Source organism: Centruroides vittatus, unplaced genomic scaffold (assembly GCF_030686945.1).
Source record: "Centruroides vittatus isolate TY-2023 unplaced genomic scaffold, ASM3068694v2 contig_356, whole genome shotgun sequence".
NCBI lineage: Eukaryota > Metazoa > Arthropoda > Arachnida > Scorpiones > Buthidae > Centruroides > Centruroides vittatus.
The window spans coordinates 32,617-176,795 of record NW_027122179.1 but is presented as its reverse complement, the minus strand read 5'-3'; the positions used below and the strand labels follow the sequence as shown (position 1 = coordinate 176,795).

The window sequence follows — 144,179 nt, the reverse complement described above, 5'->3', positions numbered from 1 at the left end:
CGGCAGCGTCTCTCTCACTTGTTCTATTTCGATCTCTGTTACTAGAGACTGCAGTCTCACTGCATATGTCTGCACATCCTCTCCCTTCTGCTTCACGCATGCATAAAATTTATTCAATCTGAATTAATACCATTCTGTCATAATTCTTTTACAGTATCGTAATTTTCCACATCTTTTATTCGCCGATCTCTGCAAGTGTCTCCCTAGTAATTCCTGTTACTTTCAATTAGGCCACAGCTAGCATTTGAGCCTTACACCAAACTGCCACCCAGGTAACATCTGCCAGGAAGTCAAAGAAATTACCTATTTATAAATTTTGTGCAGTTATAAATTTAAAAGTTTAGAATTCCGAAATGTATATGGTGGCCTCAGAGTGTGTTAGATATGTTCCCACGTGTGTGCCCACCAGTGGTGAAATGGAGAAATCCAGTAATCGCTGATGGTTGTTCCAGGGTTCGCGCTTCAGCAATGGGTTGAAGTTATACAGTTTTGCTCCTCAAATTTTGACATATGTCAGATTGGAAAGATTTCTTGTGAAAACTTCTGCTGGAGACATCCCCTATTGACAGAGTGCCCAATTATTGGGTTCTCTTATTTTTTCAACCAAAATCACTTTTAAAAATTTACTTTAACTTAATTAACTTTGTAATTAAGTTTTATAGAAATTCAATTTTTCGTTTGCGTGATCTGATTAAAATTAAAATGAAAAATCAAATTACATTGATTATTAAAAAATGAATATAATTAACAATCGTCACGAACATACGTCAGTTCCGCTTAATTTTTCAATATAATTTTATATAAATATTGCGCAGTTTACTGTTGCCAAGTGTTAGGAGTGCCAACAACTAAAGCTTCTATACTAAAATGCATGTATTTGAATTGTTTTTAATATATTCGGGCTTTATTATATTCGATGCAGCAAATGGTAATTAGCAAATTCAATATTCACTTAATGCACATATATTTAAATGAAATTCTTAAAAATATTCATGAATTCGCTTGCACATAAATTAACATAAAAATACGGACGGTTATTTTACTTTATTTTATTTATTTAAAGTTTTTACCGTTTGACATGGCGCAGCTTAGCCTTTATGGCTCTTGTGTCAAACAATCCAAAGCAACCAACCAACCATTTTACTTTAACTTCAATGAGTAGATTATTAAAAATTGGATGACCGTGGCATAATGAATCTTTAAACAATGTACAAATTAATTACACAAATAATTCAATTAGTCGAAAAACGAAATTATAAATAGATTGTCTTTATGATACGAAATAAATTGTTGTCTTTTTGTACATTTATATTTTCTGCATGATTTATCGAAAAGGTTATCAGCAATGTAACACATAAGCGAACTGTCACATAATAGAATTTTGTATCAGAAATTGGACATATGTATATGGAGAAAGGTGAAAAACACCTGAAATACTCCACATAGACAGACCATTAGTGAGGCGCAAATCCCCAACCAACAGTGTTCTGCAGTTTTATTTCTTACAGTTAGTCAGAGGATTTCGTCTTGTTTACCGGTTATTTTCATACAGTTGTTCTGGGTTTTTCGCCACGTGACAAATGAAAATTAGTTTCCCATAGTTTCTTATCCATGGGGAGATGCCCAGTAGACATTTTCTCCATGGAAGATTGCCAATAAGTTGCATTGCCTTATTCAATCGATTCGATCCAATCCGAGTTTATTTTGGAAAAATATCAGAAACAAAATTATTTGCGAATTATAAATTTCATTAATTTTATCTTAAACTTTCGTATATGTATTTTATTATTATTATTTTATTTAGCCGAAAATGAAACAGATAAATTACCCTGGAAAATCGCAGGAATTCAGGTAGTATCTAATTTATAAAATAAAATTTTGTAAATGAAATAAATAATAAAATTTAAATATTATACAGCACGAACAATTTATAAAATTTGATGATAGTCAAGAGCATATCATTTCTGGCCTGCATTTTCAATTGTTCAAAATTTTGCAAGAGAGATTAAAATTCACGTAAGTTCATATTTTAAATTCAATTCATAAAAGAGCAATTATTTATCATATCATCGTGACAATGCCAGGCTGCAATTCTTTGTCATATTTTAAATAATTTTTTTTTAATTTGAAATATATATGCCATTCAAACTAGTAGTGTCTGGCCCTTGTACAGTACAGGATACTTTTCCTGTTAACCGGAAGCATGCCATCATCTATATAACATTTTTCAGGGGAAAATGTTTGAATTGCTATAGTGTATATTCCTATATAGATAATCCTAACCTCCTGACCATGGTATTTTCATATCTTGTCTGTTTTTTATCTGCCTAACTCAATTCTTGGTGTTAAGAAAAGACAAACGGACAAAGAAATGACAGCGAAAATTTAATTTACATGTTTACAATTTTTCAAATTTCAGCCCAATGACTACTTTCAGTGACTTAAATTGTAATATCCTGACTTATTTTCCATTAGTATATGCTTTCTAGGAAAGACTTCGAATTCAGACTTTTATTGTTTTTCATAACATCATTTTCAACCCGTTGTTGTTGACCAAATAAATTGCTTCACATATCTAATACCTGAATAAGGGAAAGTTTTTAATATTCTTTTCTTTAAGATAGCGAAACATCAGTTTATAATTTTGTTTAATATCTTTAAATTTCCATATTTAACAAATACTTTTCAATATTATTTTCAAATAAATATTTGCAACTAACTGTATATAGTAGAAACGTATAATAATAGTTTGAGAATAAAATTTACTCCCACAGTGGCCAAACGGTTCCTTTTCCATACCACTGGTCGTGGGTTCACACCTTGCCAGGATGAGATGGCCACGTGAGGTTTCCGGTTTTCTCCATGACTCTACAGAATACATTTATATACTGGATGAGTGAAAAGTCCTCTTCACCTATCATTCCAAATTTACTGAAAATATATTAATTTTTGTTGGTGTAATTACAAAAGAATGTTTTTCCATTGACATTGAAAATGATTTTCAAGTTATTTTTATGTTTTTCAATTTATCACTACTGATGGCAAACACTTTCAACAAGTATTTAAATGATGTGTTTTTTTCACAGTTGTTTTTACACTGAATTAAATCCTCACACTCTTTTAATTAGTATCATGTAAAATAATATATCTTCAGTACTTTTCAAATGTAAACGGCTCAAGTAATATTTGACTCAGTCTGCAGTTACTTTTTCATTATAAAGAATATTTATAAATGAAATTATTTCTAAATTATTTTTGTTTTATCAGGTATAAAGTCGTAAAACCAATTCCAAAGACTTTCGGCGGAAAAAACAAAAATGGTTCTGCAATTGGAATGTACGGACAACTGATAAATAATGTATGTTGTTTATTAGTTTCCTATCTTTCTTATAATTAAATCTCAAGAATGATCCTTTACTACATGTTAATTAGCTGATAGAATTAAAGTTGTTAATACTGTATTTACTTAGTATACAGGTATCAAAATACATGTAAATAAGAATGCATACAACTTTAAAATCAACAACTCATAAAAATTTTCCAGCTTTTCAGCATAACAATTTATGTCAAATATTAACTTATTTCGATTCATAAAGTATAATTGTTTATTTCAGGATTACGTGTTACTTGAACATTACGAAAATTTCCGCGTTGTGTCAAATAGGTACTGTACAGTACATGCAAAGTTTATAAAGATTTAACGAATTTCTTAAAAATATGATCGTTTGAACATGGGTTATAATAGTAAAAATGCTTTTAAAAAGAATTAGAACTTGGCAGAAATATCGGGTCGATTACAAAAACTAGGTGTTAAGTATTTAATACGGCTTAAACTTCTGTTTTGTTCATAGATAATAGTATAGCTAAAGCGGCTATCGCGTTAATCTACTGATTTCGGAAGAGACCGAAAGAACCCGGGAAGACTTCATGAGCGGTATGTCTCCCATATATCCCTTTTCATTATTTGGCTGTTCACATTCTGGTTCGATCAAATCTTAGCTATCAAACAGCCCCTTTAAGTGCACAAAAAATAAAGAATGCAAAAGTTTTTTCACTATTCAGCAAGCAAATGGTCATTGTTGATTAATAGTGTCCATATCAAAAGTCAGTTTTAGACTATAGTACAAGGTTTAAATGTACATGTTTTTGTAATGAATTCAATATTATTAATCCTTTATTTTTCAGGATGCGGAATTTGCCTACATTCCAAGTATCGTTATTTATGAATTTTTCAGAATTTTGCATTATTCTTCTCATGTTACCTTCAACAATTTCTTGTTTATAGTCAAGACTCCTGCACAAAATCCCAACTGGAAATCCATTATTAATACATTTTCATATGAGGTATGATATTTTTTCTTTATTTATATAACACGAAGTAAAAATTATAGACTGCATTTCTTCAAGTAGATTTGGATAGTATTTATTGCATCCGTAATCGCATTTAGATTGATTTTGCATCAAGTAGTTAACAAAAATTTTTCTGAGAGTCGAGATCATAAAACATGGACGAGGGGAAAAACGTTTTGGTTTTTAATCGGGTCTTCTGCAAATCAAGGTAAAAATATGAAAATAATCACTTAAAATATTGAATATTTAAATATATTTTATATATTGAACTATAACTGAATTATTCTAAATTCTTAAAGAGAAAAAATCTATTTTAGCAGCAATTTATTAATTTTATCAAACGTTTTTACTATCTGTGTAGCCATTGTCACGAATAAACAATTTCAGTAGAATTCTTTAACGTTTAAATATTACGTTCTAAACAAGAATTATTTAAATACTTAAAATTGGTAGCTTTAGAATAGCAGTAAATGTGTACAACATTTCTGAAGGTATACAGAATAAAATAAATAAATAAATAAACTTAAAAACAAATTGTAAAATAGAAGTTGACAATAGTAAACAGAAGTATACTGAATCCGCACACAAAAGAGTAATCAAGATCATCACGACCGAGCTGGTGAACCTGCTCCTACCACTGAAGTGAGTAAAAATGACATCATCGGCTATACCCAGGCTTTCTGATTATGCTAAAATCCACAAAACAGAACACCAGTTACGATCCATAGTAAAGAAATGTGCTTCGCTGACATATATTAGAAAAAACATATAATTTAATAAAGGGCCAACGGTTAAACGCTAAAAGCTGTATTTAACCGTTGGCCCTTGTCCTAGTCTAATTGGCAAAGGAACTACGGCAAATAGTCGTAACAGATGATGAATACATTCTGTGTTATACTATCAGAACCTATACCCTTCAATTAAACTATAACCTTGTCGTGATAGTTTACTTAAGCAATTAAGTAGAAGCATGAAAGGGCAGAGCATCCAGACCATCCATGTCCAAACATTGAAAGAAATAGCACAATTAATATGCTCCACATTTTTCTTTCAATTTGAGTGCTTAGAATACCTGCCAAAAACAAGTGTCCCAATGGGTAGTCTCATGGCAGGATTACGTTGCAAGCTGGTGCTAAGTATGGAGAGTACCCTAATTCCAAAAATCCAAAATAACATTTTACTATATAAACATTAAGTTCATGATATATTAATCATGTTCAACAAAAAAGAAACGTACAGCAGTTTGTCAACACTTTCAACAATAATACATATGTGCTGACAATAACATTAGCCTAATCGAGTAATGTGAGGGCACATTTCCTCGATTAAACATCACCTAGTGAATGGCAAAATCGATACAATTGTTTATCTTAAACCTACCGACCACCCAATATACTACATACCTAGCTGTTTAAATGATCCGCCCAAAAATAAAATGGCAGCATTTAAGACCCTTATCGAAAGAGCATATACCCATATCACAGACAATAAGGGATACCACTAAAGAGTTGAACAGAATCAAAAGCATCGCAGGGTACTACGTTCAGCCGAATCATGGTTCATTATTTAATTATCACATACAGCACACATATCTCGCAAGAAACTCAAACACATTCCGATTGTAATATCGCCTGTTACATAATAATTATATAATAATATATATAATAATAATATATAATAAATTATTAGACAACACATATAGAAATGCCATCAGACCAAGCAGCAGAAGAATCACATATAAGCGCAAAAAAAATCTATTTACAGCTGGTTACGTAATGACAAAGACCCAATATATTCTTGGGTTATACGAGATACCGGTTAATCAAGGTCTGTAAAACAAAAAAGACAAATATATAGGATACACGTGAAACCTGCCAACAATTCTTAAAGAGCATCAGTATGACGTACGTAACCACAACCGCCTTAGCTCCAATGGCCACTGTACCAGACAATACACCAAACATTTACTTCACTTTAGTTACTTTATTTTTTTATTTTATTTTTAAATGTATTTATTTTATTCTGTGTAAATTCGGAAGTGTTGTACACATTTATGCTATTCTCAATTTGTCAATTTTATGTATTTGTGAGTACCGCCGGGGAGATAAGAGGAAGTCGGATCTTCCTTTCCGGTAACAGGTCGGTGACCTACTCACACTGTGTCTAGGATGGCTGTTTTATGTTTTATGACCTCGAGGGGTCGGGACTCTTTTTGTCAGGCGAGTGGAGAGAGGGGGAGAGGCTCGAGGATAAGGTGTGGGCGACAGTCGAGTAAAGACACCATTAAACAACGAAACAAGATTTATTGAAAATAACAAATTAGACAATTACAATTCTAACTCCGATGGATTCCTACATAGCTCTTAAATACCCGTAGGAGGACGAGAGAGAGTTTACAATACTCGATTATCATACCTCTTGGAAGATTTCCGTGGAAGACAGAGCGGAATTATTCTGGTTTGAGGCACTAGGTTACCACAGGTTATACTCGGTATAAAAGTCGCCACTGCGAAAGTTCATATTCCAGAGACTCGGCGATGTGATCGGTAGCCCGGCAGATAACGAGACTTTCCTGATGGGGGAAAGCGTCTTTTATAGGTTTTTGGTGGAAAAATACGTCATGTGATCGATTGTTGTAGGAGGCAAAGGTTTATTAGAACCGGTGTGGAAGTCAAAGGCGTTCCCAGGATCAAAAACAAACTGACGAAATTAAACGTTAACTATAAACTTATCGTGCAAGTTGAGCTGTAGGATGGTTGAGAACAATAGTGTTGACATTTTTTTGAATATGGTTATATAATTTTTCCAGCAGAGTAAAATTTCTCCCTAACTCTTTATGTAACAGAAGGGAAAATAATTAAAAATTTGATTTATAAAAATTTCGGGTTTCACATATTTAAATAATTCTTGTTTTGAACGTAATATTTAACCGTTAAAGAATTATATTCATAGTGTTTGATATTCACAGTGTTCGAATGGCTGCACAGATAGTCGAAAAGTGTTAGATAAAACTAAAAAAAAAATAGTTGCTAAAATACTGGAATAGCTATTTTTCTTTAAGTATGTATGTATGTATGTATGTATGTATGTATATATATATTTTTACAATTTAGGAGGTAATTTAAATAACGTAAAACGACTTGCTGCAAGAATAATGATTGGAATATGGTTGCTTTCTGTTGTGGTCATACTCTCTTGTTATAATAGCAAATTAACATCATTCATGACATCTGCAACTACTGATTTCGTACCTAGAACTGTACAGGAATTAGCTTTAACAGTAAAAAATGGAGAATACTTGTGTGGTGTTTTACCAGGTGGACCGATACAGAAATTCATCATGGTAAAGATTTTTCAATATCTATTAAAATCAAAATTCTACACATATGTTTTTACAAAATGTAGTAATATAAATAAACAAAAAAATATTAAATAGTAAAATTACATATGTATTTTGCTGTCGTTCTTAATTTTATTTGCTTTTATATATTCTAAATATATCTATGTCATGTATTTTCAGACTACAGATGACTTGCAAATTTTCTATGTTAAAAAGAGAATTTGAAATAGGTTATGCGATATGGCAGGTTATGCGCCGGTTTTAAATTGCAATTATATACTGGTGCCTATTTAACATTGGGTGCTCTCATGAAAGCGAAGTGATGATTAAATGAATTAGGCGAGTCGTTTCATCTACATTTTGTGGAAGCATACGCTATCGTAGGTTATAGGCAGAAAAACACTGTATATTTTTTAATAATAGATACTTTATACATTGAAAAATATCTTTTATAATACTGTCTTCATGACCATTCAGAGGTCATGGAGACGATAGTCTGATTCCTAACTCTAGCCGTAACTTTAACTGAATATGAAATATCTGCCTGATTTTCAGTTGATTACTCAACCTTCCCTTTTCGATTTTTTCATTGTGGAGCGCCCTTTGACCTGTTGATAGACTGTGCAACTATCAGATGAATCTTCAGATGGGCAGAGTGCGTAATATCTTGGTCCCCGCCTCTCCACTTCTGGTTTACCCTGACACAATGGATCTTTGAGGCCTTAGTGGTGGGTGACATCACATGAAAATATTAATTGTGAAAGAGTATTGCAGCAATTAATTATATATTTAATTTGATACATATTTGCAGAATAGAATAGCGCATATATTATATATAAGTCTACCATTTTAATTTTTCGTTAACTTATAAGTCACAAATTAACATAATTAAAATGAGATTATTTTAATAAATATTTTTCAGAGCTCACAATTAGATGATGTGAAAGTTCTGGCTAATCACATTAGACAACGAAGTAACTATTTCAAACCGGAAGAAGGATTCCAACGTATTTTAGAAGGTCATTTTGCATTGATTGGTTACGATGACACTTTTAAAATATTAATGAAAAAGCATGGCTCTGATAAATTTCTTTTATCAAAAGATGCCTTTGCAACGTTTACAACAGCATATATATGATCTAAAGAATTTCCATATAATGATGCAGTATCAAAAATGTAAAATAGTTTATATAAATGTAGATATTTACAATATTACGTATTGTGTGATATAATATAAAAAATATTTTCAGAGTTTCGAGATTGTTTGAAGCTGGCATCATCGATTTTCATAGAAAGGAATTGAACGAAATTGCAGAATCCTCCGAAGTGCGTCCTTTGACCTACGAAGATTTTCTTGGTCCAATATTTCTTATTTTATGTGGATATACCTTATCCACACTCTGTTTCATTTTTGAGCTTTTCTCAAGAAATGTTTAATGTGTACTTTTTTCAGAAGCAGTAAATTCTGTATAATAGGTAATTTGAGCTTTTTTGTGGTAATTTCAGCTAGTATTTTGAGCTTTTCTCAAGAAATGTTTAATGTATACTTTCTTGTTGAATTTTTCAATGGTAGTTGTATTATTAGTTAAATAAGTAAATGTCTCTTCAATTAGAAAAAAGAAAAAAGAAATCCTTCCGGTAGACCTGGAAAACCTGAACAGCTGTGAGACAGTCTACCGACAGGATATCTTTTTTCTTTTTTCGGATTGAAGAGACGTTTACTTATTTATACTTCCTTCAGAAGCAGTAAATTCTGCATAATAGGTAATTTGTGTTAAAAAAGAAACTCGTCGGGTAATTTACTTCTTCGTTTACAGAATTAAAGTAAAATATGCAATTAAAATATCTAACTGTTTTTTCTTGTGTAAAAATCACATACTTTTTCAATACTAAACTATCGAAGATTTTTAGCAGATCCAACTAGAATTTAACAACTAACTTAAATCCGTCAAGTTTGATTTAACCTAATATTAATGAAAAAACGTCTCCACAATGAAATTTCTAGTTAAAAATCGGTAGTAGGTTATTTTATGGTAGTCAGCTTTTTGTTTATTGTGTGCAGTGCTACGAATACAATTTCTATAATAATTGCCACAGCGAGTGATTTTTAGAAACGATACTTTGACACTAATTGGTTGAATTGCCCCTGGCTTTGATAAATTTTAATTTAAAACTAATGTTTTTGTCAAAACTGGAGTCAATTTTCGACGCCATTTTATTTTTCTAAATGTATTCTTAAGGAAAAGATATATATCAGATGATTGAATTTTCAGTTCATGTAAAAACAGATAAAATTACATCTTTAAATTGTACAATTTAGTATTTACAATATTCTATCATCAGAAATCTTAAAATGTACAAGAAATACTTCATCTTATAATTATTGATGTATTTAGAAATTTTAGTTTCTGGTCAGTTAAAACTTTATGAAATATCGATTGTAAATGTGATGAACTTTTTACAAAAAAATTAAAAGTTGTAAAATCGTACGAGCTATAATAAAAATTTAAAATTAGTTAAGTATTTGAGAAAACTTTGTTTTATTTTCGTAGAGATTTTATGACTTTTGTTTTACAACTGAAAATTGCATATAGAAAAACTTTATTTTTTATATTTGCAAAATCGTTAATAAGTCCGACCCTACTGAAAATACACACGGCTCTATTCATCTCCCCCTGACCTTTAATCACTAAAATTTAATAGCATCAATCTTAATATACAATCCATTCTGAAAAACGTCAGAAATCTACGGCTCAAAGCACAGGAGTTATTAAGCATCAAAGAAAGTGAACAAAATCTTGCCAAACACACACTAACATCCACAGATACAGAAAACATCTCCGAATTTTTATGCATTTCTTGTCATTTTAATGTGTCTTGAGTTGAAAACTTAAAAATGTTGAGGGTCATTTTTTACCAATTCCCATACTATCCCTCTGTTATATATAACAGCTAGGATAGTAAAAATATAAATATAAAATAAACATTTTACTCCATATTATTACTTCTCATTATTTTTCTATACAGCCAATAATTCTATTCGCTAAACATTCTTGAATTAACTATCTGCCGCAGAACATGGGTGATGAACCGAATTGCATTCTGCATAATGAGTTATTTTAAGAATTTAATTTGTACATATATGTAAATTCGATCTTATATAATATGTTTTTCTTTTATCAAATGATTTAAAAAAATACAATATTAGTTGATTAGAAATTACATATTTATGTTCAAATACTAACAATTCAAAATTATAATTAAGTGTAATATCTGATATAGATTTAACTTTTAACTAATCAATTTTCTGTTTAATACATTCAAAACATGACCCAACTGCTTGAATATGAGCTTCATTCTTTATTTTAAAAAAGTTTCTGTTTCAGACAGGTTTTTTTGTTTTTCATACATTTTATATACGTTTTTATTGCAAGATATATATTTGAAATTGTAAATTTTATTTCTCGAGTCATTCGTTTTTATTTCTCGAGTCATTTGGAAAACTTTTTTCTACAGCAATCAGCTCGTCCAATCATGTTTAGCCATTCAAATTTCAAAATATTTAAATACTATTCCTCTTCGAAAAAGTCTGCAGATGTTCTTTTCTACTCTTTTTCATCGAATTTGTAAGACTTTCTTATTTACTTTCAATTCTATTATTTGCTTTTATTAGGTTATTTTACTTCATTTAAATTAATTTAGATTAAATATATAATTGATCTTTTACTACAATACATCAAAAATATCTATTTATAAATTGTTAGTATTAGGTCTTAACTTATAAAATTTGTTCCCTCTGAAGTAGATACTCGGGTTCATAATTTACAGAAATGAATGTAATTTTATGTAAATTAAGAAATGTAATGTACAATTCTATTAAAAATCGTTACCCTACTAACTAAACAAAAGTATGGTTAACCGATGTGTTAATGATTTATTTTAACTTTTAACTAATTTAACAATTTGCCATAATTTTCTTCTAGTACTGTAGCGTAATTATTTCGAGTTACATTCAAGTATATACATGCGTATATGTGGGCATGTATGTATATTGGTGAATATGTACAGGTGTATATGTGTGTTTTCTAATTCTCTACATATAAATCTTTATTTTCTAGAAAAACAAGAAATTTCTAATATATTGTTTTATTACGTATAACTTGTTGAATGAGCTTTTATTGATATTTGAATGAATTTTTTGACAACTGTATTAAGCATTTCGCTGCTCTCTTCTTTATCTATATCACAGATAAACTATGTAGAACTAAAGCAGTTTAAATACTATGAAATAATATCGTTTAAAACGAAATTCTACGAATACATTAAAGCGGAACCCTTTCGTACGAAAACGGCAATTACTGTAATATTTCGGGCATTCAACAAGAATTTCGAACTGAACCTGCGAGAAGACAATTCAATAACATCTCCAAGCAGCAAAGTTTTCATTGTTGGAAAAGAAATTATCAAATTATATCTGAAGAATGTCGAGGGGTCTACCATTTACGAAGGAACTGTTTCGGGTGCAAAGCAATCTTTCGTAAACGGATATCTGCACGAAAATAAATTTATTGGTAAAATTGAATCAAGTAATGAAATATATTATACAGAAACTGCCTCTACGTATTTAAAGGATGCAATTTATAAAGATAAATTAATCATTTATAAAGAAGTGGACATATTACCTATACAATATAGCTTGAACGGGAGTGCATTCTGTAGTAATCGTCTGTTAAATAATTCAGTATCAACAAACCTATTCAATTATAACAAGATTTGGATGTCAGACATTTTCGAAAAATCTGCAATTAATAAAAAGTAAGTCTCGTTAATATTTTTTGGAATTATTATTAGTCACTATAAAGCTATTTGTAAATTTTTAACTAACAATATTGTTTCAATTTGTATATTTTGCATAATGTCATTCAGGAAAAAATTAATTTGCAATCTGGAAATTATGGCAGATCATACTTTTGTAAATCATTTTAATGGCGATCGGGCAACCATTATTGCCGAAATGTTGTATCACGTGAAAGTGGCAGACAAAATTTTTCGAAAGTTAGATTTGGATAAGACCGAATTATATAAAATAATCGGCTTCAATGTAGAGAAAATCACAGTTATAGAAGATGCGTCTAATCCTTTGTATCTTCTGAATTTCAATGACACTGATAACGAAGAGTTTATGTTATATCTGGGATCAACTGCGAAACAAACTTCGTGTTTGTTTATAAACTATTCTCACAGAGATTTTGGCTTCGTTCTTGGAACTTCGTACATAGGTATGTTTGCTTTCATGTCACTTTTAATAATGTATGACATCTTCGTGTTATTTTTGTCGTGATAATTATAAATCGAACAGAAATATCTTAATGGTATTACCATTAAGATATTTCTGTTATAATCTTATATTAACGGAATAAGCCAACGCGACACATAGGTAATCTGCCAAGCAATGTGCTTCCCGAAGGACATTCAGTTGGAAATCTACTCCTCTATGTATTAGGAATGTTTCACGTTCAGAAAAGTGGTAAAGCTTTATGTAATTAACCCGTTGTTGAGGAACGAACTCGCGAATAACTGCCAGTGTCTATCTATCATTGACCGAGTGGATAAAACCATTGCAAATTGGTAGGCGTTCGTGAGTTCACGCATCTCCAACGGGCTGGCTATGTGGTGTATTAGGGGTTTTCTTCGTGGTAGTAACACCTAAATACGGGCCAGCTTTTCATAAAAGTCCTTCCAGGAGAAAACAATCTTCATACCGGTACATCTAAAATCCAATATAACCTCCTAAGCCTTTTAAGTTTCCGGTCCCCAAGACGAAAATTAACAACCCGTAAATGACAACCCGTATAGGCTAACACTTAAACTGGATCAACTATCGGGCACCGATGTGCACTTTTTAGACGTCGCCATTCAACTCAGGGTAAACAGTATTAAAACGCGGGTGTATTACAAGCCCGACTACCTACCTATGTACATACCCGCTGGGTCTGAGGATCCGTACCCATATAAGATTGCGGCATTTAGGGCGTTAGTTAGGAGGGCGTACACTCATAATTCTAAATGGGAAGACACTGTCACAGAGCTAGGACACATAGAAAACATAACCGCTAGTCATGGATACAAACGTGGCCTTGTCCGTAGATTAGCGCGTAACTTCCGTAATACAAACATAGCTCATCACGCCTCAGTCGCGCGGGATGGGTCCAATTCGGGTCCAAACCAGCGCACTGTAGTCCAGTACAACAGAGGTCTGCATGCCCTGTACAATGGAAATAGCGCGGAAGAAGGGCACCAAGTTGGCGTACTCAAGAACCCAATCGATCTATTCGCTACTCAGGAACGCCAAAGACAGGCCAGATTTTCTAAGAGCGCCAGGAGTATATAGTATCCCGATAAGGGATCACAGGTCCCAAAGGGACCTAATATACATCGAATCTACCAAGAGGTCCGTTGAAAGAAGGATCTCGGAACACAAGTATGACGTTGCCAAAAAGAAGACACACCACCGCCCTGTCGACGTACGCTACGGGCCCTGATGTAAAAGCAGATATTGATAAAGCCAGCCTCATTAAAAGGTCATTCGATACGGACCGCATCAGGAGCTTGGAGACCCTTGAGATTTACAAGGCGTCAAAATCGGGGAAGTTTATTAATTTCAAAGATGGCAACGTTTTATCGTATGCGTGGCGGTATATCTCCGAGGTGCACCCGCAATGGTAGCCGTGTAGTATGCCTGTACGGATAGACAGCGTCATTTTTATGATAGTATCATGTATATTAAATGCATGTTGGATCCTTCTCAATTATTGCACGCGGGAGATTTTCTATCATTTGAATTTCAAAAGCATTCTATTTTCATTGCATTCCATTTACAAAACCGTCAAAAAACCTGACGAAGATCTCGGAAGAGAATCGAAAACGTTAGTTGGTTGTTAATTTTCGTCTTGGGGACCAGAAACTTAAAAGGCTTAGGATATTATAGTGGATCCTTCCAGGAGGCATCAGCTCGGCAGATTACCCACATATTGCGTTGCAGTAACCTAATAAGGCAAACCAAGTTTATCGTCAGTAATATTTCTCACTGTACAGGAATTATCTTAATAATTAATAACTTGTTGCCAGATACAAATTCGACTTATGATCGCTTTAGAAATTCAATTTTTCACACTGTCTTTTTTTAATCTCCTAAAACATTTTAAATAATTTACCTGGAAATTTGCTAGTGTTATGCGTTTCATAACGAACATAAAAGATTCCGCTCAATGCCACAAAAAATAAATAACTAGATTTCAGAATGGTAATATGTGAATTTCATGTATGCTCTACTCGAGTGGGTTATTGAAATTGATATTCTTAATCTTGGTACACATAAGTCAAGTTCAGGATAGAGCACAACTGCGCTTAAGTAATGTACTTGCCGTAAACAGTAGCCTACTTGAATGATGTCAGTGTTGAAGATGGGGGAAAGTAAATTCGTTTTAATGTTAATAAAACGCTTTATACGCAAGATTTATTAATCTTATAATATAGTCGAGGTCGGTTGATAATAATAATAATAATAATAATAATAATAATAACTCTCCATGGTCACCACCTGGTCGTGGTGGGAGAGCCCAGTAATTTTACTGATCCATAGGGCAATGCAGGCTGGAGCACAAGCTCCTGGTAGGGACACCCATGCCAGTAAGGTCTATGGGGAGAAATGAAGCTAAGAGTGACCACACCCACATTCTGTGGTGATATTTATTATGGTAATAACTAGATCAAAGTGTGATACCGGCTCGGACGTCGCCCGGGTTAACAAGGTCCGCGTTCGTGGGTTAGGCAGAGGCTCACGTTCGAAAAATAGGCCACAGTCTCCCTTGGTTACCGGTGGCGAAAGCAGCACCGGCCCAAGCATGGCTACTGCAATGCCCTCAACAGATGTGAGGAACCAACCTAGCCTTGGTGTTTCTGTGGCAATGCATCCACAGACCACAAAGGCTGGAAAACCACGCCAACGGATGAAATGGACAGTAGAAATGAACGAGTTTATCATCCGTACTTACTACACAATCACAAAACTCGAAACAAACATGACAGCATACAGACAACAACTACACCATAGATTCACACAACAGTATCCTCACCTCACTGTCACCGAACAAAGGGTTGTTGATCAAAAAAGAACAATTATACACAACAACCTTATTCCACAAACAACACTTGAACTTATCAAACAACAGGTTGCTGATCAAATACATCAACAGACAGAAACATCTAACATTAATGAAGATCATGTAACCTGTCAGGATAATCCAGCAACAAGCATTGATAATAACACACATACAACAATTACCACTAATGATACTACAGACACTTCCTCATCCATCACTGATAACATAGACATAGATTTAGTTAATACGCTCTCACTTATATTTCAGGAAACACTCACTAAATATACAGGCACAGATCCCACACAACGACCACGAATACCAAAAATCAACACGTCAAAGGAAGTAGGAAAAACACTAAATTATGTAAACACTCACTTAATACCACACTACATTCATTCAATTTCTACACTCGCAGACATTCATACATTAGTTTATGCTGGGGCAGTCACAGTAGTGACACACCATGGACTGAAAGTACAGTCACAGACAAATACACAGAAAACACAATACTATCACAAGCCTGCCTGGCAGAGAAGAATAGAAATACAAATAAATGACATTAGACAGCAATTAGGCAGGCTGACACAATACACTAAAAGCAACATAACACCCAAATTAAGAAAACAGCTCAAAAACATTTTTAAGAAAATAAAAACGCATACAAAACATGAACATCACAACACACACATTACAGAATACATTGATACACTAAAGCAAAAACTTGCTGCCAAAGCACGTAGACTCAAACGATACAAAACATGTACACTACGAAAACAACAAAATAAATTATTTACAAACAATGAAAAACTCTTTTACAGACAAATTAATAACAAAGCAAACACTGATACACAGCACAGTGGCACACCAACAGAAGAAGAACTCACAACATATTGGTCTTCTCTTTGGTCCAGTGCTGTCACGCACAATGCTGAAGCAGGCTGGATCGAGGAGGAGAACAAAAACTTACACAACATACCAACTATGCCCTGTGTTGAAATAAGCATACATGATTTCCAATACACTGTTAACAGAACACACAACTGGAAGACACCTGGTGTAGACAACATTCACAATTTCTGGTACAAAAAGTTTACATCACTGCACCAGGAACTAGCTAAACACCTAACACACATCATCATCAATCCACAAGACATGCCAAATTTTCTTATTCAGGGCATCACCTACATGAAACCTAAAAACAACAATACCACAGACCCCACACAATACAGACCAATTACATGTCTTCCAACACTCTACAAATTATTGACATCCTGTATTGCAAACAAAATATACAAACATGTTGAAGAACACGACATTCTAACGGAACAACAAAAAGGTTGCCGTAGAAATCACAAGGGATGCAAAGAACAGTTACTCATAGATTCAGTCATTCTACGGCAAGCACACAAACAACACAGAAACATACACATGGCATATATAGACTACAGAAAAGCATTCGACAGTGTTCCACACAGTTGGCTGCTACATATTCTACACATGTACAAAATACATCCATCACTCATTACATTCTTCCAAAACACTATGCAGCACTGGAGAACAACACTACATCTCAGGGTTCATAACACTTCCATACAAACAAAACAAATCTTTATTAGGCGAGGAATTTTTCAAGGAGACTCTTTGAGTCCTCTCTGGTTCTGCCTAGCCTTGAATCCATTATCCAACATGTTAAACAACACACAATATGGCTACAATATCAGGCACGAAAAAACAACACAGTATACACTGTCACATCTCATGTACATGGATGACATAAAACTTTATGCATCCACACAAAAACAACTTCATCAACTCCTACAAATCACACATTCATACACCAAGGACATACAAATGGAATTTGGCCTAGATAAATGCAAAACAGTTCACATAGAAAAAGGAATCCTGAAGAAAGAAGATTTTGCACTTGGATATGGAGACATTATTGAATCCATGGAAGAGGGCGAGTTCTACAAGTATTTAGGATTCCAACAGGCCAAACTAACAGAACATGCACAAATAAAGCAAAGATTAATTAAAGAATACCAAAGTAGGTTAAATGCTATTCTCAGAACACAGTTAAATGCAAAACACACAGTTAAAGCAATAAACACATATGTCATCCCAGTACTCACATATTCTTTTGGAGTTATACATTGGACTCACACAGATCTTGAGCAACTCCAAAGGAAAACAAGAACAACACTTACTAAGCATAAACAACATCATCCTAAATCCGCCACAGAAAGATTAACCCTTCCACGTAAAGATGGTGGACGTGGCCTGATTGACATAGTTAACCTTCACTACAAACAAATACAGTCACTGCGAGAGTTTTTCTACAAAAAACAAGAAACATCACAATTACATAAAGCAGTAACTCTAGCAGACTCGAATAACACACCATTAAACTTACACTCACATCATATGGACACAACACAACATATAAAAAGCATAGACACCATTAAGCAATCGTGGGCTCGAAAGGCACTCCATGGCAGGCATCCTTACGATCTGGCCCAGGATTTTGTTGACAAAACTGCGTCAAACAGCTGGTTAGCTCGGGGATGCCTCTTTGGGGAGACGGAAGGATTCATGATTGCCATACAGGATCAGGTCATAAATACTAAAAACTACAGAAAACACATACTCAAAGATGCAACACTCACAAATGACACATGCAGAAAATGTCACATCATGCCAGAAACTATACAACACATCACCTCTGGTTGCAAGCTCTTCGCACAGACAGATTATTTACACAGACATAACCAAGTAGCAAATATAATACACCAAGAGCTTGCAAAGAAACACAAATTAGCAGACATCCACGAACCATACTACAAATACATTCCACAGACAGTATTGGAAAACGACACGCACAAAATGTACTACGACAGAGCCATAATCACAGATAAAACAATTTACCACAACAGACCAGACATCACACTCATTGACAAACACAATAAAATCACATACATTATAGACATATCCATTCCAAACACTCACAATATACAAAACGCATGCACTGAAAAAATTAGCAAGTACACAGAACTCGCCCAGGAAATAAGGCATCTGTGGAGGATGGATAGGGTGCTTATTGTACCTGTAGTTCTCTCCTCTACAGGTGTCATACCACACACACTACACAAAAGCCTGGGCACATTAGAATTGAATAGAAACACATACATCACTCTACAGAAGGCCACTATATTGAATACATGTCATATTGTGAGAAAATTCCTGAATACAGACACACACACTGATACACTTCTTTAATTTCTGTTTTGGTTACTATGCCTTGACTTTGGTCCGGCATAGTACACAGCCACCGGTGTTAACCGAGTATATCTAACTTAACCCAACATAATAATAATAATAATAATAAGCACAGAGCGAAAACGGTTAGGAGTTGAAAGTTGAAATTTGGTACACAGTTAGGATACGTCACGAGAATGTACACAAAAAAACGATTTTTCGAATTTCCCCCCCCCCCGAGGGAGAGAGGGAGAGGATTATGGCTTATACTAAAAAACTCGGCTTCTATTGTACTATTTTGGATGCGGTTTATTGCGTTTTTAAGTGCGTTTTAGTAAGGTTTGCCGTGAAATGCACATTAAGAAGAGATTTTTGAAAATTCAACACACCGAAGGAAAAAGAGGATAAAGTTAATTTTAGTCAGTATAAAGTGTAAATAATAGAGAAGGAAAGTAAATAGTGGGACATATAGTATACGTTTTGGAAATTAATAAATATTTTAATCATTATCTCTTTTCGAATAACCTAATGACAATAAATCCAAAATAACCGAATTCGAACAAATATTTGAATTCGGTCCAAATTCCAAAAATTCGAAATACAATGTTCCAAACAAGTTTTTTTAGAATTTATAAATTAAAATTAATCATTTTATTTAAGTAAGGTTATCAAGTAAGTAAATTCCATTATAATGAGAATTAACTTACATGCTCGAGCAACGCCGGGCTCATCTGCTAGTAAAATTTAATATTGTTTAAAACTTAAAGGTTTTGTTATCCATAGTCTCAAAACTTTTTCCATAAGGTTATAGATTATAGTCTCGCTAATCCGACCATTTCTAGCGTTAGCAGGTCGACAGGTTGACAAGAATGCTGGATTATTGATAGTGTACAGCCCTACAGGCAATGAAACATTTGGAAAACAATACCTAACGGTGACCTGTCATCCTTTAGTATTGTTTTTAGAAGCAGTTGGGAAAATTAGATGGAGAGATAACATGCAATATTGTGCACAGAAGTCGAGCCATGGACGTGTGACCTAACTAATATTTTCTTGGAAGTGATCAGTGTGGAAGGTAGCCGAATAATTAGGAAGCCGGATTAGCGAGTCTTCTGTAATTGCAATTGTCAGTTACTATCGCACTACATTAATGTTTTTTATTCAATGCATATAATAGGAAAAGTTTGTTCTGGAAGCACGGAAGATTTTAGTCTCAACATAATCTCTATAACTAATTTTATGCATAATTATACACTACCAAAAGATGTTGTCGCTACAACATTGGTTCATGAAATAGGCCATTCATTCGGATGTGATCACGATCCACCAAATGACACAGTGTGTACACCCGGCAATTTGAATCATACTATAGGAAATTACATTATGTATAGTTATCTGGAAACGAATGAAATATTGTACAATCACTTGAAGTTCTCACCTTGTAGCGAAAGAAGTATGTACGATAATCTATTTGTAAACAACAAAGGTAATTAATTTTCATTCTTCTATAATTTTATGCATGACAATACTTAATTTAGAGTATCGTTTGATATTTTTACTTCAACATAAAATGCTTTTGAATGTACTGTAAGAAATGCGAGCAAACAGTTGCATAACTTTCCGGGCAAAAATTTTTAAAATTACGCTTGGGGCCATCTGTTATAATATATTATTTTAAAATTTTTTTATCATTAACCTCTTAACAGTGGAACAGTCGGACTCGGCTCTACCAGTTAGTTGTGGAGATAAACCGTGGGAGTTTTTTTAAGAATTTTCCCACGCGTTTTTCTCGTTTCCGTTTAGGAAAAAAAATTTTTAAACAGTTACGTCTTGTAAAGAAAAAATCGTTCTTTATTGTCACATAATTTTTTTATATATGAATTTTTTTCGCGGTAATTTTTTGCTAAAAATTTTTTTTTCAAATTTATATTAAATTCTTTATTGATTTTCCATCCGATACGATTTTTTCAAAACTTTTGAATTTATTTTCAATTTTATATAATTTTTTAAAGTTTTAGGCATTTAAGTAATGACGATTTTTTCCAACCTGCGAATCAAATTCAAGAAAATGTAATTGACAGTTAACGAATTTCATCCACAACAATAGAAGACGTAAAGGTTGTTATGACTACAACTGTCGGCCTTTCCCCCCAGACTGAAATGTGGGTGAAGGTCGTCTCGTGTTCTACTTTCTGTAGAAGTGACGTAATCATTGTAAATAAAAGAAAATTTCAGTATATCGTTTATTTAAAATTTTAAAATTCCTTGTTCAAATTTACGCCGAAATATTAAAGCGAATTAAAATATTAGCATTTTGTGAATAAACTTACTTGACATATAATAAATTTAAATAAATTAATCTTTAAGAAACAACAAAACAATAAAAAAATGTAGAAATATTTTTATATTCATCTTCACATTTATAACATATGTTATCGTCATTGACCGATATTTAATTTTAAAAACAATTTTCATCATTGGAATGCATCAGAAAAAGAAAGCATAACTTCTATAAAACACACTTCATTGAGAAGGTCCGCTTCACTGAAAAAGCCGACAGTTTTATGTTAGAAATCCAACGTGTGACCTACTTTCTCTAACATAGTAAAACAAAGTAAGTTACAGTACAACAATACACATAAACCTAAATAAATTAGTAGCCCAATAATACATACTTTCATGTAAATCCATATGTTATATCCAAAAGTCAGTTTTCCCAAATTGTTGAAAAATAAATTATTTTCAACTTTTCTTTTTGTAAAGTAGCATATTCTGAAAAACAAGTTCTATATTCAGCGTAAAATTTCCACCTTTTATCCGTTAAAAACAACGCAAAATGTACGAATCCACGTAATAAAAAATTATCGCAGTGAACTTCGAAAAAACCAGAAACACAGATACACCAGACTGCACTGTACAAAATTTTCCCACGAACTGATTCATATTTTAATGCACCTGTGAATAATTTCATCACATGACGAAAAGTTTTTGAATAAAAGCTAAAAGTTTTTAAAAATTCTTTCATAAAATCCGATGAATTTAATTAATACACAATAACTAAATCTGTTTAATAAAGATTAATAATTTTCCATTATAATTACGCAAATTAGATATAAAAAAGATCATCGCGCAAATTCTCCCGCGAACCATGGATGACTCTTACGTCATCAGGATTGAAGTTTCCTGCAAAATACTGAAAATTTTTATATAATTATTTTACTAATCCAGTCAAATTTAAATAATATAAAATGTCTAGATCTGTTTAATAAAGATTAGTAATGTACTATCACTAATATGCAAATTAGATATGACAAAGATCAATGTGGAAAAATTCCCGCCAAGATAAAAATAGCTTTCGGTCACGTGATCACCAAGAAATACGCCTTAAATTTAATGTTTGTGTACAAATTAATACATTTTAACTAATGTCATCGTTTAAAATTTAATGTTTCTGTAAAAATTAGTAAATTGTAACAAATTTCATCAAAGACAACAGAATAATTTTCAGCTCATAAAAACTCTACAATAAATGATTATTTCTTCGAAAGACGTCGATATGCACGAATAAATAATAAATATACAATAATGCTTTTATCCATTTTAAGTGGATATTGTAAAAATTAAGCTATTTAATTTGTTTGGCTTTTATAATTTAGTTTCCGAATATTTTACTGTGAAATTCCATTTAGTAAACAGAAACAAAGACAAGCTATTAGTTATAAACAGGACAATAGAATAATTTTTACGTAAATTGAGTGAAAATACAGAAAAAAACGAATTATATCAAAGATGGGGACAAACAAGCTTACATCCCCAGAACAGAGCTTATAATTTGTTGTCAATTTCAGCCTGTTCCTACTTTGACTGTTTTATGTTGGTAAAAACTTATTTTTTTAAAATAAAAGTACTTTGTTGTTAGTAAAGAAAGATAAAAGTATCGAAATATAATATTCAGAATTAAAAATATTGATGTATGTCCATATTAGAAATGTATATTTTTTTCCGATATTAGAAATAATATCACGAGAAAAACATTATATAAATGAAATACGGCCATAAACAATTTCTTTCTGTCAAATAAATTACGGATTAAACAGGCTTATCTAGAAAAATTCAATCGCGAATAACTGACTTTAAATATACAGAGGATACAGTATGCTTGTTATGTGATAGTATCTGCGTTTACAAATTAACAGAATTTTCCTTTTTTTTACACATTATTATGCTATAATCTAGGAAACTATGTTTAATAATAAGACATACTACAGAAAGGGTAAGAAAGGAACGTCAGTCATTGTAACTAATGTATTATTGAAAGTTTCATTCATATAGATAATTAATTTTATCAAGATACATTTCTCCAGAAGAAAATTATCGATATTTCTCGTAAATATAAGTAAATTTTATTATAATTTAGATAAAAACTCATTTTTTCCCCACGCATGGCTTCTTTCCCCTCCCTCTTACTCCTATACTTGGAACATTCCATTTCATAATTTGATGTAATAATAACGTTTAAAATGATTCTAAATAAAATATTGACACTTAAAGTAGGTTAATATAGGCCTATATTGTCACGAGTCTCAGGTGTATTCATAAAAATGTAATAATCTATACAATAATACTTTCTCACATGCTCCATGTGTTAAAGTTTGCAGCTGTAATTGAAGTAATATATAAAGAAACAAAATGTTTATATTATCAATAGTTATAAAAGATATCTTATTTTCACGTAGAAAAACAAAATAAGACAGAAGAAACAGACAATCACACGATATCTCTATCCAGGACATTCTATAATTGATTTCAAATTTCTAATGTCGACATACATGAATATTTTTGTGTGTGTGAATATTATATTTCGATACTTTTATGTTTCTTCACTAAGAACATCTTAAAACATTAACTTTTTACCAACAAAAAACAGTCGAAGTAGAAACAGGCTGAAAATAACAACGAATTATAAGCTCTGTTCTGGGGATGTAAGCTTGTTTCTCCCATCTTTGATATAATTCGATTTTTTTCTGTATTTACACTCAACTTACGTATAAATTATTGTATTGTGCTGTTTATACTTAATAACCTAACTTTGTTTCTGTTTACTAAATTGAATTTCACAGTAAAATACTCGGAAACTCTAAATTATAAAAGCCACACAGATTAAATGGCTTAATTTTTACAATATCAACTTAAAATGGATAAAAGCATTATTAAATAATTATTATTTATTCGTGTATATCGACTTCTTTCGAAGAAATACTCATTTATTGTACGGTTTATGTAAGCTGAAAAATTAAATTTTAAACATATTTCTTGGTGAACACGTGACCGAAAGCTATTTTTATCTTGGCGGGAGATTTCCTAGTGACCTATCTCATATCTAATTTGCATATTTGTAATAATATTTGTGATAATCTTTATTAAACAGATCTAGACATTTTATATTATTTAAATTTGACTGGATTAGTAAAATAATTATATAAAAATTTTCAGTATTTTGCAGGAAACCTCAATCCAGATGACGTAAGAGTCATCCATGGTTCGCGGGAGAATTTGCGCGATGATCTTTTTTATATCTAATTTGCATAATTATAATGGAAAATTATTAATCTTTATTAAACAGATTTAGTTATTGTGTATTAATTAAATTCATCGGTTTTTGTAAAAGAATTCTTTAAAACTTTTAGCGTTTATTTAGAAACTTTTTGTCACCTGATGACATTGGACAAGAGCATTTTCGTTTTGTTTATTGTATACGACAGTTCGCGCCAGATTTCGTAAAGTGCGGTTCGAATAATTCTGTGTTTCTCGTTTATTCGAAGTTCACTGCGATAATTTTTTATTACGTGGATTCATACATTTTGCGTTGATTGCAATGGATATTTTAAGGCATAAAGTTTACTGTGAATTAGTTCTAAATTCAGAAAGAAAAGTTGAAAATAATTTATTTTTCGACAATTTGGGAGAACTGATCTTTGTTTGGATGTAAATGAAGGCATGTAAATTTATTTGTGCATATAATTATCTAGTTCTAATTTCGAAACATTTATGGCATTTAGTGTTTATAAGCATGTTATTTAGACATGTCTACCAATTTATTGCTAAAACGTAGAACTACGTCAAAGAAGAATACAAACTTTAATTAGCAAGTAGTATCTTTATTAGAAAACTTATTTGTTGGTAGATTTTTTTACATTTAAAGTGTAATTACATGAAACTAAATGGATGTGAACATAGAAAGTAGAATATGGCAAGACTAATAGATAAAACTATTATTACATATTACTCGATCAGAAAAATTTATACTTGAAGAATTTTGTTTTGATAATTATTGCCTAGGGTTTATGTCGAAAATATTTTTCAGTTATATTTGTAATTACAGTTAATTCGAATAGTAATGGCGCTTAAATATTTATAGAATTAATTGAAGTTTTCGAATTTTGTTTTGAGGAAACTGAGGAAGGCAAGAGTATCTACAGTTGTATAATGAACTGAATTTAAGTAAATTAGGTGACTTTGTATGTTTCGATGTAGTTTTTTATAATATTACGATATACGAACTTTCGATTTTGTAAATTGTATTATACTAAAAAATAAAGTTTTTCGTTATTCTCCTACTTAATGATGTATTTATAATGTTTCTGAACTAAATAATACTTATTAAATTGAAATCCGAGCATTACAAATTACTATGAATATTAAAGAAGACCGTTTTACTATAAACTACTACGGTATACTACAGCTTACTCCAATGTTGATTCTACGAAAAGTAGGTCAGACAAGGACCGTTAGACTAATGACGTAGGCTGTTTACTTTTTCCGGTTGCATCGGTGCACTCCCGATAGCGTCATTTACAGAAGTCACACCTACTTTTTTCTGATGCGAGCCAATTAGGAATATTAATTTTTTTAACCAATCAGATGACGGCGGGAGATTTAAATTCGATTTATGTCGATAGATGGCCGTCTAAAATTTCATATTTATTTTAATTTTCTCTCTTTTATTGTAATTTCTCGAGAACTAAAGGATATTCCAAAACAAAGTTGGAGAACCCAACTACTCGTGAAAATTCTACGACTTCACGAAATGGTCCAGGTATTTTATAAGAATTTTTTAACGACTATAGTCGTCCTTCACAACTGCCACTCGATCGTCTTGGACGACTATTCTCGTCCTTCACTGTTAAGAGGTTAATTATTGTAAAATCGCAAAACGCTTTATTTTACCGGTAGAGCTAAGTTTTTTTTAATAAAAACATAATGTAAGTGCTAATAACAAATAAAATGTTCATTAAATATGATCCCACTGAAAATATCCTACATGAACCCCTGTATCTCTCCACCTCGATTTTTCACCACTAACATTTAATAGCATTAATGCCCCTAATAAGCAGACCTCCCTGTTAAATTCTAGAAATTTTCGACAAAACTCACAGAAGTTATAAAGTTTCAATGTTGTTGGATAAAGTAATGCAAACAGGAGAAAAATCCACATAATTTTGCATCCTACGACGTTTCCAGATTCGCTGAGTCCAAAATATGTAAAAATCATGGGGAGGTCATTTTGGACCGATCCATACAATTTTTCTCTTATATAGAACAGTCAGAAAAGTAAAAATAACGTTTCTGTTATACGTTTTTCGGTTAATGTTACCTATGGTTCCAAAATAGCGGCTCGTCTCTGATTCCAGCAAATTGAAGAAAGGAAACAGTGGGGCCGCACGTTCTAACCTAACCTAACTTAACCTATTCTAATAAATTACCATAATTATTACCAACAAAATTATTAGAATAGGTTAGGTTAGGTTAGGTTAGAACGTGCGGCCCGCTGTTTCCTTTCTTCTATTTGCTGGAATCAGAGACGAGCCGCCATTTTGGAACCATAAGTAACATTGACCCATTTTTCATATCAAATATTTAACAATAATCTCGATTATTAAAGTTTTATTTATCATTTGTACTAATTTTATTTGTAAAGATGGGATTTACCACCCATGAGAAATTGCTAGGAAGTTGTCCGCGATGATTCAATTCCAGATCTCCCAGAGCAGTAGGATGAAGAAAATAATGTTAATATGAATAGCTTAAAAAATAATAACAACAATAAAACCACTAAAACTGAAAGTGGTATTTATTTTTGCATGCATATTCTATGAGGACTTTCCTTGGAAAGTTATAACAATATACAAAGAAAATTTAGGTAATTTTCTTATTTATTGAATCTTTCACTTCTTACATATATGGTTATTTAATGTCTTACAGTCTTTTATCTTATGAACCTTCTAAATATTTTATGACATAGAATCATAGTATTTTTGTTTAATATTATTTACGCTCGTTTCTAAAATTAAAGCAATACACATAAGTGTGAAATAAAATAAGCAGATATCAAGTGCCACCATTGCATACAATAGCTTGAGTTAGTTCTTAAAATAAATTTCATTAACAATAAAAAATAATTTTATGTCGACAATATATTTTTTTTAATAATGAAATGAATTTCAAATTCTACAATTGTTTTGGAACAAATAAACTGTGATAATGGAAAATTTTATCAAAATGAATTATTTTGTAATTCTGCTAACTATTTTTGTTTCTTTTTCTTCATCGGAATCTTCACTAAATTATCAAAAATTGTATCAGATCGAACATTATGAAATAATAGATTTTAAAACAAATGTCTCCGAAGGTAAAACATTAGAACACACAAGAATAAAGACACCAATCACGGTGAAATTTCGAGCATTTAAGAAGAATTTTAATTTGATACTGCAAGAAGACAACTCAATAATATCTGCAAATGCCAAAGTCTATATAGTTGCAGACGAAATTATCAAATTATATCCGAAAAACATCGAAGGCTCTTCCATATACAAAGGAACCGTTTCCGGAGAGAAACAATCATTTGTAAATGGATACCTACATAGAAATGGATTTATTGGCAAAATCCAGTTCAAATACGAAACTTATTTCATAGAAAACGCATTTGCATATTTAAAAGACGAAACCTTTAAAGATAAATTGATAATTTATAAAGATGTAGACATAAAATTCGTCAGATGCAAAAGCTTCGAACGATATTGGTCCTGTTTCAAGAAGAAAATACATCATTCATTATATACTAATTCGCCTTATTATAAAGAAAACTGGAGGTCTCATTTTGTGCAAAAGTCTACAGTTGATGAACAGTCAGTTTCATTCGTTTTACGTTTCTAAATTAATTATTTGTGGAATCATTTCTAATTTAAACAGTTAAAATTGTAACGAAATTATATTATTCAAACTCATTTCTGTTTTTTAATTGTTTTCGGAAATAGGTTAATGTGCAATATAGAGATAATGGCAGATCACACTTTTGTAGAAAATTTTAATAGGGATCGTGGAACAGTTATCGCCGAAATGTTATATCATGTGAAAGTTGCAGACAGAGTTTTCAGAAATTTAGACTTCAACAAGGAAGGTGCACCTAAAGGAATAAGAATTAACGTGGAGAAAATTACTGTAATAGAAAATCCGTACAATCCCACGTATTACTTAAATGGATACGTTGACAAAGCTACTGCATATTCGAAACTTCTGGCTGAAAACTCAAAACAAGCCCGGTGCATGTTTATAGCCTTCTGTCACAGAGATTTTCACGGAAAAGTTGGTCAGGCTTTTACAAGTAAGACTGAGAATATTGTGGAATATTAGTTTAAATAATACTATAATTGACTAATAGTCTATTTTAAATTATTATTACTGATAACAAAGTTAATAACAGAAGTTTTTTATGAATGTTTTTTAAACATATAAGTGTATTGGCATGCTTCGTAACTACTGTAACGAATCACATCAATAAATAGAAAGTTACATTTAATATATTAATTACTTATTCGTTAGTAATTATAAGTAAAAGTCTTAAGTAATAGAAATAGTTTCGTATTTCTCAATTGATTGAATGTTAAATTAGGAGTTTTCGTAGAAACATTCCACTGCTTTTATATAAATCTCGGAATAACGTTTTGTAGTTTACATTATTGGCGACAATCAATTACCACTCCTCTTACAATGTCTCTGTATTGTGCACGCCTGCTTATTTGACACATAGTCTTATTTACAGCTGATCTTCACATGTTAAGGCTGTTCAATTATCCACAACTTCGAAACGTAGTAAACGTTTAAAAGTCATGGAAAGTTGAACAGCCTTGCCTCCAGCTCGGTGTTCAATGAAAAGTTTATCTGCTTCTCCATTTAAATTGAAATAATAATTTACGTGAAGTTCATCTTTCTGCTCTATTATTATTAAAAATTGTTCCATTTAAAAAGTTTTAATTTTAGCCGAAATAAATAAAAGTTATGTTTTAGTTACGTTCCCATGCTTTTGAAATCTCATAATATAATCGAGAGAAGTTGATAATAATATTAATAAGCGCAAGTCAAAACCTTCAGGATTTAAAAGTTGAAATTGAAGTTAAAGTACGCCATGAGCATGTACAGTACACTAAGAAGAAATTTTTCGGATTTTTTCTTTTTTTTGTTTTTTTTCTTGCGGGCAGAGGAGAAACTTAAGGATTATTCTGACCCCGGATTTTCCTGTACTACTTTAGATGCAGTTCTTTTTCGTTATTGCGGGAAATTTAACATATTTTTAGATATATCTAAACGTTTTCTGGTCTCGTTAGAGGGGTGGCCTAATTCTTGCACACGGTGAAAACGGGGAAGATCAATTATAATCTAATAATCTTATCATTTGCTATCGTTATATTTTGCTCGAGCAATGCCGGGCTTATCTGCTAGTATCTTATGCTTTCACATATTTACTCGAAGATTCTTTTATAATGTTTTATTTCTATCTTCTCTAATTTATTGTGTTCATATTTAACACTTGACTTTTAGTCTTTATATATTTTGCAAATGTGTATGTTTGTAACGTTACTTTTTGTATAAAATCCGAAAATTTTTCTCTAATATCATTGATATATTATAAATATTTACGGTTATCGATCTATGTATTTCTCGATTAAAGACAGTATTTTTATACATTTATGCGAATGAAAACTTACATAAATAATATGACATGTAAACTAAATCATGCTCTTTCTACATATTTCATACGGTATATAATTTTTCAATTAACAATATTCGAATAATATTTTTAAAGAATGCACTTTGGCCAAGCAAAATGCATCACCTCGAAGGAAGATTCCATTGTTTCAATATCTACAGTCCATCATAGTTGCATTTTACTCGGTCGGCAGTGTATTTATGTCATATGCGGTGTTAATAATAATAATCATCATTAAAACATTTAGAATACTTCTGAATGTTTATAATGTTGTTTTAGATGGTGTTTGCCACGGAAACACAAAAGGAAAAAGCATAAACGTGGCATTTGTAACTAGCATTGCAAATGAAAGAAGAGTTCCAAAGATGGAGATTAGTAAAAGTTTGCTTCACGAAATGGGACATTCGTTTGGGAGTACCCACGATCCTCCTAATGATCCAGTGTGTTCACCTGGAGACCGAAGAGATTATTCAGGAAATTATATTATGTACGGTGCTTTGATTGCTAACTATACGGATGGATCGTTGTACAACAACTGGAAGTTTTCTCCTTGCAGCAAAAATGAAATATACGACAATCTTTTCGTGGATAAGGGAGGTGCTTAATTTTCAATTACCATTTAATTTTATCAACACGATAATATTATATTTAAATAAAAATTCTGTGCAATGCATATTCTATATGATTTTTTACTTTCCCAACTGTTATATATAACAGTGGGAAAGTATGGCGATCAGTCGACAAATGACTCCCCAAAATTTTTACATTTTGGATTCAGTAGAGGTTGAAACGTCGAAAAATGCAACAAAAATTCGGGGGTAATCTCTGCATATATAGCTGTTAGTGTATGAATGTGACAAAATTTTATTTATCGTTTCTTGATGCGTAATAACTCCTGTGTTTTCACCCCTTCAAAAATTTTTGAAGTTATGCACGGAAGTTCGTTTATTACGGAGAGTGAGGCTATTAAAATTTGGTAAAAGTCAAGGGGATGAGGAAATATAGATAGTCTCCCTAGAGATGACACTTAATGACGATTTTACTCGTTATCAGCATTTAAAATTTTTGTAAAAATCCTATTTCTACCCTAAAATGAAGCTTTATGCTATTTTGTAATAGTTAAAAATATGAAAGTTTTAAATAAATTATAAATGATGGCGCCACAAATGATGCCAGGAAAGTTAAACAACTTCTCGCTGGATTTTTTACACTTAAATTATTCAATTTTAGAACTTTTTTTTTTCATTTCAAAATTTACTATTTTCAATTCTAAAATCTTTTAAAACATTTTGTAGCCTTTTGCATGACGAAGCCAAAGTCAATATGTGGTAACGGAATAACAGAACCAGGAGAAGAATGCGACTGCGGAAGTACAGAATCCTGTCAAAAACTGGATCCGTGTTGTAATCCTCCAGGATCACGCGCACCGTGTACACTCCTCAAACAATCGCAAAACTTTTGTAGTCCGCGAGAAGGCGATTGCTGCAACGAGAAGTGCGAATTTGTTGCAAAAGAAAAACAACGCCAATGTTTCGTGTACACTCCTTGCAGAGAAAAAATTCTCCACTGCAACGGATTGTCGCCATTCTGCCCGGAGGTGATTTTACCAGATGGAACATCGTGTTCGGGTCCGAATGTCTGTAAATCTGGCAGTTGTCTCGTGGATGTTTGCAAAAATAACGGACTACAATTATGTAAATGTCCAAAAAGCTTAGAATGTCAGATATGCTGTACGGATAAGGAAGGAAACTGCAAATCGACTTCGGAACGAAAGATTTTCCTACCAAATAACACAATATTTGCCGTATTTCCAGGAACGCCTTGTAACGACAATAGTGGAAAGTGCTTAAAGTAACAGAATATTATTTCGTTAATTACTGTAATTACTATTTATGGTAAAATCGAATTCTTACTTTTTCAGAGATGGAACATGCTATTCTGAATATATTCCTGGAAATTGGTGGAATACTTTCTGGCCGTATTTATTACCGGTTCCATTATATTTGACTTTCCATCTATTCATGTTTTTGTATCGATATTCCAAAACGAAATTATTAGATTTGAAATCTGACAAGAAAATTGACAATTAAAAACGTTTATACTTCACATTTTGAAAGCAGTTTTTCATGAAATATTTCCTAATAAGACAGCTTTGCCACACTAAGATGAGTTACGTCACACTCTTACATATTTCTGTTGTTGATGATAATGTTTTATAGTGTTTTACATCAGGTTGACATAGACTGACACAGCTCTCTTCCTACTCAGAAATACCTTTGCTATTTCATTTTTTATTCGATAATGTTTCATAGTGCTTTGTTCTTTTATTGACTGAGTACTGTGAAATAGTCACATTTCTTCACAGTGTCTTTATGTGTTTTTTCTTTTTTGTTAATCTGTATTCAGCCAGAAATGAGACTTTTTTATTACCTATTTTCTTTTTAACAATATGTACTGTATGACAGTCTGTACGATTTCTCTGAAAGCTAAAAATAAAATATTCCATACATACTCAAGGAATTACTGAAAAATAACGTTTAATCTATATCTAATTATTTTTATTTCTAATCGAAAGACGGCGGCATTTTATTTAAAAATTCCAACTTTATTAAAGTACATGTGAAAGCCGCGAATTTATGCATTTGACAGAACTTCCTATTTGTCAAAAATTGTAACAAATCCGACGAAAGAACGCGCAGGGTGAAAAATTAGATCATCATCACCGTTTTGATAAGAATATGACAGGAAAATTGACACGTAAGTGCCAACTCAGCGCTGTTGTGTCAACTTTTGACTGTCATGTGACCCCCTTTTCCACGTTAAGGAGATAAAAAGCGAGAGTCGTCGGAACTCGAGGAGAGCGATTCAACGGGAAGTGATATCGGGACATCGTGCGCATCCCGTCTCCCGGGACCTCCATACGTCGGACTGGACCCAAGAAGAGAAGACACCCGTTGGAAGAAAATCCACGACAATGACCCTTCCATACAACGAAGTTTGTCGAATCGACTCTCCGCTACGCATAAGAGAGGTATTTAGGGGGCTAGAAACTTTTTGGCTCTCCTCCCGATAGGAGTATTTGTACTTGTATTTAATCGCATATTTATCCTGTACATCCTACCTTTAGATTTAGAATAAATGTTAATGTTGTTATTTCTCCTGTCAATCAAAGGACACCTGTTGACTGATTTACGACCTCCCCACTCACGTTTTGCCCTCCTAGCCATCCGAAATGACACCGAAGTCGGGCTTTACCAGTTCGTGCAGATTAAGTGGTCAAGAAGAGATTAACCCCTGACTCCCTGCTTATCACTTATATTCATGACGAATAGTTCGAAAATATTTATATATTAATACAACATACCCAATACTGGCTGTGATTTATAAGCTTTGATACAATTTATAAATCAAAGCATATAAATTTTCATAACCAGTAGCCAGTTTGGACACAATGACTAGATATTTGCTGTAAAAATTCTTCAATTTCATATTATTATTATTTCTGTATGTGCTGATCATGTCTCAATACTTACACATCTCGACAAATATCTTCAATTTATTCACCCAGATTGGAATTAGGTAGTGAAAATTTGAAAATAAGACTAGTCAAGTCCATCTGATAACACGCTTCAGAATAGCAAATAAAATATTTTTAAAAATCTCAACCGTTTTATTCGTAATTTGAATCGCATTGGATTCGATTTGCATGTTCCATTTCACACGTTGGTGTATTTCTTACTACGATAGCCTGAGGAAGACCCAGATTGGGTCGAAAACGTTTGATGATTTATAAACATAGTTAATTGGAGTATTTAAGGTTTTGTTGGACGAATTATATTTTTCAAAATAAATACATTATAATGATGATAATTATTATTATTATAAAATTTAATATAATACATTATACTAATCGGGTAGTTTTTAATATAGCTTACAGTGACCGTAAACGCAAATATTCAGTTTTCTTTTGCGCAAGTTCATGGACATGCGCAGTAAATGGTTTGAATGAAACAACACTTAGGTAACGAAAGTCGAAAGTGAAGTCATTGCACCTGCGCGTGGAAATCTGACAGACAGGCAAAAGTTCTAACATAAGCAGTTCTCCAGTACCGGGAAGCGTGCTAAAAAAACCAAAAATATTTTGTAAAATCCCTTTACCTAGCTGTCATTTTATAGAACCTGTCGAACAGTTCTTCTTGCAAAATATTCTATTTTCATACAGCGGATCAAATTATTAGCTTCTCAACACGTAAAAATAAGTACTTTGCCTCCTCCAACAGAGTACGTCGTCGCCAATCTTGAGCTTGGCTTTAATCACTTTGCAAATTGCTAGTTCTCTACAACAAAAAGTGAAGTTTTTCTACACATTTTTAAAATCCACCAGAAACAAATTTTTAAAATTAAAGAAGATAAGCTGAAACGATGAAAAATGTAAGAGCCTTCTATTTAGAAACTTTAGAAATATTCTAAGTAAATACTGGCTCAAACAAAAATTTCGTGAAAATCCTATGTACTGTAGACCCCCCTATAACACGGTAGATACGTTCCGTGTTATATGAGTTCCGTGTTATACGAGTCACTTAAATACATGAGCAAATCACAACCCGACACTTGTGCAGTTTAGGGGCTACGGCTGTTTGAAAGCTTTTCTTCCATAAAATTAATCGACTCTAGACTAATTTGACTCAACATTTCCAAATCACGTATATAATTGTTTGGGAATAATCCATATAAACTATGCTATAAACAAAAAATTGTAGGATTACTTACCGAGTGTGCACCGTTCGACGACGCCATTGCTTAAGCTTGTGTTCGTCACGGAGCGGCTCATCGAACGGCGGGCGCGTGTTTCCCGATAAGTTATTTTTCTGCGAAAAATTCGCTGAACTTTGAAAACATCATTAACCTACATATATAATCGAGAGGAGTTGATAATAATAATAATAATAATCAGCGCAGAGCCCGAACGGTAAGCGGTTGAAAGTTGAAATTTGGTACACAGTTAGGGTACGTCACGAGAACGCACACTAAGAAGGGATTTTTCGAAATTCTTCTCCACGGGGAGAGGGACAGGATTAAGTCTTAACACTTCCATCAACAATGGAAGTGCTAAGTAACAATGGAAGTGTCAACAATAGAAGTGTTAAGAGAAAGCGACGTGCAAGACGCAGATGCAGTTTTTTTTCGTTTTTGCGGGAAATCGAACATATTTTTAGACCCGTCTAAAAATTCTGTAATTAGTCTGGAAACAGGGGGACCCAATTCTTGCATTCTGTGAAAACGGGTAAGGTTGACTGTAACGTAATAATCTTCATTTAAGCTAAAAACGGTTAAGAGTTGAGAGTTGAAATTCGGTACACAGGGTACCAAATTTAAGTACCAAAGTGTTAAGTAACAATGATAGTGTTAAGTAACAATGGAACTGTCAACAATGGAAGTGTTAAGTGACAATGGAGAACAAGAGAAAACGACGTGCAAGATTTACGGGCCCTGGAAAAAAAGAAAAAAGAAAAAAGTAATACGTTGGAACATATTCGATTTTCAAATCTAAACAGATTAGTTCGGTTTCTCTCGACTTTTCTTCATTAGAACATTCGATGAAAATCGAACAATATAATCAGAACACGTCGTGAAAATCGAACAATATTAGAATATTCGATTTTCAAATTCGACCTTTCTTTAGAAATATCTACTTTGTTGACGAAATTACTCTTTTTCTTCTGTGACTGTAACGTAATAATCTTAATCTTCGCTATCGTTACTTTTGCCCGAGCAACGCCGGGCGTATCTGCTATTATAAATATAATTTTTATGGGCATTAAATAATAAATGGTTTTATAGTAGGTCCTCATTTAAAATGGTTTTATAGTAGGTCCTCATATAGGCTGCTCATTTAAACTCAACGGTTTGTAGAGTACAATATCTGCTATTAGTCCAGATTCGACCAATCCTGTCGCGACACGAGTCGGCGATGACGTTTAACCGTGTTATACGAGTTTCTTTTAGCGTGTTATACGAACACGATCGCAATTTCTTAGCCGTGTTATACGAATACGTGTTATATTAACCCGTGTTATAGGGGGGTTTACTGTACTTACATATAAAGCAACTTAACAGCAATATTATTCTAATTCAAAACTGAAATAAAAAGTTTTTTCCACGAAATCATTCAAGACAATGCTCACAACCCTTGGACCAATTTGCAGTTTCTACCAATATTTTCTAATTAAACTGAAGCTCTTCAATATAACGAAGGCGACGATCGCATTTACATTGTAGACAACGACTTAAAACGCAGTTTAAGCATTTATTTCATATTAATTAATATACTCTACTCAGATACCACTCCTTCAACTCAGATATTTATGCCAGCAATACTTTGTCAATATTTCGCTTGTATAAAATTCAGACAGCCGTAAGAAAAATCTCCTCTGAAAATTAGACCCTCGACAACATACCCTCCATCTTCCACAATAGAACTGAGCGTATTACTTCCACTAAATTTTGAAATATATTCCTCCGATTGTAGCCGACAAATTCGTTTTTCTTCAATGATGTTCTTCTCTGATGAAGCCGTTTCGAGAAAGGATCATAAGGCCTATCGCCCAATATGTCTTACATCGGTTATGCCGAAAACTTCTAAAATCTGCTATTACAATCGTTAATTGATTACAGTAAAACTTGTTTATGGCGACCACCCACAGTTCGTTCAAAAAGTGGTCTTATAGACAGGTGGTCGTCCAACACAGGTGGTGCCGTAATACCGTATTTCCGTACGTATTTTGCGCACTTTTTATTCATTTCTAAGCAAGACTCGAGGCGCGCAAAAATAAGCAAGTTTTCAACGATAGAGCTATATTAGTATTCTATTTTATTCTTGTCGGATAACTCAATTTACGTGAGTCGTCGTGATTTTATAAGACAGATTTAATACCAATATTTTAAAGATTAATACAGTACTCGCATTTTCTCGATTATAATGCGCACTTTCTTTTTTCTGACTTAATTAATTCAACTCGGTTCTTTTCGTTCGCTCCTCAGTTACGTGTATTAAGTCATCGATATACAAGCGCGTCATATCTCTCCATTACTTTGGTTTTGGTTTTCGTTAGTTTAATCTCATTTTAACTTCAAAAATACTATATTTTTATTATTTAATATTTTGTTAAGAAGAATAAGAAAAATTATTAATTAATAATAAAACGATTTTATTATTTTTTCTCATAATAAGATTTTAATTACATTCCGTGATTGTCCAATGACAATGGCGGAATCAAAAGAGGAACGTTGCCTGTAAAACTGATTTTTGCGTTAATGCGTTTATTGTTTTTTGAATATTTTGCATTCGAAAATTACTTAGATATTATTTTTCTAAAAATATCGTGGAAATAAAGTAGGTTAATACAGAAAACTATTTATCACACATGTACTGTATATGAGCGTGAAAAAATAAATAAATAAATAAAATAAATTTTATCTAACGATAAGATCACGGTAAATAAATTTCGTTATCCCACAGTTAAACTTCGTAGCTAAATTACCGTTGTGATAAACTATTTTAACTTTCTGTGATAACTTTAACACGATTTTCAAACGACAGCACTTTCTTTCGTTTTACGGACAATTTCGAAGAAACTGAAATGAATTTCCTTTGTTTCTAAACTAATTCATTAACTCCTGCACCTAATTTCAAGGGTGAAGAAGTGCCCGAGGTGGTTCGAACAATAGTTTAGACCAGATATATCGCGGAAGTGGTCGATTATTACAGTTGCAGTATGTTGTTTCAGACCAAAAATCGAGGCCCGCGGTCACGTTACACAGGTAGTCGTTTAATACGGGTAACTTATACGAAAACTCTATGTATGAACTATTCCGTGCCAGAAATTTTTGCCCGTTTTGACAGGTGCCTGTCGAATGCAGGTGGTCGCCTAAGCAGTTTTCACTGTATTTTCTTCCGATATCCTCGAGGCTAATTCTTGGACTGAATTTCGAAGAATTGCCTTGGTAGTATTGCTGATACCAAACTCTTTGAGAAGGTCACACTGTTTTACACCACTTTCACTCCTTCTGATGATTTCTTGCTTCGTTTCAATTGAAATCACCTTTCTGTTTATTTAGAAGCCATTATTTGCAGAACACTTGAATAAATGTAAATACCCTGCACTGAGGTGATGATGTACGTAATAAACAAGGGAGCAAGCCGAATCCCAACGGGAGCTCTGTACTTCAGGCGGCCAAGTAGCTCGACCGTCAGGGGCTACTTGTAAAGAAGAAAAATAAAACAACTTACTCTTCTGCAGCTAAAGAGCAACTGTTTTCAAAGACTCCCAAAATACCTACATCAAGAAGCTATTCTGGGAAGCCAAGGAGGGGAAAACATCTAAAAATAGCAGATTATCATTGGCAACGGCAAACGAGTGGAAACATCATTCACACATGTTTGCAGAAAGTCCGTTATTCGAGGCGTACGTTATATGAAACACCACTGTACTAAGTCTATTTTTAATTTGGACGCCTTTAGTGGCCATTCTAAACATTCTGTTACAGATATACAAACAGCGCGATCAATGGCTTATATTATTAGTTTCTTTGCTGCAGCTATCACTCAACTTACAGTGGATTGGCGAAAGCTACGTCTTTAGCCACACAGTATGATAATTTCCTCTACAATGGCTGTCAGTCTTTTTTCATCTTCCATGTTTAGATATATGCCAACATGACACAATCTAGACACTAAAATGTCTACAGTAGAGCCCTCTATAACACGGTAGATAAGTTCAGTGTTATATGAATCCGTGTTGTACGCGTCACTTAAATACATGAGCCTATCACAGCCCGTGTGCTGGGCTGTGATTGGCTCATGTATTTAAGCAAAGCGGGAAAAGCAAAAGGGCTAGTTTCCCGTTGGTAGTTCTCTTGGAGTTATCCTCTATCGGAAAATCGCTCAAATGTTGCGTTTTCTTTTCTCATAAATCAATTTAATTTTTTAAAATTTACCTTAATTTTCTAATTAAGTTTTATAGAAATCCAATATCGTCTGCTAGATCTGATTAGAAAATCAGTTCACGCAAACAAAATTAAAATTAAAAAACCAATTAGACTGATTATTAAAAAATGAATATAGTTAACAATCATCACGAATTCATGTTGATTCCGCTTAATTTTTCAATATATTTTCATAGAATATTTGCGCAGTTTATTTGCCAAGTGTTAGGAGCGCCTATAATTAAAGCTTCTATACTAAAATGCATATACAGTAGAGCATCGATTATCCGACTTAATTGGAGACTGGGGTTGGTCGGATAACTGAAAAGTCAGATAACCGAAAGGTATGGAAAAATACATTATAAGTATAGTGTATTAGGCCTGGTTTAACCCTTTCCCGGCCAGGGTACCGATCTATCGTTACCCTAATTGTTTCGCAAAACGGCCAGGGTACCGATTCATCGTTACCCTGTTAAAAATCGATTTTTATAAAATTTATCGACAACAGATGTCAGCACTTGATGGTATCGTCTTGTTTATCGTCTGTTTTACATATTTTTGTCCAGGTGGTGTTCTGTCGATTAAAAAAACTTTTAATTATCGATAGTTTTTCCTTAATTTTTCATTTTCTGATTATTTTTTATTTTATTTTTAGCATATCTATGCAATAATATTACTATAATAAGTTCATTAATGCTATAATAAGTTTATTCAGCTATAATATGTTAATGCATCATAAATATTCAAGTTATGACCTTCAGTTCTGATATTTTATATATTTTTTTAATTTTTAATTTTTAATTATTTTTTAAATTTAAAATATCCGAAAATGTTACATCTATTGCTACTGGTAATCATATGTTTATTACGAAAATAAATAATCTTGTTTGATATAAAATGAATAAAGTATATTAGTTCATTATATTAGTTGAAAGCAGAATAAAGTTCAAATTTTAAACAAATGTTTGATATAATGTGCGATAATTTCACAACGAATAAACGTACATGCATAAATGTTATATCAAATTGTACAGAACAATATTCTACGTCGTATTGGCTCAGTGACAATAAGAATGGAGTAAGCAGGCAATGTTAATTTTGACAAATAGTAACAAATTTTCAAGTCTGAATGTCAGTTATCATATATTATTATTTTTTTCTCATAAATGTTTCAAACAAACTTTATTGAAATATGTCGTATTTAAAACTAACTATATTGATAAATATATGTAATTTTTTTCATATGAATAAAATAATAATTTAATTTTTAGTGAATTTTTAAAATAATATTGCCTGATTCACCTATTTTGACCTTGGCCGTTTTACAAAATAAGGGGGCGTGGCAAACGGCAGGCTAAGGGCAGAGTCGGTAGATTAACTGGTCTTTCGACTTCCTATCTTCGCTAGTAGTTGAAATCAACTAGAGACAAATGTTACCACCAGGGGCACTGCAATCACTACAAGAGCGCTAGATCGCATCGCAATGAGGTCGAATATTTTTTTTTTATTGAAAGTTATATAACCTTCGAGTTCGATTTCATAATTTTCTATGAATTTTATTATAAGAATGAAAAGGCTTTTATTTAAACCCAAAACCAGGTTTATGTATAAATAAATAAACTTAATAAAACATTAAACACCTTCCATCGCTGAGAAATGTTTATTTAATAAAGATTGATATTCAGTTAAATAAATGACAAGGAACAAAACTGACATAATAGTACAATTATTAAATTGTGCTATTATGCCAATTTATTATACGTTAAAAATTTATTATACGTACAAACAAATTATATTACACATAATTATAATAATAATTATTATTATTTGCGCTATTAAAATTTACTTTAAGTGAGAAATTTTTCTATGTTTTTTACTTTCAATTGATGAAATAAATGATTGATTAATCGTTCGCGTGAAAAAATGCAATCGACAGGTAACAAAAAAGTGCAAAAATCTGGAGGTCAAGTAGGACTTGTGACCAGCATTGTGGCATCCTATCATCAATGTAACAGAACACTGATTTAATATACTATCCATTATTGAAAAATAAACATTCATGTTTGGGTTTGTTAATTGTTCACACACTTTGCTTTCTGCCCAGTACATCAATTGGCAAAGCTTATAGCTTGGATATAACAAACCACCTCGAGATTTGATGAATGTAAATGTCTTCTCTGGTGCAGCATCTTCAGGTTTTGCTGTTAATATATTTTTGCATTCATCACAACCAAGTGATGGCAGCAGATAACGAACAATGTAACCTCCTAAATAATGTAAAATAAACTTAAATGTTTCTGGTGCGCAATAATCGTGATCTAATAATTCATTATCAGTAGGATCTCCACAGGGCAGGCTTGGATTACAAAGCAAATTTTGTAAATGTTCTTCCAATTGTTCTTGAACTTCCTTAAATGGTTTTTTATGACTCTGAAGAAGATTTTTTAAAGTAACAAGGGAAGATCCGGGATCAGTTTGAACTGATGCTCGTTTGGGAGGACGAACCAAACTGTACACAGTCATCAGTCTATACAGGTATAAGAACTGTACTGTTGTGGGATGAGAATTGCTTCCACTTCCTTGTCTTATCATTCCAAAGAAACGCTAATTGAAAAGAAAACATAAGTTAAGAGTTTAATACAAGATTATATAATCATTACACTAAGTCAGTTTTACCTCTAATGGATCCTGATTAAAGTGAGCTGTCAAGATATAATATGAGTTTGGAAGCAATTGTTTAATGAGTGCTGAGATACTAGTTAGCGTCAAGCGTAGATTTTCTGCTGTCTGGTGGCTCAAAAATCCCTTTTGATCACTGCTTTTCAATCTGTAATCTGAATGTTTCCCATCTATTTAACCATTCTAGAGATTCTTCAATAACCTATTTTAAAAAAGTTGTTTATTAAAACATTTATAGTTTTTCCTAGTGAATCATTACTATTACCTTGAGATCATTTGAATCATGTCTGATTCCATCCTGTGGCAATCTGCGATTTAAAGCATCAAAAAGAGCATTGATGCGACGTATGAAACTTATTGTAACATCTGCATTCTTTAGGCTAGCAACCTCACGCTGTTTATAAAACAGCATAGCATCAGCAAAAGTATTACTAAATATCTATAAAGAAATGAGATAAATAAAAGTATTCTTATCAAATCAGATTATATAAGTAAAAAAAAAAAGTGTTACTTGAGCTGCCAGCAATACACTCATTCTCTGGAAGTTATTGGGATTAACATGTATTTCAGTTACTTTGGGACATGCCTTTAATCCCTTTGGTAATTTGGAATCTTCATCAACAACTGCTTTAAAATGCTGTAATTCTACCCTTCCTTCAGGAAACTAAAAGTAAAAATGAAGAATAATGCAATGGCTTATATTATAAATTAGGTGAAAACACTTTATTTTCTTAGTTTTACCTGAAAGTATCTACTTTTCAAAAGATTGTTTCGCATACATTTTAAAATATGTGGTACATCAATAATTGCCAGTACTTGTCTATCTGCAGCAGGATTTGTAAATGAGCATTGTATATTATTTGTGTCTGCACAAATTCCTAGAGCTTTTAAAGCTGCTTTGTTTGTGCTGGCACCATCACAAACTATTGCATTGACTATTATACCACACTGCTCTAAATGAATAATTGCTTGCAAAATAAGTTTTGCAACAGTAGAACCTGGGACAGAGCTTTTTGAACAGAATGTGCCAATACATTGTACCCAACTAGCAAAGTGAGGTCTGAACATAAACACTAGGCCATGATCACCTGCTGTAAATTCACTCTGTGGCAACACAGAATTATCACCACAATCAACAAGTCCAATCATTTCACCAGTAGCTTTTGAAAGTTCTATATGTTTTTGAAGTGTAATTTCATCAAAAATTAAAACTCCCTGGCATTCTGTTTGTGGAATAGTCTCCAATTTTGACTTTAAAATAACAAAAAGATCTTCATCAAATTCAAATTTGGCATTAATGCCTCTGATATATTGATGCAGTGTAGACTGACAAGGTAAAGGCAAGTAATCATTATTTCTCAAAAATTCATAGACAGATGGTGACCTAATTTTTAAAAGCAAACAGTCAAGTAACCAATTAATGTCATATCTCATACCCTTTTTGCTTTTTATATGGCATGCTTTCAGCATGTGCTCTATTACAAGTTTCTGTCTCGGTGGTAAGGAATCAAGTTTATCAGCTGACAACTGTTTTATTTTAAGTTCAGCATTTTCTTGATGAAGCTTGAGATTTTCTGTTTGAAGAGTTTTCAGTTTCTTCCTATAGATCATCTTTTGCTTTCTGCACCGATACAAATCCTCTTTGACTTTTAACAATTCAGACTGCAAAGCAGAGATTTTATTGATATATAACAGCTCAGGATGCTGTGTAGTTGCTGCTTCAGATGTGGAGGGTTCTTCTATTTCATTTTCTACAGTTGTTACTTGGGAGTGTGTATCATGCAAATCTAATGATTGATAAAAAAATATAAAAAAATCAGACAATTAATCTTAAAGTATTTATAAGGAAAGTTAGGCCACAGAGAGATAGCCCTCAGTGAATCACAGTGGGTCTCACAAACCCAGCTCAATCTTTAGTTAGCATTTTTTAAATATAAAATGTTCCTTAAAAATACTGAAAAAAATTATATTTTTCCAAGTTTTCGGCCCGATCAACATGAGATTAGAACGTTTTTTTATTTGATTTTACTTAGACTAGATGTCTTAAGCTTCCAATCGAAAAATTTATATTAAAACACAGGGTCAAGGAGACCCACTGCAACTCAGGCAAGGGCAAAAAGTTACATGGCTCACTAAGGATTAAGATTACATAAAAAACATATAAATATTTATCTTTGGTACTGACTTTTCGGTATCTCTTCGTAGATGGTTCTTCATTTCTTGTGAGACATCGCGTTGATCGTTTTGGAGGTACAGACTTACTAATGTACTTAGGACAATTAGGGAAGTTTGATGGATATGCATCCGACGTTAATGCCCAGCGATCTCGTGGAATTTCTACTTTCTCTCCATTTATAACATGGGAGTAGGTTTTTAAAATAAATCTACTCGCAAAATGTACATCACAAACATAACATTTACTTGTTAGCATCTTGTCGTCTCGTGGAATGCATCGCATCCACTTCTCAATCTTATCGCTAAGAACACAGAAGAAATGTCTCTTCTCGTTCGATGACTTATATCCTGCCTTGCATCCTGGCTCAAAGCACGTTGGCATTTTTATGTAGCTAAAAAAAACAATTATTATAGGTTGAAATCACTGAGCTCTGTATATCCAAAGCAAGAACAAGGCTCTTCTGCTAACAGTGGCGCCAACTAGCGGCAAATATTGGCTCTAGCTAAGTTTGAACTATAAGTCGAAAGACCAGTTAATCTACCGACTCTGCTAAGGGTTAAATACTTGCCTCCCTTTCATGGTCGAGCCAGTGCTGCCAGCTAAAACATGCAAAAATTTAACAAAAATAGTATTAAAGTAGCCAAGACATAACCAAATATTGTAACGCCACATCACTACATTTGAATTTGAATTTGCCGACTAGAACGCGGTCGGTTAACCGATAAGGAGTTAATCGGGGTCGGATAATCGATGCTCTACTGTATTTGAATTGTTTCCAATATATTCGGGTTTTATTACATTCTATGCAGCGAATAGTAATTAACAAATTTAATATTCACTTAATGCACATATACAGTCAAACCTGTTTTTATGCGGTCTTTTTTTGTGCGATTTTTTATTTGTGCGATTTTTTATGCGATTTTTTATTTGTGCGGTATAGTTGGCGACTAGTCTCGTGTGATTTGTCATGTCTCACGTTGACTTATTATAGCTAAATAAACTTATTATAGCATAAATGAACTTATTATAGTAATATTATTGCATGAATATGCGAAAAATAAAATAATTTATTTTTCAAGTCAAAAAACACCACCTGGACAAAAATATGTAAAACAGACGATAGTCCAGACGATGCAGTCAAGTGCTGACATCTGTTGTCAATAAATTCTATTTCGTACGGTTTTGAGTTATTTTCTATGTGAGACTTTTTTTATGCGATCCCTATTGACCGTATAAAAAGAAATATTTTTTTAATTGTGTTGCAAAAACTATTTTTTATAGCCACTCGTGAAGTTTCGTGCGATTTTTTTATGCGTTTTTTTTATGCTGTCCCTATCCACCGCATAAAAACAGGTTTGACTGTATTTAAATGAAGTTCTTAAAACTTTTCATGAATTCGCATGCACATAACAGTACGTATTTTCATTTAAATTTAATGAGTAGAATATGAGAAATTGGATGAGCGTGGCATAAAGAACCCTTAAACAACGTATGAGTTAATTACACAAATAATAAAATTAGTGCAAAAAACGGAACCATAGATAGTTTGTCTTGATGATTTGAAATAAATTGTTGCATTTTTGTATATCTTAAAATGTTTTTTGCATGATTAATCGAAAAGGTTGTTACCAATGCAACACATAAGCAAACTGTCTCTTAATAGGACTTTGCATTAGAAACTGGCCATATGTCAGTGTAGGATACGTGAAAGCACCTGAAAAACTCCACATGGACAGACCATTCGTTAGGTGTTAACCCACATCCAACAGTGTTTTGCAATTTTATATTATTAAATTTGTTTCAATATTTTTCATGGTCAATTGTTTGCCTAGAGTTATAACGGGTTTTGTTACGTGTCTAGCTCTAAAGTGAAAGCTAGTTTTTCTTAGTTTCTTATCCATGGGGAGATGATTCCCTCCTAGTAGGCACCTCCCCATGGAAGATCGCCAATAAGTTACATTGCCTTATCTAATCGATTCAATCTAATCCAATCCATGTTTATTTTAAAAATATATCAGAAACTAAAATTTATTTGCAAATTATAAATTTCAATAATTTTATTTTAGAACTTTCGTATATGTATTTTATTATTATTACTATTTTGTTTAGCGAAAAATAAAACAGATAAATAACCCAGGAAAATTGCAGAAATTCAGGTAAACTCTGTTATAAAGTGAAATTTTGTAAATAAAATAAATAGAAAAGTTTAAATATTTTACAGCTTGGACAATTTCTGAAATTTGATGATAGTCAAGAACATATTATTTCTGACCTGTGTTTTGAACTGTTCAAAATATTACAAGAAAGATTAAAATAAGTTCAAATTTTAAATTCAGTTCATAAACCAGCAATTATTTATTGTTATATTGTCGCAATTCCTGGCTGTAATTGTAAATCATATTACATGCTTTAAATAATTTTTAATTTCAAATATATACTCGCTTCGTTAAACTAGTAGTGTCTGTCCCTGTACATCATAATTTTCCTGTTAACCAGAGGCATGCCGTCATCTATAAAACTTTTTCAGGGGAAATTTTTGAATTGATATAACGTATATTCGTATATAGTTAATCGGGGCCTCCTAACTCATGTGTCATTATACCTTGTCTCGGCTTCCATCTACCTAACTCCATTCTCGACATTAGGGATGTTTTTTGTTAATCTCGGACAGACGGACGACAGTCGAAAAATTGTCCGTTAGTATGTGGTTTTTTATGACAGATTTCACTTCGACTTCAGACTTTTGTTGTTTTTTATGGCACCATTTTAAATCCAATGTTGTTGATCGAATTTCTTCACATATCTAATACCTGAATAGGGGAAGTTTTTAATCCTTTTTATTTAAAGCGACGAAGGATAAGTTTATAATATTGTATAACACCTTTAAATTTTGGTTTTTTACAAATATGTTTCAATGCTTTTTTCAAATAAATATTTTGCAACTAACTCTATGTAATAAAGGCTTAAATGTATAGGTTTAGAATAAAATTCAGGCCCACAAGTGCCCATGTGATTCCGTTTCTTGACCACCGCTGGTTCGGTCGTGGGTTCGCGCTTCGCCAGAACGGGATGGCCACGTGGAGTTTTTCAGGTTTTCTCATGTCTCTAACTCCTAAATAGGAGCCAATATTCATTAAAAGACCTCCCGGAAGCCATTTCCCCCTGCTGTTTGCGATTAATTTCCTGTTGTTCAGCAAAAATGCTTTGGGTAGATCTTCGAATAAAACGATCACGCAATAACTTCCTCATTATCCGATACGAGATAGAAAATTCTCTGCATGCCAGGAATACGATGTGTAATGTACACACGATCTGGTTTATGAAAAATTTAAATACTTTAGTCTAAAATTAATTTTATGTAGAATATATTAAGTTTTAATTTAACTCAAATTGAATGTTTTTCTTATTTATACAATGCATGACAATGCAATGCTGTCATAATATTATATATAACGGTACTATTTGAAACCTACGGAATAAATTTATATACTGAATGTGTCTAAATTCCTCGACCCCTTTCATACCAAAATCACTGAAGATATACTAATTTTTGTTAATGTAATTACAAAGGAAGTCCTGAATAAACAATCGAATGAAATCTTTTTTCGTTGACGTTAAGAATGATTTTCAAGATCATTTCCGTCTTTCAATTTATTACTGCTGAGGACAAACAGTTTAAACATGTATTAAAGTAATCTGTTCTCCTGACAATTGTTTATACATTTAGTTAAATCTTGACACTCCTTAATTAGCAACATGTAAATTATTATATCTTCAGTACTTCTGAAATGTAATGGTTCAATGGATTTTTGAATAACCCTGCATTTATTTTTTCATTGTAAAGAATAATTTCAAACGAAATATTTTCTAAAATGTTTACTGTTTTATCAGGTATAAAGTGGTTAAGTGCTCACAATTACTAAATGGGATTGCTACGTAATGAACATAAATTTGAATTGTTGAAAAATTAAAAGTATTAAATTTCTTATCATGTATGATCGCGAGACAGCGGGACGATAATACCGAAGTGAGAAAATCTGATTGTTAGAAAGGCTGCAATGACTTATCTGAAATGAATTCGTATTGGTCCTGTTATTAAACCAGAAAAAAAGTAGAATGTGTAGCGTTTTGGTAAAGGGTAAATGTTCTACAATTTTTTTATTGAATCGCAATTGTTGCACATAACAATCGCGAGAGTGCAGTCCTCTCACGCTGCGAAAGAATTTACTGCAGATGGTAGTAAGGTACCGTTTTTGGTAAAATTTCTCTGAATAAAAGAGTCATAAACATCAGAACATTGTCGGAATCGCTTCAGAACACATCAGTTGAGGAATACTACAAAGCCCACAGTTCAACTGTTATATACTTTTGTGAGACTCAATTACAAAACGTCATATATCAGCTGGATACATACGTGACAAAAGAAAAGTTAATTTTTAATGTCCAAAGACAATTTTATGGTACAAGGCTTTAAATGTTTTTGTAATAAACTCAATATTATTAATCATTTATTTTTCAGGAAGCGGAATTTGACTACACTCCAAGTATATCGTTATTTATGAACTTTTCAGAATTTTTCATTATTCTTCTCGTGTTACTTCTAACAATTTCGTGTTTATAGTATTACATGCACAACATCACAACTGGAAATCCATTATTAATTCATTTTCATATGAGGTATGATATTTTTTCTTTATTTATATAAACGAAATATAAATATGACTATATTCCTTTAAATAGATTTGGATGGTATTTATTGTATCCATAATCGTATTTGGATTGATTTTGCATAAAGAAATGAACACAAATTTTTCTGACAGTTGGGATCATAAGAAACATGGTGGAGAGAAAAGACGTTTTGGTTCTTAATCGGGTCTTCTGCAAATCAAAATAAAATTATAAAAATTATTACTTAAAATATTGAAAGTTTAAATGTTTTCATGGGTTAGGAGGTAATTTAAATATTGTAAAAGGACAAAAATAATTATTGGAATATTGTTGCTTTTTGTTGTGGTCATATTCTCTGGTTATAATAGAAAATCAACATCATTCATGACTTTTCCAATTTGTGATTTCGTACTTAGAACTGTACAAGAATTAGCTTTAACAGTTAAGAATAGAGAATACTTCTGTGGTGTTTTACCAGGTGGGCTAATTCAGGAATTCATTATGGTAAAGTTTCTTCAATAACTTCTTTTAAAAACAAAATTTTGCACTCGTGTTTTCACAAAATATATTAATACAAATGAACTTAAAAATGTTAAAATATTAAAATTACATGTGAATTTTACGAACTTCGCTTGCTGTCGCCCTTAATTTTATGTCCGTTTTTAAATTATAAATATATCTATGTCCTGAATTTTCCTACAGATTAATCGATTGCAGTTTTAAATAGACTGTAATCGGGTAAATTATCTGTATTAAAAAAATAACTTGCAGTGGATTATTCAATACGGCAAGCTATACGCCAATTTTAAATTGCAATTATGCACTTCTACCGATTTTAAAATGGATGCTGTCATGGGAACGAAGTTACGATTAAACGAATTATGCGAGTTTCGTTTTAGCAACTTTTTTGTGGAAGCACATGCTTTCGTGGGTTATAGGCAAGAAAATATTGTACATTTTCTAATAATTGATACTTTATACGTAAAAAATACATTTTTAAATAACGTTTCCATCGCCATTCAGTGGATTACCATGGAGACGATGTTTAGGCTTCCAGCACCGGAGAGAAAACAATCGAGTACAGGCTAAAACTGCCTGGAATGTCCGAGTGCTAACTCTTTCCTGGACTTTGAACTGAAGATAAAACACCTGCCTCATTTTCTGTTGATTACTCAATCCTTTCCTTTGGACTCCTGCGTTTTGGGGTGTCCTGGGATTTGTTGAACAGACTGCAAATGAATCTTCAGTGGGCAGGGTACAGGATATATCCCTGCCTCTCTACTTCTGGTTGACCATGAAACAATGCACCTTTGAGGCCTCAGTTGTGGTGATCTTTTCTACATAAAATTATTAATTGTAAATAAACGTGTTGTAGCAATTTATTACTTCCAATTAATTATATAATATTCAATTTCATACATATTTTCAGAAATGAATAGAACATATATATAAGCCTAACATTTTAATTTTTCTTTAATTTACAAGTTACAACTTAACATGAATTACAGGGTGACAATAATTAACCCATACAAGTTTTTTGTATCGTAAATTTATTAAAGAAATGAAAATTAGCAAAACAACAGCATATAACAGTGACAATACTTTACGTATTATTCAGATATTCAGCCAGTTTCAAAGTGGCCTTCTTTTGCTTTGATGCAGAGCCCCAAATGCGTTTTGAAATTCTCAGCGATGGGCCGCGCTCTTCTGGAGACAGTTTGTCTCACTCCCAGCGCAAGGATTGCTTCAGCGACTCCAAACTTTCATGGCGCTTAGAACAGGCCCTGGCCTCCAAAATGGACCACACACTGTAGTCCATTGGGTTCAGATTCGGCGAGTACGGTGGCCATTCCGCAGACGAGATGAAATCGGAAAAATGAGCCTTGCACACTCCTGAGTCTTCTTCGCCCTGTGTGTCGGCGCCGAGTCCTGCTGAAAAGTCCATTTCGCACTGCCAAAATGCTGCTGAGCCCACAGAAGTACCACAGCCTCGAGAATGTCACGGTGGTACACATTTTAATTGATTTTGGCCCCTTGATCGACGAAAACAAGGGGTGTCTTGCCGCTCGCACAAATTTCGCCCCAAACCGTGACTGACATTGGATTTTGTGATGTTCGGTGAGGGCTGAGCGTCCAGGAGCCCGCACGGACCAGTTCCTGTCGTTTTGGTGGTTGTACGGAAAAAAGTTTTTCGTCAGTGAAGAGAATGCACTCCCATTGTCGACCTGCGGCCCGACGCTTGAGTTAACGGGATCTTTGGAGTCTCACGCACTTGTTTTTATTGGTGAGGAGCTGAACCTTTTGGAACTTGTAGGGCTTGAGTATGAGTTCCTTTTTCGCCATTAACCGCACCGATTCGCGATTGATTCTGATTTCACGAGCAATTTTTCTCATGGAGACCTTTGCATGTCAGTCAACTCGCTTTGTGATGATCTTGCAGTTCCTAGACGTGTTGACAGTGCGCTTTCTTCCACGTCCGGGACGGTCACCATTGTGGCCAAGCTCCTTGAATCGCCGAACTGCATCTGAGACTGTCATTTTTGGAACACCGAGCAGACGAACAATTTCACATTGATGCTTTCCTTGCCGGAATAGCTCCAAAATTGCACAACATTTGTTCGACACCTTTAAAAAAATAAAGAACTAACTCTTATTACATCGAAAGTACATCTACACGGGCAGGAAATCATGGAGAATTAAACAATAGTATGTAAATTGGTGACAGTAAAAAAGTTCAGGTGCAGCATTGCTACAAACTTTGTACGGGTTAATTATTGTCACCCTGTAAAGTGAGATTATTTTAATAAATATTTTTCAGAGCTCAAATTAGATGATGTGAAAGTTCTGGCTAATCACATTAGACAACGAAGTACTAGTTCAAGCTCGAAGAAGGATTTCAGCATGTCTTAGAAGGTCATTTTGCACTGATTGGTTACGATGACACTTAAAATATTAATTAAAAAGCATGGACATGAGAGTTTTCTACTATTAAAAGATGCCTTTGCAACAATTACAACAGTATAATATATATCATCTAAAGAATTTTCATATAATGATGCAGTCTTAAAAGTGTAAAATAGTTTATATAAATTTTCATATTTACACTATTACTTATTATATCAATAATATAAAACATATATGTGAAGCGTTTCGAGATTGTTTGGAGCTGGCATTGTCGATTATCATTGAAAGGAATCGAATGAAATTGCAAAATCCTCCGAATTACGTGCTTTCACCTACGAAGATTTTTTTGGTCCAATATTTCTTATTTTATGTTGCTGTATGTTATCCACACTTTCTTTCATTTCTGAGCTTTTCCAAAGAAATGTTTAATGTATACTTTCTTCAGAAACAGTTTATTCTGTAGAGTATATAATTTGTGTTAAAGAATAAACTCGCCGTGCAATTCACTTCTTCGTTTATAGAATTACAGAAAAATGTGCAAATAAAATAACGAACTGTTTTTTCAAGTGTAAAACTCAAATATTTTTTCAATGTTTTAAGAATTTCATTAGAGATTATTTTATTTTTCTGCTTCTGAATTACAGTTTTCGAAAACAATTTCTTATCAATTCTTCAAAAATATATTTTGAATTTTGTGTCTATACTTTTTAGATATATTAAATTAAACAGGTCCAGTTTCCAGATATTTAATTATAATCATTGTGTAGTCGTCTAAAGTATCCTTATGTAACATTGTATACAGAAATATGTAGCAGGTCATAAACAAATTTCAAGATATCCAGAAGTGATTTCCGCGCGAGAATTTTAGTCTAACCTCATTACTATAAAAATTGTGACACTGCGAACGACAAAAATAAACATATCACAAGCATGTGCGATGAACAGTTTCGTGGGACAAAAGTGCCTTCGGGATTAGAATGCCATTTTACGGCAAGTAAGCCGCTATGGTTATAACCTTACCGAAATGGTTGTCTGTTGCAAAGCAGTTTACACAAATATAAAAAATTGTTCATACCGTATTTGAAAAGTTGAATAGATACTGACGCAGATTTTAGCAATGTATATGCGTATGCCTTTGCGTTTAAGATAGTCAGAAACGTGTTGCTTTTTCCCAAACAACATCCGTATTCTCTCTAATTGTGCACTTATCGTAAATTCGGGCGACACCACCAACAACAACAAAAAATAAATAAATAAATAAATAAAATAAAATAAAAAAATACGATGTTTGAGGTTCACTGAATGGTGGCACCCTTTGGTAGTGTCCGATTGAACTTTCGCTCCAATAGCATGCAACTCACACAGATCTGTCAAAAGTATATTATTGGACAGCAAGCAGATCTCACTGAAAATTTTATAATTTTATACAGTACGTTAATCTTGAAAAAAAACTGATTTTGAGCTTCACAAACTAGATATGATAACGAAAACCAAGAGCGGTAAGCTGGCACCTTATTCCAAACGTAACCGGCTGTCAAGTACGAATTAAATTAATGTAGCCTGAGTGACGCTTGAGACAGTTTTAACATGGAGAGTACTATTCCATTTTTTATACTATACTATAGTAAGTTATTTTATTGACCAAGTATAATCTCTCATCCTCTTGAATGTCCCTCAGAATGGAATGTTTATGCATAAAGAAACGTTTATCTGTTTGTATAAGGGTCTATTTCGCGTCTATTTCGTTTAATATCTCAGAATGACTTAATAATGAAGAAGCGAAATTTTACGTGGTAATTTGTGCACAAAAAACACAATGCTATTAAATTTTGGTGTTTAAAGGTCAAAGGGGTGGAGAAATACAGAAACGTCATGTGTCGTAGCTCAAAACGGTCGAGCTTTATGAATATTTTAGTCGTTATTAGCATTTGCCACTTTTATAACACTCATCACTACTTTCAAAATTCATCTTTTTTTCATTTCATAGTAACTAAACATAAAAAAGGTTTGTAATAAAATCTCGTAACAGATGGCACGACACGCAATTTACTGACGGCAATTAATTAATAATATAAAATTTTATTAAAAAAATAACTTCTATAACAGCCGAGAAAAATACGCAACTCGATGCGAAATTTTTTATATGCAGTCATTTTCATACCTTCGAGAAGTAGACATGTGTGCACAAACGTATACAGATGACATCAAGGATAAGTTCCTGTCAGTAATGAAATAGCATTTAAAACATTTCATTCCATTTATTTAAAATTTCTCGTAGACAAAATTCTTTTGCAACTGATTAGAATTCATTGGTCGACACTTATTGCCAATAAATCGAGGCCTGCAATTACTGAATGACAATAATGTCATCAATATGTTGTATCATTGGAGAATATAGAACTCGCGTTGTTAGTTGTAACATTATTACCGCTTAAGGAGGGAACACAGTATTTCTGTTCATTCATCACGCCGGTAACTTGTATAGCCGAAGAGAAAATGGAATATAATGCACTCGCCACCTATGAAGAGACAGAAATAATAAATTTTTATTTACTTTCACCGAATTACTTTTGTAATAAAATAACTTACTCTATTCACGAAATCTTTTCTAACGTTGAAAAAGCCTGCCACAGATATTCCCATCGAATGTCCTTTAAATCTCTTCATGAAACAAATCATCTGAAAGCGTATACAAAGTTTATTGTTAATATTTAACTCGTATTGTATTACATTGCTTTGAGATTATCGTACCTTATACTTAAATTCAACTGGTAAATTTTCAGAAAAAAATTTTTCAATCGAAATGAAGTTGTCATAGATCTGAAACATAAAACATTTAGTAAAGCTACTGCAGGTACACATGAATAAATACAAGAATTCAGATTGAAAGCCGAAGACAAATGGCTGAATTTTTATTTTTAAACATTGTAATTCTGTAAAAATTGTTTATATCAAGCCGTAAATTATTTATTTAATATAACGCCGAATTATACTGTGATAATGAAATGTCAGTGCTTATAATCGGGAGGTGACACAGAAATATAATTCTGGTACAGATATTAATATTTCTCATTAATATTTATTAATGAGAAATTAATAAATACCGTATATCTCGGCGGATAAGACGAGGTATAAATTTTCGTCGAAGTTTTATAGTTTTAGCTTATATCTGTCCTATAAGATAGCCCCAAACTATCAACGGCCTGTGAATTTAGTTTAGATCAGCGATCATCATCTGAATAATAATACTGTATACTGTACACAGAATTATGTCCTATTTGTAATTTTTCAAATGAACAAATTTATTTTCTTGCGTCTGGCAGCACTGCTTGAGATTGTTGCAAGCATTCGCACTGATTCCGCATTCGGGTAATGACCTTGACCATTCACAAAAACGTCGTATGGGCTATTGTATTTTGTGCACATACCCTACTCGCTATTAGTAAATAATTACGGTTTGTCCGTTTTTTTATAATGGTTTTAATTTATATAAATTTCAATCTATTTTTTTGTATCTGTCCTATAAGACGACCCCGGATTTTCGGAAGCTTTTTTTATGATTCAACTATCGTCTTATCCGCCGAGATATACGTAATTCTAATTTTTGAAATCAAATAAGCTTCACGCAATATGTTGCATCAGTATAAAACGTATAATATTATGTTAAATGCTATTGATCATCTAGCACTTAGAAAAAATGTTTGATCAAATATAAGAATTTTATTAAACACCTGATAGGTAATTACAGTATTTTATTGTTTAAATCATATATTTAAAAGTGTACAATACTTTCTAAAGTAACTGACATAAATAATTATAAAAGTGAATAGAACTTAGCATAAATATTCTAATATGAAAAGCAACCACCGAAAGCTGTGTAATGTGGCTGGAATTTAATGTTTTACAACTAAGAAAATCGCACGAATTAACTGTACAATTTAATTAAATTGTAAGGTTGTTTACGTATAGTTGTAATTAGCGTCCTTTTAGAATACGTGTAAATTATAAATGTATTTAAAATTAATTTAAATAGCCTTTATATAATTAATAAAATGTTAAATTTCAATGCCTAATAAAATACTTAAATCACACACTTATTAGGTTTATTATTATTATCGTGGCTTTATATTTATGGTTTATTGTATGAGTCTTGTAACATTATTAATTAATCAATTTCTCGCCTAATATATCATATATGATAACCCAACTAATGAGAGTCATTGAAAATCGGGTACGAAATGAATTTTAGGTTGCATATAAGGCAATAATAGTTTATTGTGTGATAAACATTCAATAATAATATTTACTATGTATTCGCAGAACGTTTAATGTTATTTAACTTAAGTATATGCAGATAGTTATTTAAAACGGTAAATATTGTTTACCTTGCTTTGTTACGCAGCGATTTTTCAAAACGACTGTTAACGAAAATGTAAATTTTTTAAGATTTGTTAATCACATGTATAGGCTACACAAAATTTGGTATATAATCAAATTATTTTTCATTTATTTTATTGAAAAATAGCTTTTCATCTAAACTAAATTATGGATAATCGACAAAGTATTAATAAATTTCCGCTTACCATTGATGTGAAACGAGAGAGAAGCAAGGAAACCATCAAACATCCCAGAAAAAATAGTATTGATATGCAACCAATTATAAGACGAATATAAAAGTTTATGTCGTAAAATATCGCAACAAAACAAAGAAAACAGGTTTCGTATAGGAAATGAATATATAACAAAGGAGAGAGAACATACGTTTTGTCGTTTAACATCTGAATAATTTCCCATAACTCAGTATGCTTTTCACAGACTTCTTGTAGATTCATCTTCAAAGAGTGAGATTTTCCGGTTAATTGTTCTAGGTCCTCAGTTAATTTTACAAGTCTTTTCGCGATGATCGTTAAAGTAAGTGCAGATATAAAAAGAACTGAGAATATTTGTCCTATCACATGTATTGATCCAAATGAAAATACTGCAGAACAAACAACCACTTCGATTTTACTCGTGCCGTAATCGTTGATCGATTGATAAATCAGCATGGCTATTCCATTGGAAACAATCAAAACGATGACAAACACAAATGCCAAACATTTCAAGAGAAGTAATTCTGCTTGTTCTGCTAACTTTGCTTCGTCCTCGTATGTGCTTTTCATGAAGTGTCCCGAAATCTTCATTGTTTTTAAAAGTGAAAACTGTAGCGAGATGTAAAACAATATAATTATGAAGATCACAATGAGTTGTGATTCATATTTGCCAAATTCACGAAAACCTCGGAAGCAAATAATATTTTTGTTGAATATGGACATGAAATATGTTAATGCAGAGAGCCAATTGACAAATTCAGTAGAATTTACATAAAATTTATACAACTTACTGTAATACTTATGGTGATTGATGTTGTATATACTTCCCATGCAATTGCACTCTTCTATCACATCGATGCCAAACACTTTGGTAACAGAAATCATTGCATGAAAGTTATATGCGGGACAACGATCCGATTGTGTCCAAATGTAATCTACGTTTTCTCTTCTGTTGAAAAATTTTCTACTCTTTGAAATCAATTTTTGCATTGTTCCCTTTATAAGCTCTATATAAGTAAATTTTACAAAAAAAATTAAAACATCACAATGAACATTTTTTTTTTTTTTTTTTTTTTTGCTAGTTTCGTATACTGGTGATAATGCAAATTATGTTTCAAATGTAATAAATTTCGAAATATTATGATCCATATACGGTTTCAACTCATTTAGACACTGTTTAAAACAAGTAATAAATTTTCAACGTAGTAGAATTAGTCTACTCTCAAGTGCCAATATTGATGTATCAATATCTTTATGTAAAATTCGAAATTATATTTATTTTAGCTCCACGAAAAAAAGTTAAATTACACATAGAGTTCAAATACAGTAATGATTAACTAAGATACCTAGTGAAACATTTAAATTCGTTTGATGAATAGATTAACTTGACAATCATAATTATAGTTTAAATGCATTATTTATTCTGCTGTTGACAATAATATAAAAAATAACAGCTCAATATAAAGAAATTAGCACGGATTCAACTTCCAAAAATCTTGTAAATTCTACTTGTCTTTGTTTGATGAACATAAAATTTCATATTTCCAAAAGTAAATAAAATGAGCCATTAAATTTTTTATAGTAGTATGATAACATAATAAGAGGTTAATGAAACATTATTTACATACTTAAATATATTGTATTTACTTGTGCGTATGAAATTGCTGTTTCCTGTTGTTTCAATTTTCCTGTGCCATTGTTTTGAAAGTATTTCCACTGCAATTCCTTATTTTTCATTTTTGTATTAAATGGAAAAGTAAACTTTTGCCGATGAAATATTAACCCTAGGTACTGATTGCATATAAAAGATAACCAATAATATACTCGTACCAAGTTTTCCTGTCATCTTTTATAAATTCACTTTCCAACATATTCGATTTATTCTCCCAGCTGTCGTTCTCTCCGTGCTGAAATGTTACTAAAGACAATGAGCAATAAATCCTTCTGACGATTAAATTTCACTTTAAGTATTTAATGAATTCCTGACGTTTTTCCTCATTAATAATATTCTGCTATTGACAAATCTGAAAATATAAAAAAGTTTATGGTCTAAATCATTAATTTTAAAATATTTACAAATTATATAATGTTGTATTAAAATTAAATCGAAACTTAATTTTTATTATTTTTATTACTTTCTCGTCCATGTTATAAACAAAAGAGGAGAAGTATGTGAAAATGATTCCTAAGATTGTTACATGTTTGGACTCGGGAAATATTGAAACGTTCAGTAATGAAGAAAAAAAGGGGGGTTATTTCTATATATACATGTTAGTGTGTGTCTGGGGCACGATTTTGTTAAATCTGATTGAAGTTTAATATATCACATGCTTTTCGTCGAAAATTTTTAAAATTTTGCAGAAAGATTTGTGTATTAGGAGACTATATGCTATTAAGTTTTGATGGTTAATAGTAGAGGGGTAAAGAAATACAAGAGATCGTGTGTCATATCTCCAGTATGAACGGAATTAATGATGATTTTACCCGTTATTTGCAAGTTTTTTTTAATAAAACAACTCATCCCTATTTGTAATATTTGTTTAAAATATATAATTCCTTTTACGGTGGAGTAAACGGGAATTGCTGTAGGCACTCAGCAGCAGAAAATTCCAAACCAATCTGTCATAAACTCATTATTGTCGTAATCATATCGAAATTTAAATTTGTCTCCATGTCAGTGACTTCCAACGCGGACGCAGTGCAAGACCGAGGTGTTAATCTGTACATAGAGGGAAAAGGCAACGCAAAGTGGGAAGAAAATGGCGAGAGGCACGTGATCGTTGGAGCATGGCCATTGTCAAAGTCAAATTGCCTGTACCTTTTGAAGAGCCAGAATAATAAAAACGACATAAATAATCGCAATATAAAGCATCGCGCTGTTTGCTACTTAGAGGGTTTGCAGAAGATACCCATAAAAACTTCGTTGAAAGACAGAAACATATCTTCACTTATATAATAGGGATCAGATGATCTCGAGTTTGCTAGTAAGATCTTATCGTATGATGAAGAGTTCGTCACTACAGGTTATACTGTATTTCCTCCCAAAAACTTCGAAAACAATGAAACTTTGCTTAAAGTTTGCCTTTGATAAATCGACTGATTTCTGTTGGTTCGAAAGGAATTTATCTCACTTTATCTGTACATAAATGTACAGTACATCAAATAATTGCCATATTCAATGAAATTTCAGTTTCTGAATTTACTACTTAATGTATTTTCCATACTTACACTGATTTTTTCCTTAATTACTATCATTGTGACCAGCAACACTCACACTTCGATCGATATACATCCGAAGACACGATGATCTATCTGCAAAATTTGAAAATATTACAATTACAAAATTCGTTTTTGTAATCCAACATTGTTACATAATCACAACATAAGTAACAATAAGAAGAATCAAGATAGCGAAATGTTATCAATAGTTAAAAAGCAATAAGTAATTCACGAATGAATATTAAATTAAAACAAATACTTTTCACTCACATTTTAGAACGATGATTCAATTCTATTTTAAATTCTGAAATGTTTCTGTCATTCAATTAATCGTTCCATCTTAAATATTTGAATTTATGTCTTTTTTAACTGTTTTGTGCTTGCAAACCATTCCATGAAAGGCTGAAGTGAAAGGAGAGATAAAGGAATAATGCTGATGTTAATTTATCTATGAGTATCTATGAGTAGAGGTGGATCTTACATCTACTAATCGAAAACCTTGAACATTAATGCTTCAGATCGAAACTACATTCCAAACAGTAATTATGTATAGATAATTGCATGTGGTCAGTGCATATCGTGTGCGTAGAAAAGAGAAGCACTGTTTACTTTTAATCAGAAAGAGCTTTCGGGAATGATAATGAATATACGTTTAGAAATGTCACATATTTTTCTAGCAAACATTAGCCCTATACCTTATATCAAAAAACTGCATAATATAAATCTACTAGAATTTTATTAATTACACTAATGGAAAATATTGATTTGTCTGAGAGAAAATTTATCTTTTAAAATCTCCTGCAATGTTCATATACACAGTATATCTGTTTCTAAAAGTTTACTCTATATATAGAGAAAGTAAGATAAGCGAGAAATTGGTTAATAAACTTCACGTTTTGTTAAATTTGCCATGCAAATCAAACATTTTATTAGCGAATAAACTATAGAAAATATATTTTAAATACTTTCATTATTTGTGGTAATTTTATGACTGCCAAATAACAAATACTGAGTAACTAAGCATGACTCTCTAAAATTCAATGATATTGATCCACACAAAGTAAAATGATGAATACGTTTAAAAAGAATGCAGTAATATTTCGAATATTTGAAAGTTAGTTTAAACAGAAATGCATATAACTGCAATTTGCTTCATGAAATTGCACACTAATTGGCGGATTAAAAATTGCGGAATGATGTGAAATTTCGGTCACCCTGAAATAAACAGACAAATGTTTATTAATAAATGGAATTAATAAATTAAATAATATTCACTGTAACAAATACGTATCGTAAACGCCATGGAACACAGAAAACAACCACGTGTATAACAAATGAATTTAGAAAATAATACCTGTTCTGTTAATCAATAAATTTCCACAATTTAGTAATGAGTGCCACATTAAAATATAGTAATTACAGAGCAAATACAGAGCAAATAGAATGTCGCCTTTTAAAATGGTGATTGTTAAAACCCCAAATTCGCAGTTTTCAAGAACAAATTTCGTTCTGATCTACACTAACCGATTTTTCTAAATGCTGAAGCAAAATATAACAGGAAATTTACTCAAAATTGCACAGTATATCAGGACATTAGTTCCAGTGTCGTGATATCCGTTCGTTAGTGTTCCAATAACATTTACCTTACAATAAAGTTATTAAACTCCGTTATATCTTCTAAGTGATGTTTGTCCCATATTGAAACTTATCTCCATTTATTCAGTTTGCATTAATAATTAGAATGCATTTACTTGTTTACAGTATTAATGAATTTATACATATTGATTAAAATTGTAATTATATTCGTGCATTAAAATGATATCGATCGTAATATGAATCATGTCATAAAATGTTTTGGAAGCCTCCTAATTAAGATGATTTTAATGTTAAGTCTGAATAAAGCTCATGTCTTATTATTAAATAACGCTGCTAGTTCACAGAATGAATTAAGTATAAATTGATTAATTTAATAAATACGGCTATAATAAATTGGATGGTTTATAAGATCAGAGAACGACTGGAACAAAATTAAACTAAATTTTTTACAAAATAGCCTTTAATTATTCACATTCAAGTTGTAGAATACCTTCGGGCACGCAGACCTCTCATCAGCCCACATACATCCATACAGTATGAATAAAAAATTTTTCAATAGCATTATAACATAAGTAGCAATTCCAGACTAAATTTTTTTTTCAGATATGCTATAAAAACAATTTCATCTTTTTATTAGCGCCACACTAGTTTAAAAAGGAAGGATGTGTAAGTAAAAAAAAATGTATTAAATCCATAATGACAGAAAATCATCAAAGAAAATGAAAATTAAAAGAACGTGTTGAAATCATGAAACTGTTTGAAGATGATAGAATAAATAACAACATCGGACTGAGGCTACGTGAGGAATAGAGCTGTATTATGTCAAAGAGCGTTGTTAAGTGTGTTCTAAATTTATAACACATTAGTGTAATTTGGTGTTTTATTATTTTAACAACAGAGGTTTGTAAAATGAATTCAGAGGTACCTATCCTGATCTAATGAAAATTAACAGAAAAGTAAATTGCAATAAACGGTGCTATTTCTCTGAATTTGGAAAGAAGAAAAATCGGAATATACCAAGTAACGGATAGAACACAATTTATCAGTAATAAAATTTTATTGTTTAGTACTTATTTAATTTTTTAGTATATCGTAATTTATCTGTTCTATATTATGTAAACAGTGCACTATATTTATATAGAAACATTTTACTTTGGAATTACTATTTATGTTATGATTGTTGTGATAAACTTTTATAAAGGCATTATATTAATAGTACAGTTTAGCAAACATTATAACTTTTATATGCTACTGTAATGTAAGTTGAATTTAATTCCTGTAATTGTGAGAATTCCAGTGTTAAGTGCAACATTGAATTTTATTTTGCTGTATCTCGTACAACAGAAAAACTTATCAATCGAAACCTAACTTTTTGTGTTTTATTTATTTATTTTCTGAATTTTCAATGGTCACGCTGCCACCAATCAGCATAAAGTTACCATTTTTGTAGTAGTGTGACTTGGACATTGAGAACACAACGATCTCTACCAACAAATTTCATTTCTTATTTATAAAATCATAATAAAATATGAAAGTAAAGATATACTATTACAGCACCATTTCAGCTTTATCAAATTTCTCCACAGCTGCCTCATCCACAAGCCCCTAAATATAGCCCCAGAGATTTTTAAATTTATGCCTAAACCGTATTTTTAGACCAATCCACTTATTAAAACTAAGCGTTAGTTTGAAACCCTCTTTCAATTAATATATAGACCATTAATTATTATTTAATCAAAAATATACCTCTATGCCTTGAAACAAATTTTAAGAATGGCGACTGCACCGATTGTCATCTTCAGAGAAAGTTTATCTATGAAATACACGTCTTATAGAAAATGTACGAATTTTTGGAGGTATCTGAATTTTTATAAGTAGATTGCTTTAAACGAATTTGTGTACATTGTTGATTTGTTCATTAAAATTTAATGCAAATACATGCTTAAGAAATCGAAGAAATGCAAAATTGAAATTAAATAGAATTAATTTGTATAAAACGGCCAAAACAGTAAATATAAATTCATAAAGTTAAAACTCATATAACAGAAGATTCTTTTCTTGTTACGTATTTTGCCTTTTTTTCACATCTCAAGAATTCACAGTTTTACAGCGGAATGGACCTTTATTTGGAGATTCCTCCCCCTTCTCAACAAAACGTTACAAATTTTATTTTGTGAATTTACATTTACTGTCGTGGCTAGTTTATAAAATATAAATATATTTATCATTACATAATTAATGATAAATAAATAAATAATATATATTTTTATATGCGTTGTCACTAAATTGTTAGAATTTAAAAATTGTCGATTGAAATGACACGGAGAACTTCAAATTCCAATTTTTTTAACGTTAAATATTACATGAATATCGTTTATAAATCTACGTTACAGATATGTAGTGCAACAAAATTTATTAAACTATTTTAATACATTTAAAACGGCATTGCGTTGGACTAATAGACTTTAAAATCATTTCTGAACTTTAATTAATTAAATGACATTTGTTGAAAAAATCTGAATTGCGTTATTCTTCATTGTATTTAGCAATACATGCAAATAAAAATATAAAGATTCCATTTGAATGTTTCCAAATTACGAAAATTTAGGAAAAGTTCCTTTAGAACCTCTACGGCAGAATGACAGGATATTTTTCCGAACAATCCTGAAAATAATACAACCAATTAATAAAGTAAAAAATATAAAAATAGATCAAAAAAAGTAAAATTATTTTGTGTATATTAATACAAGAATAAAATCTGGATATTTTCGAATTAGTTTAATTCTGTTACTTTTCTAAACATTTTTAGTATGCTCACCAGTGGCCGACAGAGTGCATAAAACCACTAATCATTAATCATTACCCTTAGTAATGAATAACATTATAGAAAGCTTTGGCCAGCAATATTCTACGATTCATTGAACTACTTACTTTTCTCACCTTGATAAGGTGATGACTAGCAAGAAGTATTATTAGGACGTTAGTTATAAAAACTTACTTGAGCAACGTTTAAAAGGTGATTTTTTTGTTCGTCTGTAAAGCTGTTTTGCATGCATTCTGCATAGTTGTGGTATATGTCCTAAATAAAATAAAATAAATAACTACGATTAGTATTTTATTATAATTATATGTTTAAAATAAAACAACAAATATAAATCATTAAACGTAAAATGCACTAAGATTGGACAAAAGCAGTGAGTGAAAATGTAGAAAATAGTTGTTACATTATGCGTAATGATGCATTACGAATGCATGGCGATAATTAAAATGATATGTTATATTTTAAAGTATAAAAGAAATTTCTGCAGGAAACATCCACTCGAACGTAAAACTTAGTATTTCAATTAAACCATATCACTCAACGAATATTTATGTTATTTCTATTTTAACATTATAAAAATAAAAATAATTATTTCTAATAATATTTTATAAAAAATATATTTGCTACTCACCACATCTCCTGTAAAGAAAATATAATAGATGGCAAAATAATTGGAGTTTTCGGGAATGAAAGGTCGAGCACAATCGTACAAGATGTCAAGAACCTGTATTTTAGGAAATTTCGTTTAGTTTTAATCACTTATAATTTAAAAGTAATCAAAATATGCTTACGTCATTTCTAAATTCGGAAAAAAGACAAAAGACAAAATCCATTTCGTTTTCTAAAAATAAACATTTTGAAATTAGTTCAATTTTTAAACACAATTAACAAATTAATCTTGAAAGTACGCTTATAAATCTCACCGCAATATGCGTTACACGAAAATTCTTCTTCATCCTCTCCGGTAACAATGTTGAAGAGAATACAGCAAAAAATAACGAATAATTTTCCGTTAATCATAATGTCTTCGCTTTGCCTGTAATATATTAAAAACATTCGCTTATTAAATATTAAGTATATTATCTATATCAGTTATTCACTTTATTTAAAATTTATTATCTTTTGGTAATTACGCATAATGAATTTACATATCGAAAAACTTGAAAACAATATCACAGAAAATCCAGCAACAAGTTACATAACTTTTCCGGCAAAAACACTTAAAATTGCATGTGGCGCCATCTGTTATATTATTACAAATAGTTTTACAGTATTATAAAGTGAAAGAAGTTTAATTTTATGGGTAAAGATAAGTTTTATACATAAAAAAAAAAATTTAAATGCTAATAAGTGAACTCTTTGTGATGTCCGACCCGAATCGAGATACGATATATCCACTGTGTAACCTGAGTGGCTGTCGGAGCTAGTGTAACACCGTCACTTGCCACTTGTAAACCGGAAGCGACACCGTTTGGCTGACAGAAAGAATAATCTTTTATTTCGCAAAATGTTATATTCACTTTCCTGTGTATTTCGTACGCTCGAAGTTATTTAGTGATAATCAGTCATCGTTCAAAGTTGTTTTGTCGTAAACGATACTAGTCGAAAATATCATCGATGTACTGTTTCATTACATTGGTAAGTGATTTATACTGTTCTCTAAACTCTGCGTTATTGTTTGATATCTTTGAGTTTTTTCTACCTGAAGTTTTCCTACGTATTGAAATTTGAGAAGAAAATGGATTATTGTGAGAAAAAGAATTAAGTGACAACTAAATAAATGGTATTTTCTTTGTTTTCGTAATTTCTAATCGGATTTTTTTGATGGAAGAGATGGCAAAAGAATTCTAAAAGGAGATGTAGTCCCTTCAATTTATGTCTTCCTCAATAATCTTAAAAAAGTATATGTATTTCCCTATTTATACTTTGTTACAGTACTTGAAATATAGTTGATTTCATTTCATATTATTTTATAACCAGACAAAGAGAAGAATTTTGCAGAAAAAGGAAAAACTTGACAATGACAATGACAATGTCTAGTAACAATGACGAAAGCGCAGAAGTTCTGAACTCTGATAATCAGCTGAATATAGTAGAAAGAGGTATAGTATAGTATAGGATATTTTTTAAAGTAGAAAATATGAAACTGTAGAAATTTTTGTTTTAAACATATAATGGATTTAGATCATACTTATACTAGAATCCGCAAGAAAAACAGAACCAAAAACGGGTGCTGTCATGCAGAATAACATCACTCTAAAGTATATGTTGAAGCACATCCAATAACCTAAAAAAAACTTACTTTGATGCAACCCATAAAAGGAGAAAATGAAAGTTTTAAGAACACTTAAATTGAAGATTTTCACTTCTCCTTAATATTCATTAACATATTTTTGTTTCAGAGTTGAAAAGTCAGAATTGTTTCAGGAATGGAGTTAGGCTTGTCGGATAAATGTGCAGATGATGTTTCATGTCGTCTGATACAGGCAACCACAAAACTGTTAAAAGTTCAATTTTAATTTGGCAGCCATTTCTGTAAATTTACATTTTTATGATTATCCACTCAGCAGTGAGCGACAGATATATGCGTCAAGAGCGATTGCGTGGCAGTGGTGAACGACGTCTATATCAGCAAAAAAATTCATATAAAACACCTGGATCATTTCGTGAAGTCGTAGAATTTTTACGAGTATTCTCCAACTTCGGTTTGGAATATCCTTTAATTCTCGAGATATTACAAAAAACAAAGAGAAAATTAAAATAAATATGAAATTTTAGAGGGCCGTCTATCGACATAAATCGAATTTAAACCTCCCGCCATCATATGATTGGTTAAAAAAATTAATATACCGAATTGGCTCCAGTCAGAAAAAGGTAGATGTGACTTCTGTAAATCACTCTATCGCGAGAGCTACGATACAATCCGGAATAACAGAAGTCTACGTCATCAGTCTAACGGTCCATGTCTGACCTACTTTTTCTGAAATCAACATTAGAGCAAAACGTAGTAAGATGTAGTAATTTATAGGAAAACGGTCTTCTATAATATTCGTAGTAGTTCGTAAAGCTTGAATTTCAAGTATTATTTAGTTCGGAAAAATTAAGAATACATCATTAAGTAGGAGAATAACACAAAACTTTATTTTTTAGTATAATACAATTTACAGAATCAAAAGTTCGTATATTGTAATATTACGGAAAAACTAGATCGAAACTTACAAAGTCAACTAATTTACTTAACCACGCTGCAGTGATCGACAGATATATCCGTCAAAGGCGATCACGTGGCACTGGTGAACATCGTCTTTATCAGCAAAGAAATTTTGCGGATATCACCAAAAACTAGCCAAAAATTACCGCAAAAAATTCACCTAAAAAAGGAATTACAGTCGAATCGCGATAAGTCGACACCCTCGGTTAAGTAGTCAGTTTTCTGTGGTCCCGGCCGACTTATATAGGAATTAATGTTAAAAAACTGCGGTTTACTCCACACCGTTTAACTCGACACCACTGGATAAGTCGACGTACTTTTACCGTCCCGCACTCCGGTAGGTCGACACCCCCTCCTGAAAAAACGAGTTCACTCCGCACGTGTGGTGAGAACTCATTTTTTTCAGGTGGGGGAGTCGATTTATTTATTAATATATAATTAATATATTTAATAATATAATAATACATTAATATTATTAATATATATACATATTAATATAAATGCCTTAACATTTTATGAATTTTTATGTATAAAATAATAACAGATAAACAAAAAGAAAATATACAATCTACACCAGTGTTTCTCAACCTCTAACGGATTGTCGCCTCCTTCAATAAAACCGTTACGTAGTATCGCTCCCTTCATTTCGAAAAAAAGTTTGTTGGGTTTATTAGTTTATTTGATAATTATATAATTTGTGAAAAATTAAACATTTATTTACTCAGAATACGTATGTTTTTTAATTTTGTTAATTATAATAAAATCTAATAAGTGTTAACAAATATAATAAAATCTAACACTTTTTATTGAATATAAAATGTTTAAGTATACAGAAAAATTATTGTTAGTGCGAACCTTGAAGCTGATGAAGTCGAGCCAATTTGTTTACCTTTGATTCGAAATTTGTCAAAAGTAATCGCAAATCACCTTTTGTGTTAATTGTAACCGATTTCTTTGTTTGGACGGTACAAAAAAAGTTAAAAGTGGAAGGAAGAAGGATTATAGGAATGCTATTTGTTTAATTATTGTACGATATAATGAATAAAATATCTAATTATTCTTAATATAATGTTTTACTATATCGCCTGCAGAAAAATGTTTTTCGCCTCCCAAAATATAAATTGTTACTAATCGCCTCCCAACATGAAAAAATCGCCCACCTGGGGCGATATCGCCCCCGTTGAAAAACACTGATCTACATCAACGTCACACCAGCATCCAATTTTGCATTTTCTCACGCTAAAGGCATTAAGAATCCTTAGACGTTACGTGCCAACAATTGACAATTGCGAAGATGATGTTTTCAAGGAGTTCATGATCGTTGAAAAAAAGTCGAGACAGTTAAGTGCTCAAAACAGACAACACTGAACGAATTTTTTAGTTTATCATCTACAGAATAATTGTAAATAGAGAACACAATGTTTTGTAAGTCTATGCTACTGTATAACGCACTACTGTATTTTATTAATTGTAGTTTTTTGGTTTTATTTCCAATTTCGCTTTAGTCGACACATCGGATAACTCGACACATTTCCACTTCCCCTTGGGGTGTCGACTTATGCAGAGTCGACTGTATATCACAATAAAAAAAATGATTTTACTTTACTAGGCATAACTGTTTTTTTTCAAAACGGAAACGAGAAAAACGCGTGGGAAAATTCTGAAAAAAATTTCCACGTTTCTTCTCCACTACATCGTGATAGCGCCACACCTGACTAACTCAGCGTAGAAAGTAGGGTTTCTCAAACGGGATCACGGTTGTTTTTTTAACCTGGGAAATATCCCGGGAAATTTTTCTTATCCCAGGAAATCTCGCAAATTTCTTAAAAATTCACTGTTTTCTTATTTTGTGTTAAGGTTGAGGAAATTTTGCAAATAAAAAGTATAGTTAACTCATAAACTGTCAGAATACATTTGTATTTATTAATTTTAAACCTACTTATTAGTGTTTTTTTTTTTTTTTTAATTTTTACTCGTTATGGCACATTACAAATGGTCAATAATCAATACGTAGCTTATTTGTAGCAGGAGTCAAAATTCATTACCTGTAATATCTGTAATAATTGTGCTTATGTTGTCTTAATTTTTAACCGTGCCCAATAGCTTCGATAACTGCGTAACGCTAAGTTGTGTAAATTGGGCCAGGATACAAACGAGTATGAACTCTGCAAGCAGGGCCGGATTTACATAATGGCATTTGGGGCTTGTGCCCAGGGTTCCGCAAAATAGGGGCTCCCACAAAATTAAAAAAAGTTATGTTTAAACATAATTTGTTTTTTCCTATTACTGCGACAGCCTAGTGTGGCCTAATCATGAGGGCCACAGGCAGAAAAAACCAAACCAGGGAGAAAACCAATAAAACATCGGAAAATTTCGGGAAAAAATTTCACATAGGTATTTTTCAGTTAAATTAAAATAATTAGTTTTACACAATAAAATATATGTATGTTTACAATAACCTTATTTTTAAATGAAATTTGCAACTTCCTAGTTGAAATCTAATTGAAAGTACAGTATTTGTGTAAATTTTCTAAACCATCAAATTTGCCTACTCTTAAAGGGGAGCCCCTGATTGTTAAATCTGGCACTGTCTGCAAGTATGAAGTTTTTCTTCATAACCTGATTATTAAAGACAAACGAACTGCCGAATTATTGGGCTATGATGTTTCTATTAAAGCAGTCGAGGTAGACAAATCAAGAATACTAGAGAACAAAAGAAATACTGCAATGTCGAAAACTAACTAGAAATTTTTCAGGATACGGGTGAAAAACACATAATTTTTGTCTTCTCTTAAATGCATTAAACAGGATTCCAATCACACAAATTGAATCGGAAAAGGCATTCTCGGTAGCAACACTTTTCATTACTGAAATAAGAATTGGATTGAGTGATCGGAGAACTGTATTGACCATCTTTGCCTGTTAAAATCTTACAAAAATTTACAATATTTTCTATTATATTTGATTTAAAAGACGAAAATTACCTTTTAAGTTAGAAATTTGATCTAAGTTCTTTTTTTTAAACTCAATTCAAAGCATTTTGTTATTGTTGTTGTTGTTGTATGTAGTTTCCAGCAAACTGTAATAAATTTTTTTCTATTTTTGAAAATTTCTACGTAATTCAAAGGAAATTTTTAATATACTGTATATCTTACACAGCGTTATTAATATGATTTTGGAGGTTACAAAACATATTAAATTACTTTAAAAAAAGAAAAATAATTATATCATTTGATTTCATGATATTTTGTATATTTTAAAAATAATTAATTTTGTCCTGGGATCCCGGGAAACAGTTCACTTTTATCCCGGAATCCCGGGACAAGCAAAAGACCGGGAAATGAGAAACCCTAGTAGAAAGGTTATACATCTCCATACAGTTGCTAGTGAAACTGCAATTGGCAACGTTGATACTGATTTTCTGACAGATAACTTTTTGACCGTCAGTACACAAAAAAACCTTTATTTTATTTCTAGGTGTAAGGAGTTTAGGCCTTCCACATCGCTTATTTCTGCCATAATTTTCATCCCGAGTTACCACATTTCTCACAGCACATGCAGATCGATTTACAGTTGCCAAAATTTGTGTCAGAGATTATCCTGCTCTTTTAGTTTATAAATTTCGTGCATTTTCAACTCTGTTAGTGTTTTTGACGAGGCATAAATCACAAAAAGCTGTTTAAAATTTGCGCCAAGTTTGTAATAGTGAAGGATAACCTCGGGTGACAAATAATTAAGTACTACATCAATATATTGTCTAATGTAATTGTTCATTGCACTCTCGCTATGCAAACATTTACATAGCAAACGCATTTTAGATTTTCTCTGCTTTGAAACCACCTACATTGGTTTATAGAATAATGGCATGTTTTCTGTACTTTCCAGGACAACCAGAAATTATTTTACTGGAATTCTACAAGTATGCTATCTGGTACTGGGGATGTACAGTAATTCGTACTTTCAGTAAATAAAAATTAAATTGATACACAGACACGGGTTCAGCCGGCTCTTTTTTAACTGGGTGGAATAAAACTCCGTATATAAGCTATGCAGATCACGGAGAAGAGATTTATATGGAAAAACTTAGTTGAAATTTTTATCACAAGCGAAAGTGTGGCCTTACAACGATGACAATTACAGTAGAGAGTCGTTTATCCGAAGCCGATCAACCGAAACGTCGGTTAACCGAAGGCTTTCCAGTCGGACTGTGTCGTGCCGAATCGAACGTTTTTGATACTAGACTAACTTCTAAAGTATAATTTTTTTTGTTTATATATTTTTCAGTATATTGATTTTCTTTCTACAAAATAAAGAAATAATTATTAACGATACAATAGCCTCGATTATTATTATAAAACTTTTCGTTAGGCTTAAAATCGACTAAAATTCAACGCGAAGCGACACGCAACGGAGGAAAATTTCAACATAGGTTAGGTTAATATATTTTTCGTACATAATCGGTTATCCGAAAAATAAGTTGTCGGAACAACCACAGTCCCTAATTGATTCAAATAAACGACGTTCTACTGTATATGACAAGTGGACATAATCTATATATATAATCAAGACGAGTTGATAATAATAATAATAATAATCAGTGCAGAGCCCAAACGGTTAGGAGTTGAGAGTTGAAATTCGGTACACAGGGTACCAAATTTAAGTACCAAAGTGTTAAGTAACAATGGAACTGTCAACAATGGAAGTGTTAAGTAACAATGGAGAACAAGAGAAAGCAACGTGCAAGACTTACGGGCGCTGGAGGAAAAAAAAGAAAAAGAGTAATACGTTAGAACATATTCGATTTTCAAATTTAAACAGATTAGTTCGGTTTTTCTCGACTTTTCTTCATTAGAACATTCGACGAAAATCAAACGATATAATTAGAACACGTCGTGAAAATCGAACAATATTAGAACATTCGATTTTCAAATTCGATCTTTCTTTAGAAATACTTAGTTCGTTGATGAAATTACTCTTTTCCTTTTGTGACTATAACGTAATAATCTTAATCTTCGCAATCGTTACTTTTGCCCGAGCAACGCCGGGCCTACCTGCTAGTTTTTATTATAACGAGCAATTATTTATTATAACATTGCCACAATGCTGAGCTGAAACTTTTAATTATAATCTTAATTCGTTTAACTTAAAATACACGTTCACCACCTCAAATTAATAGTGGCTTGCCCCAGTACATCATACTTTTTCGTTATCAACAGAGTCGTGCCAATCATCTATCTAACATCTTTGAGTAGAAAATATTTATTTGAAGTAACATGATTTCCAGTTGGAATTTGATATTTTATATAGTTAACCAGACCCTCAATTCTCTGCTCTTTCTATATCTTGTCTCAGATGTTATCTGTCTCACTGCTTTCTCGAAATCAAGGAAAGACAGACAGATGACAGTGGAAATTTATACGTTTACAATTATTTTAAACCGTAGCCGAATAACATTACTTTTTACGCGTTTACAGTATGTGCTCAATGCAGGATCCTCCTTAGTCGACCACGTGTTTCAATTATTTAACCCAGTCATTAACTGCTGCACGTAACATTTTAGTAGGAATCTAGGATACATGTCACAGTATGCTAGTGTGAGAATTCAGGCTAGTGTAGATTCAACGATTTCACTTATATTTAAGTCAAAAAGTAAAGCGGAGAAGTATTCCATTTTACATATGCAGTCAAAAAAATTTATAAAATTTTACTCGGATACCGCATCCTCCTTGGTTCAGAAGAGCCGGCTCCAAGCGTGTCTGAGTACCACCAGTTAGTATAAAGTTCATATATCGAAAGGAGATCAAGCATACAATGGAAAATAATTCTGAACAAAAGTATTCGTACTTGTTGTAGAAAAGAGCTCCCAATTTATATCGTAAACTGCGAAACGACAAGGATCCACTCCCACAAGAAACTAAAGCACGAGTATACAGGATCCCGATACTTAATGAAGAGCTTAACTTATAAAAATGGCTTATGTTAGGACAACTAGCAGGAATTTAAAACCAGTTATACAACACCAATACGATGTAAGGAAAGAGAAAGAAATCACGGCTTTTTGGCTCATAAATAGAGCTGAAAAACATTTAGTTAATAAATTTAAATACCCCAGTGGTAAGGTTTTATATATATATATATATATATTTAGTTAAAATATCACTTGGGTTAGAATGGATTACCATTAGTTTAATTGTAATCACACGAACAATTTAGAATCGCATCAAGAAAAAGAAAACAAAAATCTTACCTTGTTATAAACTAAGGTTATATTTCAATATGCTGCACTTTATGTTTATAAAGTTTTTACACGTCAATGCAGTTTTGTAAAAATATATGTAAGTGTTTGCTCACAGGTGTACAATAAGTGACATTTCACGTGAAAACACCACCTGTGCGTTTGTTCAATATGTATGAGGATTAAATTCAACTTTATTTTGGAATATTTATTGTAAAAATAAAATAAAGTAGATAATATTTTCCTTTTTATATTTATGTTTAAAAAATAATTTGAATTTTTCGAAATCAACTACAAGAATTAATAAAGTTTACCCAAAATTTAACTCTAAATATGTTTAATTTAAACTTTATAGAATTAAATTTAAATAATTTAAAATTTATTTATAAAATCTAATTTATAAATTATTTTCGTAAAATTTGGTTAATTTATTTTGCAATATATAACAGCTGTAATATTTGTGAATGTAAAATATGGAACACATGTACTACACAACGCTTACATTGGCACACTTATCTTTACAATGTAGGGGTTGTAGAATATTAATCAATTTTATTATTTATAATTTTTTCTAAAAAACATGCCTGCTTTCCAAATAATAAGGTCAAAGAATTTTCAGAAAATATTTTAGATTCCTGTATAATAAACCCTTTTCTGTTTAGAGTTTTGAGATACGTAAATTATAATACTAGTTAAACCCCGTTATTACGTTACGGGTATAAGAGAAGTAAGCGTTAACGCTAAGAAATTGGAGGTCCGTGGACGAAGGTAGGCATTTCAATGTTAACGGTTTGGTTTTTATTGCATACGGGCACATAGGCGATGTGCCGAGAAGTGGTGCCTTCCGGGCGGTCCTATATGGCGTTACAAACTTGAAAAATCCTGAAAAACTCCAGGTGGCCATACTGTTGATGAAGCGCGAACCCTTGACCAACTATCAGTATTCAGTGGTTTTAGCCATTTGGCCACTGGTGGGCATGAAGAGATCCCAGTAAACTCTACTCATTTTCGAGCGCAAACCCACAACCAGTGGATAAAACTTCAGTGCTTTTATCTACTTAGCCACTGGGAGGTCACAACACAATCTTTATTTCACTTAAGTATTATGCAATCAAACCTGTCTATAACGGCACTTGTATCTAACGAAAGCCTGTCATTAACGGAAAGTTTTTTCGGTCCTTTAAATTATTTTGTAAAAATTATGTAAATTATTGCGCATATAAAATTGACTATAGTTTTCTTAATTTTTCTCATACTTTGATTTATTGACATCATAAGCACATATATGTACTGTTTAGCCTTAAAATTCAATGTTCCATAATTGTCAACATCGACTTATCGGATTAATAAGCCTATTATACTGGTGTATTGGCTATTAACAAAAAGGAGGAGTTCTTAATCAGAAAATCAAAACATCTTTATTTTTTCACATGTAGCAGTTTTTCCTGTACACATAATATACGTGTTTCGGGCAAATTGGCCCCTCTTCAGCAGTTTTATTACAACGATGTTCTAGAAGTGTATATTGCAAATATTTAATAGAATTATAGTAATTTAAAAGGCTCGACAATAAAATATTAAAACTTAGATTTCTCGTATCCGATTACTTCAAAATATGCATAAATCACACTTCGAAGAATTATTAATTTTACATTGCACAAATTCATGTTTTATATTGAAATAATAAAAAGTTAAAATTATATTTCTAAAATTACAAAAAAAATTTTTCAAATTGATTAAACTTACATGACGATCTCTGTTCTCGTGAACTTATAAATTACCTATCACTTATTTCTATACCCCTTGGCTTATTGCTTTCGTCATTAATTATGATCTGCTATTATCGGTGGATTTCACGTCCTACGTTATTGTTAATTCTATTGCTTTGTCTTTTTATATACATATGTTCAAATAATTGACGTTTAAAATTATTGCTTTCTTCTTTTTTTATTTTAATTGTTTAAATTTATTTTTCATCCGTTACTATTACAATGTTCCACCACTGCAGAATTTGCATAATTTCCCTTTATCGACCGTATGTTTTTTTTTTTTTTTTTTTTTTGCGTGTTCGTAATTTCCGTTTTGTTTCACCTATGTACGTTTTTACTGGGTTACAATTACAACCAATGAAATAAACCACCTCTTTTTCTTCCATTATATCCGTTTATTTTCCTCTGATCTATGATACAAAGTATTTCTAGAATAAATCATTCTTTTCAGGTATTAAATTTATATTTTCACTTAAGACTGATTTTAACTTTTTCAAATAGTTTCGTTATATGAACTAGGATTTAATAATCTTATTAATCCGATAAGTCAATGTTGACAATTTTAGAATAAAATAAGTGTTAAGGGTATTAAGGCAAGTAAATTTGGCTGTTGTACAGATTACTCCCTATGGAATTTCGGGACTTTGAGTATATATTGGCCTCAGGGAATTGAAACGAGTTCAACGATATGCTACTTTTGGATCGGAGGCCAAAAGTAAGAAAGTTATGATTTCTACGATTTCTTGTCTTTCACAATGCAACCTACGCCATTTTAGAGTTTTTCACTAGGTGGCATTCGACTGTTCGTGCTCTTGACTGACTCCTCCCGGAGGGGAGCCACTAGCAGGCCGCCCAGTGTTTAACGTCACTAGTTATTGATTCACGGTAGTTCTTGAACAAAAGAAAAAACAGGAAATGTATACTGAACCGCAAGCAGCGCTACCTAGTGGAAAACTCTAAAATCGCATAGAATGCGTTGTGAAAGGCAAGAAATCGTAAATATGATAACTTTTTTATTTTTGGTCTCCGGTACAAAAGTAGTGTATACAAAAAGTAGTGTATACAAAAAGAGTGTATACACATATTGTTGGACTCGTCTCGGTCCATGACTTCAGATATATACTCAAAGTCCTGAAATTCCATAGGGAGTAATCTATACAACTTCCATAAATTTACATAATTAGATGTGCCATCTTTCCAGTATTAATTTTTGTAAGAATTCTCCAGTTTCTGGCGTTGTTTCCATCTAGTTTTTTGAAAAAATGGACAAAATTTCTTCCATACATCATTGAATATGTTTTTTGGAAATTTCACCCCAAGATTTTCCAATGATTCTTACGGGATCTTAAACATTGAATTGTTTCGAAAAGTTTTTAACAGATATCTCAATGTTTGCCTCACAACTTCATTCAAATGTCCAAACGAACGTCTCGTGTAGCAAGCCTTGAATGTTTTCATCTTTCCCTGGTTTATCGTTTGAAGCAAGATAGTTGTGTTTGGAAGAAAAATTGCAACTTTCACGCGTGGGACGAAGTCAATTGGGGTGGCAGGAGGATGACTGGGTTCATTTTCAATGAGAAGCATCAATTTAAATGGATACTGTTTAGACTTGCAATAACGTCTGATTTCTGGTAGGAAGTGGTGACCAAATTAATCCTCAAAAAGAGAATCTTTCACCCAAGCTTTATGATTTGACTTCCAACTCACTAGTAAGCTAATTTTAGATATATTTTTTAAGGCTCTTGGGTTTTCGGAGCGGTAAATTGAAAAAGGTTTCAACTTCCAGTTACCAGATGCATTCCTTCCAACCATCACTGTCAATCTGTATTTAGAAACCTTAAAGTCTGAAAGTTTTTTTTCACGTACTATAAAACTTCTGTTTGGAATGTTCTTCATGAACAGGCCAGTCCTATCCACGTTAAGTACGGTTTCACTGCTATCACCACCTTCTTCTCTCATATCCTTGAATGTCTGAGAAAAAGAAAACACAGCTGCTTTATCGGCACTTGCTGCCTCTCCACTCTCCGCGATGCTGTGTCAATTAGAGCGAGTTTTAAATCAGTTGAACTAACCGTTACTAGCTGCAAACTTTTCATCCATGCTCGCCTCCCCAGCTTCTTTCGAGCTCTCAAAAATCAGCTTAGCTTAATAGCGCACAGTGTTCTCATCGACTGGACAATTCTTCACTTCATACATTAACCTAAAGAAAACAAAGTATATTTTCTTCCACTCACCTTCAATAAATACACATTATTACACTTATTTAAATTGACGTGTTTTGGTAAACCTAACGTCATACAGTAATATTAGAAAGATATCTTCGTGTTGCCAGTAGTTTCAATAACAGAAAACATCGCACACGATCGATAAAAAACTACAGATCTTCGACTAATCGTAAACGATTTTTATGGCGGTTAAATGTGCGTTAAAATCAATACAGTACACTTATCAGAAGCAAGATTTTTCCACCATATTTTGTGTGTGGTAAATTATATTCTGAAATCTGATATTCGACACAATAATCAGACATCCTTTTCAATCTATGTAGAAATAATATTTCAATGACTTATGACAAAATCCTGTACTTGTAAATAGCTTTGTAATTTTTAATATAAATATAATATGTTTTGATATTTTTGTTTAATACATAAAATTAATCAAATAATGAATTGCTAATTTATACATGGCTCATCAAGGCAAAGTAAATGAAACTATTGACGTTGGATTTAGGTTTGTTTTTAATTAAAGGACTGGTGATTTTAAAATATAATTATTAATTCATTTATTTATTTCTTACCGTCAGACTTGTCTGACGGTTAAAAAAAATAATTTTACCATTTGATTAATATTACAGTTTTTATATTTTGATTTATTCGTTAAATAATTATTGCGCAAAATAAAAATTAAATAGTAAAATTAAATTAATTGTAATTCTCTTAGTAATTGAATATATAAATCAATCAAGAAAGAATGTGTTGTCGTAATATTCTAAGTTTCATGCAGCATGAAAAATAAATGTTTTCTAATGAACATTTTTTCTTGACTTTATGTTATATAAAACAAAGCGGTCGGTTAAGAAATGACCCCTTAATATTTTTACATGTTTGGTCTGAGAGAACCTTGAAACATTGAGAAACGAAAAAAGTTCCAGGTATTGTTTGTATGTACGGATGTTAGTGTGTGTGGGGGTGCACGATTTGTTCACCCTGTGTGAAGATGCTATTTGTTCCTGTGCTATTTTTTCAAAATTTCTGAAATTTTGCAGGAAGGATTGTTTATTAGGGGATCGATGCTATTAAAATTTGGTAGTTAAAAGATGAAGGAGTTGAGACATAAACAGAGTCGTATCATATTACGACTAGGGTCTGACTTAATGATTATTTTGCTCGTTATTAGCATTTACGATTGCCTATAAAACCCACCCCTACCCTGAAAACCAAGCCTATTTTCGTTTTAAAATAATTAGATATACAATAACATTTCGATGTTAAAATCCAGCAACTCTTTGTTGGTTTTTTAACATATTATCTAATTAATAAGTAATAAGATCTTAATATAACTTATATATACATATATATGACGAGTGTGTACACAAATATTTTGATACTCTGAAGGCATTTAACCATAAGTCACTCAGTGTTAAATTTACTTGCTGGGTACACTGGTTGCAATAGACACTGCGTTGGACGCCTTGCTTAACTGCCCGATATGTTATAACCGATTAAAATCACCCTTGTATCAGTGCACGAATGGACATGTCGTCTGCCCAGACTGTCAACCCAGAATTTCACAATGTCATACTTGCCAGGAAACCTTGGGGTACATTCGAAGCCTCATTATCGAGCAGATTCTTCACACTATGCAATCCCCTAGTACTTTCCATCCTTTTGGATGTACTAAATTACTTGCTGAAGACGTTCGATCGCAACATGAAAAGGCCTGCCTTTTCCAACCCTTTCCTTGTCCTTTCCGCTCTTTAAATTTACTTGGAAAGAAGCTAGAATGCATCTCCTTTTCCACATCTCGACAGGGCATCACCAGGTACCCATTATACCACAGTCATCCATTTTTTTGAAGGAGGGGATCATCAAATATCAGAGAGCACTTGGGCTGCTGTGCTTGAGTGCCATCTTCATAAATTTCTCATTACAATTACAAAAATTAATCCACACAACCCATCCTTTATTATAAAAGTCCGTTTTTATAGAATATCCTACTACGAATACCAAATTTATTTATAATCTTAAATTTAAAAAGGAAGATCATACCCTCCGTTGGACTTCTGTTATCCCCAAGATATATTCGGACACCTTAATTCTCCAGTAACTCCTTCCACTCCCTCTCTTACAATTCCAGATGCATAAATTATTGCAAGTATAGTCTAATACTGTACTTTAAACTATACTTGCAATAATTTATCTAAAATTGAATCAGAGTTTCTAAAAACGAACTTAAGTAATAAGATAAATAAATATATTAAAAAAGAAAATTTAAAAAAAAAGACAGTTATAAAGGACAAAAATTATTACAGATATAAAAACCATATCAGTGAATTACATAGATTTTTAATTGATAATAATAATCTAGAAATAATAAAAGTTGATAAATCAATACAGATTATTATTGTAAATATTGATTGGGTAAATACTGAAAAACGTAAATTGATACAAGGTGAAAGATTTAGAGAACACCCAATAGGCCGAAAAGATGATATTTAAAGAGTTAAAAAATAGAATTAAAAACTACAAAAATTAAAAAAAATTAACCAAAACTGAAAAGGGGTTCATCTTAAATAGTAGTAATGATCGTACACCAAGAATAAACATTCAACTTAAAACCTATAAAGAAGGTGATAAAGTTCGGCCGATAATAAACTTTAAATATTCTATGCTATATAACAGAAAAATTTAAAAAAAAAAAAAAACTAAAATCATATCAGAATTCTAGATTAGCCAGATATAATACAGATGAGTTTTTGAAAGTTATTAAGGATTTAAATAAAAAAAATACTTTTAAAATTGCTAGTTTTGATATCGTTGATATACACTCCTTGATATGATGAGAAATTGTTGAAGAAAACTTAAAACAAATTAATGTAGAACCGGATATTATTGATTTAATAGAATTCTCTTATAGATGTAACTACTTTGAAATAAACAATAAATATTATACACAAAACGAAGGCATTAGCATGGGATCCGTTATGGGACCAAAGTTAGCGGAAATATTAATGATTGACATTGATGAAAAAATTAACAAAATAGAAGGCATAAAATCACATAGAAGATATGTTGATGACATACTAATAATATATAATGATATTGAGATTAAAATTAATGACGTTAAAGGTTAATTTAACGTCATTAAGGTTACATAATGAAATTCATTTAAAATAAAAGAAGAAAATAATATTAACCATAGCATAAATTACTTAGATATTACAATAAAAAAGAACGAAAATAATATAGAATTTGAACCTTTTAAAAATCAAAGCTCTATAAACAAAATAATTAATTATAAGTCTAACATACCTACGTACAGGTACATTAAACGGAACGTTTCAGTATGAAATACACCAAGATTAAGACAAGAACCAGTAAAACTACTAATATAAACAAATATATATACGAGCTAAAAAAGAAATTTATGCTAAAAGGATATCCAAACAGATTAATTGATACATGGGAAAAGAGGTTGAATGATAAAAAATACGAAAGGTTAAAAAAAACCCTGACGTAAAATATATTAGTTTTTCTTATATTAAAGGGTTGTATGAAGAGATTGAGAAAGGAATGAGAAAAATTAATGTAAAACTGCCACCTAAATACGAGAAATTGCAATCTAGATTAAAAGCGAAACAATTAACAAAGATGACTAAACAAGAAAAAGAAGAAATGCAAAATATAGCCTATAAAATCCCATGTACTTGCACTAATACAAATATTATATAGGTGAAACAAAACGTAAACTAAGTATAAGATTGAAAGAACAAATTGCAGACTTAAAATACAATAGATTAAGTTCAGTTTTCCACGATCATTGTTTATTGAATAATTGTAATATTGGTAAGTCTAATGTCGGGATTTTACATAAAGAAACAAAAACACATATAGCAGGAAATCTAAAGATAGTTTCGAAATCCTAAAAGCCAACAAATGTATTAATAAAAACTTAAGTTTAAAAATAAATGAAAATTGGTTAAATGTCTTATAAAATAATTTCAAAAAAATTTTTGTCCAGTTTGACTATGATCTGTATTATTGAAAATAGTTATTGTGAAAAAAGTTACCGTATTTCGTTAAAATAAGCAATATTCAAGATATTCTCTGTATTTATGGATGTTTGTGTGTGCGTAGAGGGCAAGATTTGTTCACCCTGTGTGTAGGTTAATATCTCCTGTGCTATTTGTCCAAAATTTCTGACATTTTGCAAGATGCTTTGTCTATTAGAGGGTCGATGCTATTAAAATTTGATGGTTAAAAGATGAAAGGGTTAAGATATAAACGGGGTCGTATCGTATTACGACTGGGGTCTTACTTAATGACGATTTTGCTCGTTCTTTACAAGTTTGTAAAGAATCTAATGGTACGTCTCGCGAATGAATTTATACATCTAGTTATATATTTTTGTAAAATAAACTTTTTGTAAATTGTTGTTTTGTTAAAAACTATGTGTACTTTTTAAATGTTTAGTTGGCTGATGAGGAGCAGTGCCCGAAGCATGTAGTAATACTCGTATCAACTGAATAAAGATGAAACTCGCTAAGTGTTTAGATAGCACGGTCACGGTCTTGTGCTTTAAATAGCACGGTCTTGCGTTTGAGAATCATAGAAAATTATAAAACACGGTTTCGGAAAATCGAGGTAAATAAATTTTTGTTATTTAACGTTAAAATGTGTAGTGGAGTGCGTTATTTCTGGTGCACTGTCTCTCGATACTTAATGAAGAGCTTAATCTATAAAACTGGCTTATGTTAAGCCCTGGTCACACTGCGATTTTCAGCCGTGCAGGCGACTGCAACCGCAACAAGCGGGAGTCGCGCGCGTCTTCTCGTGGTCACACTTCTTCGTTGACGTTGCAACTTGGAACACGTGACCCTATAATAAACAAATAATTTACAGTAGCTTGTTTTTGTCTACTTTCGTGAGTTCACCGACATTTTACGTTCTACTTCAGAGTATTTACGGAATTTTATCCACATTTCTTATTAAAATGGCAAGCAGTTCCTTTTCTGGAATGAATAAAAAAGAAGGTGATAATTTTGTTAGAGCTTGCAAGAATATACGAAGACAAAAATAAGCGAAAGCGTTCATGTTGAGTTCATTTCGCAAGTTTCACTTAAGAAATGAAAATCAACGGGCTAAACAATCGTGCTTCCACCAGCTGATGATTGAATTAAAGCTTTCGGATACTGTAGGTTATGGGGGATATATCCGTCTTTCGTTGGTGGGAGTGAGATAACGGATATGGGAAACTAAAAGAGAGAAAGAATTTCAGAGATGAAAAATCAATGGGATCGGGTAATATATCCAATTCTTTTTTAATTTAAAACTCTAAAAATCTTTCTAAAACTCTAACAAATTTTCAAAAAACCTTTAGGTATTCAAGTAAAAACTACTCTTTTATATCCGATTTCCAGTGAGTTGACTAGCGTGCAAACAATAAACAACGAAAGGTGCTATACTTCATGAAACTTCTTATTTATTAATATCCCAAATGCATTTCGCAAAATCCTCATCAGTGAGTAATTGAACCTCGGCAACTCCCGTTCCTTTTATACCTGGTAACTTTTTCCCAGCATGCATCTATTTGCATACCGTCATTCTGATTTATCAGATTTACGTATTCTATTATACAGAAATGTTCTATTATTCTTCTTTTTAAACAATTTTCTTCTTTATAAAGTATTTTTACATTATTTTTGTCTATTTTACAATGATTATTTTTACAATGTAGGTACCACGGTGACTCTTCTCTTTTTAATCGTATTGCAGCCTCGTGCTATTTTAAGAGTATCTCCAGCTTTTTTCCGGTTTCTCCAACGTAAGATTTTGTTTGTGGACAAGTACAAAGCAATTTATAAATTACACCTGCAACATCAAGTTTGTTTAACATATTTGTATCATCTTTGTTTATAACATTAACTACATTCAACAATTTGTTCTTTTGTTTTGCCACGATACATATAGAATACTGTTTGAAAATCGATTTATATCTTTCATAAAGTTTATTTACATACGGAAATTCAACATATAGAGTACTACCTATATGATTTTTAACATTATATCTGTAATTTATAAAACAATTATATTACTTACATAATAAGTTCTTTGGATAATCATTCAATAAATATTTTTTGAAAAAGCTGTTTTGTTTCTTTGTCTATGTCTTCTTGTAAAGATGTTCTGTTCACTATTTTTTTAAGGTCCATAATAAAGACATTTTTCTTTGTTTCTGCGGGACAATATGATTTATAGTTAACTGTCTTTTTTGTATTACACAATTTTTCATACTTACGAAATTTTTGAAAATACAATAATTTAATTAATAAAACAAAAATACAAATATATACAAATAAGACAGATACAAACATATAAAACAGTTAAAAATACTAGTGTGGCACGACAATTTACATATTCAAAGTTACAGTTTTGATACCATAGTAATAACGAACATAACAGTGTACTAGGCATTTAAAGACAGTTAATTACATTGCTGGAGAAGCAGATTGCATAAGACTGCAACTGCTTAATATAAAATGTATATCTTCCGAAGCAACCAGCAGTAGTGGTGCCAGTGATGACAGATTTGTCGTTGAAGTAGTGCAGGTACAGACGGTGATGACTTGCTGGAGTAGAGTATACATACAAAATCCAAGTAGGCAGAAAGTAACGATGTCCTGTAATCTCACATTAGTGTGATATCGTGTATTGTTATGTTTTGATTGTTTATCAGTTCATTGTACTGTACATGACTCATTTTTTCACTAAATTCATTTCAAGACCAATTTCTTTGCTATCTTTAAATATTTGACTACTTCTTGTAGTTTTGCAAGATTTTTTAGCTATCAGAATAATGTCAGCAAATCTTAGATGGTTGAGGTGTTCTCCATCTATAGATATACCTTTGTTCTTCCAGTCTATTTTACGGAATACATTTTTTAAGAGTGTTCTAAAATTCTAGAGTGTTATCATAAATTTTCACTTTAGGTTTAGCTTCTCTGCATATGTTGGCTAGAGTTTCCATATATGGCTTTTCAATGCCTTAGTCGGTTAAAGCCTCTATTACTGCTCTGGGACATATGGAGTCGAAAGCCTTTACGAAGGTTATTTCCAGTGGTATTCAATATTCATTGGTACGGCTTAATAATTCTCTCATTGTGTGTATATGATCTATTGCACTGAAACCACTTCTAAAGCCAGGCTGTTCCCATCGTTGTGTAGAATTTAATATGGTTTTTATTCTGTTGTTGATAAGCTCCGTAAATATTTTGAAGATAATTGGGAGTAAGCTTATGGGTCTATAAATTTTAATAACTCATCGTAGACTGCATATCTTATTAAAACACTACACTCATGACACCTTATAAATTTGCAGCCGTGTTTATTCGGTACAAACGAACGTTTTCGGTCGTGTTTAACGACCTTCTTCAGGAAATATCCAAAAAATGCGAACACAACGAAAATCTGCAAAAACGAACAAACTTCGAAACGTTTTAAAAAATATTCTAAAGAGAATTGCGTGCGCCATCTCTACATCGATGCGTATTAAATAACACATTACATGAGAATAAAATAAAAATAAATAACAGACAATGAAAAGTAATATGCTCCTTGGAGACATTAAAAATAAAATACAAACATAAACTATGGTGCAAGCCGAACGGCGCACAGAACATAGGGAAGGAGAGGAGCTGTGCAGAGACAAAAACTACGGTTTCTGTCCTTGTGTAGGCTTCCGCATATCCGCTTTTCTGAGGTTTACATGTCGCCTGAGCGCCAGGCTGCAGATATTTTACTAGCCTCTCTGAAGTTGATAGATTGTCCTTTCTGGCTTGCTTTGCAGATATGCCAAGCTTCTGTATAACGGAGGTGCTTTATGTTGCGAACTGTTTGTACTAATCTTGCTTGGGCCCATTCAGCTTGGACTTCTTGGGGATCTGCCAGGACGTAAGTCGCCAACGCTGTGCATGGTTGTTCGCTTCTTATATTTCTCTGATGTTCCGCCAGCCTTTCCTTGAGTGATCTTCTGGTGGCTCCGATGTAAAATAGCTTATTTTGCCTCTGTGTGTTCGCAATAGGGATCCTGTAAACCCCCGGAAGAGAGTTAGTGTCCATGGCGTCTTTATCCGCTCTTAGCAGCTGGTATATAGTGGGATTCCGTTTATATATTATTCTTTTGTTTGTGGCAGTTCCTATACGTCTATAGATGCTGCCCAGTTCCGCCCAGTATTCCATCAATGTAAACTCCTCTGTATTTAGGAGGTTTCGCTCCTTATTGCGTGTCGGAATCTTGCTAGTGAAAGCTTTAGGACTGATCCCGTTCTTCTGAGCTAGCTTAATGATGTAGTTCATCTCTTCGTTTTTGTCTTGGGTACTACTACAGTGTGTGTGTGCTCGTGCAGCGAGCGCTCGGAATGCTGCGAGTTTGTACGTCGGCGGGTCGTGCGAGTTCCATGGGATAAAGATTGGGTTGTAAGTAGGCTTTCTGTATACCTTCGTACGGAAAGCTCCTTGGCTGTCGAGCTGTATAGATAAATCTAGAAAGTGTATAAGCATATCATTTTCTTGCTCGAGTTCGATCTCGAGGCCGAATTTGTTATCGTTGATGTCCGTTATGAATTGGTGTAAGTTGGGTTTGACATTCCAGAAAACAACCACAGCATCAACGTACCTTGCATATGTTAGAATTTGCGTTGCATATTTTGGCAGGAGTGCATTCTCCAGAGTTCTTAGGACCATCTCGCATAAAGTACCTGCCAGGGGGCTACCCATGGCTACACCCTTCTGTTGCGTGTAAGCGATGCCATTAAAGCTAAAGATGGATGAGAATGTGGTTAGGTGCGCCATCTCTAGTATTTGTTTTCTCTTCTTTTCTGGAGACTTGATCACGGTTAACAGGAAATCCCTTAGATGACAGAAGCATGGTTCCAGCTTGACAGAGGGATACAGAGCCTTGAAGTCTAATACGGTCATATATTTAATTTTTTGCGGGTTCATGTTAGCCATTTTCTGTAGAAGGTCTAGGGGTTGTTTTATGCTGAAAGGGCTTCGGAGTAAATATTTATTAACGAAGCCGTTAACCGACCTTTCTAGTAAGATTGTGGGTGCGCATCCTTTATCTACCACCGGCCTTAATGCCTTATTTTTTTAATGAGTTTTGGCGAACCCAAATAGCCTAGGTATCGAGGGAGAGTGGACTACGCCTTTTGTCAGACACAGTTCTTTAGCCAGCGATGTGATGGCAAATTTTTTAATCCTTGCTTGTAGTTTCTCTATTGCACTTAGATGCGCTGTAATACACTGCGTGTCTTTTATGTATTTTAGCATCAGGTTGTCATAAGTACTTCTATTCATGACCACTAAGTCCTTTGACTTATCTGCCCTTGTGAGCACGATATTATTAGCTTTCAGCCATTCTTTAGTTTTCCTGATATAGTACCAGATGGGGTCGCTGTGTTTTTTACTATTTGCATGCTTGATTTTGAACGCGACTTCCCATCTAAACGTTTCTTTCTTGATCTCGCTGAGCAACAACTCGAGCAAGAAAATGATATGCTTATACACTTTCTAGATTTATCTATACAGCTCGACAGCCAAGGAGCTTTCCGTACGAAGGTATACAGAAAGCCTACTTACAACCCAATCTTTATCCCATGGAACTCGCACGACCCGCCGACGTACAAACTCGCAGCATTCCGAGCGCTCGCTGCACGAGCACACACACACTGTAGTAGTACCCAAGACAAAAACGAAGAGATGAACTACAACATTAAGCTAGCTCAGAAGAACGGGATCAGTCCTAAAGCTTTCACTAGCAAGATTCCGACACGCAATAAGGAGCGAAACCTCCTAAATACAGAGGAGTTTACATTGATGGAATACTGGGCGGAACTGGGCAGCATCTATAGACGTATAGGAACTGCCACAAACAAAAGAATAATATATAAACGGAATCCCACTATATACCAGCTGCTAAGAGCGGATAAAGACGCCATGGACACTAACTCTCTTCCGGGGGTTTACAGGATCCCTATTGCGAACACACAGAGGCAAAATAAGCTATTTTACATCGGAGCCACCAGAAGATCACTCAAGGAAAGGCTGGCGGAACATCAGAGAAATATAAGAAGCGAACAACCATGCACAGCGTTGGCGACTTACGTCCTGGCAGATCCCCAAGAAGTCCAAGCTGAATGGGCCCAAGCAAGATTAGTACAAACAGTTCGCAACATAAAGCACCTCCGTTATACAGAAGCTTGGCATATCTGCAAAGCAAGCCAGAAAGGACAATCTATCAACTTCAGAGAGGCTAGTAAAATATCTGCAGCCTGGCGCTCAGGCGACATGTAAACCTCAGAAAAGCGGATATGCGGAAGCCTACACAAGGACAGAAACCGTAGTTTTTGTCTCTGCACAGCTCCTCTCCTTCCCTATGTTCTGTGCGCCGTTCGGCTTGCACCATAGTTTATGTTTGTATTTTATTTTTAATGTCTCCAAGGAGCATATTACTTTTCATTGTCTGTTATTTATTTTTATTTTATTCTCATGTAATGTGTTATTTAATACGCATCGATGTAGAGATGGCGCACGCAATTCTCTTTAGAATATTTTTTAAAACGTTTCGAAGTTTGTTCGTTTTTGCAGATTTTCGTTGTGTTCGCATTTTTTGGATATTTCCTGAAGAAGGTCGTTAAACACGACCGAAAACGTTCGTTTGTACCGAATAAACACGGCTACAAATTTATAAGGTGTCATGAGTGTAGTGTTTTAATAAATTTTAATGTCCACTTTGCTGCCTTTCTTATGGATGACTGTTATATTCGCGTTGTTGCAGTGATCTGGTATGAGTCTTGACCTTAGGCATTCTGTGTGTATATTCGACAAGATTTTTCATGTCTTTCTGCAAGGATATTTCAACATTTCAGCTGTTATTCCGTCATAACCAGATGCCTCACCATATTTCATAGTTTTGAGCGCTGATTCTATTTCTTCCGTTAGAACATCTGGGATCTTTTCTCCATTGTTAAGTGATTTTTGTCTTTGTGATTCTTTCTTTTCTTAAGTGAGTTTTTGGTGCTTTTTATCCTTTTATACCTTTTATTATTTTCAATTGCATCCTCAGTCAGTTGTTCATTGTATTTCCTAAAATTTTCTGTAATCAGTTTCATTATTGTCTTACATCATTGTTTGTATTCTATTCTTTTTGTATTAGTACTTGCTTTCATTTTCGGTCTGCGTTATAACAGATCTTTAGTTTTGTCAGACAGATCCTTGTGTTCATTTTTTTTTCTTTGCTGTGGTCCTCCTATCACATTAGCACAATTGAGAATGATTTTCCTTAGCTGAGAGCTATCTACTTAATCATGTAGTGTTTTATCTAGTACCCTTTGGTACTGATCTGATTTTTCCATTTGGTTATGTACGTTGATTCCTGATATGCTTGGTTTTTTGATTAACTTAAATCTTTCTAGTTGTAAATTTAAGATAATTCTTGATTTGACTAGTCGATGGTCACTGCCTGTTTGAAATTTATTAAGAACGCTGACCTCTTCAACTGTTTGGGTCTTGTTGGTAAGAATGTAGTCAATTTCGTTCTTAGTCACTGCGTTTGGTGCTTCCCATATCTGTTTCCTGTTGTGGTTCTTCTTTAAGAATATATTCGATATATACGTGTTCTGGTAACTTGTAAATTGCACCAGTTTTTTTCCTCTTTCGTTTCTTTCACCTAATCCATAGGTCCCCATTATTGGTTTGTGGTTATTTCCTTCTCTTACTTCGGCGTTTAAGTCCCCAATTAGATATTTGAAATGGCTTCTATTATTGTGCAGTGTCTTGGTTACATCGCTATAGAATTCCTCTATCTCTTCGTCCGGATATGAAATTGTTGGAGTGTATACTTGTACAATCTGTATGTATCTTTTCCTAAGTTTAAACTTAAGCTGGCTACTCGAACTGAGGTACTCGTTAGGTCGACTATTCTATTTTTCCACTTCTTGTTAATTAATTAGGAATCCTACTTTTCATGTTCTGCCTGTCAGTGTGCCTGGGTAGTAAAGGGAATTGCCTGTTGTTAGATCTAGTAGCTTTTCACCTTTCCGCTTAATTTCGTTGTTTCTAATGACGTTCCACTTCATGTTTTCTGCATCTTTTTCCAGTTCTACGAGTTTAGATAGATTTGATAGTCTACGGCATTTGTATGTTGCTATGTAGAGCATTGTAGTTTTTTTGTGGGTAGTTATGAATTAGATTCCGCTGATTCTTAGCTTTCTCCGCCCTCCTGACTGGTTCCTGAGGTCTATTCCTAACAAGGTCATTCGGGCTTATGGAGAATAAGGGCGATGTTTCTTCTTGTGTCATGTCATGCAGGAGGTCGGTAAGGCGTACCTTAGTACGCTGCCTCAGTGCAGGTTGGTACGGGGCAAATGTTATCCATTGCTTTTGCCATTTACAGATAAAACTTTGGCCAACTGCAGGGTTTACCCCTGGGCAGTGGAGTCGTCACATCTCTACGCCAATTTACACGATAGTATTTGGATATTTATTGTGTAAATTGAATGAAATGAAAAAAAATCAGTAAGAGAATTCCACTTTCATTTATTTATTTACCCAAAATTCATTTTAAACTACTCTGTAAATCAGGGGATATAAAAGAAAGGTTTTTACTGGTACGAAATCTACAGGCAAAAATTATGATATAAATAAAATTATCACAATATAATGAATTCAATAAATTGAATGATACCCCTTTATGGTTCTCGTCGTTTTTTCCACTATTGTTTCCTTTTAAGTTTAATGTTCTCCAAAATTGCATTTATCTTACAAATACAATTCTGTAAATTAATCACTAAAGACTTTAGTAACTACACAGCTCATTAATATAAGATTCAATACGGTTATATAAAAAAATCTTTCCTAATAGAACAAATCAAAAATTTAAACAAGGTCGCGTTATTTACATAGGGGTGTTTCTCAAAACGTAGCAAATTATATCAACATTAGTGTGAAACACGATGCGTCTTTAGGCGATTACCGTTGAACCATCTATGTTTTTTTTGTGCAAATTTAGTTCGAATAATTACTACAAACTTACAGTCTTACTACTGCTGTGCAAATTACACCGAATTTTTCTCACCTTCTTCTATTCATTTTTTAAAGACTTTTTCGTCTCTTTGTTTTCTCCACATACTTATAAGAAACTTTTAGTGATACACATTGTAAGTGTTGCAAACAGCATAATCGAAGTGTCTGGGTGGCTAAATATGAAAATAGCATTTATGAAAAATTCGCAAATTGAGTATCGTTAATAAAGTTTAACTAATTTTAAAAGCAAAGCAAGAAATTTATTTTACATTTATTGAGGTAAAGAGTAAGAAAAGACTATTCTACGTGGCTTGCAATATCGCGTTCGATCTCAAATTTGATCAATCAATTCTCAGAAAACATTGTCGTATTTTAAGAAAAAATATAATTTCTTACAAGACTATACATTTATACGAGTCTTTATCCTTCCAGTCCCTTCCGCCGTAGATTTGTTATTGCCTCTGAAAGCGTGTGAAGGGACTGGAAGGATAAAGACTCGTATAAATGTATAGTCTTGTAAGAAATTATATTTTTTCTTAAATGTGAATTCGTCCCGGCAAATTTTTAATGTAATTGTCGTATTTTACTTATTGTGATGAAGAATCCGAAATTAATATAAAAGAAAACAGGTCCATGACTTTGTTTTCGAGATACAAGGGAGTCAGTGATAATTCCCGTGCTCCCTGACGCTATTGACAGCACTTAACGGAATGTAGGGAAGAAAAATATGAATGTTCATTTCTGGTCCCTAACGGAAAATAGCCGTTTATATTATATTTTATTAATGCAAAGTGATATAGGTTCTTTAATTTTGCAAGATCTTGAAAAAATACGAAAAGTTCATGAAAGAAATGAGTATCCCTCATCTCTGTAGAACTCTCTCCAGTGTTCTCTTTTATTCTTAATTTTTCATGTTAATTTAATTCATGAACAGCAATCTTTAATGAGGTCCAAACCCTTTATTTTTGAATTACTCATTTTTTGTTTACTCGTTAAGCGCTAATCAATATCGAATATGCAGTAAGAAATTACTATATAAACAGTTTGTATTAAGGCAGTTCTAATATTCGAGGAAATACGAAATCTCATGCCCATTATAATTGAGGGAGCTTCTGTTAAAGGGTGTTTAACTTTTTGCAGATTTTGTATTAATCGTGTGACTAAAGAATGAATTGGCCTCTTAAACTGTGGAATAATTTATTGGAGGCCAAATGGCACAAGCAATTAAAGATTATTATATGGAGCCCTTAGTATTAATATGAAAATAGGAAGACGATGAGTCACTAGATAAGAATTTTACATTGTATTATATAAATTATTGTTAAGAATTAACTTGTAAATGGTGAAAAATGTAATATTTTTCTTCGTTATTTAAATTTTTTTTTGTTTACAAATGTAACCATTATACAATAACTTTCAAATACTTTTGGATACAAAGAATCAAATCTTTCATAACATCGCATACTATATCTGTATAAAAACATCATCAGAAAACATACAATATATGTTGTAATTTAACAGATATGTCCGGGTTTCTCGGGCGAGAAATATGTAGTAATTAACAACATTAAAATTAAAAAATATTAAAAGTACAGTTATTTAGGCCTGGATAGAAATAATTGTAAGTTAAAATTACATAAGAATCATGGAAGTTTTTAATAATTACCAGAAACTTAATAATTTCGTATCTTCTCAACAGTTGTTGTTGTTGTTTATAATTACTCAAAAGTAATTAATTATTACGCAGTGCTTATTTACATTTGCAGTAAAATTCTTCAAGTCAAAGTGTAAGGGTAAAAAGAATCCCGATTAATGCGTTTAATACTCCATTTTCTAAAAATTTTCTATGGCATTAAATTTCCCGTTATCAAGCCGTTTCTCGATAAACTATTCACAAAATTATTACAAAATTGTATACATTTTTTACTAAACAGTGACGGCAAGGGTGAATTTGCTGGAAAGGACTAGGGCTGTTGGTTACGTTGAAGTCCATCCTTCGCATCAGTGCGTACAGAGACATTCTAGACAATGCAGCATTATCTGCGATGTGACTGTACTTTGGTACAGCGTGGGTTGAAGAGAATAACATTTGCAAGGCCGATTGGCCAGACCAAAGTTTAGATTCCATCGAGCATCTCTGGGATTAACTGGAGTGTTAAATGTGTGCGTGGCCAACATATCCATCGTTCCTCGACGAATAGAAGCACATACCCCCACACAACTATCGCAATTTGGTCGGAGGTATGCATGCCCGGGAGAGATGCTGCAATGATTCAAGCCAAAAACAATCCAACCCAACATTGAAAAACGTTTATAAAAGCTACTTTTACGTCCACTTACGTGTTTCCCAATGCTTTTATAAACATAGTGTATAATATATAAAATAGAATATCGGCAGTGTGTGTATTCGGTATATATGTTACAGTGAAAACCCGTTTTTAGTTAGAACGCGTTTTAACTAGTTGAAACTAGTTTATACTGGACGTCTTTGTTAAAACCCAGTTTGTCTAGTTAAAAATAGTTTTAACTGAAATTCATTTTTGACTAGCAGTAAATTCTAGTTTTATCTAGACAAAACGGGTTTTAACAGAGACATCCAGTATAAATTAGTTTCAACTAGTTAAAATGCATCCTAACTAAAAACTGGTTTTGACTGCAACATATAGAATGATTCGGGGTAAGATGGTAAGCTGGGGAAGATGCCTACTTTTTGATATTTTCAAACGGTGATGTCAGATATTGTCATATGTTTGTATGATAGATCGTTGGGCCAATATTGAGTGCGGAAAGCTGTAGTTTGCTACCGTTATCTCATTTTTTACATCCGAGAAGAATAAAAGCAAGATAAGAACGAAGTTTTTGTTGCGAAATGTTTCTAGAATCATTTTAAAACTAAAAGTTAAAATAGAATTTATTAAAAATAGCGAAAAACAATTAATGTGTGATGTAGTTAAGGTTCTAAAGTTTTCATTGTGATATCTAGATTTCCATATAGATAAATGAATACAACGAATACAGTTTGGAATCAAACCCTCTTCTTATTGTACTTTTGCACTTTTGTGTACCCTCACGTTACCTGTGACGTCTTCTTCCACATACGAATCACTTTTCTACTGAATTGAGTGATCATTTTACTGATCGTATCAAACCCTTTTCTACAATTTCATGGCTGTCTGCTTAAAAATTTCATTGTTGCTTGAGCTTTGCACGCTAGTGTATTTACTGAATTACTGCGACAATGATATAGCACCAAATTGATGCGCCATTTCGCCTTTAGTGCGACAGGCAGCACATAGCAATTCCCTGCTTGTATTGGTGTTTTGCCCCTATACGTCATGCTTTTCCTCTTAGCAATAGACTCGTGCCGGTTGTGTATCTAATTCTGTTCAGGGGAAAATTTTAAATCGAAGAAACGTTACTTCCGTTTTAAATCGAAAGTTCCTATATAGATAACTTGGGCCTCCTGTTTCAAAGCTTTCTACACCTGTCGTCGACGTTTATCTATCCTTTCTCGAGATTAAAATTTGTCCCATAATTAATTGACACACGCGCGAAGAAAACCAGAAAAACTCCAAGCGTCTAGCCACTTGGTTAAGTGTTGTGCCCCTTCACCACACTTCAGCTATCTCCTAGCACACGGGTGAGTAAACAGATAATTTTTTTTTAAGAAAAACAATACTTATTTTTCATACATTCACAAAACTCCAAAACAAAATAAAAAGTTATAACGCGCATATTTCTGAACAAACAGTTAATGTTTTTAATAATTAAATTGAACATATTCAATTGTGTATTATAATGTTAAAACTAATAAAAAGAGATAAGTTTTATAATTTTATAAGTTCAGTTTATACTCAAAAATGTTAGATTAGAGAGAAATTTTAGGTTTCGATTGAGGAAATTCACCTTTTTCCACTGAAAATTAATAGAATTAATAAGAACTTAATAATCTCTCTAAACTTATAATAAATCATCCTGTGAGAAATGGTAGAGTGTTGACTAAACACTACAGTCTTTTTGCATGAGTAAGCACAATTACAGTAAAATTTTATAAAACAGTTATTAGTATTATTCGTTTAATTGGAAATAATTTTACTACAGAAAAATATCGTAAAAAAATCTTTCTTCTGATAGATGTATTGATTTTAGCACACATTAAAATAATAGTTATTATTTTACATTTTCGTAAAATTATCCATTAACCTAAAAAATGGGATTTATTCTTCAGTTATATATAGTAAATATACATTATTTCACTCATTTATATTCACGTGTTTTGGTAAACCTATCGTTATAATATTAGAAAGATATCTTCGTGTTGCAAGTAGTTTTAATAATAGAAAACATAGCAAAAGATCGATAAATCAAGAACTAGAAATCTTCAACTAAATCGTAAACAATTTTTATGGCGGATAAATGCGTGCTAAAATCAATACATTTATCAGAAGAAAGATCTTTTACGATATTTTTTCTGTAGTAAATTACATTGTGCCATCTGATATTTGACACCATAATCACGTTCTTTTAGTTAATGCAACAGGAATTTTTAGTAACCTATGACAATATCCTGTAATTATAAATTATTTTGTAATTTTTAATACAAGTACAATACGTTTTTATATTATTGTTTAATATATAAATGTAATGAAATATGAATTGCTAATTTATACAAGGCTTATCATTGCAAAGTCGATGAAACCATCGAACAGTAGTTAAATTCAGGTTCTTTGCTAATTAAAGGACTAGGCGAATTTATCATGTAATTATCTACTACACGCAACATATCGCAAATAAATCTTTTTGTAGTTTGTATATATTGATTTGAGTTCCTCCTTACCCGCTATTAAAAGTGTTTACTATGCAATAAATATTTAAAATAGCTCACAATTAATCGATTACCTTTATTGTTTTTCTATTTAAACGTTTTGCAAACACGCAAAATACTTTTGTAATATCTTCTCTGCGCCATTGTGTTGGCTGTTCCTTAGAAAACATGAATAATTTTCTGATTCTGTCTCCGATAATATTATTTAATTTATCCATTGCTGCCTTTTCTGATGGTAAGAAAATAATTTTAATATTTAATTTACAATACAGTTCTTTTATGTTTTGATTTATTAATTAAATAATTTTTTCGTAAAATAGACAAGAAATTCTGGAATTTACTCAGTAATGAAATATACAAATCAATCAAAAATGAATGTGTTGTTTAAATGTTATGTTTCATATGACATAAAAAATAAATGTTTTCTAATAAACATTTCTTTTCTACCTTCTGTTATATATAACGAAGCGAAAGGTTAAAAAAATGACCCCCCCTTAAGAATTTCACATGTTTGGTCTGACAGAACCTCGAAACGTTGAGAAATGCAAAAATATTCAAGATATTCTCTGTATTTACGGATGTTCGTGTGTGTGTAGAGGGCAAGATTTGTTCACCCTGTGTGTAGGTTAATATCTCCTGTGCTATTTGTCCAAAATTTCTGACATTTTGCAGGACGATTTGTCTATTAGAGGGTCGAAGCTATTAAAATTTGATGGTTAAAAGATGAAAGGGTTAAGATATAAACGGGGTCGTATCGTATTACGACTGGGGTCTTACTTAATGACGATTTTGCTCGTTCTTTACAAGTTTGTAAAGAATCTAATGGTACGTCTCGCGAATGAATTTATACATCTAGTTATATATTTTTGTAAAATAAACTTTTTGTAAATTGTTGTTTTGTTAAAAACTATGTGTACTTTTTAAATGTTTAGTTGGCTGATGAGGAGCAGTGCCCGAAGCATGTAGTAATACTCGTATCAACTGAATAAAGATGAAACTCGCTAAGTGTTTAGATAGCACGGTCACGGTCTTGTGCTTTAAATAGCACGGTCTTGCGTTTGAGAATCATAGAAAATTATAAAACACGGTTTCGGAAAATCGAGGTAAATAAATTTTTGTTATTTAACGTTAAAATGTGTAGTGGAGTGCGTTATTTCTGGTGCACTGTCTCTCGTCTCCCTCCTCCATCGTGAACTTGTGCATTCTCATACGCGACCGCTCACTCGAAACTTACATACGGAGTAACGGTCACACTAGCCTTCCTCTCGGACAGGGTTTCTGGTAAACATTATTTTCGAAGTAACCGAGCAGCTAGAAACAGGTTTCGTATTGAACAGCGCCATGTTCTTCTCGTTGGTGAAAATTCCGACTAAGTTTTTTCCTAAATTTTTTCATGATCTTTGTACGTCCACCGACTTTCGTTCGTATCGGTTCAGAAGAGCCCGCTCCAAGCGTGTCTGAGTACCACCAGTTAGTATAAAGTTCATATACCGAAAGGAGATCAAGCATACAATGGAAAAGTATTCTGAACAAAACTATTCGTACTTGTTGTAGAAAAGAGCTCCCAATTTATATCGTATACTGCGAAACGACAAGGATCTACTTTCACAAGAAACTAAAGCACGAGTATACAGGATCCCGATACTTAATGATAAGCTTAATCTATAAAACTGGCTTATGTTAAGCCCTGGTCACACTGCGATTTTCAGCCGCGCAGGCGACTGCAACTGCAACAAGCGGGAGTCGCGCGCGTCTTCTCGTGGTCACACTTCTTCGTTGACGTTGCAACTTGGAACACGTGACCCTATAATAAACAAATAATTTACAGTAGCTTGTTTTTGTCTACTTTCGTGAGTTCACCGACATTTTACGTTCTACTTCAGAGTATTTACGGAATTTTATCCACATTTCTTATTAAAATGGCAAGCAGTTCCTTTTCTGGAATGAATAAAAAAGAAGGTGATAATTTTGTTAGAGCTTGCAAGAATATACAAAGAGAAAAATAAGAGAAAGCGTTCATGCTGGGTTCATTTCGCAAGTTTTACTTGAGAAATGAAAATCAACGGGCTAAACAATCGTGCTTTCACCAGCTGATGAATGAATTAAGGCTTTCGGATACTGAAGGTTATGGGGGATATATCCGTTCTTCGTTGGTGAAAGTGAGATAAGGGAAATGGGAAACTAAAAGAGAGACAGAAATACCAAAAGTACTAAAAGATATGTAAAAGAAATAAAAATAAAAGGAAGTTAAAATTACTTGGTGATGATATTTGACTAACCCACTTCGTACACACTATGCTGGCTAAAGATAGTATGTGGTGTGGGTATTAAATAAACGGAAGGGAGGTTAAGTAGGAACACCTAGTGAAAGAATATTGTGTCCCAAACTCCTGAAATTTCAAGGCCTTGATTCAAATTTACGTTTTGCTTGGTGGGAATTTTCTTAATTTCTAGGTGTTCTTTTAACTTTTTTTAAAATTAGATTACTGTACTTTATTTCTTCGGGATTTTTATATTATTTTTATTAATTTTCGCAATTAGAAGAATTACAGATATAATAAGTCCTCTTTAGAAACGAAGTCCAAAGTCTATGTGGACAATGTAAAAACAAAATTATAATCTTATATATAAAATTCTCGTGTCACAATGTTAGTTACCGTACTCCTCCGAAACGGCTTTACCGATTTTTACCAAATTTTATATGCATATTCAGTAGGTCTGAGAATCGGCTACTATCTATTTTTCATACCCCTACACCATTTCCCCCTTTCAAAAATATATTTATATATGGATTAAGGCTTTTATGTCCAACAGATGGCGCTAACTTCCGACGACCTAAGTTTGCTTTTCTGTGAGGCATTATGCTTTTCTGTGAGAATGGACTGAAGCAGATCATTTTCTATCTATCTATATAAATAAAATATAACGTTCGTTTGTTCCTACCGATTCCTTTGAAATTTTGACACAACGTTGCATTCGAATACGCACGTGTTTTTATATAATATACATGTCGAAATTCCCCCCATGGGGGGAAATGGACGGGATTAAGGCTTACCGTGAAGAACTCGGCTTCTATTATACTATTTTACATGCGGTTTTTTGCGTTTTTGATTGCGTTTTAATAGGTTACGTCAACAGAATATACACTAAAAAGGAATTTTTCGATATTCCCCAGCGGGAAAAATGACGGGATTAAGGCTTACTGTGAAGAACTCGGCTTTTATTATACTATTTTAGATGCGTTTTTGATTGCGTTTTAATAGGGTACGTCAAGAGAATGTACACTAAGAAGGGATTTTTTGAAATTCTCTCCACGGGGGAAGTGTTATACATTTATAATAGATACATTTTGAGTTACAACAACGCGTGGCCGGGTCAGCTAGTATTGTATATAATTAAACATGAATAAAATGATATAAACTAACACGAACAATTATTTATTGTTACATCGTCACAATGCCGTGTTGCAAGTTTTAATCATATTTTTAATTCAATTAATTTAAAATACGCTAATTTGAAATGGAATAGTGACTTACCCGCGTACATCACACTTTTCCTTTAACAGAAGGGTGTCTGCCAGTCATCTATTAACTGCTTTTAGGAAAATCGCTTTTAATTGAAATAACATGATTTCTGATTTGCGTTGGCCGTTCTTATATAGTTTATCGGGCCTTTCCTCCCGAGTATTTTCATATCTGTTCTCGGATTTCATCTATCAAACTCAGTTCTGCAGATTTAGAAAAAACAGAAAGACGAAAGTTGGAATTTATGTCTACAATTTTTTCAAATTGCAGCCCAATTTAGATTTGAAATCAAACATAGAAGTTTTTTGACATGATCCATGAACCATTGACTGTTTCTGAACTTTTAGCAAAATAAGAAAAAACTTCGTAAGTATTTATTACACTAGAAACACCTAAATAGATGCCAGTTTTCCTTAGAAAGTCCTCCAAGAAGGCATTTTTTCTTGACATATCGCCACGTTTCGCGTTGCTATAAACAATTAAATCCAACCTATGACGTGACGGGATAAGGTTTTAAATTTTATCAATAGAAATTAAATTTCAATGTTAATATAATAGTTCTTAAATTTATTTGAATAGCAAATTTTTAATTATTGCACTCAATTATCTGATAATACCAAGTATCACGCAACAAGTAAATAAATATTTTTTAAGGAATAATAATAATTATTAACATTACAATTTTGTGTTTTTGTACGTAACTTTACAATTGCGTTATTAAAATACAATTGAAAACATGCAATGTGCTGTTTTTCTTACAACAGTTGTTTTTTTTTTTCCTATCGGCGCTGGCAGTGCAATTCGTAACAATGCTTTCATATAGCTATCTTTTTCATATTATCTTACTTACTTTTACAATTGCCGATTCAGAAAATGGTAAGTAAATCTTTTTATGTGGTAAAATTGAACAAAATTTCTCTTATTGAACAAAAGCCATGTATGTGTGCTATAGTTTGCTTGTAGTTATGGCACTTTACCCAAGCAGTTATTTTATTGCATGTTTCACGCGTTGTTTAAATTTTGTGTGTGGTTGTTGCAGTATGGCCACGAATTACTTAACGCTGGTAAAAACAAATATACAGTGAACCTCGCTTAACGAGCATAATTTGTTCCAGAACCTTACTCGTAATGCGAAACACTCGTTAAGCAAACAATTTTCCCATATATTAAGACATTCTTACAGAAGAGACAATATACCGTCCAGTCGAGAGATGCTACACAAAGCGAAGAAGAATTCTTCCAAATAGTAACGGGTATCAGACCACTAGAAGAGGTCCGCATTGTATAATACCACGAACGTTTGGAAGTTGAGACCCTTTTCGTACTCGTCTTCGTAGATAGCCTTCTCTTTTTGTCTCCAGTAATCTTTGGGTGATCCACTGACTATTTTGCTCCCGACCTCCCGTTGTCCTTGGGACCTCGAGCTTTTATATCATTTTACCCTAAATCCCGCTTTATGGTTGGTCCAAATGGTGGTCCTCTATCACCCGATTGGTCCCTGATTTGTTGCTAGGTATACGATTCGTCACGCGAGGTCGCCAAACACCCTCTGTCTGGTCTGTTCCTCTCCGAAGTCAGGTTATCCCTTTTCCAATTGATGGTCCCGTAAATTTTGGTCTAATGTGTTTTTCTGACTCGGTAAAGATGCAGCTGGGTACAAACGATTTCGGCGCCATCCCTGCAAAGGAAAGTCTGAAAATTTCCGCTTTGAACTTGGTGTAAGACGACCGTCGAGCTTTTGCCAGTGGTCTTTCTCTCTCCCACCTTCCATGATCTACGATCGAGGCCTTTTGATTTGGTCCGGAAATGCGACAATTAAATTGTCTCACACCCCGTTCCTTTACCGCCTCGGTCTTGTTTACTAAATAAGTCATGATTTATTGGTTTTAGTTTGACAGCCAGTTTCCCGTCGGTGACGAAGAGTGAGGTCTCGGCCTCATACTTGACATTGCCCAAGAATTTTGCATATCGTTTGTTGTGTGTTATATAACGGGCTATGGTTGTTGATGTTTATACATAATATGTCTGAACACAAGTTCGGAAATATATGTGATCAAGCGACACTAAGATGCTAGTGGAACAAGTGCTAAACACAGGCTGATGTAGGATGCACACAATCCGGTCTTTCCCCTATCCTTGTCACTCGTTATGGGAAATGTCCCTCGTTAGGCCAGTCATATTTTTACAATTTGTTTTGCTTGTTAAGAGAATTACTTGTTATGAGAGGTGCTCGTTAAGCGAGGTTTCACTGTAATAACAATCCAAAAAATTTAACTACAATGTTTATTATGTTCCTATTGTTAAGTTTATTTGTTTGTTTATTAAGTTACGGCAACAGAACACTTGGGCAATGCCTTTCGGGGGGTCTTTTTACGGATAACTGGCCCCTATTCAGGCGTTACAAACGTGGAGATAATTTAAAAAACTGCACGTGACCAGCCCGTCCTGGATAGGCACAAATCCAGTACTGAACTCCCAGTGTTTAGTTAACGGAATTGCTTGGCCAGTGGTAGGCCTCTTGTTGTTAAGTAATGAACAGATCAAGTTTATACTATATTCTCTCTCTCAATTTCGAACAGTTTCGATGTATTGCATATTAGCAAAAACGTTTCCGCACTAATGTATAATTTTCGGATTGCTTGTTTGGAAGAGTTGTTATCTTGAATCCCATGTTATAAACATGTTTTCCACATCATGGTTTGCACGTTCGACACTTTTCTGGTATTGACAGTATTGATTTTCTATGGATGATTATAAGTTCATGCCGTTATGTTTTGATATGATGAGATATGACAATGGAACTCGACGACGATCTGCGAATGACAGAGTGCCTTACGGGATTTTCCATGTTAAATTGACCCTCGGTTAGTTGGTAGACATGTGAAAGAACCGAAAAAGATGAGGTGCGCTTGTAAAACTAATTTTAATTGGGATTGGTTTTGATAAATGCTTGTTACATAATTCATACTATGAAATTCTGAGAGCTGTATTTCTAGTCTAATACATTATTTTGGTATGAACTTTATACAGAATTCGACAACAAGAGCAGATTGTTAAGAGTTGCAGGAATTGAGGTAATTGAAAAGTATTTTTCGAAAAATAGTATTTTGATTCTTATAAGCGAAACCAATGCGGATTTATTTTTGTGTTTAGAACGAAATATACATGCAGTACGACGAAAATTACAGGATTACTGGTGGAGAGTTATTCAACACATTCATGACGGTTTTGAACAAAGCAAGATTTAGGTAAATGCTAAATGTATTAAATTAATAGCCTACAATAATCGAGGAAATAATGAAGAAATTCTACAGTAAAACTCTAATTAAAAATTTTATCTAGATATTTTCAGAAAATTTAACATTTATTTCAACTTAAAACAACTTACAGCAACTATGAGAGAGTTGCTGTAATTGTACTTCATCACAATAGTTTAATTTTCACACCTTTTCATGTCGATTTTTCCAAATTTAACACCTGAAACTGTAGCGTAAAATATCAGCTATCTTCTAGTACTGAAATCAAAAATTTATTAAACTGCAATTTTTTGCAATTAATGATAAATCACAATTAAGGACTCTAAGGCAACTATATTTATATATATAAAAATTGGCTTTTTTAAGATATGAATTGGTGAAACCTATTGCAACGTCATTTGGAATGAAGACAAACGGAAGCTGGAAAGGAATGATTGGACAAATTGTAAATAAGGTAAGGTAGTGAGATGTTAGTTTATCGAAATTGTCAGACACGCCATGATTTATCTTTGATATTGCTGCTCGAGATACCATTCATCATTTCTTTCCGTGTTCATTGACATCACTGAGGTCAGGCTGGCCATAATTAATTTCATTATTGACGTAATAATGGGCACGTTGGCTAGGTAATCATTGAGGCTTAGCTTCGGCTTATCTCTACGAGAGATGTGGAGACGAGTTGGGCTAGAAATGCCGGTTTCTCCACAAGTAATGGCCTTACAGATCTTGAAATGAGAATGAGAAAGCTGCTCCTTGGATTCTGTGTTGTGTGGTAGTTGCAATCAAAGAGATTGCAACTGTCTACATAGATTTTTAGTATAGTACTGGGAGGTCGGTCTTGCCCCAGTTTCTCGTGAACCTTGGCATCATGTGACTTTTAGGTCTTAGTTCTGAGTACCACCCATACAATTATGGACAGCCATATTGCATTAATTTATCATTCATATCTAATTTTATGTTTAAAATGTATTTTTTAAATATTGACTTTTTAATATAGTGAAAAAATATAAAAATTCTGTATTGAAATATTACTTATTAAAAAATATATATTAGAAAGCAGATATTACATTCACTTCTCTTGTGATGACTGAAGAACGATTGAAGGTGATTGATTATTCTTCAAATGTCGTGTTCGTAAGATATCCATTTATGGTAAAAGTACCAAAGAAAATGTTTAATTGGACATCTTTGATTAGACAATTTTCTGTGGAAGTAAGTTGATTTATATTTTATTTATTTACAAAAACTGAAAAGTATTAAATATGTGTTTCATTAAAATTTTATAGGTATGGATATTAACGCTTATTTCCACATTAATATGTGGATTAGTGATTTACAAGGTGTTGAACGAAGAAGCACGTCTGGATGAGAACACTCCAGTTTGGACTGTGTCGAGAGCTTATTGGTTTCTTTTTGGAACTTTTCTCAGTCATGGTTGATATTAAAAATTAAAATTAGTATTTTGTAATGTAAGGAACTTGATTAAAGATAAGATTTTTCCCCTTATTAGGAGCACGCCTAAATTTCGTAGTTAAATTACCTTCGAGAATAATCATTGGTGTATGGTTGATAGCAACTGTGGTGCTTGTATGGAGTTATACTGGGATTCTAATGTCTTTCATGACAACTCCGAAACTAGAATTTGTCCCACAAACTTTCGAAGAATTAGCAACTACTGTTCAAAGAGGAGATTTTTCATGCGGAACTGTGGATGGCAATGCAATCACCTCATATCTGATGGTATTCATAAAACTTATCACTTTCATTTCATCAATTCCATCTACAATAATTGAAATGAAAAATATTTGCATCAACAGTGGATCGTTTTGCGTTTAACTACGAATATGAAATTTAAAAAAAATATTTTATGAACTTTTTTATTTTATAGGATTCGACAGAATTACATATTAAAATAATAGGGAATCACATTCAAGAGAGACAGCATTTGTTTTCGGAGGAAGATGGATTTAAAAAAGTATTAGAAGGTCACTTTGCTTTCATTGATGAAGAATTTGCCATGAAACAGGTATTGAAGAAATATGATGATAAAGAAGTTCTCATTTCTAGTGATTCTATTCAAACATTTAGCATGGGATATGGTTTGATGAAGGGATCAAGTTACAAGCCAATTATTGATAAAATGTAAGTTTTGTTTTTTAAGTACTATCTAAAGTTAAATCATCACTTAAACGTAATGTTGGTTTTCTTACCCATTTCAGAATATCCAGATTATTCGATGCAGGAATAACCTATTATGAATATTTAGGTTTATTCGAAATGAAATTCGATTCGGAATCATATAAACCTTTGATGGTGGAAGACTTACTTACCCCGATTGTAATGCTATTACTTGGGTATATCTTTTCTCTCGTATGTTTCTTTATTGAACTATCATTCGCTAAAATATGGCCTACTTCAAACATACAAAGAGAACCATAACCATAGTCAATGTATGTTTTTGTTTACAAGTATAAAATACATATATACATATACAGAATATATCATTATTAAAGACCGAATTTTTAGGTGCAAAAATGTGCGGAAAGAAGGCTGAGACGAGACAGAAATAGATGCAAAAATTTACATTTCAGTAAACACAATTAGTTTGATTCTAAGAAAAATCTCATATAGTACGTGATATTTATCATTCTCACGTGTTTGTAAAGTTCATTTGCTTGTCTCCTAACAAATGTTTACATATGCAGAATGATCTTTCTACTTCTACAGAAACAAGTGGAGCAAACCGTGTTTAAAATCTCTGGCTCTTCTCTTTGCAATGAACAAATTCTTGAATATCTGGGTTGTTCCGAGTCGACTGCTCAAGCTTTTCTTTTGCAAATCCCTCTGAACGGTTTAGAGTTTGTTTGACTATCCCCCGCTGACATTCCATAGTACTCGTATTTCCGGTTTCTTCCAAACTTTCTCTTGCTTATACTAATAACTTAAATGTCTGTACTAGTGATGTAACGAATATTCGGTTACTACCCGGTATTCGGCCTATTTTTCGCTATTCGGCCGAATACCGAATACCGAATACCTAAAAACAGGAGTAAAAAAATAACAAAAACACAGTAAATTAATCATTTTGGTAACTTAACATTAAATTATCATTATTAAGGTTAGTAAGAAATAGCATCTAACTCTAGTATTAAATTATTTCGTAATTAAATAATAACATAGCCTTTATATAGCCCGATATCTTATGGCATTGATGGCGTGTAGGTTAGAATGTATCAGGCATTAATGTCATTGTTTAGTTAATTATGTTATATTCGTATTCGCGTATATTTTAATATTTTTTACGATATTTTAAAATGATTTACGAAACGTTGTATTGAAACTTATCGTATTTAATGAAAGAATTATTTATCTATTTCTAGAAGATGCGTAACTAATATATAATTTATTTTATATATAAAGCAAAGAATGAGCATTTCTCATTATATACAAAAGATAACATTTGAACTCATGTTAATTTTGAAAATATTGACAAAAACAATAGCGACAAAATATCACAAAACTTCACAAATAGGAACCCCCAATAATATATTTGAACTGTTCCACAACTGGGGAGAAACTAGACCATATGTCCCCACTAAAGTATATCCTTAGGGTACTATTCCGTCTACACACACGTAGTAAAAACAAAATTTCAGTGCTTAATTAAAGAGTTAAAAAGATCGATTGCAAATAAAATAACTTATAAGTTATAACTTATATCTAAATACCAACAACTGCCGAATCATATCGGGTTATTTACGGCTATTACATAAATTATAAATCAATTTGCCACTAGAGATAGACGTTAGACTCCATCTCATATTAACTTTAATAATTATAATTTAATTAATTAGTTTAAATAGTTTAGATCTACTGGAAGAAAAAATTGTAGTGACAGCGGGCCAATAGAGAGCAGGGTGCGCGGTCCTTGCCATAATACGGTTTTCGCGCTAATTTTCGTACGTGCGTTAATCAAGCCGAATAGTTTGGCCGATTATTCGGCCATTCGGCCACGCTTCTGGCCGAATATTCGGTATTCGGCCTGAGCCGAATTATTCGTTACATCACTAGTCTGTACTGTTTTTTCAATTTTTGGTCTTTCATGTCCTGTTGAATTTTATATATGGCGTCGATTTCTGGTTGCAATTGTTTAAGAAATTCTGAAGTCATCTGAAAATTTTCACAATGAAGTACTACAGCATTTATCCAAGTTCCCCAGCGTGTTACTATTGGAACAGCGGAAGAGGCAGACTAGTAATATCCTTGTATTACTGACCTCTCGCTGGGCACGTTAGCAGAATTTTTTTCGTTTCAGACATAACGAATTTACTACAAAGTACTCATCGCGAATATATTTACACACACTATGAATTACATGTGCTAAACAAGTAATACGTTATATATTTCGGTACATTTCTTTCAAATTGTTAGAAGCGAGAACCATCTGAAAGAATAAGAATCACATGGAATTCCATCTGGCAAAAGCTTTAAGCAGGCATCGTTAAAAGCTTGCATATTCATCAGTTAGAAATATTATCAAGATATTTAATATATAACTATTCAAGGTATCAGTACTCTCATCCAAAATAAAGCAGACTGGATTCCTGTCCAGAGTACTATACACATTTTGGAATGTTTCTTGGTAGACAGAAGGCAAGTAATTCTTCCCAATTGTACTTTCATCTGGCAATTTGTTTCCAATATATTTTCAAGATAATTCTTAAATGAGTTTCGACAACAGAATTCCTGCCCTGCTAAATGTTTGAGCAGTATCAAGAAAAATTGATTATTTGAAGAACTGACTGCATTTTGCAAGGCCTGTTCAATAAACTGTTGTTGTTTTGAAGTTTCACTCAAAGATTTGTTCTATTGATGTTCTGTACTTCTTATATGTGCTGCTCACTTGCCAGATCGATTAACTCCATAAGAAATTTAAACCTTAGATCAGTGTATACAATTAGAATTATAACACCTCGATCAATTTAATTTTTAGGCCACTTTAATTATAATAGAGGTAATTAAATAACTTAACTCAAACTTTGTAGATTATTTTAAGAAAGCGTTTTATTTCGTTCCGGATGATTGTAATAGAAGCATTCCTCCTAGGCAGATCTCCCAAGTATTGCGTTCCCGTAATTTAACAAACAACTGTCCAGATGAATTTATGTGAGCAGTTTGGATATTTTTTTTCTTGCTTCTAGCCATCGTCGTAGGTGAGATCAGAGGAGATTCAGGGCTAAACTGCACTCCCATTCTATGGGTTTACCCAAGTAAAGCCAGGTATCTCAAACACTAAAACGTTTTGTAAGGTATATCGTTTCCTTTCTGCACCCTTTTAAAGATTTCTGGATCCACTATTGAGATCGTATGTAATAGACAGAATGGCGGCGTTTGACGATTTTTTCATGCCAATGTCACATTTCACAAGATATTTCGATGTCATTGAAGAAAATCTTTATAAAAACGAAATTGTAGCCGTTATCATTAACATGTATTAATATATTTGAAACTTCATATGTATACTTACAATTATTTTAGATGTCATTGATTTTATGTGAAGTTGCGTGTTAGAAGTTTATATTCGAAGTTAGGAAAAACACAATACGCAAGTGTCACGCAAGTAACACGCAACATTATATATTACACGCTTAATTTGGTAATAGATATTAAAATAACCGATGAATTATATAAAAAATTTAATTAGAGACTTTCATATTATACAAATGAATAAAATGCATATAGTAAATGAAAGTGTGTCATTTATTTAATTGGTGCCGAATTTAATTAAAATTTAAAAAATATATATTTAAAAATGAAATTATGAATCGATTTCAAGTAGAATTTTATATCGTGACTCAGATGTATAAGCTGGAATATAGACGAAATTAAAAAGTACTCTGCAATATTTATTTTTAAGTGACTGGTTTATCGCCAAGCGGTTGAATTCCCTAAACACTGGGAGTCGTGTGTTCGAGCCTCGCCAGAATGAGCTGACCACGTGGAGTTTTCCGTGTTTTCTCCACTGGTAACTGGAGAAAACCCGGAGTTACTCTTAGAAAGACCTCCCAAAAAGCATCCCCTAGGCAGATTGCCTAAATGTTGCGATTCCACAACTTCATAAAACAAACAATTTAAAATAACGACATATTTTGTGATGGAAACTGAAGTGGACTTATCCGTTTATTGATTAGACATTTGTTTACGCAGAGAAGAAACTAATTAATTTTACTGAATTGAAGCGTTTACCTTTCTATTCAATATCATTGCGTGCAGAACAAAGTTTTCCTTCCATTTTCGCTTTTTCCGTTTTATGCTTTGTTCATAAATTCCCGTTTTATTTTCAATGTCGCGCTCGTATATGGCCAAGTGGTTAATTCCACTAAACTCGTGGGATCGCATCTGACCAATAGGCTAGACAGTGGAATAGGCTAAAAGTGGAATTTTCCATGTTTTCTTCATGTGTCTAATGCCTAAAATAAGGGCATGTTTTTTAATTATAATGTCCTGAATCATTATCCTTCTCTGAAGAGAAATTTTAAAACTTTATTGTATCATTTATATTCTCATCAATAAACGTGGTTTATCTATGCATAGGCTACATTATTATCATATAAAGTAATAAAAACAAGGCTCTGTTAGCCTCGTGATGGTTTCATTAATTAAAGAAAATGTAATCTTTGAAACCTATAACAATCAATTCATAGATTGTAAACCTTATTCTCATTCGCTATCGTTGAAGGCAACAAAAAAATTTTACCACTGGATCGTATCAAAGAAAGCATTAATTTAATTGGGGATATTGAAGGCATGAATAAGAGGTTGACAAATAAATGGTACACAGGCATTGTGAATGGAAATATGACGTGAAAAGTTAGTAAAGTGAAAAAACAGTTAATAGGGAGTTAGATTATGAGCTTGAGAAGCGAAACAGGATGTCTGTAGAAGAGTTAATTGAATGGTTTTACAGAATATGGCTATGGGGAGGTATCTGTTGAGAGGATATTCGATAGGAAACTAGTCCCTGTTTAGATGTCATGCCTTTGAAGAAAATTCTGCAAAACTACGTGGGCATCCTGTTACTAAGGCGCGAACTCTCGACTAACTAACTGTTATGTGGTTTAATCTAATAGTTGCCTAGTGTTTTTACGTTAGACGAAAGTGGTTTTATTCACTAAGCCATTGAGAGCTACAGTAGAGCGTCGTTAATTGGAACGTCGGTAATTGAAATGGCCGGAAATTGGAACGATTTTCAGTCGGACTGTGTCGTGCTAAATCGAACGTTTTTGATACTAAATTTACTTCTAAAGTATAATTTTCATGTTTTTTATATTCTTTAATATATTTATTTTGTTTGTACAAAATAAAGAAACAATTTTTAACGATACGATAGTCTCGATTATTATTATAAAAATTTTCGTTATGCTTAAAATCGACGAAAATTCAACACGAAGCGACACGCAACGGAGAAAAATTCAACAGGAAGCGATACGCAACGGAGAAAAATTTGAACATCGGACAGGTTAATATATTTTTTCGTACAAAGTCGGAAATTGGAACAAATGACTAATTGGAACAACCCCAGTCCCCAATTGACGCCAATTTTCGACGCTCTACTGTATTTTTAGAACTGTATAAATATACTTGCATAAAGTGATATGTAGATAATTATTGCACAATAAGTGAAATTCTATTTGCTTGTTGCAAATGTAAAGATAAAAATAATGCGTGTGATTTGCATATCGCAATAATTTATTTGATTTTGCCATATGTATTTCAAGTGAAAATATTTAACGAATTTTATGATAAAATTTATAAAAATTGTGCTTTCCAAAGGCCATTTCTTTTGACAGTCATGAATTGCATTGTTTATTATAAAAATAATAATTATTATTAAGAATGTTGCGTTTAGACTGTTAGTTAACTAAAACATTAAAGATTGTCCAAAAGTCTGTTAACTCACTACGTTATTCAAATATTTTACCACTTACAAACACTTTAAAGTGTGAAATTTCTTATTAATACACAAATTATGAGGACTTAACAAACTGAATTGACGAATTTGATTTACAAAATGACCTGAAACACAAAAGGCGACCACTGCAACAAGTATTTAGGACATTCTCAAGTATATGAAATGTGAATTATGTGAAGACACAATACAAAAATTATTTCTATAAATTTTAACGAACAAAACAGTACTACAATAAACATCTTTAAAAAGTTTATAAATTATTTATTACATTTATTATTTAATTTCCAAAGTATCTATAAACATACACGTGTGTTATTTATGTCTTTTGTATTAAAATTCACTTGAGTATAATTTATAGAAGGTGAAAGCTATTGTACAGTTTCTTGTTTTGTATGCAAGAGAGTAAGTCACGTTTTCAAATATCCTTATCGATCGTTAAATTCGCATCTTTATGTTTATAAAATTCTGAATAAGTCAGTTGATTAGAAATTTCTTTTCACGCAACGGTGAAGTAACTCTCTATTTTCGTAGAAAACCACCTATTTATTACCTTGTGATATTTGTTAGTAATTATAAAACAAGGTAAAGGTAAGCACATAAGATTTCATTACAAAAAATTCTGTATATTACTCACAATTATTTTTAATGTCAATTATATATTACTTGTATTACCGTTATTAAATTCTAGAGTAAATAAAATTGTAAGTGAAATTTGCTTTGGCTTTCATCTGAAATCATGAGTTATCTTCCAAATAATTAAAGGTAAAGAGATACTGATAATATCTTATTATACCCTAATTCAGGGGTGGCCAACAAGTTGATCGCGATCGACCAGTCGATCGTGAAGCCAGTTTTGGTCGATCGCTCGCTATGTCTTCACTTAATGTGTTACACTTGTAATCGAACGCAACAGTATGCATGCAGTTATGACTCGACTCAGAAAAACAAAGCCATTTAGCTTGAATATTTGGTACTGTCATACGGTAGCTTTTTTCTTGAAAAAGGAAATTGTGGAATTTATATCTTTTCCTTTTAAGAAGGATTTGTGTGAAACGTATTAGCCAAAAAATTTCAGACATATTTCGTATGAGCAAAAGGCATTAGAAAAAGAAATTATAATTTTACAAACTGACTTAATCTTACAAGTCAGAAAATTTGAAGATTTTTGGAAATGCGTCAACTGAGAAAGACAGCCCAGTATCACCAAATGTAACGAATATATTTATTCTTGTTTCGGATCTACATACCTGTGTGAATCGGCATTTTCATACTTAAAGTTAGCGAAGACTAAACAACGTTCTGTTTTGACTGATTCCCGTATTGAAGACTCATTATTATTATCTTTGTCAGGATATACACCTAATTATGACTACTTGATTAGAGACGTGCAAACTCAGTCCTCCCATTAATGTTAAGATAATAAAATAAATTCTAAATCTGTCTTTATCTGTAGCTATTTTGAATTAATAAATATTGTTAATAATTGATGTTTTAATTCCCCTGGATGTGAGATTTTTGGCCCGTTAAATAATTATGTTGTTTTTACGTAGGTAGATATACAGGGTGTTTTAGTACGAGGTGCACTCCCGCGAACTATTGATAGATTAGCAAAAGAGTGCACCTTGTACTGAAACACAGTGTATAAACATAGTATGTATTTCACACCTCCCCCTCCCCAGTTAGACTAGCCTATGACAGCAAGTCGATCACGATATATTTTTAAGATAAAAAGTAGATCTCACGTACACAAAAGTTGGCCACCCCTGCCCTAATTGATTAGATAAAATAAAACTCGAAATAACTTTCCTGCAAACTGAAACGTATATTGTTTTGTCCTCAAAATTGACATTCAACGCTCTTCTACAGTAATGGCCATTTGTTGCTCTTATTTATTGTATTGTACAAAGTTCACGATACAGTTTGGCGGGATAACCCTTGTGCCAGAGACCAACAATTGCTACTTAATCTAGTATGGCGCTAAGCCACTAAATACGAATAAAATTTGTTTATTTGCAGTTATGATAAATGGAATTTTTACATTAGAAGGGAGCACTAGTGGTCGAGTGAATGGAACCATTAATCACTGGAAGTTAATCGCGGGTTCTCGACTCACAAACACACTGGCCACGTGGACTTTTACGAGTTTTCTTGATGTTTAATACCTAATTAAGGGCTCGTGTCCTAAAGATTTTCGACCTATATATATCAATAAAAAGTTATATAATGTTTATCTTGATCATACAAAATTTTTTATCATTATTACAAAGCTATAATATATAGTATCGATATTGCAGGTTACAATTATATTACACAGGGTCTGTTTCCATGGATATGAATACACTTCAATTGCTTATAATTTGTGCAGCTTTAATAGTAACTATTAATGGAACAGGTGAGTAGAGAAAGTTTATTTATTAATTTCTTTAATATGTTATTCAATTATTTTACGCCCACCTGTCACCAGATGAATAACAACGTTGAACACTGGTCGTGGGTTCGCACCTAACCAACGGGGAGTGGTCTTGTGGTAGTTTTTCTGATTCTTTTACGTGTCTAATAACTAAATATGCCCCGTTTCCCATAGAAAGTCCTCTTTTGGCAGATCGCATACGTGTTGCGTCGATACGTAAAATTAAATCAAATTAATCTATTGTACAGTACATAGATAAACCTCGGTAATTGTAAACCTTGTACAGAGGTGTGACGGATTGTAGACAAATAACAGAATAGTAGAGACAAATAGGCAACGGAATTATGTTTAGGCAGCTTACAATTCTTTTCTCGTATTTTTAGGAAAGGCCATTACCACACCATATAAACACAATATAAATGAGAAACTCCAAGGTAATGTGGGGAACCATGATAATCGATAACTATAAATTATATAATTCGCATTTATAAATACTGTATTTTTATTTACGTGACAACTCAAAATTACAATTATCTCAATTATAGAGCAACAATCACATAATAAAACATAAAATTTGTTTATAATCAGAAATACGTTTAAGTATAAGGTAACACATTTTCTTTCAGAAGTCGTTATTTCTATATCTAAAACACGAATTTTCGTACTCTTGTTAGTGCTCTTTTAGCAGGAAGAGGAGTGTAGCCATATCCGAAACTAATATTAAAATAAATAATTAAATAAGAGCTGAAACTGGAGAGAAACGAAAGTATAGTGCTTACAGTTTCATTCTGTATAATTGAACTGTTCGATTCATTTGTACATAATGATGAATACTATGTTTGAATCTGTTACAGAAAGACCTACATGATTTCTTACGTGTAGTTGTGCAGTTCTGTCATTGTTCGTCTCATTCATTGTAGGTCACTCAGAATTCTATTTAATGGGATTTAATAAGCAAGACGATTCAACTACGAATTGAGTCTATTCAAATACACAACTACTACTATTTATGTTGGTTAATGGGTTGTGTTTTACATTAAATAAATAATTAATTAATAATTAATCTCTCACAAAAAGGGAAAGTTTTGAATCGTATCTGGTAGCCTTGCATATACTGTGCATGATAGAACTTTTGGTTTCCAGAAATTTATTACAATTTCAATCCTTTAAATTTTTAAATGATCAAGTCTTTAACCGGTGTTTTTCTAAATGACATCAATGGTGGTGTATTTCATTCGGTGCTTATCGTTATATTAAAACGAAAAGGTAATTTGAATTTAAACTGAAAACTAAATGAATTATATTTACAATTCAACAGATAATACTAGTAATGGAAACTTATGGAAAATTGCAGGAGTAAAGGTAATTTGATTTCTGAAAGTTTTCTCTATTTTTAAAAGAAAAATTTAACTTGAATAATTGTTTCAGATCGATCGTATTATGAAATTCGACCCAAAAGAAGAAAAAATTATTCAAGGACTTCATTTCAACCTCTTTAAAATCTTACAAGAAGAACTAAAATTTACGTAATGATAAAATTATTAATTTTTCTGTAATTTCTCTTAATATTAGTGATATATATAATATAAAATTTGAATTTTTATATTAAAATGTAAGATTTACAGTATGTTTGATCGCTGATTACTCAAAAGTTTTTATTACAGTGAAATTCGAATCAATACTTTGTAGCTACTTTCAACAATTTTCGTGTAATGTATGATAACGAATGCAGTCGAACTTCCAATAACGATGGCCATATTTACAAGAAGCTTTAATAATAAAAGGTTATAATACTAAGCTCGTCCAGAAAGTAAGTACCGTTTGGGTATTAGAAAAATTTGCAATTTGTTTTTATTTGTATTTTATTACAGAAAAATCTACATACCTTAAACTACTTTTCGACATATTCACCATGCGAATTAAGGCATGTGTCATATCTTGGCACTAATTGCAACATACCCGCCTCGTAGAATTCGGCCGCCTGCGACCTGAACCAATTCTGGACGCTTACCTTGATCTCATTATCACTTGCAAAGAAATTTCTTGAGATGAGAGAACAAATGGAAGTCGGATGGAGCTAAATGAGACCATAAAACAGGTGACAGAATTCTTCCCAGCGAAATGAATCAAGTAGCATCGTCGTTACGCGTGCGGTATGCGGTCGCGCGTTGTCATGCACGAAGACAATGCCAGAAGTCAGTAGTCCACACCTTTTCTTCTGTATCGCGCGCCGTAACTTCTTCAATGTCTCGCAGTAAGCTGTAGATCTCATCATCACTTGCAAAGTGGTGATGAGATCGAGGTAAACGTTAAGAATTGGTTCAGGTTGCAGGAGGCCGAATTCTACGAATCGAGTATCTTGCAATTAGTGCCAAGATATGACACATGCCTTAATTCGCATGGTGAATATGTCAAAAAGTAGTTTAAGGTATGTAGATTTTTCTGTAATAAAACACAAATAAACACAAATTGCAAATTTTTCTAATACCCAAACGGTAATTACTTACTGGATGAGCTTAGTAAATAACAACAAATGTTTAACAATAAAAATTTGTACAAAATAACCTCGATATAACCGCCGCTCCTAACAAAGGTCATTTTTTACGATCCAGTCATTGGTCGTTCAGTTTAAGGTATAGTAAACCTCGAAATATCAAACAAGAAAGTCAATGAGTATAAATTACTCAGCGTACATTATATTATTATTCATACTTACAAGGGTAGGCTGAAAAGTAATACACACGTGGTTGTAGAACACGAACAAAAACAGATAGCAAGATGGTGCAAAAAGTACATTAAAGTACAATTCTTAAGCTTAAAAATCATATATTTATTTTTCAACATAGTCACCGTTAAGACTAACACATTTCTCCCAACCTGTAACAAGTTTTTTCATTCCATCACTGAAAAATTCTTCCCACTTTTCTCGAATCCAGAACTTGACAGCTGCCTTCACTTCATCGCCTGAGGTGTAATGATTACTCTTGATTACGCCAGATGATTATTTGTTGTGTCAGAGACAGCCTGGCGCAAATAATCTCGCAACATGACAACGCTTGTCCACACACCTCTCGCGCAACTGGAGAGACTCTGCAAAACCTGAAGTTTGAGCCGATTCCACGCCCTCCTTATTCCCCCGATCTTGCGCCTTGCTATTTTTATTTTTTTCCTCTACTCAAGAGAGACCTCAACGGTAATCATTACACCTCGGACGATGAGGTGAAGGCAGCTGTCAAGTCCTGGATTCGAGAAAAGTCGGAAGAATTTTTCAGTGACGGAATGAAAAAACTTGTTACAAGTTGGGAGAAATGTGTTAGCCTTAACGATGACTATGTTGAAAAATAAATATATGATTTTGAAGCTTAAGAATTGTACTTTAATGTACTTTTTGCCCGATCTTGTTATTTGTTTTTGCTCGTGTTCTACAAGCATGTGTGCATTACTTTTCAGCATACCCTTGTATCTTTCATATTCACGTTTTAACACACCGTTCTCGTTTTATATATATTTAAACATTCGATTTAACGTCCTTTCCTCAATAAAAAACACCCCCGATCTCTCAATTTGTGCGTTAAATCAAGGATTTATTGTATTTATTAAATTCTATATTTCTTTATAGTTATCAAGTGGTGAAGCCAATTCCTGAAATTTTGACAGGAAGATTAAAGAATGGCACATGGATTGGAATGTATGGTCAGCTGGTGAATAATGTAAGTTATCGTTAATATAATCAGCAAGTAACTTGTGTAATTTAAGAAATAGAATTTTTCTAAGTTTACTAAACAAAGAGTTGGTCGATGTCACTTTTATATATTTCATTATTATCTGTTTAATTTCACAATGAGATGAGCAAAAGAATGGCATCAAGTTTATGTATAAACATACCATATGTTAACCATTTTAAGAGACCTTGAGTTGGATATTCTCAAAGAAATTCTAATTTTTCGGATTAGATTGAATTCATAAGTTTTTATGGAGCATGGACAACTCGGGCCACGCTGTGCCAGGCCTATGTAATAAATAATAAAGACAAGATTACTTTTTCAGTTGACTTTTCAATTCTCCGACTTATCCAGGTTTTCCTTGACTTTCCCCAACATTCAGGGTGTTCCAAATGTTAGTAAACATATAGAGTTGATATTTCAGTGAATTTTTGTCGCATCATAACGGGATTAGCATAGAAATGCATACAATGACGCGGGGTTTTTCAGAAATGTCAAAATTAGTTCCACTAATTTCTGTCAGGTGGCGCTTTATCACAATTGATGTCATACAGGTGGTTGCTTTTAAAACTATCTCTATAACAAGTCAGCGTTATGCTAACCTAAAGGAAAGGCAAACATTATATGCTATGACATTCGTAGAGGATGGAGCACCATCACGTATTTCCTCTCCTGTAAAGTAACCGTTACTATTATCGTTTGAAGAGAATAGAGCGATAAGCCGTCACTTTCAGAATGAATAGTCAACTAGGTGTCCAGACCTGATGATCTGCATTTTTGGCTACAAGACTACCCAATTTTAGCATTGTTAATGATGTTGGACGATCCTGAAAATTGTCCAACATCAACAATGCAATGTGGTAATGCTACAATCTCTATACGATGGCTGGCATCAATTATACCTTGAGAAATGTTATTTCATGTCCATAACCTATTCACTGGTCTTCAGACTGTGCTGACAACGATGACCGCCACATTGACATTTGCTATGACGCAGTTCTTTATGATGATATGGATCAACGCGCTACCTGGTGGACATAATCAGAACTAATTTCGACACTTCTGGAAGAAACCCGCTTGATTCTATGCATTTCCGCGTTACCACATGCCAAATATTCACTGAAATATAAATTATTCAAATGCTTACTGACTTTTGAAGCCTTGTATTTTCCACATTTTGAATCCCTGTGAAATTAATAACACGAAGTAAAATTTTGAATGTTACAGGAAGCACAGTTTGCTTACTTTCCCACCTTTATCAGAAAGGACCTATACGAAATTTTGCATTATTCATCTCTGGTGGCATATAATAGTATCTTATTCGTCGTTCAAGCACCAGAAGAAAATCCCAACTGGTATTCTTTTGGCAAACCTTTTGCTTCTGAGGTGAGATTTCTTCAATGTTTTTTAAACTAAGTTTTATATAAACATGAAAGTATGTTTATATAAATAGGTATGGATAGTAATATTTGTTATTACTGTATTATTTGGATTGATATTACATCAAATAATGCATAACAATTTTGATGCACGAAAGAAAGTTAAGCAATGGACAAGAATGGAGACTTTTTGGTATTTATTTGGTACTTTAACTTACCAAGGTAATGTGACCGAAGTTAATTTTTCACATTTTAGTTAGAAATTTAAATTCTTTTTCACATAAATTGTTTCAGGAGGAAATATCAGTAAATTAAATCGGTTTTCCCTGAGAATCATGGTAGGTATGTGGATGATATCTGCTGTTGTGCTACTTTCCAGCTACAGTGGAACCATGATGTCATTTATGACTTCTCCTCTAATGGAACCTGTACCAACAACAATTCCCGAATTAGCCTCTGCAGTTTTAAAAGGAAAATATTCCTGTGGAGTTTTATATGGAGGCCCAATATCTGAATATATATTAGTAAGTAGGAATATATTTCTAAACTCTTGCTATAATATACTTATGAGTTTTGACAAAAATCATATTATAAGAAATTAAATCTATTTTCTAACCGTTGGAATTTTCCTTATTCTGGATTATTTGTACAAAATTAAGAGCGAGTTGCAATTAATAAACACTGTATAATTTGGTTTTTCGTTGATGCTCTATATTCTTTTACTAAACACGACTTTTAAATTAAACAGGAGCCTCATTACCACGTTAATTATAGTGGAGTAGAATAGGAATCATTTCTTCAAATCAGCATTTTATCAGATCCTATCTGTCAGAATCCAGACCTACCATGACTCGAATAACAATTTAAGGATAACATCAGTAAACACAAACCACTTTAAAGAACATTATTATCGTGAATTAATTTTCTGGTTAATCAATTTAAATCATATATCTTTGTCCTAGAGGGCACTTTATGGTAAAAATACACTAAATAAAGCAGTAAATAATGGAGATCACCCATAGAGAGGCATTTTAATTACAGCTGCACTGCTTTGAATATATGGCCAGTTTTGTAATTTTCACATACACTGACTAATGAATAGTACAATTAAGATTGTTTGTAAAATAAGTTCTTAACTTATTGCAGAGTTCCCCGTCTGGAAATATGAAACTTCTGGCAGATCATATAAAAGAAAACAAGAACTTTTTTACACTCGATGAAGGATTTAAACATATTTTAAAGGGAAATTTTGCATTAATCGGTTACGATACAACTCTGATGATGCTGGTAAATGAACACGGTTTCGAGAAATTCACAATTTCTGAGGATTATTTTGCTTCTTTCCCTTCTGCTTACATGTCAATCATGAAGTTTCCACACAACAAAGCCGTGTCTAATATGTAAGAGGTTTTATATTTTGTCTACTGATGAATATTAATATTTTTTCAATTGATCTATAACAGTAGACTTTTTCTTTATCTAGAGTTTCCAGGATGTATGAAGCTGGTATCATCAATTATCACAATACTAAACCTAATATGAAAATGGCTGAGATTTCAAAAGTTCATCCGTTGGACATTGATCATTTTTGTGGTGCACTGTTTTTAATTTTTTTTGGCTATATTGTTTCTACCATCTGTTTTATTTTTGAATTGTTATATTGGAAACATTAAATATCTAACGAGAGGAAAGAAATTTTGTTTTTATAATTATTTCTATTCTTTTACTTAAATCATTGAAGGTAAGATGTAAAAAATAGAATTAGAAGCAACGGAAGTTTTGATTATTCTTACGAATAAAGATAGTTATAGACCATAGTTTATTTCTTTTTTTCAAAGTAATTGCCACCGTATGTGGCAGGGTGACCCTTGCCCCATTAAACTCAGAAAAAACAATTCAATCCGACCTAAGTGATTGTTTTAAAGTTGTACACTTTAAATTTATAAACAATTTTATTCTATTAAAAGGTGTAAAATACTAAAGTTTAACCCATGGTATATGTATATATCCTCCAGCTTCTAATTCTGTATCTTGCTATCGTTATTTATAACCTGTTTTTAAAGTTGTTTTTACAGCTTTAGAAACGTTTAATTATTGTTTTACTTACTAAAATTGCTGCAGTTGTACAATTTCTACAGTTCATACGTTTATAGAGTAAAACCTGAATAAAGTGGAAACTTGCCTAAACGGAAAAAATGCTTTGGAATGGAAAATTTTCAGTTAAAACGTAAGACAGAAAGCTGTCCGATGCGCGAACTGAGGAAGTTAATTGATGCGGACAACTTAATGTAACGTGAATTCAGCAGAAAATGAAAATTCCGCTCGTAATCAAATAAATAAAGTCACTTTAAAGTTAGAATAGTGATCTCAGTGCATGACAAACTATATTTCGAGAATGGTTTGAAATTTTTTCAGAGAAACCAAGACCCACCACTGGCCAAGTTGTTCCATTTCCTGAACTCTGGGTGAGTTCGCGCCTTGCCAGACAGGCTGGCCACGTGGAGTTTTCCGGGTTTTCTCCACGTCTGTAACGCCTGAATAGAGGCCAAACCCTTAAAAATACTTCCCGAAAAGAATTTCCTCTAGGCAGATCGTCCAACTGTAGCAATGCCGTAACTATAAAACTTACCGTATATTAAATAAATCTTCACTAATATATAACACTTAAATTGAAAATTGTGTTCAAGTTCACCAGCGGCTGAAGATAATATCGCTGAACACTAATCGTGAGTTAGTACCTGGCCAACGGGATGGCCATGTGAAGTTTTCCGGGTTTTCTTCGCGTTAGTAATATCTTAATAGAGAACAACTTCCCATAAAAGATTTCATGGGAGGCATCACTTCCTCGGACATACCACGGACACATAGACGATCTTCGGCAGGTCGTCCAAGTGTCCGTATACAAATAAAAACAAACAGTTAACATTGAAATGTCTACTTAGTCTACGGTACTTCTAATTGCTTAGCATTAACGTTACTTCTACTTCCCACATACCCGTAACGTAATAACGGGGTTTGACTATTATAATTTACGTATCTTACAACACAATACTTACAAGTTGTGTTGCTTTGATACTGTATTAGAGTTTTTAATTTTGTTCAGTTTCATTCATTCTATGAAAAAATTGAAAATTTACAACATAATATATAAACAGAAGATGGCTTCTGAAACGGGAATCTAAAATGTTTTCTGAAAGATCTTCGATCTTAATAATTAAAAATTGGTGATTTTTAGAGAAATTTATAAGTAATAAAATTAAATATTTGTCTACACTCCTACACTGTCTAGTTAAGCGCGCCATCGTAGGCGTTGGGTTGCTCTGTTCCAGACTTTACTTTTACAAATACAACAGCTGTTCATGTTGCAAAATATGAAGCACAGAAAGTAGGACGATCTGTGAAAAAATAAACCCTAGCAATTACATACATTTTTGGACTAGGGACCTTTAAACGTGGAGTTAATCCAAAAAAAAAAAAAAAAAAAAAAAAGGTGTAATTTCTGTATGTATGGATATTAGTGTGTTCGTATGGCGGCACAATCTTGTTCTACGAGTTTGAAGCATAATAAGTCTGTTGTATTTCTTCGAAAATTCCTGAAATTTTTCAGAGATGTTTGCTTGTTAAGCGGATTGATGCGGCTAAATTTTGGTGGTTATCGGTCCAGAGGGTGAGAAGGTAGATGTGGATCATGCGTCATATTATGAGTGGGGTTGGATTAATGCACATATTACTTGTTATTAACATTTACAATTTTTACAAAACTCATCTTAACCCGCAAATAAAGTTTTTTTGCCATTTTATAATAATTAACAATACGAAATGTTTTAAGGAGAAAATTTCGAAACAAACGTCGTCATACGCAATTTTAAAATTTGCCTAGGAAACTTATCTACCTCGCTGATGGATTTTTAAGATAGTTTGCGAGGTCAGATATGGAAAGCTTTGGAACAGGAGGGCTCGATTAACTGTATATGAACTTGCAAACCGAAAGCCAAGGTATTTCAATTCAAATATTTTTCCCTGTAAAGCGTGACATACATAACAACATGGCTCTTTTACTAACAGGAAAGGGGTAGGACTACTAATTTTTGGTGAAAATCATTTCAAATATTACCTAAAAATATAACTAATGGTGTCTGTTGGAATAACTAATTATTAAAAACCACTTTTTATTGGTTTTAAAGGTTTTGTTTTTACTCCTTTTATTGGTGAATTTTTTTACATTTTAACGAAAATTTATATTCCAAGTATATCCTTTTATTATTTTTTAATCAATTTTTTTTATATTTATTAATTTATAATTTAATTGATTTTATTTTTACTTGTTCTCCCCCACGTTTTTAACAACAAATTATTCCAGTAGTCGCCATTACTATTAGGTAATTTTTGTATTTTTTGAGAGTTGTACGTGTATGTTAAACATAAATAACTCTTAAATATACTCTGTAGTTTTACCCTTACACATAATAAGGACTGAAGAGGGGCATATAGCCTGAAATGCATATCTTTCGTTTGTTTATTAAGTAATTGCAACGCCACATTTGGGCGATCTGCCTTCCGATAACACTTTTTAGGGTAACTGGCCCCTATTGCAGTTACAGACGTAGAGAAACTCCGGAAAACTCCACGTGGCCAGCAAGTCCGGCGAGGCGCGAACCCCCAGTCCCAGTGTTAAGGGAACGGAACTGATTACACACTGGTGAGCGCATATCTTTTGTAAAAAATAAAAAAATATGAATTTAAAATAGAAAATATTAGCCATTTTAGTTTATTTAAATAAATGGTCATAAATAAAGTAAGCGTAAATTGTCATGTACTGTACGTTAAACAAAGGCACAGGTGGTGTTTTCGTGTGAAATGCTATATAAAAGGATTGGCTCATAGTTGTACAATACATATGTTTTAAACGGCTTTGCATAAACGACGCATAAGTAGTTTATAAAGTCCAGTATATTTTAACACGTAGCGAGGTAAGATTTTTCCCTCTTTTCGTGTGGTTCAGAAAGCTTTAGGGTGGTTAGGATTAAATTGATGATCCTCAGACACGCGTGGAACAGGCTCTACAGAACCGAATATAACGAAACTCGGCACACGTACAAAGCAGATCGTAAACGAGTTTATTACGAAAAATTACTTAAAATTGTTACCATCTGGAAAATCTGGCGCTGTTCAGTCGGAAACGGGTTTGTGGCTGTTTTTTGAAAGATCGTGTTTAGAGTGCTCACATGCGGCCGAGTGAATAAAACCATTGAACGCTAGATTTAGTGTAAAATGGAACAGCATTAGGAATAACATAGCATAGTGAAATTTACATAAATTATGTACTAGAGTAAATTCTACGCCGTTTTTTTTTTTTTTTTTTAGTCATTTTTGCAAATTTTTTCGAATGCTTTAAAATTATTATTACCGAGAAACAAAGTGTAATCAGAATGCTCATACTTAATTTTACCTCATAGCAAGTTACATTTTTTAAAAGAAAAATGTGCCGGGATTTTTGGCTACTTTCCTCGAGCATCTAGCAATTTTTGGCTACTTTTATAGCGCTTTTGGCCACTGCTAATTGAAATTTTTCGGCAATTCTATCCTATATGGGTAGTCGATGTTTTGTTTAATTACCTCAACGCCACACGTGGGCGATCTGCCGAGAGGACTTTCTATAGAAACCTGGCCTCTATTTACGTGTCACAAAGGTCAAAAAAGCCCGAAAGCACCAGGTGCCCGGCTATTTGGCTATATACGGCCAGATATTCGAGCGGTTAAGGCGCTCTGGGAATCCGGGATCGAATTAAAATGAGTCAAAAAAAAGCTTCAAGAATATTTCATTTGGTGGTAAATACGGATACGTCAGGCCTCCTCCCATATGGTGTGCCTGGGCAAATCCATAATGGGCTTCCTAAAAGAAGCCTTTTTAGTGCCTACAGAAGTGAAAAACATAAAATAAAATAAAGCCCGTTGGCGAGGCGTAAACCCAAGACCAACTTGTTTACTGATATAAATATCTGCACATACATCTGATGCCCATTTGTGTTCACTCGGCCCACGAGTGGCCGAGTTGAAACTACTGGGCAAATAAACATTTGAACAAACGTATGTGCATATGTTTGTCTGCTTGTTTGAGTTTGTGTGCGTTTCTAAGAGGGCATGCCTTTTTTATTCACCCACTTCAAAGCTTAATAACATCTCTCCCTTTTCATTAAAAATGTCTGATATTTTGCACGGAAGTTTCTGTAATAGGATGATCGATGCTATTAAATTTTGCTTGTCAACGCTCGAGAGATTGTTGAGATTAAAAAATGTGATTTATCTTATATCGAGTGAGGTCATTTTCTAGATTTTACATATTATCATTCATGGTATTTTTTTTAATATAAAAAGCGTCTCTACTAACTAAATTAGGCTTGTTTTCACTTTATAATAATTGATAATGTAAAACTATTTGTAATAATATAACAGATGGCGCCACACGCAATTTTAAGTGTTTTTGCCGGGATAATTACACAACTCGTTGGTGGATTATCTGTGATATTGTTTTCAAGTTTTTCGATATGTAAATTCATTATGCGTAATTACCAAAAGATAATAAATTTTAAATAAAGTGAATAACTGATATAGATAATATACTTAATATTTAATAAGCGAATGTTTTTAATATATTACAGGCAAAGCGAAGACATTATGATTAACGGAAAATTATTCGTTATTTTTTGCTGTATTCTCTTCAACATTGTTACCGGAGAGGATGAAGAAGAATTTTCGTGTAACGCATATTGCGGTGAGATTTATAAGCGTACTTTCAAGATTAATTTGTTAATTGTGTTTAAAAATTGAACTAATTTCAAAATGTTTATTTTTAGAAAACGAAATGGATTTTGTCTTTTGTCTTTTTTCCGAATTTAGAAATGACGTAAGCATATTTTGATTACTTTTAAATTATAAGTGATTAAAACTAAACGAAATTTCCTAAAATACAGGTTCTTGACATCTTGTACGATTGTGCTCGACCTTTCATTCCCGAAAACTCCAATTACTTTGCCATCTATTATATTTTCTTTACAGGAGATGTGGTGAGTAGCAAATATATTCTTTATAAAATATTATTAGAAATAATTCTTTTTATTTTTATAATGTTAAAATAGAAATAACATAAATATTCGTTGAGTGATATGGTTTAATTGAAATACTAAGTTTTACGTTCGAGTGAATGTATCCTGCGGAAATTTCTTTTATACTTTAAAATATAATGTATCATTTTAATTATTGTCATACATTCGTAATGCGTCATTACGGACTATTTTCTACATCTTAACTCACTGCTTTTGTCCAATCTTAGTGCATTTTACGTTTAATGATTTATATTTCTTGTTTTATTTTTAACATATCATTATAATAAAATACTAATCGTAGTTATTTATTTTATTTTATTTAGGACATATACAGTAACTATGCAGAATGCATGCTAAGCAGCTTTACAGATGAACAAATCAATCACCTTTTAAACGTTGCTCAAGTAAGTTATTATAACTAATCTATATATATAATCGAGACGAGTTGATAATAATAATAATAATAATCAGTGCAGAGCCCAAACGGTTAGGAGTTGAAAGTTGAAATTTGGTACACAGTTAAGGTACGTCACGAGAACGTGCACTAAGAAGGGATTTTTCGAAATTCCTCCCCACGGGGAGAGGGACAGGATTAAGTCTTAACACTTCCATCAACAATGGAAGTGTTAAGTAACAATGGAAGTGTCAACAATAGAAGTGTAAAGAGAAAGCGACGTGTAAGACGCAGATGCAGTTTTTTTCGTTTTTGCGGGAAATCGAACATATTTTTAGACCCATCTAAAAATTGTGTAATTAGTCTGGAAACAGGGGGGCCCAATTCTTGCATTCTGTGAAAACGGGCAAGGTTAACTATAACGTAATAATCTTAATCGTCGCTATCGTTACTTTTGCTGAGCAACGCCGGGGCCTACCTGCTAGTGTCCTAATAATACTGATCTCTTGCATTCATCACCTTATCAAAGTGAGAAAAGTAAGTAGTTCCAATAAACTGTAGAACATTGCCTGCCAAAGCTATTAATAGTGTTATTCATTACTAAGGGGCTTAATGATTAGTGGTTTTATGCACTCTGTCGGCCACTGGTGAGCGTCCTGAAAAATGTTTAGAGAAGTAACAGAATCAAACTAATTCGAAAATATTCAGATTTTTTTCTTGTATTAATATACACAAAATAATTTTACTTTTTTTTATCTATTTTTATATTTTTTTACTTTATTAATTGGTTGTATTATTTTCAGGAGTGTTCGGAAAAATATGCTGTTATTCTCCCACAGGAGTTCTAAAGGAACTTTTCCTAAATTTTCGTAATTTGGAAACATTCAAATGGAATCTTTATATTTTTATTTGCATGTATTGCTAATTACAATAAATAATAACGCAATTCAGTTCTTTTCAATTAATGTCACCTAATATATTAAAGTTTAGAAACGATTTTAAAGTCTATTAGTCCAACGTATTGCCGTTTTAAATGTATTAAAATAGTTTAATAAATTTTGATGCACTACATAACTGTAACGTAGATTTAAAAACGATATTCATGTAATATTTAACGTTAAAAAAAATTGGATTTTGAAATTCTCCGTGTCATTTCAATCGACAATTTTGAAATTACAACAATTTAGTGACAACGGATGTAAAAAATATATATTATTTATTTATTTATCATTAATTATGTATTAATGATAAATATATTTATATTTTATAAACTAGCCACGACAGTAAATGTAAATTCACAAAATAAAATTTGTAATATTTTGTTGAGAAGGGGGAGGAATCTCCAAATAAAGGTCCATTCCGCTGTAAAACTGAATTCTTGAGAAGTGAAAAAAAACACAAAAAACGTAACAAGAAAAGAATCTTCTGTTATGAGTTTTAATTTTATGAATTTATATTTGCTGTCTTGGCCGTTTTATACAAATTAATTCTATTTAATTTCAATTTTGCATTCCTTCGATCTTTTAAGCATGTATTTGCATTAAATTTTAATGGACAAATCAACAATGTACACAAATTCGTTTAGAGCCATCTGCGGGGGTACTATAGATTACTCCCTATGGAATTTCAGGACTTTGATTATATATTTGAACTCAAGGGATCGAGACGAGTTCAACGGTACCCTATTTTTGGACCGGAGACGAAAAATAAAAAAGTTATCACACTTTTTAAGTTACCATACTTTTTTAATGCTCTCATGCAGACGGCACCATAGTTGCTAGTATTGCCATCTTGCGGTAAAGTCTGCAAACCATAACGTCGGACTACGGTCATCTTTCGGAGGGTAAACACGCGATACGAGAGCGGAGAGAGCGACGCGACTTCCGATCATCGCGCGATCGCAAACATGGCGGCCGTTTCCACTGTTCGTGCTCCCGACTGACCTATCGTATGGGAGCCACCACACGCCGCCATGTGCTAAACTAGTGATCGATTCACGGTAGTTCTTGAACAAAGTAAAAAAAGGGGGAAAACGTCTACTAAAGGCAATTGTAACGGCAAGCACGCGACTCCCGATCGTGATAGCGAAGCCGACTTAGCGGAGAGCGACGCGACTCCCTATCATCACGCGATCGCCGGAAAAAAGTATGATAACTTTTTTATTTTTCGTCTCCGGTCCAAAAATAGGGTACCGTTGAACTCGTCTCGGTCCCCTGAGTTCAAATATATAATCAAAGTCCTGAAATTCCATAGGGAGTAATCTATAGTACACCCCAATCTGCTTATAAAAATTCAGATACCTCCAAAAATTCGTACAATTTTTATAAGACGTTTATTTGATAAAGATAACAATCGGTGCACCCGCCATTCTTAAAAATTTGTTTTAAGGCTTAGACGTGTATCGATAATTATATAATAATTAATTATCTATATATTGATCGAAAGAGGGTTTCAAACTAACGCTTAGTTTTAAAAAGTGGATGGGTCTAAATACGGTTTAGGCATAAATTTAAAATTCTCTGTGGCTATATTTAGGAACTTGTGGATGAGGCAGCTGTGGAGAAATTTGAAAAAGCTGAAATGATGCTGTAATAGTATATCTTTACTTTCATATTTTTTTATGATTCTATGAATAAGAAATGAAATTTGTTGGTAGAGATTGTTGTGTTCTCAATGTCTAAATCACACTACTACAAAAATGGTAACTTTATGCTGATTGGTGGCAGCGTGACCATCGAAAATTCAGAAAATAAATAAATAAAACACAAAAGTTCGGTTTCGATTGATAGGTTTTTCTGTTGTACGACATACAGCAAAATAAAATTCTATGTTGCACTTAACACTGGAATTCTCACAATTACACGAATTAAATTCAACTTACTTTACAGTAGCATATAAAAGTTATAATGTTTGCTAAACTGTACTATTAATATAATGCCTTTATAAAAGTTTATCACAACGAAAGGCAAGTTGATTAGAAACTGAAGAGGGCAATCTCTGCATTATGTGCATTAATAACACTTTGTATATGTAAAAAAAAATTAAATGAATCATAAAATGCGAAAAGATTCGGCTAATTTTTCGTCTTATTTTTTTATTTGTTATGTATACATAAGAAGAGAAAGTACTGTATTGGAATCGTATGAAATTTGACCCACTTCATATATTGCAGCGCTGTTTAAAATGTATGTTTAAGACCCTTTGAATTCAAAAAGTCAACAAAACGGGAAAATTTCGAGGATATGTGTTTTTGCGTGCGATGGTGTCTACTCGTATTTCTTTTAATATAACAGGGTGGAATAACAATGAGAAAGCGAAACTTAACTTGGTAATTTATGTATAAAGAACATTAGTGGTATTAAATTTTAGTATTTGAAGGTTGACGAAAGAAATCGAAGGGGCTAATGTATAGTGACTCATGATGGGTCATACTTATTATTTTACTCCTTATTAGTATTTATAATTTTTATAATATAGCTCTACTCTCAAAATAAAGCTTTTTGCTATTTTATAATAAGTAAAAATATGAAAGTTTTTAAAATAGAATTTTATAACAGATGGCGCCATACACAGTGTTAGTTGTTTCCGGAAAAGTTAAGAAACTCTCTACTGAAAACTAATTTACAACATACGTGGCTATTTGCTATTATTGTAAGTTCTTTTTAATCAATTCGGACAAGATATGAAATATCACAATTAAACACACGACTTTATTGTTGACAATAAAGCCGTGTGTTTAATTGTGATATTTCATACTTTGTTAACAATTTGTCTTACTTTACATTATGATATTCAGCATAATGTAAAGTAATCAGAAAATTTACATACTTCATAACGTATAATACAAACAATATTTTACGTTATTTTATACTGAAGGCTGATTACGAAAAATAAACACCGACTGTAAATAATTAATGAAAACGGTGATTATTGCATGCACTCTATAATAAATAGAAAAATCTATCTTGAGGAAACCGTGTTTTGTATTTTCTTTTCTTTTCTTTTCTTTCGAAGACACAATGTAGTGACGTAAACTTAAACACTGGAACTTTAACATGGAATACCGAAAAATACAGAATAGAACTAGTAAAGAAACTAATAAACTCAAATACATCATCGAATTGAAGAAAAAGTTTGCCCTAGACGGGTACCCAACCAGACTGATTCATAAATGGGAAAATAAAATTACTAATAACCAAACAAAAATAAAAGATAAAAAAACCGAATCGAAACCAAAATATGCCAGCTTTCCATACATTAGGAACCTTTATGAAGAAATCGACATAGATATGAGGAAAAATAATATAAAACTTGCACCAAAATACGTAAACTTGTTATCTAGACTTAAAGCCAAACAAAGAAAAAAGAAACAGAAGATAAAAAAAGACGATATGAAAAACATAGTTTATAAGATACCATGTACTTGCGAAAATACCAACTTCTATATAGGAGAAACAAAACGAAAACTAAAAATAAGAGTGAAAAAACATATAGCCGATTTAAAGTACAACAGACTAAACTCAGTATTCCATGACCATTGTGTGTTAAATAACTGTAAAATCGATGATACTAAAACAAGCATTTTACATAGAGAAAAGAAGACATACAACAGGAAATTCAAAGAAAGTGTAGAAATCATTAAAAATAAAAATAAGACCTGTATAAATACTAATCTAAACATAAAAATTCATGAAAATTGGATTAAACTACTATAAAATATACTATAAAATAAAAAACTGTTTTAAGATCTGATGTTACGTCATTTGCATAGCGACAGATATTAAAAATATTAAAAGCGGAAAAAATAGCAATGGCCACATGCTGTGTACTAATGAGTTCTAAAAAATCACCGCCAGGTCCCCGAATAATTTTATCGGAAAAGAAACCTATTAAAAAGGAATATTCCCCTGCTGATGCTCGACCAGACATATGCAAATTAGAAACAGATCGTACTCCGTAGTTGAGGTGGAGTAGTACGAGATCAGCGTTAGACAACACACCGGTAGACGAATCTCAGGTATGGTTTCACGAATACGATTTGTGAAGAATAACCCAGCATACTCCTACAGACTGATACTAAACCTTTTTTATGGAATTTTATCAAGATTCGTACCCTTGGACTACTACATCCTTCTAAACTACCGAATGAGGTACGGACGAGCTTTTAATGGTATACAAGCTCTCACCACCAGGATTTAGAAGGTAACAACCTCTAAAAACTAATTATGTATACTGTCACGGTATTTATTTTAAATATTTGTATATAGCCATCTCTTACTTTTTAATGTTTAGTTGGCTGAAGAGGGGCATCGGCCCGAAACGCGTTATGTAATAAAAAAGCGTTCCAACCGAATAAAAAGGATGAAAAATTCGCCCAGTGTTTAAGTTTACGTCACTACATTGTGTCTTCGAAAGAAAAGAAAAGAAATAGAAAAATATTACAAAAGAATTGTGCTGTATATAAGTGTACTTTAATTTGATTTAATTAAACTATGTTAAATAACACGGCGTGTGTTATCGGTGAATCCTGTGATAATATCTATAAATTTATCTAACTTGATACAAATAATAACACGTTTATCCGGTTTGTAATTAGAATTTATCTCAAGAATAAACATAAAAAAATTTCAAGTTAGATACAGTTTATGCAATAATCACCGTTTTCATTAATTATCTATTCCTAGGGATTTACTACCAGTAATGACTTGCTATGTTTATGTAATACTTACTATGAAATTAACAATGCACAAAAATTAATTAATTTTTATTTTATTAATTTGATTCTTGCCTTAAGTGAACAAAAGGGAACGTCTTCAGCTGTTAAAATAAATAAATATACAGGGAATTAGGCTCGGAAATACCCCGTTTGATTTAACTATAAAAAATTTACAGTTAAAAATACAAGTTTACTATAGATTTTATACGAGAGAAAACGTCAGCAGATTTTATCGAAAAATCATTAGATTTGTAAGTGCGATCCAGTAGTCACAGTAAAAATACCAATATGCTGGACAATATCCTGCTATGTACAGTACGTAGCAGCATATTTTCTTTCACAGTGGCGAAGCTGAGATGATGCGCTCCCGATAGTGCGTTCCAGACCATATCTTTCACGTAGCCCCACAGAAAGAAATCTTAGGGGATCAGACCAGATAATCTTGGCGACCATACTCGCGGGCAGACAAGACCGTGACCTGAACTTACTCCAGTGGCGTAGACATTAATGGACAACAATGCTCACGATCAATTTCTGCGCCGTCTTGCACTACGACAAATTTTTCTTTAAAACTTGATTGACATTTTCACCAGATGGCACTTACCACTTTTTTGTATCTTAAGCTATTTATTTTAATTTGAATTAAAATAGCATAATTTCGAACGAAACGCATTGTACAATGAACGGGATGACTAGTATGTGTTGAGTATAAGTTGATTAACCTAATAAATACGGCTGTAATTAATTAGAGGGTTTATCACATCAAAGAACGACTGCAACAAAATCACACTGAATTTTTTCAAATTATGTTTAATTATCCAAAATCAAGTTTTAAAATGCATTTCAGGTACACAGACTCCTCATCAGCCTATTCGTACATACATCCATATAGTATCAAACAGAAAAATTTATCAAAACAATCATAACATAAATAGCAATTCCAAAGTAAAATGTTTCTATATAAATACAGTCCACTGTTCACACAATATAAAACAGAAAAATTACAGTAAATTATACTAAAAAATTAAATAAGTACTAAACAATAAAATTTTATCACTGATAAATTGTGTTCTATCCGTTACTTGGTATATTCCGATTTTTCCTCTTTACAAATTCAGAGAAATAGCACCGTTTATTGCAATTTAGTTTTCTCTTAATTTTTATTAGATCAGGATAGGTACCTCTGAATTCATTTTACAAACCTCTGTTGTTAAAATAATAAAACACCAAATTACACTAATGTGTTATAAATTTAAAACACACTTATCAGCGTTCCTTAACATAATACCGCTCCATCCCTCACGTAGCCTCAGTCCGATGTTGTTATTTATTCTATCATCTTCAAATACTTTCAAGATTTCAATACGTTCTTTTAATTTTCATTTTCTTTGATAATTTTCTGTCATTATGGATTTAATACAATTTTTCTTTTACTTACACAACCTTCCTTTTTAAACTAGTGTGGCACTAATAAAAAGATGAACTTGTTTTTATAGCATATCTGAAAAAATTTTAGTCTGGAATTTCTACTTATGTCATAATGCTATTGATAAATTTTTGTGTCTCATACTGTATGGATGTATGTAAGCTGATGAGGGGTCTGTTCCTGAAAGGCATTCTAAAACTTGAATGCCTCCACACAAGATTCAATCATTATTGAAGGATACATGCTTTCATAATCTAAAACGGTCGCTACTTCATCTTCCAATAAAGAAATATTTTGTACTTCCTTGACTACAACCAGAGGATCTTTTGCCACCAGTCTATCATCTTCAAGTTGTGACGATAAATATTCATGTAAATTTTTTTCTAAGATTATGGTGGGGCCCCTACATTTCTGCACCGCTGGTCTTAATTCATTTCCGGCTTTGCGCGTCTTAGCAAACGAAAACAATCTTGGAGCTCCTGCACTTGGATTGTGACATTTCTCAGAAAAAGTAAAACGGCAGCAAGACTTGAGCTTTCTAACTTCTTTATCCTTCTGTCTAAAGACCCAATAATCTTGTCATCAACAATCTCACACTCGGTCTTCTTGATGTAAGCATGTAATTCCTTGTCAAATGTATGCCTCTTTATGACAACTAAATGCCTAGCTTTGTCTGCTTTGGTCATAACTAGATCATTCGTTCTTAACCACTCTTTTGTAAGCCATATGTCTCTATTCGTAATACTAGTTGTTTTTTTCTTTGGGCGGTTACTGATGACCGTCTTCCATCTAAAGCATTCCTTATCCAAGGGATCCATACCAACTACCCCTCTTTCAATCGCCTGTATGGAGGTTTCCCAACTATTTACAACATCTGGGACAAAGTTAGGGCCTTTCTCTGGCACAGTGGTTCTTAATTGGTGGTCCGTGGACCACTGGTGGTCCCTGAAAGCACCCGAAGTGGTCCGTGAAGTCATCCTAAAATTATTAAATAAATGACGACGAGTTTTGTCTGTTCAAATTTCAAATACATTTTGCTTATTTAGTGGATTTTTTTGCACAAACTAAATAAATTGAACCTTCAACTGCAACGGTCAGGAAATATGAAATTGGAAGGCACTAGCAATATATTTGCATTTGAAGATAAAATCAGTACGTTTATCGCTAAAATCGACCTATTGATCAGTAAAGTTGAAAGAGAAAATTTTTCTGCGTTTCTTACATTAAACCCAATTATTAACAGACAGTGTGCTGAGATGCCCACCAGTGGCCGAGCGGTTCTGTCGCTAAACACTGAGAGTTTGGTCGCGAGTTCCCACTGCGTTCGGACGGGCTGGCCACGTGGAGTTCTCCGGGTTTTCTCCACGTTTCTCCTGAATAGGGGCCAGTTTCCTTTAAAAGATCTCCTGGAAGGCATTATTCGGAAACTGATTCACAATCCTTTCATAGTCAACATTTCTGAGGTGCCGGATAAAATACAAGAAGAGTTAATTGAAATGTAACACGATAGTAACTGCAAGGATACTTTCGAGACAGGAATTAATCTTGAAGATTTTTGGAGGCATAAAGCTATTGCTTTCTCTAAAATTCGAGAAATTGCTTTACGGTACCTAACTTTATTTTCAACTGCATATTTATGCAAGCAAGGATTCTCAGTGCTTTTGATAATTAAAAATAAACATCGAAATCGGTTGGATGCCAGTGCTGACATGCGTTTGGCTTTGAGTAGCACTGAACAAAGAATCCAGCAGTTGGTAAACACTATGCAGTTACAAAAATTGCACTAAAATAATATAATTAATGTAACATTTTCGCAAATAATATAATACTCTTGGTTTCGAATAGTTTTATACATGTTTAATTTATAGAACAACCTTACAAGAACTTATATTACTGCCAAACAGCTCGTGGTCCATGGCAAGAGAAAAATTTTGATAAATGGTCCCTCATCACTAAAAGGTTAAGAACCACTGCTCTAGCACTTCCTTGATTTTCTTCGGTATTTCTATCTGGTCCCCACACTTGGAAGATAATAGGGTTCTCCTTATTCACTCTTTTCGCTTGTTTACGAATAATCCATTTCAACTTTTTAATATAATGTCTAATGGAACTCTTCATGATCGTTTCTGCCAAATCCACGACCCTATTATTAATATGAATCAGTTTATTCGTATCATCCTTGTACACGGTATGCTGTAGACGAATAAGTTCATTTAAGACCCCATACTTTTTATTCTTTGTTATTCTGATAGATTTCTTGAGGCATGCCAAACAGAACTTAACTATAAGTGAACTGCATTCAGTAGGGATGCTAGTTCGGTAGATCGACATGGGACAGACTTTGTTTTTTAAACATTCTCTTAAAAAATCTAACTTACAACTCGCTTTAACACCAACTTCCTGTGTATCTTGTACGTTTTCGCCGGTGCCGCCATAACTATAACCTTAAAAGTGCTCAGCGAATAAACACAGAAATATAACACCTTAATTTGTTGCTGAGAATATATAATTGAAAACACAAATGTCTTGTGTGTTAATTTTATATGTTCTTCCGTTTCTCTTGGATATTTTTAAAAAATTTTTTGTTCTAGATTTTGATTTAAATATTTGTATTCTATACATGAAACGTATCTGTTTCTTTTCTTTTTTTTTTGACCTGATGATGACCTGTTAATCGGGCTGAAAACATTTGTGTTTTCAGTTATATATTCTTCTCAGCAACAAATTAAGGTGTTATATTTCTATGCTTCCAAAATACTTTTTGAAGTGATTCATGTCAGGATTGATGTCGTTTTAATGTACGAATATAATCAGAATTTTAGTCAATGTGTATAAGTTCATTAATACTGTAAACAAGTAAAGGTATTCCAATTACTGACGTAAACTTAATAAATGGAGATAAATTTTTATACGCGATGAACATCACTTAGAAGATATAAAGGAGTTTAGTAACTTTATTGAAATGTAAATTTTAATGGCATACTAACGAACAGGACTCCGACACGGGAAGTAATGTCCTGATATACCGTGCAATTTGGAGTAAATTTTTTATTATATTTTGCTTCATCGGTTAGAAAACTACATCAATATGAACTCGAATATGGAAGAAGAAATTCGCATGAACTAATTTCTGATATTATGATGGATTATTATAGTATAATCCAACCGAAATTTGTTATTGAAAACTAAGAATCTGGAGTTTTAACTACTACTTCGCCTCTGCACTACGGAAAATTACGATATTTTGATGTAGTGCCTATTATTAAGTTGTAAAATTTTATTAATTTACAGAACAGCTATTATTTTCTGAATACATTTGTAATATACGTGTTTTCTGTGTTTCATGGCATTTACGGTACGTATACGTTATAGTGAATATTATTTAATTTATTAATTCCATTTATTAATATACATTTCTCTGTTTATTTCAGGGAGAACGGATTACACAACATTCTGCACTTTGCAATCTGCCAATTAGTGTGCAAATTTGTGTGCAATTTCATAAAGTAAATTGCAGTTATATGCATTGCTATGTAGAGTAACTTTGAAATATTCGAAACATTACTTCATACTATTTAGTAGTATTCATCATTTTACTTCGTTTAAATCAATATCATTGTATTTTGAAATAATCGTGCACAATTACTCAGTATTTGTTATCTGGAAGTCAGAAAATTACTATAAACAATAAAATGTATTTAAAATATATTTTCTATAGATTATTCCAAATGATATTTTCGATGTGCCATGGAAAATTCAACAAAACATGAAATTATAAGCCTATTTCGTACTTATCTTACTTTCTCTATATATAGAGTGAACCTTTAGAAACAGATATATATGAACATTGCACGAACTTTTAGAAGATAAATTTTCTCTCAGAAAAATCAATATTTTCCATTAGTGTGATTAATAAATTTCTAGTAAATTTATATTATGAATTTCGTGTATAAAATATATGTTTGCTAAAAAATATGTGGCATTTTTAAATATCCTGTACATCCATTATCATACCCGAAAGCTCTTTCTGATTAAAAGTAAACAGTGCTTCACTTTTCTACGCACGCGATATGCACTGACCATATGCATTTATCTATGCATAATTAATGCTTCAGATCGAAACTACCTTCCAAACAGTAATGTTCAAAATATTCAATTAATAGATGTAACATTCATTTCTACTGATCGATAATCTGACAGCAGAATTATTCGTTTTTCTTACCTTTTACTTCAGTAAATGGCGGTTATTCATGGAATAATTAGCAAAAGAAAAAACAGTTAAAGAAAACGTAAATTCGAAGATTTAAGAATGGAACGATTAATTGGATGACAAAAACTTTTCAGAATTTAAAATAAAATTGATTCACCATTTTAAAATGTGCGTGAAAAATATTTATTTTAATTCATTTTGATTCGTTAAATATTGTGCTTTTTCACTGTTGATAACGCTTCGGTATCTTGATTGTTCTTATTCTTACCGATGTTGTGATTATGTAACAATGTTGGATTATAAAACCGAATTTTCTAATTGTAATATTTTTAAATTCTGCAGATGGATCATCGTGTCTTCGGATAAATATCGATCGAAGTGTGAGTGTATCTGGTCACAAAGATAAATAATTAAGGAAAACTCGACGTAAGTATGAAAAATACATTAAGTAGTTAACTCAGAAAGTGCAATTTCATTAAATATGGCAATTATTTGATGTACTGTACATTTGTATACAAATAAATTAAAATAAATTTTTTTCGAACCGACAGAAATCAGTCTACTTACTACATGCAAACTTTATACAAATTTTCATGTTCGTTTTGAAATTTTTTGGCAGGAGTTTCAGTAAAATCTCTGGTGATGAATTCTTCATCATACGATAAGCTGTAATTAGCGAACTGGACAGCTGATCGCGACTTCAGCCGTTTTATATAAGTTAATGTATTTTTCAGTCTTTCCTACGAACCTTTTCTTGAGAAATTTCATCAATCACTTCTAAGTAGCAAACGGCATCATTCTTTTTATCGCGATTAGTGTAGGGATGAGAAAAGTTTTGTAAATATCGATAACCCAAAATGCCGATAATGATATTAGATAATATCATTACAAAATATCGATATATCGGAAAATATCGGACTTATCTGCAAATTTTGACTACTAGGGTCAACATTTTGCCTTGCAGGTTCAAAAATTATAACAGGGAAGGGGATCTTATAAAGGTATTTAAGTTAAAACCTCATGCGAAGTAACCTACATAACATTTCCCCACTTTTACTTTTAACAGCGAGGGAATCCAACCCAGCAATATTGTAATTCACTGGACCCCATAACTTGCAGTTTAGATTTGAAAGCTGTACAAAGAAAACAAGATAATAATGAACTCAGAAAGTACCAAATACCACTATACATGCATATGCATTATGTAACTTATTTGTTTATTATTTTTATGATCTTACTCGATACGTTCTAAACTCTGCATTACTAACTTAATACGTTGTAATAAACTATTTTTCGGAGAGGTAAGATAAACACGTTAGCTTTGCAAGGATTGAGCTGGCTAGCATGTTTCATCTCGACGTCGTAATGAGACTCACTTTCGAAAACAATCTTGCCGACAGAACAGAGCTTCCTGAGATACAGTAATACTGGTCTAGCTTTTTCGTGTTTAGGAATATGGCAGACAAATGTTCCTATTCTTTTAAAGGGCAGCATTTACAGGCTATCAAATTTTAATTTAGGTAATGTTTTAACTCTGTAACCAAGCTACCTGAGTTTCTCTGTCTTTCAGTGCCTGTCTGCTTTGCAGCTAGACAGGTGTGGAAGCTCCAGATATCGTTATTGTTAGCAGTCTGTAGTACAGACTCTAACTGATGCTCATTCCCTTCGTTACTTGTTTTCGCAATAGCTTTTAGGGCGTGATTGATGTGAGATATTGCCCGTAAATAAGCTATTTGCGAATCAAAATGTGGCTTTTTAAATCGCGGATCAAATATACTAGAAATAGCAGCAAGTGGTTGCTTTCGGCATCCTTAAAATAGTGTGCCAGGGAATTCATCATGGAAAACTGAAAATTTTTCCCTACTGTTTCCAAAGGAGTTCTGGCAGCTGTGGCTTTAGTCATACAACTTATTATTGGCAGTACAGAACTGACCAATATATTTTTCACCCGAAGTCTGTTTCGTTAGCTACTCAAATGGTTTCAAACCTCATAAGTCGCACGTTTTGGCAGGATAGCGCCACAAACAGCACACACAACGACAACACTGAACCCTGCTTTCTTTTGTCCCAGCCAATACACAGTTTTCACTGATATTTCGCACCAAAACAGTACGATATATCGGTGATATATCGAAACCACGAATATCGCGATATATCGGAAATTACCAAGCACGATATATCGATATTCCAATCCATCACTAATCGCGATTATTTATGCCATTTTCAAATTTCTGGCTTTGCGAAAGGTATAGGCAATTTGACTTTCGACAATGTTCATGCTTTGCTTTTTTCCTCTATGTACAGATTAACAACTCGGGTTTTGCACTGCGTCTGCGTCGGTAGTTTAGGCAGTGGCGTAGCGTAGTGGGGGTGGCAGGGGCGGCCCGCCCCGGGCGGCACTTTTAGGGGGCGACAAAATTTCACAATAAATAATAATATCTTGTAAAAATTTGAACCTGTACAATACACAATAATGATGATTGTTCTCGCTGAAAAGTTCTTTAGAATTACTGTATATTTTAGTCTTTTAAATTGAGATACCTAAATAAGGGGTCAGCGAAATTTTCTTCCGCCCCAAGCGGCTGACACCCACGCTACGCCACTGAGTCTAGGGCACTGAGATGGAGCCAAATTTAAAGTTTGATATTCTTTCCACAGTAATGACTTTATAAAAGATTGGTTTGGGACTCCCTGCTGGTGAGTGCTTATGGCAATTCCCCTTTTCCGCACTGTAAGGGAAATTATATATTTTAAACAAATATTTTACAATTATGATTGATATTTCATGGACTTTGTTATAAATATCGTAGAAAAGTTCACGAAAACTTTACTTCGATTTATACCAAGAAGTGCGCGGAAATGACTTCAGAACGTCAATTATTCAAATGTATATTGTAAAACGAATTTGTATGGCGTCATATGTTATGATATTTTATTTAAAAATACCCATACTTTTCCACTTTGTTTATAACAGAGTCAAGAAAGTAATAAATGAATCGAAATTAAATTCATCATTTTAATAAAATGTGATAAAATTTGTGTATATTTTAAAACTAATGCTTTAGACCATTAAGGTTTTTCTATTTGTTATATTTTCAGATTTGTCAATAGCAGAATATTATTAATGACGAAGAACAGTCAGGAATTCATTTAGTATTCGATGTAAAATTGGATCCTCAGAAAGATTTATTACTCGTTGTCTTTACTAAAATTTCAGAAAAGTTTATAAATTCTCAACATGGAGAGAAGGAATGCTGGGAGAATCAAATATGTTGGAAAATGAATTTATAAAAGGAGAAATAAGAAATTACTTTTCTATTTAAGACGAAAATGAAAAATAAGAAATTGTTTTGAAAGTACTTCTACTGCAATGGCACAGAAAAATCGAAACAATAGGAAACAGTAATTTCATACGCACAACTAACTACAATACATTCAAGTATGTAAATAGTGTTTCATTGTCCACTTGTTTCATTGTTACTAATATAAGAAATATAATGCCTCATTTCATCTATTTGTGAAAATAGGAAATAGCATCTGCATGAAACAAAGTAAAGAAGAATTTACATAAGCTTTGAAAGTTGAATCTATGCTAACTTACATTAACCTATTAATTTCTTACATGATTATAAATAGCAGAAAAAATAATGCATTTAAACTACAATTAGCATTGTCATATTAATCTGTTTATCAAACTAATTTAAATATTTTACTACGTATTCTTAGTTATTCATTATTGTATTTGATCTCTATCTGTATCATATATTATACAGTAGTAACAATTTATATACAGTATTGGGTTAATGTTCAAAAAATGAAACAAATATGCAAAAGTTTGCAGCTTTTTCTTATATAATTAACATTTTTAAAATTCGAAATCATTTTTTATTTTAAGATATTCATACATCAATTTCGTCACCAAGGAGTGGACTAATTTTACTACATTCAAAATTTATTACTAGTCATAAACAGTGTCTACATGTCTGTATATGGATAGTAATATTTCGTAATTTATTACATTTAAAACATAATTTGCATTTTCACAACTATACAAAATTAGCAAAAAATTCTTCATTGTTTCGTCGTCACTTTTTCTTGTGAAATTTACTTATATAGAGCTTGTAAAGAAAATGCAAAAATTGATTTTAAAGAGTAGAAAATTTTTAACCAGAAGAACAGACGTAGATTACCATTGGACACAATCGGATCGTTGTCCCGTATATAACTTTCATGCAATGATTTCTGTTACCAAAGTGTTTGCTATGTATCCGATAGAAGAGTGCAATTGCATGAGAAGTATACACAACACAAATCACCATAAGTATTACAGCAAGTTGTATAAATTTTATATAAATTTTATTGAATATAACTTTTGGTTCGCTGCATTAACCATTTTCGTGTTTATATTCAACAAAAATATTATTTGCTCTCGAGGTTTTCGTGCATTTGGCAAATATGAATCACAACTCATTGTCATCCTCGTAATTATATTGTTTTACATCTCGCTGCAGTATTCAATTTTAAAAAGAATGAAGATTTCGGGACACTTCATGAAAAGCACATACGAGGGCGAAGCAAAGTTAGCAGAACAAGCAGAATTACTTCTCTTGAAATGTTTGGCATTTGTGTTTGTCATCGTTTTGATTGTTTCCAATGGAATAGCCATGCTGATTTATCAATCGATCAACGATTACGGCACGAGTAAAATCGAAGTGGTTGTTTGTTCTGCAGTATTTTCATTTGGATCAATACATGTGATAGGACAAATATTCTCAGTTCTTTTTATATCTGCACTTACTTTAACGATCATCGCGAAAAGACTTGTAAAATTAACTGAGGACCTAGAACAATTAACCGGAAAATCTCACTCTTTGAAGATGAATCTACAAGAAGTCTGTGAAAAGCATACTGAGTTATGGGAAATTATTCAGATGTTAAACGACAAAACGTATGTTCTCTCTCCTTTGTTATATATTCATTTCCTATACGAAACCTGTTTTCTTTGTTTTGTTGCGATATTTTACGACATAAACTTTTATATTCGTCTTATAATTGGTTGCATATCAATACTATTTTTTCTGGGATGTTTGATGGTTTCCTTGCTTCTCTCTCGTTTCACATCAATGGTAAGCGGAAATTTATTAATACTTTGTCGATTATCCATAATTTAGTTTAGATGAAAAGCTATTTTTCAATAAAATAGATGAAAAATAATTTGATTATATACCAAATTTTGTGTAGCCTATACATGTGATTAACAAATCTTAAAAAATTTACATTTTCGTTAACAGTCGTTTTGAAAAATCGCTGCGTAACAAAGCAAGGTAAACAATATTTACCGTTTTAAATAACTATCTGCATATACTTAAGTTAAATAACATTAAACGTTCTGCGAATACATAGTAAATATTATTATTGAATGTTGATCACACAATAAACTATTATTGCCTTATATGCAACCTAAAATTCATTTCGTACCCGATTTTCAATGACTCTCATTAGTTGGGTTATCATATATGATATATTAGGCGAGAAATTGATTAATTAATAATGTTACAAGACTCATACAATAAACCATAAATATAAAGCCACGATAATAATAATAAACCTAATAAGTGTGTGATTTAAGTATTTTATTAGGCATTGAAATTTAACATTTTATTAATTATATAAAGGCTATTTAAATTAATTTTAAATACATTTATAATTTACACGTATTCTAAAAGGATGCTAATTACAACTATACGTAAACAACCTTACAATTTAATTAAATTGTACAGTTAATTCGTGAGATTTTCTTAGTTGTAAAACATTAAATTCCAGCCACATTACACAGCTTTCGGTGGTTGCTTTTCATATTAGGATATTTATGCTAAGTTCTATTCACTTTTATAATTATTTATGTCAGTTACTTTAGAAAGTATTGTACACTTTTAAATATATGATTTAAACAATAAAATACTGTAATTACCTATCAGGTGTTTAATAAAATTCTTATATTTGATCAAACATTTTTTCTAAGTGCTAGATGATCAATAGCATTTAACATAATATTATACGTTTTATACTGATGCAACATATTGCGTGAAGCTTATTTGATTTCAAAAATTAGAATTACGTATATCTCGGCGGATAAGACGATAGTTGAATCATAAAAAAAGCTTCCGAAAATCCGGGGTCGTCTTATAGGACAGATACAAAAAAATAGATTGAAATTTATATAAATTAAAACCATTATAAAAAACGGACAAACCGTAATTATTTACTAATAGCGAGTAGGGTATGTGCACAAAATACAATAGCCCATACGACGTTTTTGTGAATGGTCAAGGTCATTACCCGAATGCGGAATCAGTGCGAATGCTTGCAACAATCTCAAGCAGTGCTGCCAGACGCAAGAAAATAAATTTGTTCATTTGAAAAATTACAAATAGGACATAATTCTGTGTACAGTATACAGTATTATTATTCAGATGATGATCGTTGATCTAAACTAAATTCACAGGCCGTTGATAGTTTGGGGCCATCTTATAGGACAGATATAAGCTAAAACTATAAAACTTCGACGAAAATTTATACCTCGTCTTATCCGCCGAGATATACGGTATTTATTAATTTCTCATTAATAAATATTAATGAGAAATATTAATATCTGTACCAGAATTATATTTCTGTGTCACCTCCCGATTATAAGCACTGACATTTCATTATCACAGTATAATTCGGCGTTATATTAAATAAATAATTTACGGCTTGATATAAACAATTTTTACAGAATTACAATGTTTAAAAATAAAAAATTCAGCCATTTGTCTTCGGCTTTCAATCTGAATTCTTGTATTTATTCATGTGTACCTGCAGTAGCTTTACTAAATGTTTTATGTTTCAGATCTATGACAACTTCATTTCGATTGAAAAATTTTTTTCTGAAAATTTACCAGTTGAATTTAAGTATAAGGTACGATAATCTCAAAGCAATGTAATACAATACGAGTTAAATATTAACAATAAACTTTGTATACGCTTTCAGATGACTTGTTTCATGAAGAGATTTAAAGGACATTCGATGGGAATATCTGTGGCAGGCTTTTTCAACGTTAGAAAAGATTTCGTGAATAGAGTAAGTTATTTTATTACAAAAGTAATTCGGTGGAAGTAAATAAAAATTTATTATTTCTGTCTCTTCATAGGTGGCGAGTGCATTATATTCCATTTTCTCTTCGGCTATACAAGTTACCGGCGTGATGAATAAACAGAAATACTGTGTTCCCTCCTTAAGCGGTAATAATGTTACAACTAACAACGCGAGTTCTATATTCTCCAATGATACAACATATTGATGACATTATTGTCATTCAGTAATTGCAGGCCTCGATTTATTGGCAATAAGTGTCGACCAATGAATTCTAATCAGTTGCAAAAGAATTTTGTCTACGAGAAATTTTAAATAAATGGAATGAAATGTTTTAAATGCTATTTCATTACTGACAGGAACTTATCCTTGTTGTCATCTGTATACGTTTGTGCACACATGTCTACTTCTCGAAGGTATGAAAATGACTGCATATAAAAAATTTCGCATCGAGTTGCGTATTTTTCTCGGCTGTTATAGAAGTTATTTTTTTAATAAAATTTTATATTATTAATTAATTGCCGTCAGTAAATTGCGTGTCGTGCCATCTGTTACGAGATTTTATTACAAACCTTTTTTATGTTTAGTTACTATGCAATGAAAAAAAGGTGAATTTTGAAAGTAGTGATGAGTGTTATAAAAGTGGCAAATGCTAATAACGACTAAAATATTCATAAAGCTCGACCGTTTTGAGCTACGACACATGACGTTTCTGTATCTCTCTACCCCTTTGACCTTTAAACACCAAAATTTAATAGCATTATGTTCCTTGTGCACAAATTACCACGTCAAATTTCGCTT

At 32.4% G+C, this 144,179-nt stretch overlaps 5 protein-coding genes and 3 long non-coding RNA genes across 8 annotated transcripts in view; 5 read left to right on the top strand and 3 right to left on the bottom strand.

Annotated features, from left to right (window-relative positions):
• LOC136974779 (glutamate receptor ionotropic, kainate 5-like) overlaps positions 1–9,164 on the top strand; it is a 9,991-nt gene extending 827 nt beyond the window's left edge. The window contains exons 2-8 of the mRNA XM_067269718.1: positions 1,919–2,016; positions 3,268–3,358; positions 4,186–4,344; positions 4,411–4,558; positions 7,464–7,693; positions 8,613–8,866; positions 8,941–9,164. Of these exons, the coding sequence (XP_067125819.1) occupies positions 1,919–2,016; positions 3,268–3,358; positions 4,186–4,344; positions 4,411–4,558; positions 7,464–7,693; positions 8,613–8,828 (942 nt within the window). The 3' untranslated portion in view covers positions 8,829–8,866; positions 8,941–9,164. The remainder of the gene's footprint in view (positions 1–1,918; positions 2,017–3,267; positions 3,359–4,185; positions 4,345–4,410; positions 4,559–7,463; positions 7,694–8,612; positions 8,867–8,940) is intronic.
• Positions 9,165–27,666: 18,502 nt separating this feature from the next.
• On the top strand, positions 27,667–32,244 carry LOC136974778 (disintegrin and metalloproteinase domain-containing protein 10-like). The gene is made up of 5 exons (XM_067269717.1): positions 27,667–28,295; positions 28,425–28,771; positions 30,434–30,751; positions 31,450–32,005; positions 32,076–32,244. The coding sequence occupies exons 1-5, from the start codon at positions 27,667–27,669 to the stop codon at positions 32,242–32,244; spliced, it is 2,019 nt and encodes a 672-aa protein (XP_067125818.1).
• An 8,536-nt stretch (positions 32,245–40,780) lies between these two features.
• On the bottom strand, positions 40,781–41,943 carry LOC136974783 (uncharacterized). The gene is made up of 2 exons (XR_010880696.1): positions 41,816–41,943; positions 40,781–41,743 (listed from the first exon to the last, which is right to left on the bottom strand). It is a non-coding gene; the product is annotated as an uncharacterized lncRNA (long non-coding RNA).
• Positions 41,944–63,598: 21,655 nt separating this feature from the next.
• On the bottom strand, positions 63,599–77,106 carry LOC136974777 (uncharacterized). Its single transcript, XM_067269715.1, has 8 exons — positions 77,096–77,106; positions 76,873–77,038; positions 76,797–76,828; positions 64,715–64,827; positions 64,583–64,632; positions 64,423–64,515; positions 63,969–64,049; positions 63,599–63,634 (listed from the first exon to the last, which is right to left on the bottom strand). The coding sequence occupies exons 1-8, from the start codon at positions 77,104–77,106 to the stop codon at positions 63,599–63,601; spliced, it is 582 nt and encodes a 193-aa protein (XP_067125816.1).
• A 7,880-nt stretch (positions 77,107–84,986) lies between these two features.
• LOC136974776 (uncharacterized) lies at positions 84,987–86,234 on the bottom strand. The gene has a single exon (XM_067269714.1). The coding sequence runs from the start codon at positions 86,232–86,234 to the stop codon at positions 84,987–84,989; it is 1,248 nt and encodes a 415-aa protein (XP_067125815.1).
• Positions 86,235–103,059: 16,825 nt separating this feature from the next.
• LOC136974775 (uncharacterized) lies at positions 103,060–111,517 on the top strand. Its single transcript, XM_067269713.1, has 5 exons — positions 103,060–103,126; positions 103,201–103,654; positions 103,803–104,056; positions 104,134–104,251; positions 111,437–111,517. The coding sequence occupies exons 2-5, from the start codon at positions 103,526–103,528 to the stop codon at positions 111,515–111,517; spliced, it is 582 nt and encodes a 193-aa protein (XP_067125814.1). The 5' UTR covers positions 103,060–103,126; positions 103,201–103,525.
• Positions 111,518–117,829: 6,312 nt separating this feature from the next.
• Positions 117,830–119,081, top strand: LOC136974796 (uncharacterized). Its single transcript, XR_010880701.1, has 3 exons — positions 117,830–117,921; positions 118,544–118,797; positions 118,881–119,081. It is a non-coding gene; the product is annotated as an uncharacterized lncRNA (long non-coding RNA).
• A 4,966-nt stretch (positions 119,082–124,047) lies between these two features.
• LOC136974795 (uncharacterized) lies at positions 124,048–124,454 on the top strand. The gene is made up of 3 exons (XR_010880700.1): positions 124,048–124,169; positions 124,252–124,301; positions 124,369–124,454. It is a non-coding gene; the product is annotated as an uncharacterized lncRNA (long non-coding RNA).
• Positions 124,455–144,179: the final 19,725 nt, after the last annotated feature.

Bases quoted from the DNA above. Each gene is read 5' to 3' on its own strand.
- LOC136974778 (XM_067269717.1), top strand. From the start codon at position 27,667: ATGAATTATTTTGTAATTCTGCTAACTATTTTTGTTTCTTTTTCTTCA. The intron at 28,296-28,424 runs GTCAGTTTCATT...TTTCGGAAATAG, and splicing joins AAGTCTACAGTTGATGAACA to GTTAATGTGCAATATAGAGA. The intron at 28,772-30,433 runs GTAAGACTGAGA...ATGTTGTTTTAG, and splicing joins AGTTGGTCAGGCTTTTACAA to ATGGTGTTTGCCACGGAAAC.
- LOC136974777 (XM_067269715.1), bottom strand. The intron at 64,633-64,714 runs GTGAGATTTATA...GTTTATTTTTAG, and splicing joins TTCGTGTAACGCATATTGCG to AAAACGAAATGGATTTTGTC. The intron at 63,635-63,968 runs GTAAGTTTTTAT...TATTATTTTCAG, and splicing joins ACCTTTTAAACGTTGCTCAA to GATTGTTCGGAAAAATATCC.
- LOC136974776 (XM_067269714.1), bottom strand. From the start codon at position 86,234: ATGGCTAACATGAACCCGCAAAAAATTAAATATATGACCGTATTAGAC.
- LOC136974775 (XM_067269713.1), top strand. From the start codon at position 103,526: ATGTCTTTCATGACAACTCCGAAACTAGAATTTGTCCCACAAACTTTC. The intron at 103,655-103,802 runs GTATTCATAAAA...TTTATTTTATAG, and splicing joins CAATCACCTCATATCTGATG to GATTCGACAGAATTACATAT. The intron at 104,252-111,436 runs GTAATGCTATTA...GTTTTTACGTAG, and splicing joins AAGACTTACTTACCCCGATT to GTAGATATACAGGGTGTTTT.